The 116338-nt window shown below is 49.2% G+C and overlaps 3 protein-coding genes across 4 annotated transcripts; 2 read left to right on the top strand and 1 right to left on the bottom strand.

Moving 5' to 3' along the window:
• The first annotated feature begins 5791 nt into the window (after window positions 1–5791).
• Window positions 5792–12198, top strand: CCDC166 (coiled-coil domain containing 166). The gene has a single exon (XM_090040984.1). The coding sequence runs from the start codon at window positions 11029–11031 to the stop codon at window positions 12055–12057; it is 1029 nt and encodes a 342-aa protein (XP_089897110.1). The 5' UTR covers window positions 5792–11028; the 3' UTR covers window positions 12058–12198.
• A 330-nt stretch (window positions 12199–12528) lies between these two features.
• On the top strand, window positions 12529–55752 carry MAPK15 (mitogen-activated protein kinase 15). 2 transcript variants are annotated; one of them, XM_090040982.1, is made up of 15 exons: window positions 12529–12661; window positions 13135–13233; window positions 13684–13713; window positions 18313–18403; window positions 23493–23623; window positions 23909–24072; window positions 25335–25474; window positions 26439–26496; window positions 29274–29411; window positions 34794–34899; window positions 38051–38345; window positions 39714–39868; window positions 53169–53327; window positions 53672–53890; window positions 54266–55752. In XM_090040982.1, exons 1-14 carry the CDS (start codon window positions 12593–12595, stop codon window positions 53867–53869), a joined length of 1833 nt encoding a protein of 610 aa, XP_089897108.1. In that variant the 5' UTR covers window positions 12529–12592; the 3' UTR covers window positions 53870–53890; window positions 54266–55752. The 2 variants fall into 2 exon arrangements, with proteins under 2 accessions (XP_089897108.1, XP_089897109.1); XM_090040983.1 differs by having other exon boundaries at window positions 39714–39844; window positions 53672–55744.
• A 55-nt stretch (window positions 55753–55807) lies between these two features.
• On the bottom strand, window positions 55808–92485 carry SACK1H (scaffolding CK1 anchoring protein H). The gene is made up of 5 exons (XM_090040981.1): window positions 92327–92485; window positions 67577–68041; window positions 65843–66007; window positions 65396–65520; window positions 55808–63043 (listed from the first exon to the last, which is right to left on the bottom strand). The coding sequence occupies exons 2-5, from the start codon at window positions 68024–68026 to the stop codon at window positions 60415–60417; spliced, it is 3369 nt and encodes a 1122-aa protein (XP_089897107.1). The 5' UTR covers window positions 68027–68041; window positions 92327–92485; the 3' UTR covers window positions 55808–60414.
• Between the last annotated feature and the right edge of the window lie 23853 nt (window positions 92486–116338).

The following is a 116338-nucleotide window of genomic DNA, read 5'->3' as shown; positions in this document are numbered from 1 at the left end:
CCTCCTTCCAATGGGGTCCTTTGGTGGTGGTGGAGGGTGTCCAGGAAGCACCAAGGGCCCCTCCCCTTAGGACCTTGACTAGGCCGGGGGGGGGGGGGGGGGCTCCTCACCCAGCCCCTTCTCTGGATTTGCCTGCCCCAGACATCTTTGCCCTGTGAGACCCAATGACTCACACTTCCTCAAGTGGCAGTGGTCAGGGCACAACTCGATGGGGTCTCCTCTGCTGGAGTGCCTCTCCAGGCCTCTCCCATGCCGTTGGGCCCCTCCCCACCCTGTGCCCCTCTCTGGGCACTGAGAGCTCAGCTCCTCTCAGCTGCTGCACCAGCACTGCTGGCTCCTCGGTGCTGGGCCTCAGGCTGCAGCACTACTTCCCTGTGCCCTGGCTTCAGCACTGAGGGTTCTTTTAGCACAGGCCAGGCCCTTCAGGCTCTCTGTCCATCCTAAAGCCAGGTGGCTAACCCAAGCAGCCTCTGCTGCTCCCTGGCTCCTAAGGCTGGGGCCTGTGCACTGCCCTGCACACCATGGGACCTGGCTGCTTGCCAGGAGATGGGGCCTGAGCCACCTCACTGCAGCCCTCAAGGCCCTTGCCCTGTGCACTGCTCTGCACATTGTGTGGCCGCCTGGCCCTGCCGCGGTTGCAAGCTTGAGTCGCTGCTTGCAGCTCCCATAGCCTGGGCACCGTGCGCTGAACCGTGCACTATGATGGGCCAGAGTGGTCTCACGCCGCTCCCAGGGCCAGGTCTCCCTGCACCATCCCCTGTGCACTGTCAACAGCCCAAGCAGTTTCACACTGCTCCCAAGGCTGCTCCTCCAGTGGCAGCTTCAGGAGCCATGGGCCTATTGCCCACTGGGGGACAGCGCCCCAGCTTTTTTTGGCTCCACTCTTCTCGAGTCCCTCACTGCATCTGCCCAGTGTATTAAGCGTGCTGGGCTTTTATTTACGCTGGCGGCTCTGCCCTCTGAAGTCCGCCAAACCTGCAAAGCACAGTTTTCAATTAGGTCCGGCTGCTCCTTGACCCCTCCCTTCAGAAAAGGGTGGGGCATTGCTTCCCTTGTAATGCCTCCAGATTGGGGTGTGTGCTTCACCAATCAAACAGCAGACCCTTGGTCCTGGGACTCAACCCAAGTTCTGAAAAGGTAAGCCTGTACATACCTCTACCCTCATCCCCACACAAGCTCCTTTTCAGCCTTGAGGGTTCAAGGCCCCTGAGATTTCATAGATTTCATAGACATTAGGGCTGGAAGGGACCTCGGGAGATCATCGAGTCTGAGGACACAGATGATTTTCCAAATCTCGGGGGACGGGGGACGCAGGAAACAAAGTCCCGTATTTGGGAGGGAAGGAAGGAGGTGACATGGGGAGAGGGCAAAGGGAAATGGCTCCAATACAAGTTAGACCTGGGGTGTACCTGGGCAGTGAGCACTTGTGTTACAGGCCAGCCACTCTCCTGAGGCCAGGCCCTGGCAGCCTGCATTTTCACTCCCAAGTTATCCCTTGATGGACACAGTTAGGAAGGTTGTTGGGCTCCAAATCAAGGCCTTCCCTTCCTATCCCAGATGAGGCTGCTCTGCTCTGGTGTACGTGACTGCCCCCGAGTGGTGGACAGCTGGACCCCTTCCCCTCCTGTGAACCTACTGCCTTCATCTTTTGTCCCACCACAGTGATGAGGTTGCAGGGGGAGCACAGGGCTCAGAGCCAGGGGCTGCTGAGGAGCAGGCAGGTCACCTACTGAGCTCCTCAGTAGTTTCCTCCCCCACCCCTCCCGCCCCGCTGTTCCTATGGGCTGTGGACCATGCAAGGGGACTGGTCCAGGTAGTGGGGCCAGCCACCGTCTTTGTCACCCCTGTCATGAAAGGCTCCATAGCCCTGTTGTGAGTCTGGATTCCCTATGGGCTAAAGGCCTACAGGCTAGAGCTTGGTCTGGTTGCAGAGGAGAGTGTGAAGAGGATCCCTGTGTGCAAAGGTCTGCTGGCATGGTTAAGGTGCCCCAGTTTCTATAGTTAAGCACACAAGGGAGTGATGCAGCCAGGGTCTCATTTAGCCGCATTAGCTTGGTTAGCCTGGCTCCTGGTGGCATCAGACTGGAGTGAGAGCAGCCTCTGGGACCCAGACTTTGCACTCAAGCCTTTTGGAGATATGGCAGGTGATCTTAACAGATCTTCCACCATGCTCCCCTCTCAAGGAGTGGTTAGGATTCCAGATGCTTTGACCCCTCCACCCATACCCACTGCTCACCAGCCTACTCAGACCTTTGGGAAATCAACAGGTAACAGACACCTTCAGAACATGTAGCACAACCTCCCAGCCCCTTCTTCCTTCTGTGGCCACCTCCAGACACAAAACAAACCAGGCCCTGACACCATCCTATACCCTGTACAGGAGGGATCATGTTGACAAAAGGGGCGGGGGTGTAGCTCTCTATGTGAAGGAAAGCTACATGTCCCTGCAAGCTGATGTTGGCGACCGGCACGGACAGCTAGAGACCCTCTGGGTAAAAATTCGTGGGGAATTCGGCACAGGGGACACAACGGTGGGAGTCTACTACAGACCTCCCACTCAAAGTCCCGAGCTTGACCAGGAGTTCACCCGGGAACTGACTGAGGCCGCTTGCTCCAGGACCTTGGTTGTCATGGGTGACTTCAATTACCCGGACATCTCCTGGGAAGATCACTCAGCTAAATCTGAGCGGGCGCAAAGCTTTCTCTCATGTGTGGATGACCTCTACCTGACTCAAGAAGTCTATGGGCCAACGAGAGGCAAAGCGCTGCTCGACCTGGTACTGGCTACGGGGGACGGCCTAATCGGCGACCTAGTGATCGATGGGAAGTTGGGTGACAGCGACCACGAGCTGATCACCTTCACCATCCGCCGGAAAGCTGGCAAGTCAGTCAGCAACACAGAAGTCCTTGACTTCAGAAAAGCCGACTTTGACAAGCTCAAGAGGCTTGTCGGTCAGGCCCTCAGGGACCGTGACCCCAGGGAGTTGGGAGTTCAAGAAGAGTGGCTGCTTCTCAAGGAAGTGATCCTCAGTGCACAAGCTAAATCTATTCCAACACGGAGGAAAGGCAGCAAGAAGGCACAGCAGCCCCCCTGGCTCTCCAGAGACCTAGCAGACCTACTGTGGCTAAAAAGGAAAGCCTACAAAGGATGGAGGACGGGATTCACCTCCAAGGAGGATTACTCCGCGCTGGTCCGGTCCTGCAGGGACCAAACCAGGAAAGCCAAGGCTGCAACTGAACTCCAACTAGCTTCAGGCATCAAGGACAACAAAAAGTCCTTTTTCAGATATGTGGGGAGCCGGAGGAAAAGCAAGGGCAATGTTGGACCCCTGCTAAACCAGATGGGGCAACTGACAACTGATGCCCAGGAAAAAGCCAACCTATTAAATAGGTACTTTGCGTCAGTCTTTCATCAGTCACACGGGATGCCCATGCCTGCTATGGGACAGGGAAATCTGGGTGAGGGGGATCCCCTACCCTCCATCAATACTGACCTCGTTGAGGAACACCTTGAGAAGCTGGATACCTTCAAGTCAGCCGGCCCTGACAACCTGCACCCCAGGGTACTCAAGGAGCTGGCGAGCGTCATAGCCCAGCCCCTGGCACGGGTCTTTCAAAACTCCTGGCGCTCTGGTGTAGTGCCCGAAGACTGGAAGAAGGCCAATGTGGTGCCGATCTTCAAGAAAGGGAGGAGAGTGGATCTGGCTAACTACAGGCCCATTAGCCTGACTTCTATCCTGGGGAAGATCTTAGAAAAGTTTATTAAGGAGGCCATCCTTGAGGGACTGGCCCAGGCTAACATGCTAAGGGACAGCCAGCATGGGTTTGTTGCGGGTAGGTCTTCTTTGACCAATCTCATTTCCTTCTATGACCAGGTGACCTATCACCTGGACAAGGGAGAAGAGATTGATGTCATATATCTTGACTTCAAAAAAGCTTTTGATCTGGTATCCCATGATCACCTCTTGGCCAAACTGCCCAGTTGTGGCTTTGGCTCCACCACGATCCGCTGGCTGGGAAATTGGCTCCGTGGTCGGACCCAGAGGGTTGTGATTGATGGCAGTCACTCATCGTGGTGCCCTGTGACCAGTGGGGTCCCTCAAGGCTCTGTCCTGGGACCCATCCTGTGCAACATCTTCATTAACGATGTGGACATTGGAGTCAGGAGTGGACTGGCCAAGTTCACCGATGACACCAAACTTTGGGGCAAAGCATCTACGCCAGAAGGTTGAGAGAGTCCAGAGGAGAGCCACGCGCATGATCAGAGGTCAGGAAAACAGATCTTACGATGACAGGCTGAGAGCCATGGGACTCTTTAGCCTGGAAAAGCGCAGGCTCAGGGGTGATCTGATGGCCACCTACAAGTTTATCAGGGGTGACCACCAGGATCTGGGGGAACATCTGTTCACCAGAGCGCCCCATGGGATGACGAGGTCGAACGGTCACAAACTCCTGCAAGACCGTTTCAGGCTGGACATAAGGAAGAATTTCTTTACTGTCCGAGCCCCCAAGGTCTGGAACAGTCTGCCAGCGGAGGTGGTTCAAGCACCTACCTTGAACACCTTCAAGAGTAAATTGGATGCTTATCTTGCTGGGATCCTATGACCCCAGCTGACTTCCTGCCCTTTGGGCAGGGGGCTGGACTCGATGATCTCCCGAGGTCCCTTCCAGCCCTAATGTCTATGAAATCTATGAAATCCCCCACCCCGACCATGCAGAATCTCTTCAGGGTCTTACAACAAACATGAAGTTTATTGTCCTTAAAAGGCATTATAACAGAAAGTAGCCCCCACTTTCCCTGTGGCATTGGAAACTCTGCTACATTCAGGAAATAGTGAGAAATGACTCCTTGTCCTGTCCAGCCATACAAAGACCAGGGGATAAGCTGATAGACCAACTGGAGAAGGGAGGACAGGAAAGACCGTGTTGGGGAATTAATGTCTCAGAGTAGCCTCAACAGGAGACTTTGAGATTATAACACAGACCTGTGTTCACAACAGGCCTTTCAAGTACTGCAAATGTCAGCCCCCAGAGGCTGTTCATGTGCCTTCCACCCTCCTTCTGCATAAGAAGTTTACAGGCCCTTCCTCAGCCGCCTTCTGAGGAGGGGCCCATAAACCAGATGGAATAACTGTGCCCAGGAAAAAGCCAACCTATTAAATGGGTACTTTGCATCGGTCTTTCATCAGTCCCGTGGGACACCCATGCCCACTATGGGACAGGGAGGTCTGGGTGCGGGAGATTCCCTGCCCTCCATCAAAGCTGACCTCATAAAGGAACACCTAGAGAGGTTGGATACCTTCAAGTCAGATGGCCCTGACAATCTACACCCAGGGTCTTCAAGGAGCCGGTGAGCATCATAGCCCAGCCTCTGTCATAGCTGATCTTGCAAATAAGTTTAGTATAGACTAATTCCAGATAGGGCTGTGGGAACTGGAAGCAACTGGAACAAGAGACACTGATGGTGTAACGCTTGTGCCTGCAGCTGCGGGAGGTCTTTGAGGATGTGGCAGTGTATTTCATGCGGAAGGAGTGGGAGCTGCTGGAAGATGAAGACAAGGGGCTTTACCGGGACCAGATGCTGAGGAATTACCAAGCCCTCATTTCCCTGGGTAGAGCTCTGGTTCTTGCTTCTCCTTGGGGCCATGTGAACTCTGAAGTTTTGTTGATTTCTCCCTGCTTTTCAGCAGTCTTATTCTCACAAACTTGGTGTGGGTGGTTTAAAACTCCTTTCTCCCCACTGCTCTGTCAATGATAATAATATACATTTTATATGTATATATCCTCCTTCATTTGATCCAGCCACCTTCACTTGAATCTTCCCCATTCCTGTAACTCCTGAAGCTTCCATATTCAACAATTTCTTAGGAACATGATCTCCTTTGACTTCTCAGCATGTTCGTATTATCTTGTAACAGGGAATTTAGTGCTCTTGTTACTGAAAGAGGAGAAAGACTATAGACAGGGCTTGGGAGGTGGGGGGGTTTGGACTAGATGTGACCTCATGAGGTCCCTTCCAACCCTCATTGTCTATGATTCTATGGTCCTCCTGGATGTCTCAAACTCACCTATTTATGCCTAATGATCAAATTCCCCTCGAACACCACTTGCTCACTTCTATCCTGTGGGGGGGGGGGGTCTCCTCCCTTGGAAGAGTATCCTTGGTGCAAGAGGCCACTTTCATCAGCTGGAAAGCAGGTGTCATTTAAGGGATAGTTTTCCTCCTTCCCATCTTGATGCTGTCCATTCCTGAAGCTTTCATTCTCATGGGGGCTGCCACAGTGAAGGTGGGACTGCTGTACAGTATCCCTGAAAGCTTCATCTATGATCCTCACTGCCTCCCTTAGCTGCTCCAGTTCCACCACCCTAGCTTGTTCTCTCAGAATTATAAACTTTTTGCACTAGTGCATGCACACACAAAAACTGCCCCTGGGGCAGGTAATCATACATGCTACACTCAGTACAATAAATTAGTAGCCCCCTGCCTGCATTTTTTTAAAACATTAAAACGTTCCTGCTCTTTTAGTTAGTTTTTGTAATGTATGGGTTCCTTTTGATTAGAAACTTGAACTTATAGATTGACCTTCTCTCTAACCTTATTCACCCTTAATTGGAGTTAAATATGGACATGTATTGATATGTAAAATAATATCTAAATGCTAAATTTATGTTACTTTACCTAGATCTCTAGGTTAGTTGTTCTTAATTGTCAATTAAAGGAATAACTTGCCTGAATAGCTCCCCTTCAAGGAGGGGGGCAGCCAACTGGCCTGCAAACTGCTTGCAAACTGCCTAGTTGCTCTCCCTTTCCCTCAGCTGCTTTCCTTTCCTGCTGTCCTAGGCCAGGGCTGGTTCTGTCTGCTTTTTAAGGCCTTGTCAGCCCAAAGGCAGCAACCACTTAGTAAGCAACACTCGCTAACTAGTCAGAGCACACAGCCCAAACACCATCAGACCCAGTGGCCACGTCTACATGAAACGCTGACTGCGTAGTAGCTTGTTACTACTGCCCAGTAGCATCACATGCCATGAAGCAGTCAGCATCACCAAACAGGCACTTGGGAATACTACTGTGCAGTCACTCCAGTTACTGTGCAGTCATGCAGTACTTGTGTGTGCAGCCAGTGAATACTTAATTCTTCCAGAAAAAAGTGATATAGCTTTAATAGAAGACACCAAGGGAGGCCCTCACAGAAACATCACAGGGCTTGGTGGTCAAAGTGCTGGTTTGAGAGGTGGGGAGTGCATGTACCCTCCCCAGTTAGGCAAAGGGACGTGATGTGCACTCTCCCACAGCTTGCACAAATGCTTCAGTCATCTGTTGAGCCAAAGCAGCACCCCCACTTTCTTCTCTGGCCACTTTGAAACAAAGGACTTTCCCCTCCTTTGTTTCTGAAGGAAAGACCCCTCCATAAGAATAGTCACAGATGTTGAGCCTAAGCAGAGAAGCCCCAGAGAAGGCAGGGGCTCAAGCTGCACCTATTCCTTCACCTTTACCTTCTGTCTATCTCAGGTACTTAGCATAAGCGCGAGAACTCTCACAAACAGGGCACCTAACAGATGGGCTTTGCTACATCAAAGTCCCCTTCTATGTCTTGCACATTGTCTGATTTATGACATCATAAGATTCCATCACCATGGATACGCACAATTAAGCAAGGCTGGCCTGACCAGCATGTTCAGAATCCAGCCAGTTGCTAAGAGTCTTCAAGGTTTCATTAGCAGAAATTATCAACCTAACAGCTCCAGGGAGTGCCTTGACAGAGAAACAACCTGGAACTTTATTACAATTTCAGAGTCGAGGAAAGCAAAAGCATTGAAGTCAGTGACTTTTCAAAGAGATGCTTCAGGTTGGGGGTGTGGAGAGTGGCTTTTAGACACCCAGGCTGAGTTCTGTAGCTGATGCCCTACTTCCATCATATGCCTGGGAACATTTGGGGCCCCAGCAAGTCCCTTCTTTTCCTAAAGCAGGGTACTTAGAGAATATCTGTCCCTTCCACAGCTCTTACCAGAGCCTGTCCTATTTTAACTTCGGACCCAAATCAGCTCTTAATCCCACTTTGCTAAGGAAGTGAAGATGGCAGGAACCTACAGGTTGTAAGTTAAGCACTTGCAGGCTACACGTGGCTTGCAGGTCACCAACTGGACAGTGCTGTTGTAGCAGAGTGATGGGGCAGCAGCGGCTGGGCAGGAGCTTGGGGGGCCACAAGCCCTCACAGTTGAACAGCCCTGGCTTCTCTCATCAGCTGTGTAGCGGAAAGAGCACTTTGGAGTCCTTACACATGATCCCCTCTATAGAGAAATAATTACACTATGGGACTTGGGACCTGTAAGATATAATCTTCCTGGACTTCCGGAAGGCTTTTGACACTGTCTCTCACCCTGTTCTCATTAAGAAACTGGGGGCTGTGGTGTAGACACCCACACAGTCAAATGGGTCACCAACTGGCTGCAGGGCCACACCCAGAGGGTGGTAGTGGATGGGTCCTTCTCAACCTGGAAGGACATGGGCAGTGGGGTTCCGCAGGGCTCGGTCCTCGGGCCCGCACTGTTCAACATCTTCATCAGCGATTTGGATGAGGGGGTAAAAAGCACCTGTTCACATCTGCTGATGACACTAAGATGTGGGGGGATGTGGGCACGCTAGAAGGGAGAAATAGGCTGCAGTCGGACCTGGACAGGTTACAGGGGTGGACGGATGAGAATAGGATGGGTTTCAACACAGACAAGTGCAAGGTGATGCACCTGGGGAGGAACAACCGGCACCATACCTACAGGCTGGGGAACTCCCCTCTTGTCAGCACGGAGGCGGAAAGGGATCTGGGGGTCATTATTAACTCCAAGATGAACATGGGCCGGCAGTGTGGAGAGGCAGTAAGGAAGGCCAACCGCACCTTGGCATGCATCCACAGATGCATCTCGAGCAGGTCCAAGGAGGTGATCCTCCCCCTCTATGCGGCACTGGTCAGGCCGCAGCTGGAGTATTGCGTCCAGTTCTGGGCACCGCACTTCAAGAGGGATGTCAACAGCATGGAGAGGGTCCAGAGGAGGGCCACTCATGTGATCAGGGGACAACAGGGCAGGCCCTACGAGGAGAGGCTACGGGACCTGAACCTGTTCAGCCTCCAAAAGAGAAAGCTGAGGGGGGATCTTGTGGCCTGTTATAAACTAGTCAGGGGGGATCAGCAGGCATTGGGGGAGTCACTGTTCCCCCGAGCACTGTCAGGAGTGACCAGGAATAACGGTCACAAGCTGGCAGAGGGCAGGTTTAGGCTAGATATCAGGAAGCGCTACTTCACGGTCAGGGCGGCTAGGGTCTGGAACCAGCTTCCAAGAGAAGTGGTGCTGGCTCCTACCCTGGGGGTGTTTAAGAGGAGGTTAGATGAACATCTTGCCGGGGTCATTTGACCCCAGTATTCTTTCCTGCCATGGCAGGGGGTCAGACTAGATGATCTGCTCAGGTCCCTTCCGACCCTAGAAACTAGGAAACTATGAAACTAAGATCAGCATATGGATCCTGGTTTTCTCTATATTAAAATCCAAGTTCTCAGATAAAAATGCATAATTCTTTGATTAAAACCCCCCAAATCAATGCTTTTCCACAATTAAAATGAAATGCCACTATATATGTAGGCGTCAGTTGAACACAATGTTTTATTGATATACTTACAATTTTAAAGTAATTTGGAAGCCTACCAGTGCCTCAATCAGTACAATAAAATAAATTCTAAATACCCATATATTCTGGCATTTGATTTTGGTTTTATCATGGAAAAAATCAGAGCTCCCTTTGCCCCCTTCAATCACCAGGACACGGGTCCAGTTGCAGCTGTCCCCCCTGCTGCTATGTAGAGCAGCCCTGATATGCCGGTGCCCTGTCCTTGCCACAGCCGGGACCCCTGTGCCGCCAGCAGTTTAAGGAGTAACAGATGAGTCATAAAGGCAGCGGTAGAGCTGTGGGCCAGTGTGCAAGTAGCAGGCAGCAAGGAGGTGGCAAGGGCAGTATAGCTTCCCCCCCACCCTGGGCAATTACTCCTTGCACTGCTGGCATGAGGGTCCCAGCAGTGGCAGTAGTAACAAGTCCCACCACCCTGCTCTGTCCTTTTGCTCTGGGTCCTGGCCGCTGGGCCACAAACTTGGCTCTTGCCTATGTTGCTCCAGCCAGGCTACAGCTCTGTGCCTTCTGTGAGTGACAAATCCCGGGGGGCACATGCCTCCTCATGTCCCCCTGCCCCTCCAGTGCATCATCTAGGCCCCCCACATAGACATACCTGCAAGGAGCTGCTCTCCACCATGCTGCCTGACTGCCACGTGCATGTGAGTGCACGCATGGCACTCTCTGCTTGATCGCCCTCTCCTGCTCCCCCCAGCCCTAAACAGCCCCTCACAGGTTGGAATTCTGGCAGCCTGCAAGGAAAAAACCTGCCATTTCCTGCATTTTTCTCCTTTAAAGGAGAAAATCTACATTTTCCCTTGGCAAATGGAAGACCTGGATCCCTGAAGATGAGGCATCAGCTGAGGAATGGCTTGGGGATGTCACTGACAGCCTCAGTTTTAGAGCAGGTGCCCAAAGAGATAGTAAGATATGCTCAGAATCTTTGGGGCTTTTAGCCAAAAGTCTTTACCAAGCTGTACCATGTGTCAACAAGCTGAAACACTCCAAACTTTTTCATGGGAACAGCAAGAAACACCTCTTTCACCCTCCCACTATCCCCCCAGCCAAATATTAAGTTAATGCTCCAAATGCTAGAAATAGTAAAGCTGACAATTCTTGTTCTTTCACATTTGGGGAGCTGCATATTCTCAACTAGCTTGGCATGCCAAGCTGTTTTCAAATACCATTTATCAAACTTTTGCACACATACACAACTCAGCCTTAAGTAGGGACCAAGCCTGAAAATGCAATGCCAAACCGTTAAAACCATCCTAGTCATAATCAAATGGGAAATGGGTTATTCAATTGTAATATAAGGGACCCTCAAAGCTTCAATTCTGTTGCCCTTTGCAGCACCTGGTGCTTCAGCGTGGAACATGGCATCCAAGAAGCGGCAGCCAAATCAGGGACTTGCAGATCGGAAGAAAAGCAAACAGGGAACAAACAGCAAAAACAGTGAACAGCCCCATGCAAGTTGCAGCACAGACCTGCTTGTCACCGAGAGGGAACGGTACCTTCAGAAGGAATGCAAGATCCTGACTGAACAGATAGACACGTACAAGAAGAGAGTGGAGCACTTCCTGCAGGAGAACGAGTTTCTGGACAAGGAGGCGCAGCAGATGCAGCAGAACAGTAAAATCTATACCACCTACATGAGGAAGCACACTCAGAAGTCCCAGGACGCTGTCGTGATGCTGAATGACCAGAACCACTCTGATCTGAGCGCCGTGCGCAGGCAGAAAGAGCAGATGGTTGCTCATTACTCCGAGGAGGAGAGGAAGCTGAGAAAGAAGCTAATGGAGCTAGAGACAAAGTCTGCGCTCATGAGCAGGGAGGTTGGGGACCTGCAGCCCTACAAGGACCTGCAGCTGGAGCAGCTGATCAGGATCAGGGAGCTGGAGAAGGAGCTCCTGCTCACAAAAATCCAGCACACAGAGCAGATGCACAAGGTCAAGAGCAGGTTCCTGCAGGCGAAGTCTGACTACACGGTGGTGTCTCGGCAGAAGGTGCAGACCCTGGCCAAGAGCGCGGAGGAGGCGGCCGTGCGCTGCCTCATCCAGCACATCAAGCAGGTGAAGGCTGAGAACTGGCGCCTGCGCCACCAACTGCTGGGCCTCCTCCGGCGCTCCGGCATCCTGCGGGCCTACCAGCACCAGCTGCGAGCGCGGCAGCAGCAGCTATTCCGGGAGCACCAGTACAGCCAGGCCCTGGCCCACCTGCGCCCCTGGCTGCAGCGCCCTGCGACACGGGGCCCCGCACAGGCCGACCTGCGCATGGGCAGCCCCCGGGACGGACCCTTGGCCCAGGGCCGCGCCGCCCCACGGGCCGGGACGAAGGGACAGCAGCGGGCAGGCCTCGCTCGCACCGCCCACGGCACCCACAGCCCCTCCCCCTCCCCGCAATAAAGTGCGCGCTCCCGCCCCGCTTCGTCCCGCTCTGCGCGCAAGAGGCGCCTCCTTCCCCCAGGGCGGCACTGGGCACTGGCCTCACCCTGCTCGCCCCGGGCCCCGTTGCCTCTCTGCCCCCGCGCCGGCCAGTTCTCACCCTGCCCCGGCTTGGGGGCCCGGCCTTCCGACCGGGCGGCGCTCCAGCCCCAGGAGGTCGGGGCGCATCCTGCCTGTGCGGCCGCACGTACCCAGGGAGCAGGGCCAACCGACCGCCCGGGCGTGCGTGGGGCCCTGCTCCGGGGCGGAGCAGGGGCCCCCTCTGGTGACGTCACGCCCAGAGGGAAGACTAGGGAGAGGCGGGGGACATCCCCGGATCAAGATACGAGCCCCCGCCCGCTCGGCTCCGCCCCGGCCGGTGACGTCACGCCCGGAGTGAAGCCGTGGGGCGGGGCGGCTGTACGCATGCGCCGGTCTCCTGCGCCGTTTCTATGGCAGCGGTGGTCAACAGCCGGGCGCGGCGGGGTTCCGGCGTGCACCGCGGTCCGGTCCCAGCATGAGCGCGGCAGAGCTGGAGGAGTGCGTGTCGCGGGCCTACGAGATCAAGCGGCGCCTGGGCAAGGGGGTGAGCACGGCCCGGCCCTGCCCCTGCCCCTGCCCTCGAGGGACCCACGACCCAGCGCCTCGTGCCTTTGTCCGCCCCGCCCCGCCCCGCCCCGTCCGCGCTTGGGGCCAAGGCCGGGGTGTTCCGTGCCAGCTGCGCGGCGGGGAGCAGTAGAGTCGGTTGCGTCTGCCCCTCCACCCACTTGTGCTGCCTGCGCGGAGTCGGGGCCGGGCGCGGGGAGGTGGCCGGAGTCTGCGGGCCGCGGCTGCGCAGGGCAGAAGGGGACCGGGAACCCGCTGCCTGCCCCAGCCTCGCCTCGCCCTTGGGCTGGGCTCCAGGCTCAGCTTGCTGCTGGTAGTTTCTTTCCCTTCGAGATGCTCAGTGCTTCCCTTTCTCTGTTCCATTCTTCTGAGAATATCCTTCCCCCGCTGTGGCTGGACCCGAGCAGCCGTACCTCCGAACCATGATTCTGCCTGCCGTCCTCTTCCCTTTAGGCGTATGGCATCGTGTGGAAAGCAGTCAACCGCAGGACAGGAGAAATTGTTGCCGTCAAGAAGATTTTTGATGCTTTCAGAAACCGAACAGATGCTCAGGTGAGGAGCCGTGCCCTGCCATGTTCTGGATGATATGCGTGGGGACTTCACAGGTATTCTAAAGGTTTGCAAACTGACTCAGGCACAAGTCTCTGGAGCTTATTCACACAAGTAGTTAAGGGCAACATCTTAGTAAGGGTTTTGATATTTATATGGGAAACAGGACTATCATGTTCCACTCTTACACAGTACAAATAAAAATATTTCTCAACATGCAGACTACTGCATGGCTGGTAGTAGCAGGACTCTTCCCCCATAGACATGTATGATTAAGTGGTTGCCGACCTAGGCTTTTAAACTATGGACTGTAGACACTGTTTCCTGGCCTCTCCCCCATGTAGGGAACATCTGGTCCTCCATGAATGAGCCTTAACCTTCTCATTGGCCAGTCACTTCTCTTTCCATCCCTTATCTTTCTGTGACAATAATAAATGTTTTCATTTATTTTAGAGAACGTTCCGAGAAATTATGTTCCTGCAGGTAAGTGACACCCGCCTTCTACCCCATTAAGTGGTGTTAGGTGTCCTCAATGTCTCTTCCAACAACACTTGCCTCTTTACTTCTCACCCTTTAGTCAAAGTGCAAATGCACACAGCTTTTATCTCCTCTCATTTCTCTCATTCTTTTTCTGCATTGTGTCCCCACCATGACAAACAATCATTGTACAGTGAATCTGTCTTATATTTTTCCTGTGGTTTCATTGTTTCATCTACACTTTCATCAGGAGTTCTGTTTTGTGATTAACTCTTACCTGTCCTTGCACCTGTCACTTTTTTTTTCATGGTCATATATCCTGCTTGTTGTCAGTCCTTTGAGTTTTTTTTTTTTTTTTTGTCAGGTACATTAGATGTTTTAGTAGGGAGACCATGGTGTCAAGACTGGAAGATCTTGTCAGGTATGGGAGAAATTAGATTCTCATGGCTAGAGGCCATTGCTTTGGTAGGATAGGAGATGGGAGATGTTTATAAAATGGATTGTAAGAAGTAATTCTGCATGGATTCTCAACTTTTCTCTAAATCCATCAGTATACTATCTAAGAATTTATTACCTTAGTTTAAAAATAAAGATATTTCTCCAAGGTTATAGCTACAGTGGCACAATCAATTCTATACTGAAGGCAACAAACTAAAATATTTAGCAGCATCAAAATTGATTCCACAAGCACTTAACTGCTGGCAAGCTGCGTACTCCTTTCCCTGTTTAGAAAACATACAGTCCACATTTGCCACAGAGCTTGGTAAACAAAAATCCTGTCAAAATTTGTGAAGTGATTTTTATCTTTGTGTATTACAACAGAATGTGGAAGGCTGCATACAGTTCTAGCATGCACAGTTTAAAGAGGATGTCATACAACTGAAAGAGTGTTTTAGTAATATAGTTATGATGGTCCTGGGCAGGGGGAGTGAAAAGCAAGATGTTTGGTGATTTATCTTTTATTGGACCAACTCTAGTTGGGAGAGAGATCTCAGTAATCACAGACTCAATCTTGGTAGATCACAGACTCAATATGAGCCTGCAATGTGATGCAGTTGCACAGAGGCAATTGTGGTTTTGGTATGTATCTATAGAAGCATTAGTTGGAAGACATCAGAAGTGATGGAGGGTTAGAAGGTGGGTGGCAAATAAGTTAAAAAGCTTGGCAGTCAAGTCATATGAGGAGAGGTTGTCAGAGCTATGCATGTTCAGCTTGCAGAAAAGGTGCTTAAGAGGGAACACATTTTCTCTCACTACAGAGTGTAGGACTTGGGCCAGCAGATTGAAGTTGTAGCAAAGTAAGTTTAGACTGGATATCAGGAAAAATGTATTCACTATTAAAACAGTGAGGTAATGGAGTAGACTGCCTGGGGAAGCTGTGGATTCTCCCACATTGAAGGTGTTCAAGAAGAGATTGGACAGTCACTAGTTAGGGATGATCTGGCCTGTGTTTTATAGAAGAAAAAGTGATCCCATGGTTGAGGCAATTAACTAAGCCCACAGAAACTGAATTCTGTCCTTCCTTCGGCACAACCTTCTTTAGATGGTGCTGCGCAAGGCACCAGAACTTTCAAATGTGGCTTCTGTTGTTCTGGGTAGCTAGTTTGAAATGCTTTGGAGTTGTTCTAGAGCTCTTACATTTCAACTGAAAGACTCCCATTAGTGTGCTGTGTATCAGACCTTTAGGATTTTTAGGGTTTTTCGGGAGTAATGAGTGCTCCCAACCATGGTTAAAATCAATGGGCTCTAGATGTTTTATTACTTCCAAAGAAGTTGTCTCTCAGCATCCAGTCACTACTCCTATCCAAACCATCCTGTACAAGTATTTTATCTAACCTGTTTCTAGAGCTAAAATAGATGCTGACACACAACTACAAGGCATATTGCCCAAGACCACTGAGAGCACCCTACCCTGTCACAGGTAAAGGGGGATGAGGGCCCTCAGTGTCCCACCACTGCAAAGGTTGTTAAAATGAACTTGAAATATCCAAGCAAGATGGCTGTGCCCATGCTACAGATAATGCAAGTAAGTCTCCCTCCCATAAGCTCTGGGACAGAGAAATCACAAATATTTCTAAGGTGTTCAATGCCATAGTAATAAGTACCATAGAAAAGAGAAGTGGGAAATTAAGAATTCTCTCATCAGTGCAAAATGTGGATTTTAAACTGTATGGTGGATGGTGAGGATAAACTTGACTTCAGTGCGAACACTTAGTGACTGTGTTAAGGCAAAATAACCTCAGATTAATGACTGCATGACAGTTCACTATGATGATTTCTTAATATAGTTTACATCAAAACTGTGAGGATTTATTTTAGGTTCCTTAAGAGTGCAAGATTCAAAACTGATTTATAGATTGCTTTTGGGTAGCTCATGAAGGTAGACGTGAGAGTTTCTGTGGAATATTGGGGTATATTATTAGCAGCATCGTAGGCAACATGTAGGTGGAAAGAAGTGCACAGGGCTTTCCTCTCAGCTATTTTTTCCATGGTTTTGGATGCCTGGGGTTTATTTTGCTGAAATGTTGACTAACTAAACATCATTTTGTTTGCTAATAATATTGATAACTCCTTCTCAAGTACGCTTTTGGAAATGATCAAGCTGGCATACTAATTGAATCAAGGACGGACAGCTGCTTGTTCAACACCGGACAGTTTCAGAGCAAATCCAGGATCCGCTTTTCACAGATGAAGCAACATTTGTCTGTAACTCAACTGACAAATTGCAGATCATGATGAAAATGTACCAAGTTTGGTATGGTAATCACCAGTATTAAGGAGACAGTTGTCATATTACAGGACACTGACATCCCACCCAAAATCTACTTCACTAGTGAAGCTTTGGACAATGTAGATCACTTCTGCTATCTCAGCTCAACTCTTACCAGCTCACTTTAGCCTTTCTAGAGAGCTTCATGTGAGAATTGGCAAAGCCTCAGTCACCTTTGGCAAACTTATCTTGCATGTCTGGAATAACAAGCTGCTAACCCTGAACACAAAGGTGTCTGTCTATGAGGCCTATGTCCTCAGTACCCTCCTTTTACCCCTGTGAAAGCTGGGTCACTTACTCCAAGCAGGAGCGGAATTACTTGGGACTAATGGATCACCAACAATGAGATCCTTGAGAGAACTGGTGTCCAGTCTATGCAGACTATGCTGGATGCTTGCAGGCTTCACTGGCTGGGACATGTGGAGTGCATGCCTCAAGATCGTCTAATTAAAGGCTATGCTTTATGGCCAACTCAAGAACTGCCTGTGACGCAGAGGAAGGCCAAAGCTCTGATACAGTGACAAGGTCAAACAAGGTCTCAAGAAAGTCAGTGTTCCCACTGACAACTGAGAGAACCCTGCCCATAACTGCTCAGTCTAGAGAAGCTGGATCAAGCCTGGTGCAGTCACCACAGCACACGGTCAGAAAGCCCAGGCTGAAGCCTGCAGGAAAGCCAGAAAGAAAAGTTTGCTTCAACTTCCATCTGGCGAGTGGACCTGTAGCCCCTGGGGGAAGGCTTGCAGCTTGCGCATCAGGCTCTTCTCCCTGCAGCACAATGCCAAACACCACTGACTGACTGACTTGCCATGTCTGCTTTCACCTGTCAAGATGTACAGCTTTGTAACCCACTAAACATAATCTTGTTTGATAATAATAATAATACTGAAGACACTGTTATCATCATACTTCTGTGATCAAATGTTTCTATGCTTTGGGCATTAAATGTGTAAGTTAATACTTAGGGTTGGTTCCTAATTTGGGTTAACAGTTTTTAGATTAAGGTTTGTTTAAAACTAACAAAGCAAGTTCTTCCTCACATTGTACGTAACTGAGGTATGGAACTCATTGCCATAAGACAGCGGTCTCCAACCTTTTTATGGTGAAGATAAACTGGTGTTTATTTTGAAGTGTAATAGGAAGCACTGTGTGTTGTGTTTTTTCTACCTCCACTAGGTTGTAAACAAAGGTACATGATGTTGTGTTTGATCATCACCTGCTTGTCTCTGACTGCAGTGTATGAGGCTCACAGCATACACAAAGACCACAGGCTCATTCAGCAATGAAGACTCAAGAGTTTTATTGTCTGCAGTACACAGTGCTCTCCTTTCCATTAGCCTGTGCTTGCCTGTGACAAGGTATTAGCACAAACCTACATCTGCCAGGCCAGCACAAAGTTCCAAGTTCCCAGTTCCTCTTTTCTGTAAATCAGTCCATATATAACTAACAAATACATTTTGACTAGAAGAAACTGAATAATACATTTGTACTGCACTGTACCTGTCATGTATCCTGATCTGTGTGTTCCTTTTCTGTCTTTTATCAAATGAATATTGCACTGTCCTGTCCTTGATACACCTGGCTTCCCTTCCTGGCAGTCTCATGCATCGTGTATCATTCTCTGTCATCTTGTATCAATCTTGTATGTGCTTATTGCAGCTCAAGCTTGTATGAGCAGTTCATGCATCAGTCACTGTTCTAGTGAGACCTACATTGGTCAATGCCTCTATGTGAGTGCTGTATGTGCTAATGCTAATCAATGCTTGTACTGCCCAGTGCTCCAGTACAGCCTACATTTGAGTCTCACAAGTGGGTGTTTTGTTTTTTTTTTCCTGCAGGAATTTGGGGAACATCCAAACATCATCAAATTGCTTGATGTCATACGGGCCCAGAATGACAAGGACATCTATCTGGTTTTTGAGTCGATGGGTGAGAACCACCTCTGTATGGGTCATTTGAATTCTTTCTCTTGATTCGTTTCTCATGAAAGCAGCAAAATATAAAGATTCTTTCAGGGGATTGGTAGGAATATTAATCTAGGCAGATAGATTAATGAGAATGATAGACACGCTGGTTGGGTGGAGCAAATGAAGCGGTAAAGCACTGATATGGCTGAATGTAGTGAAGCAATTACATGAGAACAGAATGACAGCTTACAAAGGATGAAGAGAGAGAGGTAAAAAGTAAATGGGTGTTTATGTGCAATGCGATTCTGTTTAGGAAGAATTAATGGAACAGGGAAACGATTTAGGGAGAAAGTGATTCATACTAATATCGACCATTTTGTGACTATGCTGAATGTATGCTTATAACAGGGTTGCCAACTGTCAGTAACTTTATCAATAAAAAAAATCCACTTAAAATGGCTATCAGTAAAGTCTGTAAACAAACAAACAAAACTTGCAGTAAAAACGCTAAGCAGCCACAGCTTGATTGAAACCCTGACAGACAGAGCACGGCAGTGCCACCTTGTGTCCAGATGGGAGCACAGAATTCTCCAGGATGTATTTTGCCAGCCACATGCTGCTGCTGCATCTCAGAGTACCTGAAATACTTCTAGGTTGCAGGTGGGCTTTTTTGGGGTCCATGCCCAGATGAGGGGGATGGGCCTGGCAGGGTTAAGGCTGGGGAGGGGATGGACTAGGGTGGAGCAGCATGGTTCAGGATGCAGTCAGGGATGTCAGAGTATAGGGACAAGTAGGGGGCCCCTGGCAGGGGCTGGAGGCAGCACAGTGTAAAACTATCACTGTAGTCAAGCAGGAATTCCAAACCAAGATTATTATTTTTTTTTTACTGTATGCTTTTTACTGGCAACTACATATTTTTACTTTTTTAGTATGATTGGTGTAAAACCCTTAAATTTGAATGCAGCCCTTTTAACTGAGGCCTAGCAGCAGGACAGGGACTGGCAGAAGAACTAGAATCATAGAAAGTTAGGGTTGGAAGGGACCTCAGGAGGTTGTATCTAGTCCACCCCCTTGCTGAAAGCAGGACCATCCTCAACTAGATCATTCCAGCCAAAGCTTTGTCTAGCCGGGTTTTGAAAACCTCCAAGGATGGAGCTTCCACCATCTCACTGGGTAACCTGTTTCAGTGTTTTAGTACCTTCCTTGTGAGAGAATTCTTCCGAATATCTAACCTAAATTTCCCTTGCTACAACTTAGGACTGTTGCTCCTTTTTCCATCATCTGCCACCACTGAGAACAGTTCAGCTCCATCCTCCTTTGAACCCCCCTTCAGGTAGTTGAAGGCTGCTATGACATCCCCTCTCAGTCTCCTCTTCTTTAGACTGACTAAGCCCAGTTCCCTCAGTCTTTCTTCACAAGTCATGTCCCTCAGCCCCCTCACTATTTTTGTCACCCTCCACTGGACTGTCCAATTTCTACACATCCTTTCTGTAGTGGGGAACCTAAAACTGAACACAGTACTCTAGATGGGGCCTTACCAGTGCCAAATAGAGGGGAATAATCACTTCCCTGGACCTACTGGTAATGCTCCTGTCAATGCAGCCCAGGATGCTGTTAGCCTTCTAGGCAACAAGGGCACACTGCTGGGATCTATTCAGCTTCTTGTCCCCTGCTACCCCCAGGTCCTCTTCTGCAGAGCTGCTACCCAACTAGTCAGCCTCCCAGCCTGTACCGGTGCGTGGGATTGTGCTGTTTTAAGTCCAGGACTTTGCACTTGTTCTTGTTGACAGATTGGACCAAAAGAAATCTCATGAGGTTCAAGGTCACTCTGAATCCTAGCCCTCCCCTCCAGTATATCTACTGCTTTCCCCAGCTTAGTGTCATCTTCACATTTGCTGAGGGTGCACGGTGTGCCATTTTCCAGGTTGTTGACAAAGACAATGAACAAAATCAGCTGCAGGACCTACCCCTGGGGCACTCCACTTGATACTGGCTGCTGACTAGACATTGAGCTATTGATTATTACCCTCTGAGCCTGATGCTTCAGCCAGTTTTCTATCTAATTTACAATCCATTCATCCCACCTATACTTCCAGTGGAGGGCGGAAGAGGGCCAATATTGTGCCCATCTTCAAGAAGGGAAAGCATGAAGACCTGGGAAACTACAGGCCAGTTAACTTAACTTCTATTCCAGGGAAAATCCTAGAAACATTCATCAAAGAGGCTCTCTTCCCCCAGGCACCACCTGGGATAACAAGAAATAACATCCACAAATTGATTGAGAGTAGGTTCAGGCTTGATAGCAGGAGGCATTACTTTACCGTTAGGGCTGCCAGGCTCTGGAATGAGCTCCCAAGGGAGGTGGTGCTCTCCCCTACCTTGGGGGTCTTCAAGAGGAGGTTGGATAGATATCTGACTGGGGTATTATGATCCCAGTACTCGTTTGTGCCAAGAACAGGGGGTCGGACTTGATGATCTGTCCAGGTCCCTTCCGACCCTAGAAACTATGAGGCTATATGTGACAAACTTGCAGAAGGCATGATACTGAATGACAGCCAGCATGGCTTTGTTGCGGGCAGATCTTGTCTGACCAACCTCATCTCTTTCTATGATCAGGTGACTCGTCACCTAGATGAGAGAAAAGTGGTTGACATCACATATCTCGACTTCCAGAAAGCCTTTGACCTGGTATCCCACGAGGTACTGATCACAAACTGGAAGATATCGGGCTCAGCTGCAGGACCGTCAAGTGGGTGCGAAACTGGTTGCAGGTTAGGACACGGAGTACAGATGCCAAGACGACACTGATCCATTTGAGATGTGGGTAGCGGCATACCCCAAGGGCCGGTATTTGGCCCAGTGCTGTTCAATATCGTCATTAATGACCTGGATGAGGGGGTGAAAAGCCCATTGGCCAAGTTCATGGACAACACCAAGATATGGGGTTGTGTGGATAGGCTGCAGATACAAGCAGACCTAGATGGGCCGGCATGTTGGGCAGAAGGGAACCGGATGAGGTTCAACACAGAGAAATGCAAAGTGCTGCATCTGGGAAGGAATTGCTGCCAGCACACCTACAGGCTGGGCATCACTAACCAGCACTACAAATGAACAATAGACCCCAGCATGAATATGAGCGGGCGACGTGACACAGTAGCCGTGTGGCCAATAAAACTCTGGCATGCGTCAATCGATGCATTTCCAATAAATCCAAAGAAGTGATTCTCCCACTTTACTCAACATTGGTGTGGCCGCAGCTGGAGTACTGTGTCCAGTTCTGGGTACCGCACTTCAACAAGGACATGTTAAAGCTCAAGATGATGATCAGGGACTTGCATGGCAAGCCACACGAGGAGAGGCTGAGGGATCTCAGACTCTTCAGCCTACAGAAAAGAAGGCTGAGGGGACCTGATTGCAGCTTATTGCTATATCAGAGGCGTACATCAGGAGCTCAGTGAACAACTGTTCACTAGGGCGCCGTGGGGGAAAACTAGAAACAATGGCCACAGACTCCTGGAAGATAGTTTCAGACTGAACATTAGGAAAAACTTCTTTACAACAAGAGTGTCCAGACTATGGAACAAGCTCCCCACAGAGGTGGTGCAATCGTCTACCCTAGAGGTCTTCAGAAGACGACTGGATGGTCACCTGGCTAGGGTCATTTGATTCCAGATGTCTTTCCTGCTCATGCAGGGGGCTGGACCTGATGATCCTTCGAGGTCCCTTCCAGCCCTATGATTCTATGATTCCTTAGCTTGCCTGCAAGAATGTTGTGGGAGACCTGTCAAAAGCCTTGCTAAAATCAAGGTACACCCCATCCACCCATCTCCCAGCATCCACATAGCCAGTCATCTCATCATAAAAGGCAATCAGGTTGGTCAGACATGACTTGCCCTTGATTGCTGACTGTTTATGTCACCTTCTTCTCCTCCAAGTGCTTAGAAATGGATTCTGAGAAGATCTGCTCCATGATTTTTCCAGAGACTGACATGAAGCTGACTGGTTTGTGGCTCTCTGGATCATCCTTTCTCCTTTTCTTAAATTGGGCACTATATTTGCCCTTTTCCAGTCATTTGGGACCTCTCCTGATTGCTGTGAGTGTTCAAAGGTGATGGCCAGTGGCTCTGCAGTCTCATCAGCGAACTCCCTCAAGACCTTTGGGTGCATCCCATCCAGCCCCATAAAGTTGTACATGTCCAGCTTTTCTAAATAGTGCCTAAGTTGTTCTTTCACTGCAGTTGGCTGCTCCCCTCCTCCCCAAACTGCTGCCTAGTGCAGTAGTCTGGGAGCTGACCTTGCCTGTGAAGACTGAGGCAAAATGGCATAAAGTACTTTAGCCCTTTCTGCATCCTGTGTTACAAGATTGCCTCCTCCATTCAGTATGTGACTTACTCTTTCCCTGATCCTCCTCTTGCTACTGCCATACTTGTAGAAACTCTTGCATCAGGATCTGGGGGAATGTCTGTTCACCAGAGCGCCCCAAGGGATAACAAGGACCAAGGGTCATAAACTCCTCCATGACTGGTTTAGGCTGGACAGAAGGAAAAACTTCTTTACTGTCCAAGCCCCCAAGGCCTGGAACAGACTCCCTCCAGAAGTGGTACTGGCACCTACTCTGGACTCATTCAAGAAACGTTTGGATGCTTATCTTGCTGAGATCCTTTGACCCTTGCTCACTTCCTGCCCCTGGGGCAGGGGGCTGGACTTGGTGATCTTCAAGCTCTCTTCCAGCCCTAATAATCTATGAAATCTTGTTACCCTTCACATCCTTTGCTAGCTGCAACTCTAGTTGTGTTAGTCAACAAGTACCATAAGGGAAAGTTGAAAAGAACTTTGAAGAGTTCAGGGATGTAAGTGGTTTTCTCTGCCCTGTGTGAAGCTGCTGCAGTAACTCTGAAGTTAATCATGTAATATCCCCAACATTCAGAAGTGGAACAAATGTTGAAGAGGTTATGGTATTCTCAGAATCACTGTAGATTTTCAACAGTCACCTTGCTCAGCTCATGCTGAAAATGAGCTAGAAATGTTGGTATTTAGGAAATGGACCTGATGTCCTATCTTTGAGCCTCTTACATTTCTGACCAATAATTTGTTAATATTTTGTATTACAGAGACAGATTTGCATGCTGTGATCAAGAAAGGGAGTTTATTGAAAGACATCCACAAGTGTTACATTCTCTACCAACTATTGAAGGCCACCAAATTCATCCATTCGGGAAATGTCATTCACAGAGACCAAAAGGTGCATTTGCAATCATTAGTCCTTACCTAAAGGGAAGTGTTTTTCCTTCAGTCAAGGCTTACTTTAAATGGTTTATGGAGAGGTGTGAAGGAAGTGAGGAAACAGACAAGACTATTTCACAACTTGAAGGGAGTAATTCATAACTGCTTTGTCAGTTGTCTCCTGAAATACTCATGCTCTCTTGCTTGTTCTAGCAGGAGCAGCTGCAGCCTGGCATAGGTTTTCTTATCCTTCTTCTTTTGCACAGAGAATAAAGAACTTATCATATTGTGTATTCAACTGCAGCCTTCAAATATCCTGCTGGACACAGACTGTTTTGTTAAGCTTTGTGATTTTGGTTTGGCCCGTTCCTTGTGTCAGCTCCATGAGGACCAAGGCAACCCTACACTAACAGAATATGTGGCAACACGCTGGTACCGTGCTCCTGAGATCCTGCTTTCCTCTCACAGGTAACTGAAAGACTGGGGAACAGTTTGCTTGATGTTTTGGAGATGGGCTGTTCTGAGAAGGTTTAGGAATTCAGTTCTTGTGGTATTACACCTTTACAACATTATCAGGAAAACTTACCAGCAGAAGTAAAAAAACTTGTAGTCCTCCTATATCATAAAGACTGGCACATATACTCCTGTTTCAGCTCAAACTTACACATGTCTATGCACATCTAAACTCTCTTCTCTATACTCATCTCTTACACAACAGTTGGCCTTGCCATTCACTCGTATGCCTCCCCCTAGACTGTTCATCACTCCCATTCACTCACATTTACCCCTGTTCATTAGTTCTCCTTGGTCAGCCCTTCTTCCCCAGTCTGGACTTAAGTATTTTCTGATGGTGTGCTTTTTTCCTCACTTTTTGGCTACTTTCCTTGACACAGTGCTTGCCCTATCCCTGTGGAGAGGATTGGGGGGTTTTATTTATTAATTATTTTGTTCAGAGGTAAAAGTGATATTTTTATATAGTATTTTTTTCCTTCAGTATATGTAGGAAAGGGACTGTGTTGCCCTGGGCAGGAGTGGGCAGGGATCAGACCCATGTGGAATACCCTGGGGGCAGCCATGGGCTGGATACAATCAATTTGTGGACTGAATCCAGACTGTGGGCTTTATTTTGCCCACCTCTGTTTTAGCATGAGACAAGATCCAGGGCATTTGTCTGGCACAGCCACCCTTACCCTATAACAGTTTTTCTTCTAATATTTGATTTTATTATTTTATCAAGGATGGAAAGGAAATTTTACTGTATTTTAAAAGCCAAAATTACTTTTCCTTTGTCTTTGTTCTGCAAAAGTTAATTGTTTAATTATGTAAACACAAACTGGGTTCAGACCCCAGTTACATAATGTGGATGTTTTGACAAGCTGTCTTTTGCCCATTATTCACCTTTTATTCTGCTTCAGTAATTGTCACTCTTATATGGCTATTTATGGTTCCAAGAGATTTTTTTGCTGACCACGTAGTTTCATTTCTTAGAAATTAGCATGCATTCTAATTTTTAGTTTGTTGCAAATAAATCCCAGCAAGGTAGCACACAGTTGTTTCCTTTATTTACCTTCCTTCTTAAGCACAGGACATTGGTACAACCTCCCTGTTGGAAAAAATGAATACATTTGGATTTCCTTTTTATATGGGAAGGCCTTACAGAAGGTAGGAGATAACTGTTACGAACATATTGGCTTAGCTCCTATCCTATTGCCCTCTGTTTTTTTTCTTAGCTACACAAAGGGAGTGGATATGTGGAGCATTGGTTGCATTCTGGGAGAGATGCTGCTTGGAAAACCTCTTTTCCCTGGAACATCCACAGTGAATCAGATAGAGAAGATACTGAGTGTCATTCCTGCCCCATCCCCAGAAGGTGAGACTGTTTTCCATGAAGGAGAATATTTAATGAGGAGAGAGATGGGAAGGGTGGGAAGAAAGCAGCCGAGTTGCTTCAGGGAAGATGTTGTCCATCATGAGTCATTCTTCCTCCCTCCCAGGAAGTCAAAAAACTTTAAGGAGAGGAATGTCAGGGAAAGTCTGGAGAATAAAACCCTAGGTGATTAGGTGAGAGGAGAACACTCTGCTTCCAACAAGCTTGGAGGTGGTTGATGGCAGGTTAGTATATTTTAAGGTAGCTGATGTAATAATTAGGCTCTCTGGCCTGGTCTGATCTGAACCAGAGCTAGGAACCTGCACTTTATATATTTTAGAGCAGGAAGGGATTATTATGATCTGGCTTGATCTTTCACAACACAGGCTTTAATTCCACCCAGAAGTTTCTGATTATGCCAATATTGTATGTTAGAGCTAGCATACAGTTTTTGGAAACATAACCATCAGGTAATGGAAGATTTACCAAGAGTAAATTGTTCTAGTGGTTAATTATACTTAACTGTATTTAACTGAACCTTAGTCCTAGTCTGCATATGTCTAGATTCGGTTTCTAGCCATTTGATTTTATGTCTTTATTTGCCAAATAAAGAACCTCAGCTGACAAAAATCTCCCAGTGTAGCATATGTAAGGTCCTTATCCTTACTTTTCTATCCCCTCCCTATACAGCACCTGCTGTTGTATACAGAAATGTTATTCCATTTTCATTTTTAAAATAGAGCTAATTCTTACATTGAGCATCTTACAAGGAGCTATGAAGCTACATCCATTAATTAAAGGAATTAAGATTCTTTGTTAGAAAGCACTAGGGAAGAGTAAAGGGATGAATTCTCTCTAGCAATCTTAACTCCTTAAACTCAAATGCAAGATTTCTTGTCATCAGCTGTGTGACCCTGGGATGTCAGTTATGCCTATAACATTCACTGAATCTATTCTTTATTTGCAGATATTTTAGCTATGCAGTCAGACTACAGAGCCTCAGTTATCAACCGCATTTGTTCCAGGTGAGCCTTCTACTTTTTCATTTTTTTTTAACCAGGACAAGTGGGGAAAGTTCATCAGCCATTTATCAGTGGTTTCCTTTCTCTTCAGATTCACTAACTGCAGATTCTCCGCAGGTTAGTTACCTACCAAATTCATAACTTTGCAATTTTCACAGAAACAGTAAATTTGGACAGTCTCCCACAAAAAAGGATGGGGACTGTGAAAAAGTGTGAAATGAGCAGCAAGTGGGCAAAAAAAAGTTACAAAAACAAAACAGCAGAAAGCCCTGGCATCCTGAAACACGGGGGTGGGGTGGGGGAGAAGGGGAGATTTTCACAGTGGGGCTATAGTCCCCCCGATCCCAAATGGCTGTCTGTCAATCTCCGGAGAGGGCCAGAACTTCCAGGACCCCTCAGCCAATCAGAAGTGCAGAGGGGCCGTGCTGCACTCCACCATGAAAATGGCAACCAGCACTGTACTTGGACCTCAGGGGACAGCCACCCTGTATTAGGTAGGTCCCCACCTATTTGATAGAAACAGTAACTGAACCTATAGCAGACTCTGACAAGATCAGTGAATATTATTAATTGATAAGCGTTTTGCTTGCCATGGCCCAAATTCCAGGTCAGTAAGTTTTGAGGTTTCACAGTGGTATGCTTTCTTATGTTCTCAATCCTGCTTGGATGTGTTTGATGCAATTTGTTCTTAAAAGGGAAACAGAAGTTGTCAGGTAAGTGAATCAAAGGTCTTGGATCCTTGCCTAATGCATGGCATGGCATTTGATCTGTTGAGACCACTTATTTGAAGAGGACATATCAGACAATGAGTAGATGAGGATAGCTGGTACTCATTCTATAATTTGTGATAGCAAATGTGTATGAATTATTTAAAAAAGTATGTACATTTGTTCCCAACCTGTAGGAACTATGAGTTACTTAGACTGTAAGTAAAATGAAGTCTTAAATACTTGGAAGACTTTATTAGAAGCCTACTTATCTTACAGAAAAAGCGAATGCTAATTAGTAGGATGCATAGCTCAAGACAGAGGGTGGCCTCCACCCTTGTAGCAAACACAATTCTTCTTTCACTGATACTTATGAAAAACAAGAAATATAAAAATAAGTCATTTTACAACAGTGCAATTTAGTAGATCACACATGAGTGCAAAACCAGCCAGACGTGGATTACAAGCAGAATTTTCCTTTTTGGGGTTCAGTCCTCGAAACTGCTTGAGCTGGTGGACACCCTGGCATGTTCTGCACCATCTCTTTAAGTTACATAAATGGTGTTCTTGGATCAAGGGTTAATTCTAGCTCTCATAGAAGAACTGAGTTATCAGTTATCAGCTTCTGTCGAATATAGTCTGAGGAAAAACCCTTAACTTGTAGCCTAGCCTTTTCCTTAACTATAATTTACACAACTGGCTAATCCAGTCTTAATCTGTTTCGCTCATGCTTACTTGCATCCTGTTTCTCCTCTTTTTTTCTCTTTCCTTATTTTGATTTTTTTTTTTAGTCTCTTCCATGTTCTTCCTAGCAAATAAAGAACTTTGATTATTTTGTGAGTGGTGCTCTTATTCAAGAACAGTTTTGCAGGATAAATTACACTTTTTACTTTTCTAAGAAGTCAACATGATTTCATGTTGATTCTGGCTGACAAATCTCAATTTTCCATCATCTTTATTAAAAAAAAAAAAGTAATATTTTTTTTCACTAGTATTATGCCTGTGTGTACACATCTCTTTATATATCTTAGAACAGGTTATTACATACACTCCCCTGGGACTTGTATCTCCTCTGGTTTTTGGACTTCTCCCCTTGTGTTTGCCTATCCATTGTGCTTTGTGATACCTGAGTGAGAAAGGACACTTCTGTTTTTGCCTTTCCTTACTGACACCTTTGGTAGTTGTAGTTTTAGAAACTCCTTAGCACAGCAGGTGGTAAAGGATAAGAGCTTACATAATCCTGTTTGTAAACTTACCAAGGTCTATTTTAAAACTTGTTAGGTTGTTTGCTCATACATCTTCTGGAAGGCTGTACCAGAATTTTACTCCTCAGATGCTTAACAACTTTTCATTTGCAATCCAAATTTACTCAGAACCAATTTATACCTATTTGTTCATCTGCCAGTATTGTCCTTTGGCTTAAATAGCCTTTTTCTTTTCTGCTTTTTATATCCTCATGGGATGAAAAGTTAAATGAAATATTATGTTAAGTTCAAATCAGTTATCAACGAAAGATATTGGGTTAGCATGGCATGATCTAACATGTGTAAACCCAACATTTTTATTTGCTTTTCCATGTACCTCTGTCTTAAATTCTTTCCTTCGTTTTTTTTTAACTCTTTATACTATTCAGGCAAGGCTTAGGGGTCACCAGTTGCACAGACTGTTTGTTTCTTTTCAATGTCAAATCAGCAAAAGAGCCCAATAGTGATTACTATGATGTTACAAAGGGATCTGAAATCCTGATAAAACAAATGGCTTTTTTCTAAGTGGACTTCTTAAAAATTTAGTAAGATTATTTGTGCATATGTGTTGCCAGCAACTTTAATTTACAATCTTAAACTGATAAAAACATTTTTTTGTTTTTCTTCACTTCACATGACTAACCATTAGAAAACTGAGAGGAGTTTCTGTAATTATAGTTTGGCAAGAAAGACTTCAAGAAAATTATACTGCATGTGAGTGCAGTCTGAGGTGGCAGGTTTTACCTCTGTTATATTTCCAGTGCTGAAATACAAGACTTTTCAGTAAAATTGGGCAATGTAAATTACAGCTTAATTTCTTAACTTTCAGACAACGAGTGACATTTGAGGAACTTTTACCTTCATCTACACCCCCTCTAGCTCTGGACCTTCTAAAGAAGCTCTTGGTATTTAACCCTGATAAACGGCTGACAGCTGAGGAGGCCCTGCAGCATCCATATGTGAAAAGGTGAGAGCAGTATTAGAGCACCACTTCCTATTCCCACTTCCAAGCCCCAGAGTAACTGCTACTGCCATGAGTTTCACTATTGGTAAAAGGGAATGCAAAACTAGTTTTCAGTTGCATCTTCCTTTTGTGTGAAAAGATGAGTGACTCAAGTTGTTCCTCACTACAGCCTCTTGGCAAGAAGACGTAGTCAGCCTATATCTCGTGTGCCTCCTCTGTCAGGACACAAAGTGTCTGCTCTCTGTCACAATCCTTGGCAGTTTCTAGGGTGTGTCTGTCTGATAGGCAGTAGGAACATACCTAATGTTGATCACTTGTGTGTTGTCAACTCCCCCCCCAACTTCCAATTTAATTCTTTTGAATTTAAAGGTTTAAAGACATTTAAAGAATTTTAAGGTTTTTTTAATCTAGTTTCTTTTTGATTGCCTGGGCTTGGGAAGGGGGAGCAGATTGAGACCCCCACAGTGCAGGAGGGAATGGGACAGGGGCAAATTATTCACCCTTGCCCCTCTCCCTCCTGCACTGTGGGGAATGCCCCACGACCTAGCTGGGCTGGGTTGTGGGGCAGTTGGAGGCATGGTGCTGGGGGGGGGCGGGCATGTGCCCACCCTGATCTGTGCATGGGGCAAGGGCGGGCTGCAGCTGCAGGCTTGGCTTGGCCTCTGTTCCCTACCTTCCTGCTGCTGCTTTGACAGCAGCATGGTACAGTGCCATGTGAGTCCCGCCACTGGGTGGGCCAGGCAGCAAGGCACATGGGACAATCACAGCACAGTATGGCACCATGACCTGGCCCAGCTGAGGCCCCATTCACCAAGAATGAGCCCCAGCCAGGCCAGGCTGGGTCATGGGGCAATCAGACCCCAGCAGGTTGTCCAGAGGTGTGGCGTGGGGCAGCCAAGGGGGAAAACATGTCCCCCCTCCCCCAGATTCCCTGCAGTGCATGCAGTGGCAGGACCCACCCACCCAAACCCCTGGAGGAGCTGCCAGACTTCGAAGGCCCCCATGGCCCCCCTCCCTCCCCCTGCTGGGAACATATCGGCATAGCCCCAGCCCCACTACCCCCTCTCCATGGCCTTTCCCCCAGTGGTGGCGACAGGCTGGTAGGCTTCCATGACCCTCCCCTCCCTGCTGACTGTTGTCCAGGTGGGAGAGGGACATGCGTGGTGCAGCATGGCGGCTCCCAAGCCCCCTCCCTGAACCCTGGCACAAAGTTGTGCCCTTGCCCACCCAGGCCAGCCAATTGCTGCCCACCCTCTCAGTGGCACATGCACAGTTGTCCCGGCGCATTACGGACGGACAGACAGACAGATTTCATAGATTTCATAGACATTAGGGCTGGAAGGGACCTCGGGAGATCATCCAGTCCAGCCCCCTGCCCAAGGGGCAGGAAGTCAGCTGGGGTCATAGGATCCCAGCAAGATAAGCATCCAATTTTCTCTTGAAGGTGTTCAAGGTAGGTGCTTGAACCACCTCCGCTGGCAGACTGTTCCAGACCTTGGGGGCTCGGACAGTAAAGAAATTCTTCCTTATGTCCAGCCTGAAACGGTCTTGCAGGAGTTTGTGACCGTTCGACCTCATCATCCCTTGGGGCGCTCTGGTGAACAAACGTTCCCCCAGATCCTGGTGGTCACCCCTGATAAACTTATAGGTGGCCATCAGATCACCCCTGAGCCTAAGTCTTTGATTATATTAGAACTAGCATACTATCCTGTTTTACCCCCTGTGCCATGGCGAACCTGACCCTGTTTCCCCCCCCACTGTGGCAGTTCCAACCCCATTTTTCTCCTCCCCATGCTGTGGCAGCCCCAACCCCATTGCCCCCCTGCTCTCCACCATGGTGGGCCCAATCCCAGGAGTAGGGGATGAGGAGCTTGCCCCTCTGCACCCCTCAGACAGCATCCTGTGCCTCCTCCACCTCTTCGGAGTACTGGCCTCTCCCCCCTCACCCACTCCATTACCCCCGTCCCTGCTGTCATAGCAGTGTGCCGCTGCCGCCACCACTTCCTGTCCGAAACGCTCTTGGTGCACTCTGATTGGCTGCTGAGACAAGAAATCAGAGTGAAAATAAAGTGTTACAGACAGACAGACTAAGGCTTTTATATATATACTTTCCAATTGCCTGTCAAGAATGACCGGGGGTGAGGGTGGCGGGGGCTGGGAGGTAGTGCTGCCACCCAGTACCCCATGCTGCTGCTGTTCTGCCTCTTGCTGGGAGCAGAGTACCCCATGCTGCTGCTGTTTTGCCTCTGTCTGGTCCTCGGCGGCTTCAGAATTATGGCAGCGCTCCCCCATGCTTGGAGCACTCTGGCTGTTTCCATCAGCCAATCAAAGTGCGAATAAAGCGTTACAGACAGACAGACAGACAGACATAGGCTTTTATATCATTAGAATAGAATAGCGGACAGGTATCTGGATGTGAGCCCCTAGTATGATCCTTGACAAATAAATTTCATGCAATTTGTGCGTGTATAAGAAAAGGAATAATAATAATAAGTAGGTGTTAAGGAGATGATTTTTATTTCTGGATACAACATTAGTGCAACTGATGCGAAATACTGTACCCAGTTCTGGTGGTCATGTTTTAAAAATGATTATTAAGAAACTAGCAAAGCGCCCATCAAGAATGAACAGTGGGCAGTGGGGACAGAGCGCCAGCACCCACCACCCTGCACTGCCACTGCTCCACATCCACCCCTCCCCATGTCCAGCCCCACTCCCCACACACACACCTCAGATATACACCTGCACGCCACACCCAACCACACACCATGTACACCCACGCCCAGCCACACGCCACACACACGCCTTCGCCCGCCCCCCTTTCAGTGTGCTCTGCAACTGGCAGGTGCTCCTGCTGCATGCAGCAGGGTGGCACGTGGCTGCAGGATGCTGCACAGGGAGCATGCATGGGGGATGCACCACACCCTGCGGCTACATGCTGCAGCTAGTGAGTGCTGCCCGCACCCCCCCACCTGCTGCCCTTGCAGCAACCTGCAGCCACATACCACACCCTGCTGTGTGGGGTGCACTCCCCACACCAGCTTCCCCAGTGGCACCCTGCGGCCTTGCACCCAGGCAGGCGCTCCCCATGCTGGGGAGGGTGGGGCAGGGCTGGAGTGAGGCGCAGCCATGTGCTGCAGCTGGTGGTTACTGCCCTGCCTGCTCTCAGTTTCATAGTGTCATAGTTGGTAGGATCGTTGGTAGGCCTTGAGATGTTCCTGGATGCTTTTTGTTAGCCAAGGGGGCTTTTGAGCACTCTTGCTCCCTTTAACCCTTGTTGGGATTGCCACCCTTTGAGCTTGGAGGATCGTCTCCTTAAGGAACGACCACTCTTCTTGGACTCCCAACTCCCCTCCCCTTTGGGACCTCAGTCTCTCCCCGGCTAATCTCCTTACCTCATTGAAAACACGCCTGCTCTCCCTGTGGCACTCTGCAGCCGTGCACCCCACTGTGGACGGCGGGGCAAGCGAGGTGGGGGGACAGGGTGCGGAGCTGAGTGTATGCATGTCGGGGCGTGCCCTCCACGCCTGCTCCCTACACAACACCCCGCAGGCATGTGCTACGCCCTTCCCATGTTTTGGTGCTTCTGGCATGGGGTGGGGCATGGCATGTAGCTGCTGGGTGCCATGTGGGGAGTGGGCAAGGGGGACACACCCCACCCCACCCCGCAGCCATGTGCTGCATTTGGTGGGCATTGCCCATGCCCCCTGCCCACTCCCTGCGTGGCACCCTGTGTCCACGTGCCATGTACCCCCTCCATCTGCATGGGGCTCGCTTCTTGTACAGCACTCTGTGGCAGTGTGCCTGAATAGGCATTCCCTGCAGGGGGCAGGAGAAGGGTGTGGCCTCAGTGTGTTGAGCAGGCAGGGGAGTGTGCCCTGCCCCCTGGATATGTGCTGCATTTGGCAGGTGCTGCCTGCATCCCCCTGCCCACTCTCATCACAGCACCCTGCAGCCACACACCGTGTTGCAGGTGGCAGGTCATGCAGTGGGAGCAGGGCACAGGGCCACAGGGTGTCGCACAGGGAAGGGGCATGCCGCCTGTGGCACACAGGGCAGGGCACATCCTCCACACCTGCTCCCTGTGTGGCACCCTGTGGCTGCACACCATGACTGCCACCCCCGCCCCGCCACTGGCTGGGGGCGGGGAGGGGCTGGTGTAGAGGGGCAGGTGCATGGCCACAGGGAGCCCTGAGGGTAACTGGCAGGGGAATGCAGGTAGAGCCCACTGGCTGTAGCACATGGCTGTGAGACAGGTTGCGCCCCTCATACCCATTCTCCAGGTGGCACCCTGTGGCCATGTGCCATGCTCTCCTGTGTTTTGGTGCTCCCAGCTTATAAAAAGAATATATTCTTATTATATTAGAATTGGGGCAGAGAAGAGCTCCAAAAACTACGTATTTGAGACTTCATAAAGGATGGATAAAATATCTTAAGAGTAGGTTCTATAAATGTCTTGGACTGTTCCAATCAGCAAAAAGTTCAAGAAATGACTTGAAAAGGGGAAGTGTTTAATATCCTGGAGAAAGGTGTAAGAAGACAACTGAAGCCACCCCAGTTGAAATAGAAAGTATGGCTTAATCCTCCTCACTGTAAAAAGGAGAAAAATAATTAACCACTTGAACAAATTGCCACAGGAAGCAGTAGGTTCTCCACCTCTAAGGTAGTCTTAATCTGAAAACTCTCTGGCAGGAAGTTAAATTGGCTTCTCTAATGATTCCTCTAGCCCAGTGATTCTCAACCAGAGTGCCATACCCACCTTGGGTTGCCTTGATTCTTTCAAGGGTGCATTAGGGTGCCATTCAGTGTTAACACTGTTAAATAGGCAAACATGATTCACAAGATAAACCCAGAGACTTCAAAAAGAATCCACAGTGAAAACATTCTGACCTGTTGTGGTCTTTCTCAGCTCTTTGCTGGTGAGAAGTGTTTTATTATTTTTCTGTAGTAAAAAAGAAAAGTAAGAGTTGCATTTCCTGAGGGTGTACCTTGAGCCTAAGAGAAGTGCCTCGAGCTAAACAGGTGATGCCCTGACTGAAAAGGTTGAGAACCACTGGTATGTGGGTATAGACAGAAGTAACAAGCCAGGGACTCCAGTACAAGTTGTTATGTTACAACTGGTGTGTCTGTAGGATTCTGTAGTGATACAAGTATAAGAAAACCTATTTTAACCTTGCTTTATCTAGCATCCGGGAGAGGGTGATTTAGCTCCCTTGTGCTACTACAGGAATATACAGACGTAACTGTTACTGCATAACGTTGCTGCGTGTTCCCGAGTAGCAGCTTCCCTGCCCCCCTCCCCTTTTACAGTATATACACTTCACCATTCCCTGCATGTGCTTTTATCACTGAGGGCTCACACAATATTTGAATCTTTTTTATTAGGTTTCACTGCCCTGCTAAGGAGCCCTCCCTGGACTATGATGTGATTCTTCCTTTAGATGATGATATCCAGCTCTCCGTGGCAGAGTATCGGAATAAGTTGTATGAGGTACCTTCAGTTATTCTTTTTTCCATAACACTACTTTTCCTAATGTTTGCCAGCCTTTCAGACAAGCATCTCACCCTGCCTTTCTCCTTCTCCCATGTGCCTTTCAACCAAGCATTCTATTCATCCCTACTTTTCCATGTAAACGTGGTCGTTTCTCCTCACACTGTTACATGTTTAATAGATTTTGACGGAAATAACTAGAAACCAAGATTCCCAGTGGGAGGGAAAAATCTGTGGAGCAACAAGGCCAAGGGTGTAAGGACCTGGTATATGTGCTTGTTGAACTGTCCCACAGTGAACTGCTGCTGTGTGTCCTGGCCCCAAATGGCCAGGAGGTCAGCCACCTCATTTGCCCTCCAGCTGAGTCCCCAGTGCTGGACTTGGGCAGGCTTCTATAGGTGGGTTCCCCCACCTGCCTTACTGTTGTCACTCCTGGTCCCTGCTGTGGCATCCAGAGCCTCCTGCTGCTGTGGGTGGCCTTCAGCTGAGGCCCGGGTGGGTCAGCCTCTGGGGCATGGGCACAGCTGGCCTCCATCCCCAGTTGCAAGGCAGCCTGGCTGGCCCTGGGTGTCTTTCTGGGCCCAGGACAGGCCCTGGGTGCCAGGCAGGCTCAAGCAAGCTAGTGGGAGTCCTGCTCCACTCTTATTTCCTCCAGCATGCTGGAGCAGCAGGGGAGCACAGCAGCCAGAGATGCTTTGACTGGCAGCCATTGTATCTCTGTGGAGGACTCAGCCTCCAGTTGCTCTAGCTCATGCTCCTGAAGCGTGTGCTGCACTGCTTTTTTTATGTGGCTTTTTTTTTGGCACTGGGATATCCCAGTGTCAAATTTTGCTGCCCTGCTGCAGGTTTGCAGTATGGCGAACAGGTACACATGCACTGTGTGCAGTTTGCAATGCCTCAAATGGGTTTGAGGTGCTACAAACTACACATGCACACTTGTCGGGACACTCCCTGACCATCAGAAATCTGTCTGGCTGTAAGATTCAAGGTGCTGAGTATATGGACACACACCAGAAAAATGCCACTGTGAAAATCTTGATTGTAGGAGAGATGGGTACTGGAGTACTAAGTGGAGTCAAGGAGTGAATGGCTGAGGAGACTGGGTGAAGATTGAGAGCTGGGGCAGCAGTGGCAGAGAATGCAGGTGCTTATGAATCGATAGTCAGAAATAGCCAAAATGAGGCGTGGGAGGTAGTGGTGAGTGAGGCTGAATAAAATTGTCAAAAGGAGCAGTGCTTGAAGATGAGATCAAATGAGCAGCCAGTCATGTGAGTTGGAAAAGATCTTTTGCTGGAAAATGACATGGAAAAAGGGTGAGAAGTTTGGGAACTAAGGGGCTGATGTAATTAATTTCCATGCTAATGTCACAGTGTGTAAGGGAAGAGACAACTCTGAGAGGGAGGGAGAGCCAACTGTAAATATGAGAGATGGAGGTGGCTAATGAGGAATCTAGCTGTTATATAAAAACTCCATGGAGGGGGAAGGGAAGTAAAGTCTAGAGTGCTACTCAAAGGATGAAAATGTATAATTTTGGCCATTCGAAGTCTAGATTAGACAAAGCCCTGGAAAGTGATGGTAACAAACAACTTTGTGAGAGCATTTTGGGTGAGGGACAAGAAAGCCGGCATGTTCTTTCAGACTCTAGTTTCTGTTTTTCCTTCGTTCGGTTCTGACCGAAACTGTACTTTGTTCCCATTCACCCAGAAATTCCTTTTCCTCAACTCCAGTTATAGCTACATTTCACTTTATTTCCCCCATAGAAATTAAATTCTACTAGTTTTGAATATAATATGTTTTCAATTTTTATTTTTTCCTGTCCTACAAAATTAGAATTCATTGCACGTAGGACTGAATAGGCTTTTATGTATTTTGACTTGCAAATGTATTCTAGGGATCACAAAAGGTTCAAGTTTTAAATCAGCCAAATCTAAGAAATTTGAATAACAGTTTTAATATGTAAATGTTAACATCCTGCAAAGTGTGCGTAGCAAGAATATGTTTTAATTATATATAGGGATCATAAACCTAAATAAAAGAATCCTCAATAGAAACCATAGAAATCAAGGAAGTAGGGGCTAGAAGGGACCTCCATAGGTCATGAGGCAGGATCATACCTAAACTCTTCGTAAAACTGCTGTTAACCCTAACACAAGATCTAACACAGGTAAAGCAGAGGAACTTTGACAGCCAATGTTCCACTTCTGTAAAAGGCTGTCAATATATGCATAACCTACTTAAAAAAAAAATTGATCTTAAATCTTTTAAGTTCTAAAGTTTCAGAAATCACTAGGGGGTGACTGACGTATCAGGGCAAAGAATTTCTTACCTAGGTTTAAAAGAAGTGCTGATTTTGGTTCATTCACAGATGGGCGATTCAACAACAACAGGAGTTTAAGGCTGAAGAGCAAAGATTCTGAAATGGATATAGTTCTTTCTCTCTAATTACCTTGCCAGACTTAAAAAGCTTGCTAAATAAAGATATCTCAGATAAGCTAGCAAATACGTGGATGTGCTTGAAAAGTCATCTAATCATTAATATGCAGTTATTCTAATATAGTAATCAGATGTACCTTATTTTGTCACCCAGGATATATGCCTATTTCTGTTACCAGTATAAAAATACCTGTGCCATAAGACTAAATCTATTTGACATGAAAACACAAAGCTAGCTCTAAGGGACTCCAAACTGACCTACCTAGTGTAGCCAACCTTTCACCTACATTCTAAAGCAGAGGTGACAGCGGGAGCTGTATCATCCAGGCGTGCAGGGCTCCCTATGGGTCTGGAAATTTGGCATCAGGTAAGCAGTGGCATCGTTAATTGCTTTGGCTCCTGGAGCTGCGGAAATCAGTACTGTTGCCACTCATTTTGCCACCAAACTTCAGGACCTGTGAGGCACTGGATTGGGCCCATGGGACTGGATGAATTGGGCACCACTGTTCTAAAATCTTCTCACCCATGATATTCTTTCACTGATTATCTTTAATTAGTTTTGCTTCTTCCTTCAGTTTCGCTTCTTGGTCTAACTTTATTTATGCTAATTATAAAGCAATCTAGCAGCGTACTCTAAGGGTCAAAAATATCCACCCAGTTTCTCTGCAGTAATCTTGTAGGTCAATTTTTAAATTTAATCAGGTTTTAATTCCTGCAGATTATCCTGGAAAAGAAGGTAAATAGCCGTCAAAAGACACAAGTTCAGAGAGAAAATAATCGACCATCTCAATCTAAGTCCGGATCATCTCTTCCAAACACCAGTACTTTGCCTTTACCCACCAGTAGTGACCAGAGAGAACCAACGCCTGCTCTTCTGAAAAACTCCCCTGTGCCTGCGGGACCTAAAGTGCCTTGTGAAGTATCCAGCCAAAGAGAGGGTTTAGGAGGAACTTTGTGCCAGAGAACAAAGATCAACATGACATACAATCCTATAACGCATACCACTGCTCAGAGTATGTACTGCTGTCCTAAGAGAGGTAGTGGTCATGTTATGCTGAAGTCAGGCAGATGGCAGGGTAGATTTATACCTTACAGACCCATGGTAGCCAAACTGCAGCCCACAAGCCACATGAAGCTCGCCAGCATGGTACTTGTGGCTCCCCCAGCTCCTCTGGGGGACAGCTTAGCTCAGCATCTCCTGGCACTCCAGCTTTCCCCTGTCAGGGCAGGGGCTGCAGCTGCACCACTTACCCTGTGGTGCACTTCCTGGAGGGAAAGCCACAGCAGCTCAGCACTGTGGGAGAGGGAGGGTTCAGGGGGCGGGGGGGTGGTCATCGGCTTTTCCCTGCCATTCTGCAGGAAGCATGTTGTGAGGTAAGTGGCATGGCTGTAGCATGGGGGTGTGTCTATGCATGCATTTTAATGCACAGTAGCCTATTATACTGTGTATTAAAGCAGCATGTAAAAAAAGTGGTGTTATGTTAATATGCAGTAAAATAGGCTATTGTATATTAAGCATCACTTTTAAAGCATGCGCTTGTGTTACTGCATTTTGGGGCAGTTTAATACGCATTAATTTAGTACCTCACGTTGGAGGTACTAAATTTAATGTGCATTAGGAAAAGCGCATTAATGCACATGTAGACGCACCCAGGGGTGGATAAGTATGGGGACAAAGGTGGGAAGAAAATTAGAGGGAGCAAATAGCTGCAGACCCCAGCAAGTTTATTCTGGTGTAATTTACATCTGTTTTGCACGTGAATGTAAGTTACTCCAAGATCTGGAACAGACAGAGGACCTGGAGTAGCAGAGCTTAGGCTGTTTCAGTGCTTTGCTGTCCCATTGTAAACAGTAAGTAACAGCTTCAGCAAGATAATCTGCTGCAGACACTGAACACGAATACTAGTTCTGCTTGCACTGGTTTAGAATTTTCAATGAGTAACTTCATACCAGAGTAGAGTGATTGATACTGATGTAGGACTGATGTTCCATATCTGTTTTGTTTTGACACTGATGTAAACGTCTTATGGGCCCATACCAGGAAGCCAGTGGTATTTAGAGGAGTTATGTGAGAAGGAAGTTGTATCAAAACTAGGGGCACAAAGGAAATCAAGACAAGTGAATTTTCAGTTTATGACCTTGCTTTTGTCTCTTGCCTGTTCATTACTGGCTTAGTGTTCCTTTGTTCCTTTTTGGTCTCCTCATATTCATTCCTCTCTTGCTTTTTCTTCTTTCTTTGTATCTCAGATCTTCTTTCCAGCATTTTTTTGCTTGCTTATTTCCTTTAGGCTTTTCATGAGTTTTTGTCTATTTAATTCTCTCTACATGTCATACCCTTGCTCTTTTCCTGCCTCCATCATATGCATTCTTTTCACCTGCAGATAATGTGGTTTATGGCAGCATGACCAGGAACCACTCAGCGCCACTTCCTCAGCATCATAGAACTTCCTCAGTCAGCAGGAAGCTGGGAAGACAAATTACATGGATGAATGTAGACACTCAGCCACCTGCTGTGAGTACACAGAGTTTCTATAATGTGAGTAAAACTCCCATGGGACCAGCCTGGTCTTTTGCAGGGCCCCAAGGTGCTGGGGAATAGGGGAAAATGAGACTTTCATTTGCCTGCCACTGTGGTGCCTTACCAAGAGGTTGGCTAGATTGGTCTGTGAGGTGCTGAATTAGAAGAGCTCTCAGTAGTCACTTGAGCTGGTTGTGGCTAGGGCTGGCCTTGGCATGCCATATGTAGTGTCAATCTGGGGGCAGCATTCTGAACAGTGTAGATAAGTCTCATTGTGCCTGTGTATAAACAAGCACCAAAGAAATGCACAGTAACCCAAGTTACTGTGCAGTAGCACCTAATAATAGTGCTCAATAGCATCGCATCTCAGTATTGGGCTACTGCACAGTCAGCATCTCATGTAGATGTGGCCAGTATCTGTCACCAGTTAGGATTCATAACCACAAGCCCTCTCTTGCAGCTGGGACTCTAATTCCTTTCTTTTAGAATATGAGAAGGGGTGGGGTGCCAGTCTTGACGAGATAACGGTAAGCTCACCTTTCTCTTAATTGTGCAGTTAAGATGTTCACCCAGGATATGGGAGATTCAGGTTCAAATGGCTCCTCTGCCTAATCCATGTCTCCTGTCTCCCAGGAGAATGCTGCAGTAACCAAAGTATACAGTACTCTGTAGTATACTAGTCTCAGCCCCTCCAATTGAGACTTACACTTTGCATGTAATAATTTCTCATTTAGTTAAATGGAGTACTAACGCTCTAGCTCAGCAATTCCCAAGCCATGACAGATTGTGCACCACCAATTTAAAACAATACAGCCTTAAGTACCACCAGCAACTTTCTCATATAAAGTAATTATAATACATCTGTTAATGCGTACCACTGACAGGTTGTCTGTACCACTGGTGGTACGCGTACCACAGATTGGGAATCGCTGCTTTAGCCAGTCCCCAGGTTGCTCACCTGGGAGGGAGGGAAAACACTTGGGTTTGAGTTCCGGGTCCACTTTGATATCCTTTATTTATATTAGTTGGAAAAGCTTCAACAAGAAGAACTGAGAGCAGTGCATCACAGAGCATCCTGCTGGGTGCTTAGAGCACACTTCTGTGAGATGTCAGTTCAACTCTGCACAAAGCCTCTATAGCCTGCTCATTAGGGCCCTCTCCTTCAGGCTGTCCTGTATAGGGACATACTTCATCTTTTGTCCTGTGTGGAGTTGTATATGGTCTAAGACAGTGATTCCCAACAAGGGTGCTGCAAATACCTATACAGGATTCACAAGATAACCCCAGGGGAATCCATAGTGGCAAAAACATTCTGCCTTGTTATGGTTTTTCTGAGTTCTTTGCAACAGAAGAATTGTTCTATTATTTTTATCATAGTCAAAAATGAGTGAAAATTAAGAGCTGACATTTTCTGAGGGGTGCCTTAACTGATGACTCTATAGATTTCATAGACATTAGGGCTGGAAAGGACCTCGGAAGATCATCGAGTCCAGCCCCCTGACCCGGGGGCAGGAAGTCAGCTAGAGTCAAAGGATCCCAGAAAGATAAATGTTCAATTGACTCTTTAAGAAGTCCAGAGTAGGTGTTTGCAGCACATCTGGTGGCAGTCTGTTCCAGGCCTTGGGGGCTCAGACTATAAAGAAGTCCTTCCTTATGTCCAGCCTGAAACAGTCTTTAAGGAGTTTGTGACTGTTTGTCCTTGCCATCCCTTGGGATGCTCTGACAAACAGGTATTCCCCCAGATCCTTATGTACACCCCTTATATACTTATAGGCAGCCACCAGGTCCCCCAAGGCTCTGCTTTTCCATCATAAGGCCTGTTTTCCTGCCCTCTGATCATGTGCGTGGCTCTCTTCTGGGCTCTCTCAAGCTTCTCCACATCCTTCTTGAATTGTGGAGCCCAAAACTGGATGCAGTACTCCAGCTGTGGCCTCACCAAAGCCAAGTACAGCAGGAGAATGACATCCTGGGATTTGCTAGAGAAGCATCTATGGATGCAAACCAGTGTTTTGCTCGCTTTGCCTGCTGCAACATTACATTGGTGACTCATATTCATCTGGTTAATAATGACCCCCAAGTCCTTTTCGGCTGTAATGCTAGCAAGCATAGCACTGCCGAGCTTATAAGCATTGTGGCAAAAAGCCACCTTGGTTTCTCCCCAAAATCTCTGCCCTGTGACAATGTGATTAAGATGGGTCCAGCACAGAGGATTCACACCTCAGCCTATCTCTTTAGGTAACTTGAACTGGCTGCATTCCTGAGGGAGGGGGGAAACCTGCTCCCTCTGCCTACGTGACTGGCATCAGCTACCTGGGTGAGGGGCATCTACCTGGTAGGCTGGAATCTGCCCGGTAACTGGTGATGTATTTCAAATTGGTTGGCAGAGAGCCAACCGGAGCTGGCCTCCACTGGACCAGGTGAATGAGGTCACAGGGGCTATATAAGTTAGGACTGCCCAGGAGGAGGGGGCAGCAGCCATGCGGGGGACACAGAGGAGCTTTACCATCTGAAACTGGCTCTCTCTCCCAAACTCGCGAGCTAGAAACCGCCTGCCTCCAAAGGGAAACTTCACCAGCCTTTAGCAAATGCTTGTGAGTAAGCTACTCGAGATCTGATTAGATATCTAGCTGTCAGTAACTCAGATGTGTGATCAAAAGGCTACCTCAGCCAGACTGTTTGCTCTTTAGGATTTCTAGGATAGTGCTCAATCTTGTACCGTATTTTCACCCTACCTCTGTAATCAATAAAGTTCTCCTTTGTGACTGGTGTAGGAGACTTATTGAGGGGTGGGTCTAAATTATGCCCAAGTGGCCCCTTAGGTCCGCGGACTAAGGGAGACTTTACTTTTTGCCCCGGACTTGGGGAAGTGCCCCAAGTGCCTGTACTGGGTCGAGTACCTGTAGGACTTTAAGCCTGTGTTTTCCCAAGGACACAGGGCCGAGAGTGAGTCCATTCTTGGGGTGGTGGCAGCTACGTTACCCCCAGAATGGCAAGTGTACTCCAGGAAGGGGGTCGGCCGGAAGTAAGGCGCCCCTAGGGAGGCATTCGGAGCCTGGAAGTTGGGCGGGCGCAGGGAGGTGGGTGGCTCAACACAGGAGTGCCCCCCCACTGACCCGCCACACGCATGCTGCAGGTTTTTCTTCCCAAGGTAGAGTGCCTTTCATTTTTCAGTCTTGAAGGCCAACAGGTTTTTGTCCGCCCATTTTCTGAGCCTGTCGAGGTCGGCCTGGATCACCATCCTGTCCTCGGGTATGGACGCTTTACCCCAAAGTTTGGTGTAATCAGTGAACTTGACCAGTCCACCTCTGACACCAATGTCCACATTGTTCATGAAGAAGTTGAAAAGAATAGTCCCAAGGACAGAGCATTGGGGGACCTCACCGGTCACGGTGCACCACAATGCTTGACTTCCGTCAACTACCACTCTCTGGGTCTGACCTCGGAGCCAATTCTCCAGCCAGCGGACTGAATCATAGAATCATAGAAGTAGGGTCGGAAGGGACCTTGCAGATCTTGAAGTCTGACCCCCTGCCTGGGCAGGAGAAAAACTGGGCTCAGATGACTCCAGCCAGGTAGGCATCAAGCCTCTTCTTAAAGACCCCAGGGTAGGAGCCAGCACCACTTCCCTTGGAAGTTGGTTCCAGATCCTAGCCACCCTAACTGTGAAGTAGTTCTTACAGATGCCTAATCTAAACCTCCTCTCCAACAACTTGTGGCTGTTATTCCTTGTTATGCCAGGGGGTACTAGGGGAAACAGGGTCTCTCCCAAACCCTTCTCCCATAATGAGTTTGTAGCCTGTCACCAGGTCCCCCCTCAGCCTTCTCTTGTGAAGGATGAACAGGTTCAGGTCCCGCAGTCTCTCATTGTAGGGTCTGCCCTGTTGTCCCTGAATCATGTGGGTGGCCCTCCTCTGGACTCTCTCAATGTTGTCCACATCCCTCCTGAAGTGGGGCACACAGAACTGGACATAGTACTTCAGCTGTGGCCTGACCAGTGTTGCATAGAGGGGGGAGGATCACCTCCTTGGCCCTACTTGAGATGCACCTGTGGATGCATGACAAAATCCGGTTAGCCATGCCAACCATGACCTTGCATTGTTGGCCCATGTTCATGTTGGAGTTAATAATGACTCCAAGATCCCTTTCTGCCTCCGTGCTTGCAAGAAGGGAGTTTCCCATCTTATAAGCGTGCTGCTGGTTACTACTGCCCAAGTGCAGCACCCTGCACTTGTCAGTATTGAAACACATCCTGTTTTTGTTAGCCCATATCAGTAACCTATCCAGGTCTTGCTGCCGTCTTTCCCTCCCTACTGGCGTGCTCACCTCACCCCAAATTTTGGTATCATCAGCAAATTTAAACAGGTTGCTTTTCACCCCGTCGTTCAAATCGCTGATAAAGAGATTGAAGAGCGCGGGCCCAAGGACCGAGCCCTGCAGGACTCCACTGCCTACTTCTCCCCAGGTCAAATATGACCCGTCCACCACCACCCTCTGAGCACTCCTGCCCCCCTTGCTTCTTGTTGGGATGGTCACCCCTTGGGCCCTGAGTATTGTCTCCTTAAGGAACTACCACTCATCTTGGGCACTGAGCTCCCCTGCTCTCGGGACCCCAGCGCCTCTCCCACTAATCTCAACTTGTTGAAGCTGGCCTTCTTGAAGTCTAGGGCTACTGCCTTGCTGCAGGCCCTTGACACCCTGTGCTGAATGGTGAATTCCAGCAAGCAATGATCACTATCACCCAGGTGGTCAAGAACCTGGAGGCCCCTTACCAGGTCATCGCTTGTGGCCAGGACTAGGTCCAACAGGGCATTTCCTCTGGTGGGACTGCATCTCCTGAATTAAGTGGAGGTCCTGTATCTTGGACAGGAACCTCCTGGAACGGTCCTACCTGGCTGACTATTCCTCCCAGCAAATGTCTGGGTAATTTAAATCACCTATGACAACTACATCCCTTGCCTTAAGTGCCTCTGCAAGCTGACTCGAAAATTCCTGGTCCAGCTCCTCCTCTTGTTGTGGGGTCTGTAGTAGACCTCCACCGTTAGATCCCTATCCCCATGGCCCCCTTGTATCTTGACCCAGAGCGCTTCAGCTTGCCCCTCCTCGGACTCCATTCTGCTGGCAGAGGATGTGTTTTGCTCTTTGATATAGAGTGCCACACCCCCACCTTTCCTTCCTTCTCTATCCCACCTGTAAAGCCTATAGCCCCTAATGCTAACTACCCAGTCATGGGATGAAGCCTACCACGTTTCTATAAGCCGTGTTATGTCTGGGTCTGAACTCACTATTCTGAGGGCGAGTTCCTCCTGTTTATTCCCCATACTACAAGCATTGCTATATAGGCATTTAAGGCCTTGCCTAGCTGCGTGTGCCACCTCCCAATTTGGGAGACTATCTGGACCCCTGTTTCTTACCTGGGCACTCCTTGCATTTACCTGGGCACTCCTTGACTGTGATGTAGCCGAGGCTGCAGTTGGCCAGTTTTTCTATAAGATGATCATCTTATCTGGGATACCAGATTGAAAGTTTTTAAAAAATCAAGATATATGATGTCAATCTCTTCGTCCTTGTCCAGGTGATAGGTCACCTGGTCATAGAAGGAGGTGAGATTGGTCAGGCAAGACCTACTTGCAACAAAGCCATGCTGGCTATACCTCAGGAAGTTGCCTTCAGCCAGTTTGTCAAGAATGATCTCTTTGATTTTTTTTTTTTTTCCCAAAATCTTCCTTGGGCCTGTAGTTTGCTATGATGCTTGCCAGCTCCTTAAGTACCCTGGGGTGTAAGCTGTCTGGGCCAGCTGACTTGAAGGTGAGATGAGGATATGCTTTGACCAGTGGTTTTGATAAGTCAGGTCCCAGGACTGAGGTAGGCAGGGAATATCTTTTGTGAATCTCGGTGGGACTAAAGCATGAAATATAGAGCTGTTCAGCTTCTGTGTCAGGACTGTGGTTGTGCATGTGCCAGGAGCAGAAACTTTGGCACTTAAGGAAACTTACTGGGAGAAACTTGGGTGCTAAGGGAGTTTGCCTAATAGTTACCTAGTGGGATAGGTGGAGGTGATGTTAATGCTACTGACCTGCACCTAAATAATGGACTTAAGCACTTAGGCTAGAGACAGAAGTTACGCATAAATTGGTTTAAGTGATCAGGGACCAGTTCATACTTGTAGCAGATCAGAAGTTCAGCGTGCTTAAAACATTTTCAAAATGGCTGAAACTGGTTTAAGATAAACCTGAGTGGATGTAGTATCAAACTTTACTGATTTAGGTCAAACTGGTTTATAGATGTTTTGTCCCAGATCCCCTCCTGATTCAACTTAATTCACAGTCCTCCAGCATCCCAGGATGTTGTGCAGCTCTGGGTTGTGCTGTGCTCCAGCAGAGCAGGGTTGGCCCTGCCATCAGTGGAGGCATTTCCATCCCCTGGAAAATTCCTTCCTTGGCCAGGAGAATTGGTCCAGCTCCCAGCTGCGGTGGGGGAAGTAAAGACCTCAAAGTGGGCTTCCCTTCACCCTCTGGAGCTGGGAGGGAGGGGAGAAGAAGGGAGGGGAGGTGCTATTCCCCTGTGGCAGGCCAGTAGGGGGCGCTCCTGCGTTGAGCCACCCACCTCACTCCTCTGGACCACCTTCCAGGCCCCGAGTGCCTCCCTGGGGGTGCCTTGCATCTGGCTGACCCCCTTCCTGGAGCACACTCACTAGCCTGGGGGTAATGTAAGCTGCCACCACCCTGAAAAGGGACTCTCTTGGCCCTGTGTCCTTGGGGAAACACAGGCCTAATAGTCCAATGGGTACTCAACCCAGTACAGGCATTTGGGGCACTTCCCCAAGTCGGGGGCCAGAAAGGAAAATCTCCCTTAGTCCGCAGACCTAAGGGGTCTCTTAGGCATAATTTAGACCCACCCCTCAATAAGTCTCCTACACCAGTCACAAAGGAGAACTTTATTGATTACAGGGGTAGGGTGAAAATAGGGTACAAGATAGAGTAATATCATAGAAATCCCATAGAGCAAGACAGTCTGGCTGAGGTAGCCTTTTGATCACACATCTGAGTTACTGCCAGCTAGATATCTAACCAGATCTCGAGTAGCTTACTCACAAGTGTCATCCCGAGGCTATTGGAGATCCCCCCTGGAGGCAGGCTCCATCCCAGCTCATGAGCTATGGGGGAGGGAGCCAGTTTCAGATGGTAAAGCTCCTCTCTAAGTCTGAGTCCCCCGCATGGCTGCTGCCCCTTCCCCCTGGGCAGTCTTAACTTATATAGCCCCTGTGACCTCATTCACCTGGTCCAGTGGAGGCCAGCACCAGTTAGCTGTCGGCCAACCAATTTGAAATACATCACTAGTTGCTAGGCAGACTCTAGCCCACCAGGTAGGAGCCCCTCACCCAGGTAGCTGATACCAGTCACGTAGGCAGAGGGAACAGGTTTCCCCCCTCCCTCAAGAATGTAGCCAGCAGGTTATGCCTGCCTGGCTGCGGAGGTCCCGGGGGAGGGAAGCAGGGCAGGGATATGCATTCACAGCCTGCACCTGTCCCAGGCACAGATCTGGGGGTCATGGGTCCCTCCTGCCCCACTCAGGAGTTCACATAGTGGTGGAGAGCCAGCGCTGCTCCCTCCCCCCCGACAGGGGCAGGAGGCTGTGGACTCAGGTCTGTAGCCCTGGCAGCTAGGGGCCTTCTCCTGCAGAGTTGGGGGATATGGGGCTGTGGGTGGCAGGGCAAGGGGCACCAGGAAGGCTGTGGCAGTGAGTGATAGGCACAATCAAGGCTGGGGGTTCTCTGGGGAGCCTTTAATTTTAATTTCATGGATATCATAGACATTAGGGCTGGAAGGGACCTCGGGAGATCATCGAGTCCAGCCCCCTGCCAAAGGGCAGGAAATCAGCTGGGGTCATAGGATCCCAGCAAGATAAGCATCCAATTTACTCTTGAAGGTGTTCAATGTAGGTGCTTGAACCACCTCCGCTGGCAGACTGTTCCAGACCTTGGGGGCTCGGACAGTAAAGAAATTCTTCCTTATGTCCAGCCTGAAACTGTCTTGCAGGAGTTTGTGACCGTTCGACCTCGTCATCCCTTGGGGCGCTCTGGTGAACAAACTTTCCCCCAGATCCTGGTGGTCACCCCTGATAAACTTGTAGGTGGCCATCAGATCACCCCTGAGCCTGCGCTTTTCCAGGCTAAAGCGTCCCATGGCTCTCAGCCTGTCATCGTAAGATCTGTTTTCCTGACCTCTGATCATGCGCGTGGCTCTCCTCTGGACTCTCTCAAGTTTCTCCGCATCCTTTTTGAATTGTGGAGCCCAAAACTGGACGCAGTACTCCAGCTGCGGCCTCACCAAGGCCGAGTACAAGGGGAGAATGACGTCCCGGGATTTGCTCAAGAAGCATCTATGGATGCAAGCCAGCGTTTTGGTCGCTTTACTAGCCGCAGCATCGCATTGGAGGCTCATGTTCATCTTGTGGTCAATGATGACCCCCAAGTCTCTTTCTTCTGTAGTGCTATCCAACGTAGCACTGCCAAGCCTATAAGGATGCTGCAGGTTTTTCCTCCCAAGGTGGAGAACCTTGCATTTTTCGGTGTTAAACACCATCAGGTTCTCGTCCGCCCATTTGCTGAGCTTGTCCAGGTCAGCCTGGATCACCCACCTATCTTCATAGATTTCATAGACATTAGGGCTGGAAGGGACCTGGGGAGATCGAGTCCAGCCCCCTGCCCAAAGGGCAGGAAGTCAGCTGGGGTCATAGGATCCCAGCAAGATAAGCATCCAATTTACTCTTGAAGGTGTTCAAGGTAGGTGCTTGAACCACCTCCGCTGGCAGACTGTTCCAGACCTTGGGGGCTCGGACAGTAAAGAAATTCTTCCTTATGTCCAGCCTGAAACTGTCTTGCAGGAGTTTGTGACCGTTCGACCTCGTCATCCCATGGGGCGCTCTGGTGAACAGATGTTCCCCCAGATCCTGGTGGTCACCCCTGATAAACTTATAGGTGGCCATCAGATCACCCCTGAGCCTGCGCTTTTCCAGGCTAAAGCGTCCCATGGCTCTCAGCCTGTCATCGTAAGATCTGTTTTCCTGACCTCTGATCATGCGCGTGGCTCTTCTCTGGACTCTCTCAAGTTTCTCCGCATCCTTTTTGAATTGTGGAGCCCAAAACTGGACGCAGTACTCCAGCTGCGGCCTCACCAAGGCCGAGTACAAGGGGAGAATGACGTCCCGGGATTTGCTCAAGAAGCATCTATGGATGCAAGCCAGCGTTTTGGTCGCTTTACTAGCCGCAGCATCGCATTGGAGGCTCATGTTCATCTTGTGGTCAATGATGACCCCCAAGTCTCTTTCTTCTGTAGTGCTATCCAACGTAGCACTGCCAAGCCTATAAGGATGCTGCAGGTTTTTCCTCCCAAGGTGGAGAACCTTGCATTTTTCGGTGTTAAACACCATCAGGTTCTCGTCCGCCCATTTGCTGAGCTTGTCCAGGTCAGCCTGGATCACCCGCCTATCTTCATAGATTTCATAGACATTAGGGCTGGAAGGGACCTGGGGAGATCGAGTCCAGCCCCCTGCCCAAAGGGCAGGAAGTCAGCTGGGGTCATAGGATCCCAGCAAGATAAGCATCCAATTTACTCTTGAAGGTGTTCAAGGTAGGTGCTTGAACCACCTCCGCTGGCAGACTGTTCCAGACCCTGGGGGCTCGGACAGTAAAGAAATTCTTCCTTATGTCCAGCCTGAAACTGTCTTGCAGGAGTTTGTGACCGTTCGACCTCGTCATCCCATGGGGCGCTCTGGTGAACAGATGTTCCCCCAGATCCTGGTGGTCACCCCTGATAAACTTGTAGGTGGCCATCAGATCACCCCTGAGCCTGCGCTTTTCCAGGCTAAAGAGTCCCATGGCTCTCAGCCTGTCATCGTAAGATCTGTTTTCCTGACCTCTGATCATGCGCGTGGCTCTCCTCTGGACTCTCTCAACCTTCTGGCGTGGATGCTTTGCCCCAAAGTTTGGTGTCATCGGCGAACTTGGCCAGTCCGCTCCTGACTCCAATGTCCACATCATTAATGAAGATGTTGAACAGGATGGGTCCCAGGACAGAGCCTTGAGGGACCCCACTGGTCACAGGGCACCACGATGAGTGACTGCCATCGATTACAACCCTCTGGGTCCGACCACGGAGCCAGTTTCCCAGCCAGCGGACCGTGGTGGAGCCAAGGCCACAACTGGCCAGTTTGGCCAAGAGGTGATTGTGGGATACCAGATCAAAGGCTTTTTTGAAGTCAAGATATATGACATCAATCTCTTCTCCCTTGTCCAGGTGATAGGTCACCTGGTCATAGAAGGAAATGAGATTGATCAAACAAGACCTACCCGCAACAAACCCGTGCTGGCTATCCCTTAGAATGTTAGCCTGGGCCAGTCCCTCAAGGATGGCCCCATTAATAAACTTTTCTAAGATCTTCCCCAGGATAGAAGTCAGGCAAATGGGCCTGTAGTTAGCCGGATCCACTCTCCTTCCTTTCTTGAAGATCGGCACCACATTGGCCTTCTTCCAGTCTTCGGGCACTACACCAGAGTGCCAGGAGTTTTCAAAGATCCGTGCCAGGGGCTGGGCTATGACGCTCGCCAGCTCCTTGAGTATCCTGGGGTGCAGGTTGTCAGGGCCGGCTGACTTGAAGGTATCCAGCTTCTCAAGGTGTTCCTTCACGAGGTCAGCATTTATGGAGGGTAGGGGATCCCCATCACCCGGATCTCCCTGTCCCATAGCAGGCATGGGCGTCCCATGGGACTGATGAAAGACTGACGCAAAGTACCTATTTAATAGGTTGGCTTTTTCCTGGGCGTCAGTTGTCAGTTGTCCCATCTGGTTTAGCAGGGGTCCAACATTGCCCTTGCTTTTCCTCCGGCTCCCCACATATCTGAAAAAGGACTTTTTGTTGTCCTTGATGCTTGAAGCTAGTTGGAGTTCAGTTGCAGCCTTGGGTTTCCTGGTTTGCTCCCTGCAGGACCGGACCAGTGCAGAATAAGTCTCCTTGGAGGTGAATCCCGCCCTCCATCCTTTTGTAGGCTATCCTTTTTAGCCGCAGGAGGTCCGCTAGGTCCCTAGAGAGCCAGGAGGGCCGCTGTGCCTTCTTGCTGCCTTTCCTCCGTGTTGGAATAGATTTAGCTTGTGCACTGAGGATCGCTTCCTTGAGAAGCAGCCACTCTTCTTGAACTCCCATCTCCCTGGGGTCACGGTCCCTGAGGGCCTGACCGACAAGCCTCTTGAGCTTGTCAAAGTCAGCTTTTCTGAAGTCAAGGACTTCTGTGTTGCAGACTGACTTGCCAGCTTTCTGGCGGATGGTGAAGGTGATCAGCTCGTGGTCGCTGTCACCCAGCTTCCCATCGATCACTAGGTCGCCGATTAGGTCGTCCCCCGTAGCCAGTACCAGGTCGAGCAGCACTTTGCCTCTCGTTGGCCCATAGACTTCTTGAGTCAGGTAGAGGTCATCCACGCACGAGAGAAAGCTTTGCCACCGCTCGGATTTTGCTGAGTGATCTTCCCAGGAGATGTCCGGGTAATTGAAGTCACCCATGACAACCAAGGTCCTGGAGCAAACAGCTTCAGTCAGTTCCCAGGCAAACTCCTGGTCAAGTTCAGGACTTTGAGTGGGAGGTCTGTAGTAGATTCCCACCGTTGTGTCCCCTGTGCCATTTTTCCCATGAATTTTTACCCAGAGGGTCTCTAGCTGTCCATGCCGGTCGCCAACATCAGCTTGCAGGGACATGTAGCTTTCCTTGACATAGAGAGCTACACCCCCGCCCCTTTTGTCAACACGATCCCTCCTGTACAGGGTATAGCCCTCTATACCCGTGGTCCAGTCATGGGTGGAGTCCCACCAGGTCTCCGTTATCCCAATGACGTCATAATTCTTTGCACTGAGCAGGAGGACAAGCTCCTCCTGCTTGTTACCCAGGCTCCTGGCATTAGTGTACAGGCAGGCAAGTGTGCCCTTAGGGGCTCTTGCCTTGCCCACAGATTGTGCCAGGGCTGGGGCAGGGGTGGGCTCCCTTAAGTGCTTTGGTCTGCTGGCTTTGCAAGGGTCGCTAAGCGGGCCAGCAGTGGTAGTAGTCCTCCCATCCCCCAGCGGGCTTAGTTTAAAGCCCGGTGGAGCAGGTCAGCCAGCCTGGCTGAGAAGAGCCTCCTCCCCAGGGGGGAGAGGTGGAGGCCATCTCTTCCCAGCAGCTCGCTCCCTCTCTCGCCAAAGAGTGGGCTGTGGTCATGGAAGCCAAAGCCTTCCCGATGACACCAGCTCCGCAGTCTTTGGTTCACTGCGTGGATCCTCCTCTCCCTCCTCAGCCCGAGACTGGGAGGATCAATGAAAAACATGGATTTTGGGGGTTTTATGAGAGAATTTGTGATTTTATATCAAGGAAAAACAGGATCCCTGGTGATCACCCATCTATCTTGTTTTCCTGGGCTGAGGAAGGGGTGATGGGAGGGGGAAATGGTCCCCACTCACCCCCCACCCTGGCCAGGCATAGTCCAGCTTGGGATCCAGAGCTGCGTGGAGGGGGACTATTTTCCCTGCCCACCAGAGAGGTGGCATGGCTGGGTGATCAGCCTGCCCCCCAGCTCCAGGAGAGGGAGAGGCCCCACTGGGGGCTCCTTCCCTCTTCCCCGTGCTAGGAAGACCCTGGCTAGGGGTCCAGTGGGGGAGGTTCCCCCATGCCTTCTCCTCAGCTGGGTGGAGGCTGGAAACGGGGGTGTGGATGGGGGAATGCCCATCTCCCTGCTCTCTGCAGAGGCTAGCAGGAATGATCTAACATGCCCCAGCTCCTGGCATGGGCTACTGCAGGGGTCTGGCTGTCTTTCTGGTTTGAAAAGTGAACGTCAATTCACTTTCTTATCAGTTCAATCTAGGCAGTTTACAGAAACCTGCAAACACTGATTTGATTCAGTCTCAGGCTGTTGGCTTGTCTGTACTTAGCCCTAAAAGACTTCTGGGCACTTAAGGCCCCTGGTAAATCTTCCCTCTGTCTCAGTATAGGTGAGTTTTCACAAGGTTCATTGTCAGAGCTATGAGAGTTTGAACTGAAGCACACAGCTTCTGGAAGGTTAATCCCTGCATAGTCCTTTGCCCCAGGGCAGGAAGGATTGTCCACCTGAGAAAGGAATTTAAATGGCAACAGTGGGCCCAGACTATGTTCTTCCTCCAGAAATCCTGTCCAACCAGAAAATCCACTTGCCTATGCTAACATAATAGCTTCTTTCTAAGACTGTTGACCCTCTTCTCAGGCCCAGACAGCTGATTGTGGCTGTCACTGCTGAGCCTGGACACTGAAATCCTTCTCCTGCAGGGTCAAGAGCTGAGCGGTCTTGATGCTCAAGGTCGCTCCATGTCCAACCCAAAATCGTTTTCGCTATCTAGACAAGCAAAGGAGGCGGCTATCCACAACAGCCTAATGAGGAAGGATACTCCTGCAATAGTGGGTGTGACAGCAACCAGTGCCAGACTGGTGAGTATAGGCAACTGCCTTTCACTGTTCATGTATCAGGAGCATAAAACATCAGCTGCATCTTTGAATCTGGGCTTTTGCCTGCTTTATGGGATTCCAGTTTGTCTCTTCATGTTTTATATCAGCCCAGGTGCATGCTTTCCTGCAGCCCCCTCTCTCTTCCCATTTAACCTTCCAGAACAGTCTTACTCTAAGTCCCTTGTCCCTTTGGATTTGTTCTGCTGCTCCTGTTTACAGCCAAGATCTATCCCACACCCCAGTCCATCCGTTTTCACTCCCCTTGTGTCCATAACAGACTGCTGATGAGTGTTTCTGACTTGTCTTGGTTTTTCTTTGTCGCACAGAATTTAAGGAGCCCTCCATTTCAGAGTAAGGATGCTCACCCTTTTCTGAAGTCCAGCAAAAAGATGTTCCAGATCACAGCAAATATGGGAGCTGCTGGAGATCCCAAGGCATCGATGGGCAGTTACTCCCAGTCCTATGGAACAATATGTAAATCTGCGCTCCACAGTCTTCCAATACTAAATGTACAACAGCACTGAGTATGCAGCAGCACTGACCAGGTGGGCTACATTCTATTTTGCCCATCCATGGCCTGTAAAGAACAAAGCACTGGGGTACAGTTCCCCATACTGCCAGTTGGCAGGCCCATCCAGTGTGAGAGAAGAGCTGCACTTACCATATGGAAAACCACAACACTTCTCATGATTAAGGCAGAAGTTACAATGTGGTGTCACTCCAGTTTCTATCTGAAACCTGTGCTGACAGCTGAGAATGCCAGTCAGGTGCTGCAACATCATTTGCTCCCACACAACACTGTTGGCACAGTTAATTTTATGTACTCCTTGTACAGTATCTCAAATCATTACAGAAAGCTGCTTTGTTCTGCTGCTCGACTGTTGTCACAGATCTCAGGTTGTTCTTTCCATCTTTACCAGGTTCAATCTACTTGTATGCACCAAATCCAGGTTTTGAAGAAGAACAGGTAATTGGCAACAGGCCATTCTGTGAAGCCCAAGAGGTTTCAAATTACAATGGATAATCTTGAACATCCTTTACCATATGTTCCCACGAAGTCCTATGTGGCCCTTTCAGGATACAGAAGTAGTAATTAGAGCCCTCTTTTGCGCTAATCAGACAGAAATTATCTTCTTTACATTTTTTTCTCCAATGTATTTAATACCAGAGCTATCATATATTCTTCTGTTATTGTAATAAATTGCTTACAATTCACTGCAGAAAGTTCCTTCCTTTTTATGGCATGTTGTTTGCTATGTAAGGTAGCAAATGATAGAATATCACTTTCTATGTCTAATAATTAAATGTGTTTTTCTTTTCCTCTCACAACGTAATACTCTGTGAAATCCCATTGTTTTGGAGCAACTATAGTTCCGAAAGACTTTACAAAGCTCCAACATGTTAATGTAACCCGGGACTTAGTAAGTGTAAAAAAATTGTATAATTAATAGCATATCTCCAACAGCATTTTCACTGTACAAAACAAAGGAGCCACAGTTAGGATTGATGGGTGGGTAAAGTGATGAAGAGAGATGTGAATGTGTCAGTGAGCTACTGAATTGATCACTTTGTTGTTCACATCCAGACTTTTTAATGTATAGCTTTGATGCAGAAAGTACTTGCCTACTATAATAGCAAATAACCCAGATGTTTGTACACATATATAAAAAAGATCTTGGACCAGAACATAATCTGATGCGACTCAGTGTGGCACTGTTGAAAAGACACTGATTCATACTACTTGAGAATCTAGCCTGTATATATTTTATTGCATCTTTAGCCCCTTACATTTTGCTTTTTTACCCACACTCTGAAACATTCTGGAGAAGCAGTTCTTTTTGTATGACATACTGCATAATGTGAGATAAGGCTTCCTGAGTTCTATGATTTTTATTTTCTCAAATATAAACATTCCATCCTCAAGATGCTATATGAGATGTTTTTGTTTTCTGTTTCAGAATAGAAAGGGGAGATAGAAAATAAATCAGATAATCTGGGCAGGACACCCTTTCTTTTTGCCAAGTTCCTGTATCATTGATATCACCTGTCATAAAAATGGCTTCCATTTCACAAAAGGCATTCAGATTCCCATCATGTTTTTCATGTAGTATCATAGATTTGGAAGGGACCTCAAGGATCATTTAGCCCAACCTCCTGCATAGGTACAAGATTCACTGTTCCTGTGCCATCCCAGGGAGATGCATATCCAGCTTTTCTTTAAAAAAACTCAAAAGAAAGATTCCCCAACTTTTCTCTGGCCAGCATTTCTGCATGGTTCTGACATTTAAGATTCAGTCAAAATGTGCTTTGCTGCATTTTAAACCCACTGCCTAATGCCCTGCCTTACATGGCACAGGAGACCAATGTTTTACGTTTTTGGGCATCCTCTGAAAATATTTTGAAACTGCTCGTAATGCCTCCCACTCCTCCCCTCCCCTTCTTTTTTTTTTTTTTTTTCCTAAATATACTGCAGTTCTGTGGCCCCTTCATCATCCTTGTGGCTTACCTTTGGATCATCACTTCTTTGTCTATATTGGTTGCAAAATGGACTCAGCACTGAGCAGAGAGATGCTCTCTCCTATGTCTTTCCTGCAATGCTTGTTAATGGAAGCCAAAGTTGCATTTGATTTCCTTGAAACAGCATTATATCACTGAAGTGTGTTGAGTCTGTGATCCCTTACAAATCTCCAAGTCCTTCTGGACAGTGCTACTGCCAGCCTAGTTATTTCTCCTCCTGTATTTTGGTTTCTTTTCCCTATATGTAGCTCCTTACATTTGTCTGTTGAACTGTATGTTGCTGTTGATAGCCCACTTCTCCAGTTTTAAGATCCCTTTGAATCTGAACCCTGGCCTTTAAATTGTACCTCCTCCTAGGTTTGTCTCTGCAAATGTCAGCAGTATGCTCCCTATCCCTGCATCCAAGGCTTTACCAAAACTGGTAGACAGCACTGGATCCAGAACCAGACCGCTTTGGACCTTTACTTGAGACATCCTGCCAGTCTTGCATCAGGTCATTTATAGGTGGTGGCTGTTTGTGAATGCAATCAATTTGGTGTATAAAATCTGACTCTAGCATTGTTCTTTAGTAAGTTAATGTTTTATTTAATGCTCCACAATATACAGAACTGCTTGGATAGAATCCTTTTTAATATACAACAGTAGCACAGAAAATGTACAAGAGAAGGGTTGTGGCTCCACACAGAAACAAGACTGTTTTGCTGTGCAAACTCTTATGCCAGCAGTTCCCTAGTAGTATTTGCAGCATAAACTTATTACAGAGCCTGAGGGGCTTGTTTATTTCTAGGCAGCTCCTCACCATCTAGGTGCTTCTGTTTTGGGGGGGCTTATGTGTGTCTGGGTTGAACTGTTCACATGAAAAATTGTATATTGTCTTGCTAATTGGCAATAATTCTGTCCTAAATGTTGAAGTCTCCAACATAACCTGTTCTGCAAATTGGAGAACTGTGCCTCTCAGAGCTTTATATTACCAGGCTTCCTCCAAGCAAGAAACCAGCCAACATTTGTCACTGAAAAGTTATTTGATTTAGACAGAGCCCACTACTATGGGAGCACTTGCTGTGCACCAGTCCTTGAAAGGAGGCAGTAACACTCACTTGAAGGTATCCCCTGCTGTTGTTCTCATGCTGTCAGTCTCTGGTGTTATCAGTAGTGGTTGTGGATGTGCCAGCAATGTGGCTTTACCACCTCATATCTGGGGTGGTTTGGAGGGCATGGTCCCCACAGCTGCTGGCATTCAGCTTGCTCCATGCCTTTCCTGTTGTCTATACATCCAAATTAGGTTTGCTGAACTTAGAGCTGCAACACCTGTGAGTGATCATGGACAGCACATCAACTTGTATCAGCCTTGCTGGAGTCCACAGGAAAACTCAGAAGACTTGTTCCCTCTCATTCCCAACTTAGGCAGCAGATGGAACGTGAGAAGGAGTGCATGATTAGAGAGATTTCTGGCTGGGACTGAAAAGACTCTTCCTCACATAGAGGATATAAGAGGAAAAGGGAGGTGTCTAAGGGATGGTCTGCCTCCTCCTTGAGGACTGTTTGATTGTTGCCTCATTGACTGGACCCTGGATATAGCTGTAAGAGGCTATTTTGTCTTGTGTTGCTGTTAGTTTTTACTGAACCTAGGACCTTGTTTGCTGTTTGGTAAACCAAGGATCAGCTGCAGTGTTTTAAGTGCCTGCCCTGACATCTTCTGATTCTACTTCAGAAACAGAACAGGTTAAGGCAGCTGCTTGCATTAAGAGGCCAGCCTAGAGTATAGGTGATGGGAGAGAGCCATAATACAATGAGGACTGGGACTTCTGACAGTCAGCACGTGGAAGGGGACAGGTGGCCAACATGGGTAAAGCCCGTTCATCTTCCCTAGTCCAGTGCTGCTCAACCTTCCAGCCCTGTGGGCTGGATGAATAGTGCAAGGATCATCCATGGGTCAGATTCAGCTGCAGTGACTCCATGTACTAGCCCTACTCCATGGGCCATATCTGGCCCAACCTGGTCTAGCATGTTTGACCCATGTCATCTGGCGCACAGGGCTCCCCGCAGGTCTGGAAATTTGACAGCGAGAGAGCAGTGGCAGCATTAATTACCATGACTGTAGCACTTAATGCTGCCATCACTCCCCTGCTGCCAAATTTCCAGATGCGTAGAGAGCCCCACAAGCCAGATGACAGTCCTGCAAGCTGGATCTGGTATGGGCTGGGTTGAGCACAACTGGCCCAATCTCAAATGGATTAGGTATGCTTTCATAGAATCATAAAAGTCGGGTCCAAAGGGACCTTGTAGATCTTCAAGTCCGACCCCCTGTCTGGGCAGGAGAAAAAAAAACTGGGCTCAAATGATCCCAGGTAGGTAGGCATCAAGTCTCTGGGTAGGAGCCAGCACCTCTTCCCTTGGAAGTTGGTTCCAGATCGTAGCCGCCCTGACCGTGAAATAGTTCTTGCGGATGTCTAATCTAAACCTACTCTCCAACAACTTGTAACCATTATTCCTCGTTATGCCAGGGGGCACTAGGGGAAACAAGGTCTCTCTCAAACCCTTCTGGTCCCCCCTAGTGAGTTTATAGATGGTCACCAGGTCCCCCCTCAGCCTTTGCTTGTGAAGGCTGAACAGGTTCAGGTCCTGCAGTCTCTCATTGTAGGGTCTGCCCTGTTGTCCCCGGATCATGCCTTGTGACCCAGGGGTCCTTCCTTGTCAGTAGATTCACCTTCTGTGGATTTGAGCTTGCTATGATCTCTTATCTGTTCCATTTTTAATTAATCAAGTAAGTCTGTTTACAGCATAAATAAATATGTGAAATCAGCTATAAGTCCCAGTACAGAGACTGCTACAGCTGCTGTGGCAAGTCTAAGGGGGGCAGCCCTTAAGTTAATCATCTTAGCCCTGAAGAAAACAGATCCAAGGTAGCAAACCTTAAGTACGGCAGGTTTTTTACACCCCCCCGCCAAATAATTCAATATCACAGTGTGAATTGTACAGCCTAGCCTAGGCTCTTTGGGCGCAGACGGAAGTGCAGCTCCCCACTGTAGCTGAGAAGGCTTTGTGCTGAGTTAACAATTCACCAGACCAAGCAGAAGTTCACTGCTGGGTCCAAAGGAGAGGGGACTCTAGCTGAGTTGCAGCCTGCACTAGTTTCCCTTAGCGAGGGTCCCTGCCAGCCCTGGATGTTTGGAAAATGAGGTGGGGGGGGGTGGAAGGGAGCAGAGGGAGCTCTTTCTAGGGATCCCCAGCCAGCACTGGATGGTGGGGGTGAATTGGAGCTCCCCTGCCTCAGAGGGCTCCAATACACTCACCCAACCCTCTAGTGGGGGCTGAAAACCCCCCAAACCAAACTCCCTCTGCAACCTTTCCCCTCTCTCCCATTCTGAAAACACTGGCAGGTGGGGGGACAGCGCAGACACAAGTTGCATACGATATTCTGTTTTAAAATGTCTTCATCTGACCCCCTCATGCAGTGAAGGTTCAGATTGTCACCTGGTCAGCCATTTTTAATTAGTCTTCAGCCATACACTTATGTTTGGTCATGGCTATAGACCAGTTTCTGTGGCTGTTCAGGTGAAAATTGTCACTTCTGTCTGCGCCCCTCAAAAAGTTGCATAGTCAGCCTTGGTACTAAACACCAGAAAGAAATATATGAGAAATAAACCATTTCTGAGCTTACAAAAAGGATAATTTTACAATAAAGCTCAGTGTTTCCCTTCTTTTCTCTGAACCCTATCTCCCTTCCTAGCACAGTGAGGGACCTGTGAGCACTTGAAATGGCTTATCGTCTGCTACAAACACCTCCCTGAGTGAAGACACCTGTTTGTGGAGGCACCGTCTCAAGAAAGCTTCTGTTTGGTGAAGTCTGCATTGTACAAGCATAATTCAGCTACCCACTAGCTCAGCTTATCTACACTGCAGTCTTGGATATACTTTCTATGCCCATGTATCCTGTCAATTCCCTCGCTTGCTGCCTTCCAGGTGCCTGCTCAGGCTGCTCCTGTAACATGTAAGTGCATTTCCTATTACAGTTAAAAAAATAAAATGCTAAATACAAAAAACGTACACATGCTGATGGTCAGGGCCATCGCCACAGGTAGAGGCACAGAGTTTACAGAAAGGTCTTTATCTTGGGAGCTTTCAAAAACCTCTTCCTGGCACTAGAGAAAATGGACCTGAACTTGAGAAACAGCTGAAAAATCAGCATTGCTCTTTCAGTGAGAAACACAGATTTCCTAGCTCAGGGCAGAGTTTTGAATCGGTATTTTTCCCCTCCCTGAGAGCAGGAAGTTCCCTGAGTGGATCATACAGATTCTATTTTATCTTTTTCTCTTCTTACAATCAGGTAATTTATTTGTTTTTAAATTAGCATTGTATTGCATTGATTACCCTGCACCCTGTGACTTTGTGGTGCAGGTCATGCTGCAGGAGTAGAGTGCTGTGTGTATTCCTACTTATCCTCAAAGGGGTATTCCATGCATTGCTGGTGTCCATCTTAGCAGTATAACCTCCTCTCCCTCTGACATGTGGTTATGGCCCCAGCAGCTGGAATTAGGCAGCATTTCTAAGGTCACTTTTTGGTTTTGAAGGTTCCCAAGAGTTTGGGCATGAATTTTCCCATTTTCTTGTCTTTCGCATCTGTGTCGTATTCCTCTTCACTGTGACTTGTTTGATCTTCCTTCTTGCAGAAGACCTCAAACCTACTATAGACTCGTTTCTCCTTCCGCATACTCTCCATTTTTTTCAGAAGGGTGTCACTGTCCTCTGATGGTTGCCTCTGAAGATTCCGCCTGTGGCTGCTAAAACTCTCTGATCTGTTTATGTTGCAACTTTTCTCTTTCTCACCTTTGCTCTCCAAGCTGGTAGTGGACTTGGAAAGATCAGGGTTACTGGTAGATGGTAGTTGCCTGGCTAGTTCAGCTCTGTTCTTTTGACTATTGGCAGAAATTTGCTCCAAAATTACCTTGGTGTCATCACGGAGGTTGCTGCTATATAGGGCATTAGCTGTGGATGAAGCAAACCTGGTCTGAGGAACTTGGTTGCTTTTGGGGGCAACTGTTGTGAACTTCTGAGATTTCTCTTCCTCCATCATGTCTTGGCTACCCCCCTGAGAAGTTCGTTTGAAGGTCATGTTCTGTTTGTCAGGCTTCCCACTCTCAGGAATAGTTTCTTCTTCTGATTTCTTTTCATTTTTTGGGTGCAGGAACTGTTTCAGCCTTAGCGACCCTTTCCTTAAGAACTCTATTGGATTTGGCTCCTGTTTCGAGCCTTCTTCCTCAGACATATTGAGAGAGCTCTCAGATCCATGTTTCTTGGATAAACTCTCAACGGTTGATGTGCTTATCCTTGCCTGTGATTTCTTTAGTTCTGCATTCATGAGTTTCTGGGTGTCCTCTTGGAGCATCCGCTTTTCCTTCTTCTCTGGAAGAGCAAGTTTCTGAGTGTCTCCTACAAATAAAAGGCTCTCCTTCTTTGGAAGAGCAGGTTTATTCTCTACGGAGCAGAACCGAGAAGCCAGATTGTTCTCTTTATTTCTAATATGTACTATGGGATCTTTGCTTAATGTTTCAAGCAGCCTGGTGGCTGATGGAGCCATGCCAAACTGCTTCTCAGCATCTGTGTGCATTTTATAAGTAGCACATGCTTCTTTTGTGTCTACCATCCTGCTCTCCAAGATCTTGTATTGCAAGGATTTTGTACATTTCTTCTCTGCATTCTGTGATTCTTCCTGGAGAAAACTGGAAACAGCTTTGGTGTGGCTGACTGTATCTTTGCCCCCTGTTTTGCATTTTTCCAAGAGCTCTGCCACTTTAGCAGAAGTGGTTGTCTTTATTGTTTCATTGTCTCTTATTGTTTCACTGGACATTTGCTCCTTTTGGATCATCTGAACCTTCTCTGCTGTGTTCTGTGGCTCTAACTTGGCAGCACTAAAAATCAAAGAGGACCTGAGTCTTGAGGTTCTCTGGATTATCGGATTTATCCTGGACCTGAAGGAATCCTGTTTTGCAAGGGAGGCATCCTCACCTGCCTTGTCAGCACCTGGAGATTCTTTAGCACTGTTGAGTGCCAGTGACTTGCTAAATGGCAGGGGGGTCTTGAAGGCTGGGAACAGGTCACTGGTGAACTTTGGGATGGGCTCCCCTAGGACATCGTTATAGGCCTCAGATTCCATTGGCATTGGGAGACCTTCTTCTCCTGGCTCAGACTGGTACCCACTCAGGTAGGAAGAAATCCTCCAGTTGCGCAGACCAGTTCTATTTTCCTGGACTTTCTTGTCCTTATCTGGATCCTGGTCTTTGTCTTGTAAAAACAAGCGTTGTTCCAGGCTGTATTTCTGTGTGGGTGATGTCTGGCACATAAATTTCTGCCCTATGTTTTGCCTCCTTAGAGCCATTGCTCCCAGTGGGCCATTGCCTGCACGGTTCATGTGGTCTGAGCCATGCTTCACTTCCCTGGAAGAGTTTGAGGGTACATAATCCAACCGCAAGGGGAAGCCCTCATGTGGGAGATTGGATTCAAGTTCAGGGTATCTGGGGCCCTCACCATAGTCCTCCAGCTCATTGAACCCTGTCCTGCCGCCTCGGATTCTCTCAAAGAGCCCTTGAGGCCTCCCAGCAGCATGGGGATGTTCAAACTGATCCTGGTAGAACTGGTCCTTCTGAAAATGGCTGGACTGGATTTTAAAGTCATCCAAGTTGTTCATAAACATCTGCCTGGAAAACTGCCTCAAGGAGGAAAAGTTTTCAAATGTTCCTTCAGCAAAGCTGTGCCTCTTGAAGGAATCCAGCTCCAGCTGCTTGGCACGGAGGAGCCCCCGGCCTGGATCCACCTGAGAGTTCTCCATTTCCACCTTTTTATACATGCGCATGGCAGACCCTTCCATGGTGTGGCGCATCAGGTCATCCCGCCTGAAATTGGACAGGAAGAATCTGTCTTGATCCACTCTGTCCATGAAGGAAGGCAAGAAATTGTCCTCCCTTGGGAACAGCTGGGGTGGGTTGTTTGGAAAGAAGGGTGAATTGTTTCCAAAGGGAGCAATAGGAAATGAATTCTCTGCCTTCACCAACACATTGGCTGGAGGAATGAGGGGTTCTGACTGTGCAAAGAGGATGCGGAATTCTTCGTCGAAGCTGGACACCAGCTCCCCCTGGAAGATGTGTGCAATGCTCCTGTGAATCTTCTCAAAGGACCACATGAAGCTGCAATAAGAAATGAGAACGAGAAAGGTTAGCACCTGGAGTGTCACTTCATGGGTACCATGTCCACTGTGCATTGACTGGCCAACCTTCTACTGGCACCAGGTACCACTGGCAGACTTCTACTAGATACAGGCATTCCCAGACCTAATAATTATTGATTTTATGGGGCATTAGAAGCACAGGGGATTCTACAGACCAGTATAGGAGCCAGACCCAGAGGTAAAGGGCTCATGTTCTAATTTGAGACATATAACATAGCTACTGATAACAAGAGACCAGAGGAAAACAGGGAGAAAGGGAGATAACTGCATAAGCATATTTTCCCGTTACTTGTATTTGGTGATGAATTATTTTTGTTTTATCATATAAAATATGTTTAAAGCTATTTTCATTATTCCTTTCTCAGTAATGTATTCACCCAAAGCTTGGGCACAGAGGTGAGGGTGGGCCTGCAAGGAAGAGACCCCATTTTTCACAAATATTGTCTTGCTACTCCCACCAGAGCCTGCACTTGTCTGCAGAGGGAAATTCAGGAAAATCATCTTTTAAAGTGGCTTAGTCAAGCTACATTAAACCTCTGGGTAGATGTTCTCAGCCAAAAGTAAAGGGGTCTTAATTCAGCTTAGTTTTATCTGCTTTGGAAATTAATCAATATTGTTTGAACTCTGAAGTGAGTGTGTTTTAATGTGGTTTAACTCATCAACTTTGAATTAACATATTTAATTAATTTAGAATGATTTTTTTCCCTGAGTGTCCTGTGTAGATGAGCCTTTACTACAGCCAGGTCCCTGCTGATGTATTTCACATCAGGAAGTGATTAGGAGATAGAAATATGCCTACTAGCAAAGATTGGAACTCAGGCCTCCCTGTACTGGGTGAATTCCTCACCACTGAGCTACAGAGCCAGGCCCCCTTGTTTTTGCTCTCCTTCTGGCCCCAGATAGGGTTTTTTTACAGACTGGTGACTGGGGCTGTGGTGTGGATGTGAATTCAGGGGTGAGAGCACTGGACGACTCATCCCTGGACAAGTGATTTATCTCTCAGGCTTTTGTGCAGAAAGTGGTCTCAAGGGTGTGTGCATCTAGGATTCAGGCAATCCTGTCTCGGTGGTGGTGGTTCCAGGCTCTGAATCCCAGTTTCATATAGGTGTCTAAATGCTGCCCAGGCCCAGGAAAGAGGAGTGGAATTTCAACTTTTCTCTTGCTATGGGCTGGCTTAGGCACTGACCTCCCCAGAACTCAGCACATGTAGTGTTGTGGACACCAGCCCCAGCACAAGAGTCTCCCCATTTAAGCACAGGGAGTTAACATAGGTGCCCTTCATGGTTGTGTCAGTTCTGTATCCAGAGCTGGAAACCTAACTTTTAGGTAAGTGAAAGCTCAGGGTTGCCAAGCCCAATCTCTTCTTTTGGATTTGGGCCTGAAAGACTTTGGCTTGTTTAAATGAGTGAAACAAAGATTGAAGGGATGTGATTGGTGTCCAAACTCATCACTGCAATAAGCACCAGGGAAGAATGATGCTGGCATTGGAACAAACGGGTACATACAAGCATTGAGTAAATTTGGGCTGAAAATTAAAAGAAAGTTTGTAACCATCAAGACAGTGAGGTTCTGGATCAGCCTTTAGACAGGAGTCATGGGGACAGGAAACCTGGTGAGGTCTAAGATGAAGTTTAGTGAGGTTGTACCTGGTGAGTTCTAAGATGAAGTTTAATGAGGTTGTAAGTGGGATCACAAAATGCAGCTCCTGTCAGAATGAGGAGCTGCTGGTGCAGGAGGACCCTTCCAGTACCAGTTTTCCCATCTGCACTCAAGCACTGACCACTATCCCAGAGTTGTTCCTATGCTAGTCATACACATTGTTCTTCACATCCTACTTTTTCATGCACAACCTTTTTAGCTACTTAAACTGTTTTGTGACAGCACTTCTAAGACAGGTTTAGCAACAAGCCAAAAATCAATTATAATTTGACTCTGTCTCACTACTGGTTTCTCTCAGAGCACAGCCGTTGAGGTGACAGCCTGGGCTTATTAGAGCTAGGCACTTTCTAGACTGTCATTGGCAAACCTGGTGTCTGCAATGCCTCTGGGCTCTGAAGCGAACTGTAGCAGCTACCAACCTTCATGCAGACATGGTTAAGTCCTGGATGTGAAAGATGCTCACTGGTAGTTTTCTGTACAGCTGCTCTAGCTACAGAACTGCCTGTCTTCCCCTGGAACTGCTGCTGTGCTCCATAGGGCTGTGCAGTTCTGTTGCTGCTGTGTTTGAAGCTGACATTGCAAGAACCCACCCCTCCTACCAGCCTTTTCCCTTGAGGAAGAGGGAGCACATGGGTCCACAGCTGCTCCTCACCTGTAGTTACCGCTCAGCACCACCATGCAGTCCACCAGCAGGAACTTCTCTTTCAAGTGGCCTTGGAACGACATCCCTGTGCGGCAGTAATATGTGGGACCAGCCACTGTCCGTACCCGCAGGAACTGCAAGCCAGCAGAGACGAGATTGAGCCACCCCAGGCAGCAGCTACCCCCTGTTCCCTTCAGCTCCCCTGCCTCCCATAACATCAGCACTAGTTTTCCATCCAACTGCCTTCTGTCCAGCTGGCGTATCTCACTGTGCTTCCAGCCAGGCCAACTCCAGCCCTCACTGCCACCCTAGTGCTGGGCCATTTCTCCCCTCTTGTCCAGATTCCCCTCAGCCTTGCAGCAGAAACACTGCGCCCTCCTCCTCAGCTTTTTATATAACACCAGACCACACAGTGTGCCAGCACCAATCCTTTCTTGCATCCCCTCTTATGCTCACATCCACATAGTTCAGGTTGACTTTGCACTTAGCAGCTGCATCCAAGAAGAGTTGAGAGTTCATTTCATCCAGCAGAATATAAACAGGGACCCTGCGAGCAGCAGCATCCAGCACTTCACCCAGCAGATCCACATCCGTAAAAATGTCCATTACTATAGCTACCACCTTTGGGGAAGACAAAGAGAGGGAGGAAGAGAGCAAGGGCATTACAGTTCTGTGCCTGCCTACATGTGACCTCTCACTGATGCCTGCTTAATTAAAAATCAGACAAGCACTTTTAACTGAGGGTGATTAATGTGGCGGCAAACTGCCAGGGGCAGTGCCTCCTCTTTCTGCCTTACATTCATACTGGATGCCTTTTCTGGAAGACATTCTTTAGTTGAAGCTGCTCCATACGTTTCCCCTTCCTTCTCAAGACCAGACAGGTTCATTTCATCAGTCCAAACTCTTGCACATCACAGGCAGTTTCACTGCAGCAAGTTATCTCTGCAATGTCCAGGAACTTCTATTTGGCTAAGATACATCTTCCTGGAAGGCTCCCAGCCTGGATTTTAGACACAAGCCATCACCTCACCTGACACTTTGTGCCAATGGTTAAATCTTTCCCCTGCTAAAAACTGATCTTACTATTTCATCTGACTGTCTGGCTTCAGCTTCTAGTCACTGTCTCCTGTTTTTTTGTGATCAGATTCAAGAGCCTTTTAGCACCTGGTTTTTATTCCTCTGAAAGCATTTTAGGCACTGGGATGAAGTCACCTTTAATCTTTCAGATTGGCTAAACAAGCTCTTTCAGCCTCTCGCTTTAAGACCCTCTCTTTAGTCTCTGAATCATTTCTTGTGGCTTTTTTCTGTGCTGTCCCCAACACTGAAGGTGGAGACTAGAATGGGAATGCAGGACTCTAGCCCTGGCCAGTGCTGTATACAGCTATAACCTCAGCCCTCCGCTCCTCCTCTGGCTGTACACCCAGCAGCCACCTGGCTCTTTGATACAGCCTTACACTCGGAGTTCCCACTGAGTTTCTTGCCCATTCCTGAACTCTACATCTTTTCAAGTTACTGTTGCCAACACAGTGGCCCAGTATGCAGCACAGCTTGTATTTTTTCTGCTTGGGAGTGAGGAGGGTGTCTTTAATCCATTTTTGGGCTCCCTGTGTTTTAGAGCTTTGTAGGCCCCTGTCCAGCTCTAGGTGCAAGTAGAGCAGCCTCAGCACTGCTTTAGCTTCTGTTTTCTTTCCCATGGTTCCACATGGGCCCTGGGGATCAGAGGACAGTGTAGTACAGTGAGCTCTGGCCACATCCAGTACACTGGTCCCTGACTCCCTCCTGGGCCAGGCACTGAAGGCAAGGCTGAAGAGGCCCTGCACCAGCTCTGTGTGTGCTGTCAGCCTCTGGACAGGAAGATTCTCAGGCAGCAATGTATCATGGATTGCCAGCGCCCGAGGTCCAATGCTTGCATTTGTGCTCCCCCGCCCAAATCCTTCTCGTAGCAATACTTAAAGTCGCGTCGCATGATAAGAACTCTGAAGAGCCACCTGCCCCCACCCACCCTGTTGGTCCACCACTCTTCTCAGGGAGCTGTTTCTACCCCCTTAAATTCTCTTGAGCAGCAGAGTAGCCTACTGGGTCTGGATGTCAGTTACTGTCATAGAGATTAGCATAGGGTTGCTGCATTCCACCACCTCCTCCCTTCTCACTGCTGTAGCTCTGCTGGGGCTGAGCTCATGTCCAACTCACCTGTTGTGCTGCTCGGATCATCCTGCGGGCCTCTTCTTTGATGCTGGGATTATCTGGAGGTGGTGGCTGCACCAAGGTAGTTACCTCTGTCCCCCTGAACCCGAAGACCATTGGCCAGCCCAGATCTAGCTCAGGCACTGCAAGGTCAGAGTTCACTGGCCAGTAGGTCCCAGAAGATCCATCTGTGTCACCACTCAGTGCGGTATCTGTGCCACTACTCTCCTGGTTGGCATAGTGGGGCTTCTGAAGGTGCTGTATGATGTGGTCCACCTCTGAGCTGCAGAGGAAGTCAGGGGCTCCCTCCTCTGTCAGGAAACGCTGGTAACTTTCCTTCCCTTTCTCAGCCAGCACATCTAGTGCCAGGCGGTAATACTCCTTGTAATGAGGTGGGAGATAGTTGGGGTCCAAGGGGTTGTCCCCCTGCGAAGAACACTGGGACCGGCGAGCCATGAGGGGTAGGGGGACCTGCAGGAAGAAAACACAGTCAGGGTTGAAGAGGCAGGGTTCACTATAAAGCCACTGCTCTCATCCCCGGCTGACAGGTAGCGCAAGAGTGTGTGTGCCATAAAGTCATAGAGAAGTGGGGTGGGAAGGGACCTCCCAGCCCAGACAATCATAATCTAAATGCTACATAAAACTACCATGAACCCTGACACAGCACAGACCTATCACTGTAACCTGCCACAGGTAAGGCAGGGGAATCACGGCAGCCACTGTCCTGCTTCTCAAAAATGTTTTCAGTAGACACTCAAGAGGCCCCAGGCAGAGACCATACCCCCCTGCAACACTCCCCCCATCCATACCAATCTGACCATGAGGTAAAATTCTTTCCTGACCCCCAAATATGGCAATTGGTCTGACCCTGAGTGGTGACAGCCGGAGAGGCAAGAGTTGTGCTTGACAGCAGTGAACACAACGAGGTTTTTGGAGTGCATGGTGTAGTAGCATGTGTCAGTGCAGCAGTGTCCTGGGAATGGGTCCCCTCAATACAAAATGGGACTGTACACCTCATCATGTGACAATTTGATACTGTCATCCACTCATACGCCGTGACAGCTGGAGGGTGGTGTCATCTGGGCTGCTTGCTATCAAGCATCCTATGTAAGACCTGGTTTCTGTTTTAAAGGCCAAGGATGTAATCCTTCCAGACATGAGCTGGACTCTACTACAACACTACCTCAATCTCTCCTTCACAGCATCTGTTCTGTAGCAGGCCTTGGGCAGTGAGGCACACATGTATGTCTCACGGCAGCTGTAGTGGCACTGGGAGACGGGGCCAGCAGGGCCCGTGACCAGGTGCAAGCATGTGACCCACAGGAAGGCAGATGCAGGTATCCTGCCCCTGGGACATCAGTGGCTCTAGCATCAAGAAGTGCTGTCACAGAGAAAGGATGTGGCTGCTCTTCTCTGGGTGGGGTTTTTCATACTGTTTGTTTGAAACCAGGGCTCTAAAAATAAGTCCAGGCCCTAGAACAGGGTCTCATGCTGGATGGCAACTGGAGATTTCATTCCACCTCCCAGCCAGTGTGCTTGTTAGCTGACCCCTTTTTCCTTGAGAACTTCCTTGTTGTATTTTAACTGAAGCCCCTGAAGCATCATTTGAGTTTCCTTGCTCTGCCATTTCATCTCAGCTCCAGTTCAGCAGTGGGGGGTGTGGATGGGAGGGAGTGGGAATTCCCGGCATGTGGCAAATTACTTTAAGAAGGCAATGACAGGACCCACAAGCTGGCATCTGTGCATGAGTTGTAACCAGACACAAGCTCTGCTCATAGTTAGAGGTTTATAGGGTCATAGGCGAATAGAGCTGGAAGGGACCATGGGAGGTCATGTAGTCCAACCCCCCCAGTCAAGGCAGGATCATCCCTGACTATACCATCCCACCCACCCCCACTTTGCACACTGCTCTCTGCTGTCCTTTCACAGCATCTAATGAAGTGACCTTGAGTTCACGAAAACTTGTGCTCTATAGAGGCCAGAGGAGAGCATGCGCACGATCAGAGGGCAGGAAAACAGGCCTTATGATGAGAGGCTGAGAGGTATGGGACTCTTCAGCCTGGAAAAGCACAGGCTTGGGGGACCTGGTGGCTGCCTGTCAATACATCAGGGGTGTTCATCAGGATCCGGGGGAACACCTGTTAACCAGAGTGCCCCCATGGGATGACAAGGTCAAATGGTAACAAGCTTCTCCAAAACGGTTTCAGGCTGGACATAAGGAAGAACTTCTTTACAATCTGAGCCCCTAAGACCTGGATCAGACTGCTGCCAGAGATGGTGCAAGCACCAGAGGGTGGTAGTGGATGGGTTCTTCTCGACCTGGAAGGACGTGGGCAGTGGGGTTCCGCAGGGCTCGGTCCTCGGGCCCGCACTGTTCAACATCTTCATCAGTGACTTGGATGAGGGGGTAGAAAGCACCCTGTTCAAGTTTGCTGATGACACTAAGATGTGGGGGGATGTGGGTGCACTAGAAGGGTGCAATAGGCTACAAGCTGACCTTGACAGGTTGCAACGGTGGGCGGATGAGAATAGGATGGGGTTTAACACTGATAAGTGCAAGGTGTTGCACATGGGGAGGAAGAACCGGCACCACACTTACAGGTTGGGGAACTCCCCTCTTGCCAGCACGGAGACGGAAAAGGATCTTGGAGTCGTCATTGACTCCACGATGAACATGGGCCGGCAGTGTGGGGAGGCAGTCAAGAAGGCCAACCGTACCCTGTCATGCATCCACAGATGCATCTCGAGCAGGTCCAGGGAGGTGATCCTCCCCCTCTATGCGGCACTGGTCAGGCCGCAGCTGGAGTACTGCGTCCAGTTCTGGGCGCCACACTTCAAGAGGGACGTGGACGATATGGAAAGAGTTCAGAGGAGGGCCACTCGTATGATCAAGGGTCAGCAGGGCAGGCCTTATGAGGAGAGGCTACGGGACCTGAACCTGTTTAGCCTCCACAAGAGAAGGTTAAGGGGGGACCTTGTGGCCTGCTACAAGCTGGTCAGGGGGGATCAGCGGGTATTGGGGGAGTCCCTGTTCCCCCGTGCGCTGCCAGGAGTGACCAGGAATAACGGTCACAAGCTGGCGGAGGGTAAGTTTAGATTAGATATTAGGAGGCGCTACTTCACAGTCAGGGCGGCTAGGGCCTGGAACCAGCTTCCAGGGGAAGTGGTGCAGGCTCCTAGCCTGGGGATTTTTAAAAGGAAGTTAGATGAGCACCTTGCCGGGGTCATCTGACCCCGGTGCTCTTTCCTGCCAAGGCAGGGGGTCGGACTAGATGATCTACCTAGGTCCCTTCCGACTCTAGCTACTATGAAACTATGAAACCCACTCTGGACTCCTTTAAGAGTCAACTAGACATTTATCTTGCTGGGATCCTGTGATGCCAGCTGACTTCCTGCCCCTGGGGCGAGGGGGGCTGGACTCAATGATCTTCCGAGGTCCCTTCCAGCCCTAATGTCTATGAAATGTATACATCTTATTAGTCTATAAGGTGCATATCTACCCTACCTTCTGCCTGTCTTCAGACTAACACAGCTAACTGCCTTTCTAAACCATCCCAGTAAAGTAAGTGTTTCTAACCTGATTTTGAACATGTTCAGGGATGGAGATTCCACTACTTCTCTATGTACCTGTTCCAATGCTTATCACCCTCATAGTCAGAAAAGAAGTTCAGTTTGAATCCATTGTTCTTAGTCTTGCCCCTGCAGCCACAGAGAAGAGCCAAACTCCATCCTCTTTCTAACCTCTCCAGATATTTGAACACTGTTATCAAATCCCCCCCCTCCATCTTTTCTTCTCAACTAAATAACCCTAGTTCTTTCAGCCTTTCCTCATAAGTCATGCTTCCCAGGCCACTAATCATTTTTGTTGCTCTCCACTAGACCCCTTCCAATCTGTCCACATTCTTTTTGAAGTACAAGACTCACCAGTGCCAACTAGAGCAAAAGACTCTTTTCCCTTGATTTGCAAGCGACACGCCTGTTAATACAACCCACTATGCTAATGGATTTTTTTTTTTGCAACAAGTTCATGTATGAAGTCATTTGTTCAGCCTCATGGAAGAGCAGCTGCTCCTCATCTTCGTAAAGGCTGCTTTGATGGGGCATTCTCTTGGCTACTTAGCTCAGGAGTTTGCAAACTTTAGGAGCAGCAAGCTGAAATAACACGGCTTGTTTTGTGGTAGGCTGGTGTTCATGACCCAGCCATCACTTCTCTCTGCTGCCACACCTCTAAATCCCATTCCGACATCCCCACTGCCAAAACACTGCAGAAGCCCCCCACCACTGAAACACTGCCAACATCCAGGCTTTGTAGATAAGGTAACGCTTATCTTATCTACAAAGGTCAATACTTCCTGCCTTAGCCCATGGGTATAAGATATGTTGTCTCATTGTCTGCCTAGTGTATGGTGTGTCAGTTTTAATTTTCAGATTAAAAAAGAAGCCACATTTTTCCATGATCAAAATGAAACGCCATTGAATCATAGAATCAGTGAGTTGGAAGGGACCTAGACAGATCATCAAGTCCACCCCCCCGCTTTCCCCCGCCATGGGCAGGAAGGAGCACTGCGGGTGGCAGGAGTCATAAGACCCCAGCCACGTGCCTATCCAGTCCCCTCTTGAAGATTTCCAGGGAAGGTGAGAGCACCACCTCTCTGGGAAACCTATTCCAGGCTCTGGCCACCCTTACAGTGAAATAGTTTGTCCTAATATCTAACCTAAACCTATCCTCCCTCAGCTTGTGGCCATTGTTCCTGGTGACTCCAAACAGGGCCCTGGTGAACAGACTTTCCCCGAGTCCCTGCTGCTGGCCCCTGATAAAGTTGTAGGCAGCCACAAGATCCACCCTCAGTCTCCTCTTGTGGAGAGTGAAGAGATTCAGGTCCCTCAGCCTCTCCTCATAGGGCTGGCCACAGAGGCCCCCAACCATACGAGTGGCCAGGTTCTCCACGTCCCTCTTGAAGTGCGGCACCCAGAACTGGACACAGTACTCCAGCTGCAGCCTAAGCAGTGCCGCATAGAGGGGGAGCAAGACCTCTCTGGACCTGTTCGTGATGCCCCTGTTGGTGCATGACAGGGTGTGGTTGGCTCTGCCTATTGCTTCATCGCATTGGCGACTTATATTCATCCTGGAGTCAATCCTGACTCCAAGATCCCTCTCTGCCTCTGTGCTGCTGAGAGGGGCAGCCCCTGACCTATAACCATAATGCTGGTTCCCTCCCCCCAGGTGCAGCACCCTGCACTTGTCCTTGTTCAACCACATCCTGTTCAGATCCGCCCACTTCTCCAACCTCTCCAGGTCTGCCTGGATGCGGTCCCTGCCTGCCGGTGTATTCACTTTACCTCACAGCTTGGTGTCATCAGCGAACTTGAACAGGGTGCTCTCCACACCCTCGTCCAGGTCGCTAATGAAGATGTTGAACAGCACCGGCCCAAGGACCGAGCCCTGGGGGACTCGCTGCCCGCACCCTCCCAGGTCAACATCGACCCGTCCACCACCACCCTCTGAGTGCACCCCTGGAGCCAGTGTGCCACCCACGTGACCATGCATTCGTCAATGCCGCAGTCCCTCAGCTTGCCCACCAGAATTGGGTGGGACACTGTGTCAAAGGCCTTCTTGAAGTCATAGTATCATAGTATCATAGTAGCTAGAGTCGGAAGGGACCTAGGTAGATCATCTAGTCCGACCCCCTGCCTTGGCAGGAAAGAGCACCGGGGTCAGATGACCCCGGCAAGGTGCTTATCTAACTTCCTTTTAAAAATCCCCAGGCTAGGAGCCTGCACCACTTCCCCTGGAAGCCGGTTCCAGGCCCTAGCCGCCCTGACTGTGAAGTAGCGCCTCCTAATATCTAATCTAAACTTACCCTCCGCCAGCTTGTGACCGTTATTCCTGGTCACTCCTGGCAGCGCATGGGGGAACAGGGAATCCCCCAATACCCGCTGATCCCCCCTGACCAGTTTGTAGCAGGCCACAAGGTCCCCCCTTAACCTTCTCTTGTGGAGGCTAAACAGGTTCAGGTCCCGTAGCCTCTCCTCATAAGGCCTGCCCTGCTGACCCCTGATCATACGAGTGGCCCTCCTCTGAACTCTTTCCATATCGTCCACGTCCCTCTTGAAGTGTGGCGCCCAGAACTGGACGCAGTACTCCAGCTGCGGCCTGACCAGTGCCGCATAGAGGGGGAGGATCACCTCCCTGGACCTGCTCGAGATGCATCTGTGGATGCATGACAGGGTACGGTTGGCCTTCTTGACTGCCTCCCCACACTGCCGGCCCATGTTCATCGTGGAGTCAATGACGACTCCAAGATCCTTTTCCGTCTCCGTGCTGGCAAGAGGGGAGTTCCCCAACCTGTAAGTGTGGTGCCGGTTCTTCCTCCCCATGTGCAACACCTTGCACTTATCAGTGTTAAACCCCATCCTATTCTCATCCGCCCACCGTTGCAACCTGTCAAGGTCAGCTTGTAGCCTATTGCACCCTTCTAGTGCACCCACATCCCCCCACATCTTAGTGTCATCAGCAAACTTGAACAGGGTGCTTTCTACCCCCTCATCCAAGTCACTGATGAAGATGTTGAACAGTGCGGGCCCGAGGACCGAGCCCTGCGGAACCCCACTGCCCACGTCCTTCCAGGTCGAGAAGAACCCATCCACTACCACCCTCTGGGTGCGGCCCTCTAACCAGTTGGCGACCCATTTGACCATGTGGGCATCGACACCACAGTCTCCCAGCTTTTTGATGAGGACAGGGTGAGAGACAGTGTCGAAAGCCTTCCGGAAGTCCAGAAAGACTACATCCACAGCAACCCCTGCGTCTAATGATTTGGTGACCTGATCGTAAAAGGCCACCAGGTTGGTCTGACAAGACCTGCCACTGATGAACCCATGTTGGTTGCCCCTGAGCATGCATTCCCCCGCAAGGCCCTCCTGACTTCCTCTTTCCCATCTAAGCTCTTTGTTACCTGGTCATAGAAAGAGACCAGGTTAGTCAGGCAAGATCGCCCTGGCACGAACCCGTGTTGGTTATGCCTCAACATCACTATATGTATATCTATATATTAGTGGCGTTTCATTTTAATCATGGAAAAAAATGTGGATTTTAGGTTAATTTTTTTAATCTGAAATTTTTTTATTTGGCGGGGGGGAGGTGTTATCAGAGAAAACCAGGATTCCTGGTGGTCACTGTCAATTCTGAGCTTGCATGAGTCTTTCTGAGGAGCCTGCAGGGTGCCAGGGGCTTTTTAGGGACGCAGGAGCCTGGCTGGGCCTGCAGGCAAAGGCAGGCGCTTGTCTGGGATATGCAGAAGCACTGCCAGACTGTGACACCTGGTCTGTCTGGGGCAGGGGGCTCGTGCGGTACAATGGAGCCTTACTGCCTGCCTGGGGCCTAGCTGAGCCAGGAGTGTGCTCCCTTTTCCTTGCACCCCCGGAGGGTGCCATCTCATGGCATGGATGTGGGGGGATGTTGGGCTTCTGCACAGTGATGCAGGCAGTCCTGGGGAAGACTGCATGCAGGGCCGGGTGTCGAGACCCAGGGAGCTGGAGAAGGAATGTGACCCCCAAGCAAACAGGGAGCAAGCATGTCGGCACGGAGCTGAGGCCTACGGAGCTGGTCTGGGTGACTGCCTCTGGCCACTAGCATGCAGTGTGTGCAGGCCCCGGAGCAGAGCAGGAAGGAATATTGTGGCCAGGCAGAGATCCCTAGGTAGGCCAGGCTGCCCTCAGCAGCAGGAGGTGCAGGAGGAGTCAGCAAGCAGGGGAAGCCCAGCTCCCAGGCTCCCCGTCTACCTGTAAAAATCGATCCCGAGGGCAGCACCCAACACCTGGGCTGGATTTCACCAGACGGGAGCAGGGAAACTCTGACTGACTGACACGCCTGGAGAACCTGCATCACGGCCTGGCCGGCTCACAGGGCAGAGCTACGGTGGATGAGCCAGACCAGCCTGAGCCAGGCCTTGCAGCACGGGGTCTAGAGCAGGGAGCACAGCAGGCCCTGCCCCACCTGAACCTGAAATGCTGCCCCTGCCCTGGATCATCCTCCGCTCCCTGGGCTTCTCCCCACCCCCCCGGTCTCCCCAGTCCTGAGGGGACTCTCCTCAGATGCCTGAATCCTCCCAGGGCAGAGGCAGGCACACCTCAAGACTTGCAGTGGGGACAGTTCCCCCTCCATGCCTGTGATCTGTAGACAGTGAGGGAAAGCCCCTGAAGAGGGAGGACAAAGCATCTCAGGCAGACAGACAGCAGCTGCATTTCTGTGCAGCAACCTGTCGCCTTTCACAAGCCACTCCTGTTACCAGTCTGCTCTGTCACAGGATGTGAGGGGCTGTTGAGTTCGCTGCCCTCCTCAGCGTGCTTCACCCTTGCTCAGTGGGACTTGGCAACAGCGTTCGAGATGCCTGAACAGCGGGCACAGTAGGTTGCTACCCGGGGAAGCTCAGGCATCTCAGAACCAGTTAGTGTCTAAGGTGCCACCTGTCCTGCTTTCCACCGGGCTTTAGGCTCGAGCAGAGGAACCACCACGGTCTCCTGCTAGGCCACGCGCAGAGTGAAACATCGACCTCCTCTGTGTGAAACGGAACCTGCCGCTCTGCTGACTTAGCAACCAGGAGGTCAGCAGTCGCAGGGATTTTCAGCAAGCTGCAGGAGCAAGTAGCTGTTTCTGCAATTGCAAGGAAAGAATATCCCAAGGCCTGGCACCCACCAAAACTCATCCTTGGGGTGTCAGAGCTGGAGGGGCAGATATTCTATGTCCTTGGAGGCAAAGTCTGCAGAGGCTGCAGCATGTCTCCCTGGGAGCTGAGGGTTGGCAGTATCTGATACAGTAAAATGCATCTTTACTTTGGAGAGTATCTTTCCTTCAAATTGTGCAACAAAGCACTTTAGAGTTAGTAGCTTATTGCCTGCCCAGAGACACGGTCGTTGCTTTGCTCACTAGGGCATCTAACTGCCTTTGGGATGTAATAAACCAACAAGCTATAGTCCCTGAAAATACCAATGCAGTAACATCCGCAGCAAATATAGCCTTATAACCAGCACAACAATCTCCTTTTGGCTTCTACTGTGCAGCTGTCTATAATGCATCCATCCCATGTTCTACCACACCGAAGGGCACACAGTGATCTGAGATCCCTGGGTTACGCTTTTAACTGATTAATACATTTTCAGCAGGCTGATATTGAGCTTATGAGATACAGAGGACAAAGAACAAGAACAAAAGCAAAACAGAAACACTTTTAAACAAGAACACTTCTGAAATGCTTACTCTGCACATGCCAGCTGCTACTGAACAGAATGCTCAGGGGTAAAATCAGCTGTCCCTTGGCAAGTGATTGACTCAAACTGGAAGAAGAGTTCAAAATGGAGAGATTTTAGTTGGGTTTCACTGGACTGATGTCTCCATCCTCCATCCAAATTATCATCTGGAATTTGGGTTTTTCACCCTATGAACCTGGAATTCTTCTGTCTGACTTAATCTGCAAGACATCTGGTAAAGTGTCTGCCTTCCTTTATATTCTGCATGATGTCAATTTATTAGCAATGGTGAAAAATTGCTCTACCAGAAACTGAAGGGTTAACACATACTGTTCTAACGCAGGTGAGCCCAGAGCACTGTCTTGGCCCTCTTTAGAGAGATGCAATTAGAAAGCTTGGAACTTTAACTCAAGGCTTCATCAGGCTGACAAGCAAGGCTAGAAAACGTGGCCTGTTCTGCTTGCAGGGAAACTGAAAACCCTTAACAAACGCCTGTGAACCAAAGCCTCTAGGCCCTGCCTGCAGCTTTGCAAGGGGCTGATTGTGCAAACCAGGCTGTTGCTCTTATCAGCAACTTGGCTCAGAAATATGGGCAGAAGGTTGACTGCAGCCTAGAACACTGCTAACCCCTGTTATCCAATGAGTGCACAAGCTGATCTCATGCCCGTGAGCAAGCAGAGCCCTGCACCGCCCCAGCAAGGTAATAAGCAAGACCCAAGCATTGGAATGCAGAGTCCACAGATGGGACACAGCTTTCCACAAGTCTCACCAGGCCTTTCTCCTGGCCAGCTTCTTAAAGAGTTTAGCTGGGTCAACATTGCTAGTGCGCTGGGTGCACTTTTAAGCCAAATAACTCAGCATGCCTCCTGATCTCGCCCCATGGTTGGGCCTGTCAGGAAAAACATCCTCAGAACTACAGTACTCAAGAATCTGTTTCAGACTTGATCTTGGAGGCTGAGATTTGCAATCAACCCACCAAACCCGGCAGTGGTGGGCTTCACTGTAGGTCACCTGAGGACAAAAGCGCACCACTTACTGCTGACACTTCCTTACTGCCTACTCCTAGGTTCTTAGGCATACCTATTCACAGTTACTTTTTGAGATCAAAGTAGCAAGCAGAGAGCAGCACAAAACCTGGAGTAAGGGGGGAGGGGGTGCAGAGTTAATTTATTTCTGGGCTTTTCTGGGGAGCATTTGGTGGATAAGGGTGGACTTCAGCTGAGACACTGAGGTAGAAGCCTGGGGCAGTTATCTGCCTCTCTCGGGCCCAATGTCAATGTTTCTAGCAGAGAGTGTGTAGAACTTCTTTCATTCTCCAGCTCATTTGTTCCCATGACAAAGTACCAGAGCCTGGCAGGACTGCAGACAAGGGCAGGTATGTACTACAGATCTTCTATTCCATCTGGACTTCCTCACAAGACCACAGGTAGAGTTTAAGCCCCCAAAAAACAAAATCTGTGGAGAGAAAGAGCCCTGCGAAAGGGTGCCCTGTTCAAGTCTCGTTTGGCAATCTCGTTCAGCCACAAACACAGAGATTCTGGGTTAGCTGGAGAATGAGCTGCTCCACTACCCAAGGAAATGCAGGAGGAGGGCTTCCAATTAGTTTAAAGTTTTCCACTGGTGTAAATGGAGAACTCCACTTTGGCCAGTGATCTGCTGCTCAGAACATGCATGAGCTGTAGGGAAATCAAGCCAAAAATGTTAATTCTGGAATCAATAATGTAACAACAGATCTGCCCCAGAGCATCTGGCCCAGGGACAGAGCTACAGGATCACAGCTGGGCAGTCTGTATGGACTCAGCCCAGAGATGTTGCTCACCGCAGCTCCTGCTGTAATCAGCCGCAGACGCTAAGCCCCAGGTTTGGTCAGCTGGATCTCACGTGATAAACGTCTACATGACCGTGTAACTCCTTTCATAGAAGGCAGACATGTCCAAGTTAAAAGTTATTTTCCTACATAAGTACTAAAAGAGGGTGCCAGCATAAGCAATAAAACACAGCAGCAGAGTGAACAGTGGGTGTGCTGAGAGTTAAGATATTATAAAGTTTTACATTAATGGTTTTCCTATTGCTTTTCCCATCTGGCCCAACTTGCACCATTGTTAATCTAGTACTGGCAAGAAACTGTTGAAGATCTCCAACTGTTTTATTCTGGCAAGGAAACATTTCTGTAGCTAATACTGTGTGTGTTTCTTCTTTCTGTGTAAACTATAGTGTGCCACTAGCAGAAAATAGGAGGAGCCCAACTGTCATCCGCATTGAGGCCCTGACACCAGGAAGCTGATTAGGTGAGGCATGTTTACACAGCACTTCATCTGGTTTTCTCTAAAGTAAATGTAAATAGATCTCAGCTCACCAGCTTCCTTACACTGCAGAGCCTCAGATGCTGATGACACTTGAGCGCCTCCTGTTCTCTGCTAATGGCACGCTACACTTTATGTCTACATAATTTTGTAACTCCTTTCATGAAAGGTGGAAATATTCCAGTGAAAGTTTTTTCCTGCATGTTCAAATCCTTGAAAGACTGCCATGAAGAAAACAGGAACATTATTCTCCCTTACAACAGAGAGCAGGTTACAAGATAATAGGTTTAAATTGCAGCAAAGCAGATTTAGATCCAAAGGTGACAATTTCTAATTTATGAATGATGGGGACAGTGGAACAAGCTTCCCAGGGAAGATGTGAGATCATGAAACCTCCAAGGAAGAATCGAGATAGGCATCTCCCTGGGAGGGCCTAAGGATGGCAAATACTGCGTCTGGGCGGAAGGCTGGGCCAGATAATCAGATGATTCCAGCAGGTAAGCCATTCCCCATATTGCAAAGAATAGCAGGGACCTGGGGATATCCATCTAACCTGAGGGAAACTTTCCCCACCCCAAATCTAACAACTGATTTAAACATGGGCACGCTATTTAGGCATTGAAGAAAAAAAGATTCTCCACACTAGCTCAGAGCACTGACTCACTAGCTTCACGTCCCACCTACCCTATTGCATCTCCAGCCATTTCTGATACTGATTTCTGATGCTTCAGAAGAAAGCAAGGGAGAAAGAAAAACAAACTCAGATTATATCTAGCCAGTTGTCAGGGAGGGGGCGCAGGGAAAAAGTGGAAATCCTTCTTGACCCTTCAGGGTGAACCCTGAAGCATGAGATTTTTATCATTATTGTCTTAATACAAAACTACAAGTGTGTTGAGCATGCTGAAGGCAATACAGGCATCCCTGTTCTTTCCAAGGTCCGTTGTGATAGGCAATAAAAAAGGGAATTTGCAGGTTCCAAAGCCAAAACCAGCCACCCAACCATTCAGTCTGGCCCCCAAGCCCCATGTACACACAGGCAGTAGAAGCTGAGTGAAAGCACACAGTTTAGAAGATATCTAATCTTGTAAAGACTCAAAGCAATGATGAGTCAACCATTTTCTCTCATAAACTTCCAATGTTCAGTTACCTTGACAGCTATGAAATTGCACCTTATTTTAAGATTCAAATTAATCTAACTTCAGCTTCCAGCTATTGGATCTGATTATGACTTAGTCAGCAAAGCTGGAAAGCTCCTTGTGTGAGTACCTGAACGCAATGATCAAATCCCAGCTCAGCCTATTCCTTGATACCTTGAATGGATCGAACTCCTTCAGTCTCACATTGGAAGGCTTGATTTCTCCTCTGGATAACTGTTGTGACTCTTCTTTGAACTCATTTGAGTGTTTCCATTCATCTTGAAGTGTTGATAGAGCATATTATAGTCTAGTGGATACAGAGCACTGTTCTGTACAGGGAAAGTTCATTTCCCTACTGGTACCGAAAGCTTACAACCAGCAATTATCTGCACAACACCCCAAATCTTTCTTTATTTCACTGTTTGTTTAGACAGGCTCCCACCCAGACAGTCTGTCCACTCTGTGGACAGTCTCCCAGCCTGCATTCTTGGTTTCCAAACATGGGTGCATTAAAATGCTTTTTATTAGCCAAGCCTTGGCCAAGGAGAAATCAGCCTCCTGGTATATCAACACAACTGTATTTATCAGCTAGACCTGTAATGAGATCAATAAAGACAACTGGCTCATTTGACAGGGCCTACCTCCCATGAACTAGGTTGACAGACACACATTTACCCTGTAACATATATGTTAGCCTCTAATGTGATATGAATTCATAGATTTAATAGATTTCATAGACATTAGGGGCTGGAAGGGAGCTCATGAGATCATCAAATCCAGCCCCTCTGCCAGAGGCAGAAAGTCTGCAGGGATCAGATGAGCCCAGCAAGATAAACATCCAAATGTCTTTTGAATGAGTCCAGAGTAGGTGCTTGCACCACCTCTGGGGGGGGAAGTCTGCTCCAGACCCTGGACACTCGGACTATAAAGAAGTTTTTCTTATATCAAGTGTGAATCAGCCTTCTAGAAGTTTGTGGCCATTAGACCTAGTTATCCCTTGGGGAACCCTGGTGAACCCAGGTTCTCCCAGATCCTGGTGCACACCCCCTTATATACTTAAGTCCCCCTTGAGCCTTCTTTTCGCCAGGCTGAAGTCCCATGTCCCTCTGCCTCTCCCCTGTAAGGCTTGTTCTCTTGGCCTTTGATCATATGGGTGGCTTTCCTCTGGACTCTCTCAAGCTTATCCACATCCTTCCTGAAGCGGCCGGGGGGTGGGGGGCAACACTGGATGCAGTACTCCAGCTGCGACCTCACTAAGGTGGAATAAAGCAGGAGGATGACATCATCCTGCTCTTTTCCAAACCAAAATAGAAGCATTTATCAAACACTCCCACCTTTTCTACATCATTAACAATTTCCAACTCAAAATTGGCCTACTCCATTAATAGGTTTACTTTTGATCTGACTTAAATAGAAGGAAGTGTTTTTGTCCTTAATCCTGCCAGCTGTAGATTTTCCTGGTGCCTGTACCTTTCCTCACAACTTTCTACACTTAACAATCAGTGTAAGTTAAGGCTCAACTCATCATCAGGAGATTACTCCTTGCTAACCAACAGGCACCAAATGGGACACAACCTTGCCTTAACAATAAACGTGAAACCTGTCAACCTGTTCTGTTACCACAGCTAACACCCCCCAGTGAAACCATCATAATTCACGGATCCTATATGTCTATCCCAGGATGTGGTACCTCTCATTCAGTGCACCACATCCTCTCAAGGAAACAGTGTGTGAAACTGGAAAAAAAACTATACTCCAGAATGAACAATCACAGAAAAAAGATAAAGGGCAGAAAGAGACATGAACACAGATAGGAGAACATTTTTCACAGAATCGTCACTCCCTTTCTGACACCTTCAAAAGACAGACTTGGGAAGAAAAATTAATTTGCTAACTGGACACCCGGAACTAGAAACTTTCCACAAGCATTTAATTTATGGCTCATTATAATCTATCAGATACCTGTTACTCTCTTTGCATGCTACAGGTAATAACGACCCTCTTGAATGGCCTTGCTCTTCCACTTAGATTATCCTTTTGACTGCCTTTCTCTCGTCTCTTAGCTACCGGATCATGTTTCTTTTATCCCATTTTTATTTACATATTGAGTTTTACACCAGCCTTTGTTCCATTTGCTATTTAGCTCAAGCAGTGTCCGCTTTTTTCTCAGATGTGAGGAAAGCTACTTGGTAGCCAGAAAGTCTGTCTACATCCTGCCCAACTACATAGCTGGTCCAATAAAAGACATGACTCCCAAAAATCCCTACCTCACATTTTCCCTGGACCATTGTGGCTACACTATTACTCCAACACTACTACAACATGAGTTAGGCATTTTCTTTCCCCTTTTCTTGTATTTGTGGAAAGTATTCAATATATTTCTTCAGAATTTGTCAAGAACCATGAGGATTGCAATGCTAATATTTTTAGAAGGAAGACGAACATGAGCCTGCAATGTAATGCTGCGGCTAGTAAAGCAACCAAAATGCTGGCTTGCATCCATAGATGCTTCTCAAGCAAATCCCGGGACATCATTCTCCCTTTGTACTTGGCCTTGGTGAGGCCGCAGCTGGAGTACTGCATCCAGTTTTGGGCCCCACAGTACAAAAAGGATGTGGAGAAGCTTGAGAGGATGCAGAGGAGAGCCACATGCATGATCAGAGGTCAGGAAAACAGACCTTACAACAACAGGCTGAGATCTATGAGGCTCTTTAGCCTGGAAAAGCACAGGCTCGGGGTAATCTGATGGCCACCTATACATTTATCAGGGGTGACCATCAGTATTTGGGGGGAACGTTTGGTCACCACAGTGCCCCAAGGAATGGCGAGGTCAAACAGTTATAAACTCCAGCAAGACCGTTTCAGGCTGGACATAAGGAAGAATTTCTTTACTGTCCCAGCCCCCAAGGTCTGGAACAGTCTGTCATCGGAAGTGGTTCAAGCACCTATCTTGAACACCTTCAAGAGTAAATTGGATACTTATCTTGCTGGGAACCTAGGACCCCAGCTGACTTCCTGCCCTGTGGACAGGGGGCTGGACTCAATGATCTTCCGAGGTCCCTTCCAGCCTTAATGTCTATGAAATCTATGAAAATATGGAGAGGGTATACATAAAACAGCCTAAAAAGTGCCAGGTAACAAAGGACTCTTTAACAGAGTAGCAGGACAAGAATCAATGGCTGGGAGCCAGAGTCAGACAAATTCAAGTTAGAAATAAGGGTCAGAGTTTTAACAATGAGTATAACTAAGCACTGGCACAAGCTACCAGGGAGACTGGCAGATTTGCTAACCTTAATATCCTCAAAACAAGACTGGACCCCTTTCTGGAAGATAAACTTTAGTGAAATACAGTTTTGGGGCTCAATATAAGGGAAACACACCAGAATCCTATGGCCCATGTTCCACTAAAGATCAGACTTAGCAATCTAATGATACACAAATATGTCTTCCCAAATTACTTTGTGTGTTAACTAGAAGAAGCCTGCTTACTCTTTGCCTCTTACTCTGTTTTCTTTTGACCTCAACAACTTACTATGGTAATGTTCCTGCCTTGAGCAGGGGCTTGGACAACATTAAGCCTTGTTTTCCTATGATTCTAATTAAAAGTTATGCAGAAAAATGTATTTTCTCTTACTGCTTTTGTATGTACTGCCTACCATTAAGGAATATCACCTTGTTCTTACATTGCAATGACTTCCAGATCCCGTTTTTCTGAGGTGATAATGTTCATCTGGAATCCTGTGAAGCCTACAAGTCATTCAGGTTTTTGTTCAAACATGTTTTACTTTGTCCTTGTCACCATAGAACTTCATCGACCACCACAATGCCTCTACCTTGATTGGATAGTTTCCTGTGACATTTCTCAGAATCCTCTCTGGACTTAGAGTAAGTACAAAAAGCTCTGTTGTCTTCATGCTCTGATCTTTGCAGCACATTCCCCCTTTTCCTGATGGTTAGAATTTTGTCTTCGCATGGAACGTCTTCCCTAGTGAATACTGATAATTATCCACTATCTTATTGCTACGTTGAAAGATTGTTGAAAAATAATCATAAAGATCAGGAAGGACCATTAAGTAAAGCTGAATGCCCTGTATATCACAGGTCATCACATTTAAAAAAAATGGCTCTGTATTAATTAGTGAGACAAGTTTCCATTGCAGAAATCTGGCTGGTTAAGCTTTATCTTGTCAAGACCTTCTAGGTGTTTTGTCATTTCAGCCTATTTGTCATGCACAGATGTCAGGCTTTTCTGGTTCAGTCCTAGAGCCCTTTTTTAACATCAGCATGTCGATCACTCTCCAGTCTTCTGAAAGGCTGGCTACTTTATTAAAGCACACTTTTACTAACAGCTCAGCCCCATCATTCCCAGACATTTCAGAAACCCCAGGTGAGTCTGGTGACTCTCAAGAAGAGCAGTGCTAAATAAACTAGTGTTTTTTCTTCTGCAGGCTTCTTGCTCTGGCTGCAATTTCAAGGAATTGCCCCCAAGGTTCCCCACATGCTCCCTATTTCCTGGTGTCATCTGGATCAATTTTCCACATTGTGCAGGACCCTTCTTTGCTTCTGTAATGTCTCCAGCTGGTGTTTACTCAATTGTGCCCTTGTGCTTCTGGCTGTTCTGGTCCTTCTAAACTTAGCAGTTCCAAACTCTCCAAGCTATTAATCGTTATCAGGCAGTCTCTGAATCTGCTCTTTGCTGCATCCTCTCCAAGGTGGAATGACACAGAACTGAGCACTGCGTCCCAAATGACAGCATCCCATGGAAGCATAATAATGCCTTTCTATAAGTGGCTCGCTGTTCTGAGCTCTTCTGTCACTGAGCCACCCACAGTGATAACTGGGTCATTGCCCCCGACCTCTTACATGTTTGTGTTGCTGTTCATGGTTTCTACTTCTGTAGCAACACCAGACCCATTGAAGATCAGGACTGCATTGTCTTAGGTCAGCGGTTCTCAACCTTTTTAGACTGGAGACAGTCTAACCTTTTAGACCACCCCTCGGAAAATCCTGACTCTTAGCTTTCACTTGTTTTTTGAATACTGACAAAATATTGCAATTCTTCTGTTGCAAGGAATTCAGAATGACCACAGCAGTCAGAATGTTTTCCTATTTGAATGGATTCTTATCTGAATTCTCTGGGTTCATCTTGTGAATCATGCATGGGGGTTTGCACACCGAACAGTACAAGTATTGAGCAGCACCCTGTGGCACGCTTCAAAGGATTTTGTGACACCCCTGGGTGCCCCAGCCCCCTGGCTGAGATCACTGGCTTAGGTACCGCACAAGCAAGTCAGCCCCTGTCTGAGAGAGATCTTGCAAGCTGGGCTCCACCAGACAACTGGCAGATGAAAGAGAAAAGTGGGCCAGGGGCCAAGGGAGCAGAAAGAGGAGCACGTTCAGCACAGTCGGCCTAGTCCCAGCTTGCCAGAGCTGCAGGACAGGAATGTTTTGTAGGCGTCAGAGCAGAGGCAACTTCCAAGAAAGGATTTGATGAGCAAGCTTCTGACTCCTGACAGGAACCATTCCTCATGTAATGGCACCAAGGTGCTGGAGAGGCAGAACTCACCAGGCATGAGAGGTTGGTGTCATTTGGTAGAACAGAGTAGAAGGTGAATGGCGTGGTCACAGATCTGATCCACAGGGAGGGGCTACCCTACAGAGGGCCTAAAGGGTAAAGATGAGGCATTTGTGACACGAAGGATCCAGCAGGCCTCCCAATGTGAATGTCACCTCCACTAAAGTGACCAAGATTTTTTCTCAGGCTTCCTCATAGATGTACTGCTGCTGTTCCCTCCACTCTCACCGGTCCAGATTCTCTGCTCTGCAGCCCTTTCCACTGCTACACTTGCACTTTATGGGGCTAGGACAACAAATACTGAATCCACGGTACTTCCTCCTTCCATTATCTCTGGAGGCCTGTTGTTACAAATACTGGTGCAGTCACAGGACAGGAAGGAGTTCTGGATTAAGACTAGCCCCTGCCTTCGCTGGCTGCCATGTTTAACAACCCTGGCCTGTCCCTGCAGCAGCAGGATGCTGGCAGTGCCCCTGTCCCTCTGCTTTACTGTGGCAGCTTAGTGAGGGGCTTGGTGTTTTAGGGGCAGTTGTGAGACAGGGCTGTTTGTGTGGTTTTGGGCATAGGATAGATCAGTGGTTCTTGATGTTTTTAGACAAAAGGCACCCCTCATTAGCTTCCATGTACTGGATCAGACCATAGGTCTAGCTTGCTCAGTATCCTCAAGTCTGTATTCCACCTTGATCCCATGAGCCACTGGGGACCTCAGCTGATGGCTCCTCCATGGAGCTGTTGCCACAGGTGTGTATCTGGTACACTTCATGAATGCCCCAACCTACACCTACCCGGATGCTCCACCAACCCTTTCTGTAACCAGAGGGAGACTCTGGCACATGTGTACCTGGAGTGCACCAGGCCGTAGCCCCTTTACTACCTCTTCCAGAACCTCTTGCTGACACTTCTGCTTGTCCCTATTCATTTATGCACTCCCCGTCTGCAGCTCCACCAAGTCCCAGGACCTCCTGGTCAGCCTCATCTTGGTCCTAGCCAAGATGGCAATCTACAATACCAAGAAGGAGGCTTTGGCTGGAAGGACCCCTAGGGACTGTGGGACCACTTCTCTGTCCCTGGTCTGATCCCATCTCCAGGCAGAGTTTCACTAGACAGTGTCCTCTGGCTCCTTGGACTCATTCAGGAACCAGTGGGCGCTGTCCAGTGTGGTCTGCTTGGTGTCCCTTCTTGGTGCTCTTGTTTTAAACCTATGACCTCACTCCCATCCCTGTTATATTTTGATTTGTCCCAACGAATCAGTTGTTGCTTACCCAGTGGCCTCCCTTCTAAGGATTATAGTGCTTCCTAATGGGCACTGTCCCACAGTCCCTTATGCACCAAATAGGCCTATGTCACATGGCAGCAGAGAGCAGAGGATGCAAGGAAGAGTGAACAGGGTCTGACCACAGTTTTCTCCCTGTTCCTCTCTCACTTACAGCTGCCAGTACTTCAGGTCTAGGAAGTTCTGGTTCAGAGCCCATGCCCCTCACTCCCCTGCTCAGTAGCTACTGAAGACACCAGGTCATAGCTTTCACTTGTTTGTTTGTCCTATGAAAAAATAATAGAGCAATTCTGTTGCAAAGAACTCAGACACACTATGGATTCCACTTTTAAATCTCTGGGTTTATCCTGTGAATCATGTGTAGGTGTTCACACACCACACAGTGCTAATATTGAGTGGCACTCTACAACACACTTAAAAGGCTCTCACGGCAGCACCACAGGTGGGAATCCCTGGGTCAGAGAAACACTTGTACAGGATAGTTTAGATAGGGATGATCCTGCCTTGTTGGACTAGAAGTGACTTCCTAAGATCAATGCCAGCCTGACTTGAGCATTATTCTAGGCCATAGAATCATAGACATCATCCCGCCATGGCCCCTGGGATCCTAGTGCATGAAACAGGCTCCTCTGTGCCAGGAACCATATGAACACGGAACCAGAAGATGGTCCCTGCCCCACACAGCATGCAGCATAAGATGAGACAGGCCTTGTATACGGACAGACAGGGCTGTATGGGAGAGCTGTATCATCCTGATAAGCAGGGGTCTTGACACACCAGCTGCCTCAAGCTTCTGTGTAGCACAGTAGCAAAGGAGGAAGGGCTTGAAGGAGAACAGCAATGGTCTGTGGATGTTTGTGGGGGCCCTTCCCAAGCCTGAGGGCCAGCAGCTTTAGAGGAAAACAGGAGGGTGCAGCTTGCAAATTTAACAAGCAGGATGTGAAGACCTGTGTTGCGGGTGACCAGTTGCAAGAGCTGACTCCCATCCCTGGAGGCCTTGCCTGCCTTCTACTTGCCTTTCCCCAAGAAGCTCCGCTCCCAAGCACTTAGTGCAGGGATGGGCACAGCCACAGGAGACCACGAGGGGCGAGATGGGAGAGAAGGGAGAGCATGAGTCTACAGCAGACAGCACAAGAAGACACTGAGGGCCTCTGCCTGCAGATAGAGATCAGTGTCCTGCACTCCCCAGTCCCAACCCTGCTGGGAAGAGGAAGAAGTGGCTGCTTGGTCCAAGATCCTTCTAGGAAACCTCACACTGGGCAAGTCTGGGAGAGACCTTGCTCTCCTCCACCTCACATGCATGTGCTGGTGAGTGACTCCGCTAGGTCCAAGTCTCCTCTAGCTCAGCTCCCTGAGTGCCACAAAGCTGAGTGGAGCCTGGGATGCCCATATTATGACTCTGCTCATGGAAGGGAAGCTATGACGTGATGCTGGTTGACAAAGACCTGAAGGCAAAGAGATGGCCAAGAGCAGACAGTTCTCGTCTGGGCAGAACACGGCACGGTCACCAAGTGCTAAAACCTAATACAAAACTGCTCCTGACCCCTGGTCCGAGTCCAACTATGACAGCAAGGAACCACCAGAACTACTTGGGAGCATGGGGACTACTGGTCATTCCTAAAATGTGCTCTGTTTTGCCCAGGAGCGACAGTCTCCACGCAGGAGCTGCAGGGATGTTACCTAAAAGACAGACCCACTGACTGAAAGGGCCCCACCAGCCATGCAGACCCAAGACCTGAGGCAGCCCAAAGAGATTCACTTTCTCTCCTGCTCTGCGTCTCCCAGGAACAGTCTCCCCTCCAGCATGCAACTGCTTTAAGTCAGAGGAGCAGGCCACTCGCTCCACCTCCTGCTGCCTGACAGCAGCTCCTTCCTGCCAGCGCTCTCGCTGGTGCTTGTTGTTACGTGCCCTGCCTGCACAACAAGTTCCCAACCTGGCCTGCTCGCTCAGCACACCCTTGGCCAGACCTGCTTCCCTGCCTCAGACACTCCCAGGCAGCAAAGCCTCTTGGTGGGGCACACGCCTGCAGACGCCTCCTGGGATAGTCCCCCAGAGAATGGATGGTTCCACGTGGTCACTGCCTGACCCAGCACCAGCCCTGCATTTGCCCACATGCTGCCTCTTGGACCAAGGTGCCTTGGCTGCTGCTTTGCCTTGGGCATCAAGCACGTGCCTTAGAAGCAGCACGAGAAGAATCAACACTGACTACAGGAGCAAATGAGGAGAACCAACCCTGACTATAGGAGAGCCCCAGATGCTGCCAGGTCAGATAGAGCTGCCAGATCCCAGTGGGAATGGATGTGACCTATAGGGGTGTGAGTGTAGGAAGAAGCTGACCCTCGATGCACATCTACTTTCTGGGCTGAGTTTGCAAAAGGATATGGCAGCAAAAAGGCCAGTTGGATTTTGAGGTAACACGTGCATGACACTGCATGGACGGTCTCTCTCTCCCCCTCTACGGCAAAGGCATGGCTGCACCTGAAACAGCAGGTTTAGCCCTGGACACTGCATTAGCAGGTGGTCACTGACTACCTGCAGGGAGCTCAAACTGCTAGAGAGATAAATGGGCAGAGGAGCCAATGATGAGGACAGTGAGAGAATTAAACATTTGGTTTGACCCCATGGAAGAAGTGGAACAGGCTCCAGTGTGCTAGTGCCTTCCAGACCTGCTGCAGCAGGCAGAGCAGATTTGTTCTATCCATGACTTCCCCACGTGCTGGGTCAGGGCCCAGCCTTCCCACAGGCTGATTTTAAGTCCACCTAAGTCTACTACAGGTTGTACTCCTGCAGATAAGGGCTCCCTCCTGCCCAGCCCTCTCTCCTTATTACACCCTTTCCCTGTGGTGCAGCCAGCCCCTTTCGCTCTCAGTCCTGTCCCAGAGTCCCCTGTACTGGCCATAACACTGCTGCCACGATCAGCAGGTTCTCCCAGTGTGAGGCTGACCCCTGCAAGTTTCCCAAATGTGGGAAACTCCACTGCACAATTTTGTGGCAACAGGGGACTGCATTTGTGTTTTCCCTCAGGCTTGCGCCTTCAACCTTTTGGCTAGAAGCAAGCATGACTAGGGGGCATCTGAACTTTGTAACAACCACTGTGAAGGATCCTACAGCCCAGAGCACCAGGGTGCCTCCCCATGGGCAAGAAAGAGGTGACCAGACCTGCTTTCCAGAGGAGGAGGATGGAGAGTCACTTCCTGAGGAAGAACAAATTGGGACTGGCCTGTCAGTGATGGACCTAGTACTGCTCTAAACAGGATCCCCATTTGTCTCCGCTGATACTTCTGAGCGATCACTCTCCCCTTGTGTTTGCTGATGCACTCTCCAAGGTGTCGGCAGTGAAACAAGGAGCTAGACTGGAGATCACCAACCTGCCCCCATTACAAAGAAAGCCCCTACTGAGGCTTCCCCTGGGAGGTTGGTGTGTGAACTGGCCAGGGTATTGGCTCTGGCTCCAGCCTGTCTCTTCTGGGTGCCTGACTCTCCTGCCCTAGCTGCTTGCAGTGAGTGTGTTTGGTGGGTGTGGGGGTTCCCATTCCTCATGCAAGGGGGTTTCGTATACCATTGGAGGAATCCTGCCTGCACTCCACTTTAACCCCCTCTGAGGTCAGCAACAGTGCTAATTCACCTGACCCTTCCACTCCAGGTCAGTCTCAGGCTTGTCTTCCCTCATACACACGGTCACATAGTTTACCCTGTCAACATGCTCACAAACTCCTAGTCGCAGTGGCGCTGGGTACTGGTGGATGGGAGCTGCACAGTGCTTGTGTGGACACCTCCTGCCCCTACTTCACTCCATTGCCCAGCCCATGCCAGAGAGATACCGTTCTTGAGGGAAGGGAGAAACATTCAGTGTGTCCAGAGGTGACAACATGGATCAGAGCAAGGCCATCAGAAAAGCAGCTGGGAACCTGCAAGTTGCATGCTTTGCTGTACAGTGATTACAGAGACCAGGTGTTAGCTTGGCCAACTATGCACAGTGCAGGATCTCCTGCAAGACCACGGAGGTGAGTCGGTGACTTTCTGCACAGCAAGACAAACTAAATGCTGAAGAGAGATATTGAAGATGAGAGCTGTCCGACTAGAAAGTGGGTAACCCAGGAAGTAGAGGCCCCAGGCAGAGGGCCTGCCATGTCAGTCTTGGGGAAGCCAATGTAATGCCATCTGGAGTGGCAGCAAGAGGACACAGTACCAGGTAAGTGTAACTGGAGGACTGTGACACATCAGCACATCCCTCCCTCTGCACACAGCCAGGGCCTCTGTGCCCCTCACCCGCTGGCCTGGGCTTTAGAAGTTGACTCCTGACTGCTACTCCTGCCACACAGGGTCTCTCAGGCCCAAGAGCTCACAGGGGATGTCTCAGCCCTGAACAGCTGGTTGAAACATTTGGGGACCCAAAATGCCTCCAGCCTGCCAGTCACACTGGGCTATGGGGCATGACACTGCGTCTCAGGCAGTTCCCTCTACAGGTAGGTAATGAGGACAGAGACGTTTCCAGGCCTCCACCCTTGCCTCTGCCAGGGATGGCACAGCATAGACCTTCTGTAGGTTGTGGGTGAGAGGAAGATGCATTGTCCTTGGCCCCTGGCACGAAGATGTTTTATCCCTCCTGCTGCAGCCCCTCCACCAGCCCACGGAAACAGGCTACACCTTTCTAGCCACATCCTACTCCACCTCCCTCGTCCCAAACCTGCCTGTTTGCATCTCGGAAAAGCTCCGAATGCATTTATTTTTGTAACAGGCTGTAAAAGCAGGTCACAAAAAGCGAGGAGAAGGCAGCCGGGGCCCACCCACCCTGCGAGTCTTCCGGGACTGGAGCAGAGCGGAGCGGGGCTTCGGCCGGGGGAGAGGCGGCGGCGGCCGAGGACTCTGAAATCAGGCACCTTGCAGACCGGCTGAGACCTACAGAAAGCACGCGCTTGTGCTAGGTGCCGGGCCTGACCCTGGGGCCCGAGGCGGCCGCTCCCGCAGCCCCGGGCCCTGGAAGCGGGCGGCCGGGACCCTGCCCGCTCCGCACCCGCGGCGCCCCGCCTCCCCCCGGCCCGGGCCGGTGCCCTGCCCGTCGCGGGACAGCCCCGCCTGGCGGCGGCGGCCCACGCGGGGCGGGACGGGACCAGACTGGCCCGGGCCTGGGGGCGGGCGAGGACGGCAACCCCCGGTCGGACGAGACCTCGCGGGGCCCCGACGGCTCCCCGCGCTTGACCCGCCCCGGCGCGGTCCCGTACCTGGCCAGGGAGCTGCGGTGCCTGCGGTGTCGCTCCGCGCCCGGACGTGCGGCGGCCGATCGGGGGCGGCTCGGGGCGGGGCGGGGCGGGGCGGCCGGGCGGCGCCAGCTCCACCTGGCCGCGGCTGAGTAAGAGGGCGCCGCAACGCCCGGAGACGCGGCCGGGAGTGCGGGAGGCGGCGCGGCCGAGCGAGGCGGGGCGGGGCGGGGCGGGGCGGAGCTGAGCTGAGCGCTCCTCGTCCCGTCCCGTCCCGTCCCGAGCCGCCCGCGCCGCGCCCCCTGCCCTGGGGCTCGCCCGCTACCAGGGCGCGGCGGCCAAAGGGCAGCGGGGGAGCGGAGCAGAGTGGGGCGGGGCCGGGGCCTCCCGCTCCCCTTTGCCTTCCCCGCGCGGGGCGCCCGGGCCGGGCCGGGCCGGGCCGGGCCCGCGTGACAGCGGGGCCCGTAGGGCAGGGCAGGGCAGCCGCCCCGGTCCCGGTCGCTGCCGCTTTCCCCGACCAAGGCCTTGCTTCCGTGCCCGCGGACGCCGCTCCGCCCGTGCCTCGTGAGCCCAGACCTCGTTGATGGGGGGCCGGGCTGGCGGGGTATTTCGCTGCCAGCGTCCCCTCCTGTGGCAGCCTAGGCGGTGCCCGCTCCTTCGCGCGCCGGGAAAGGCCCTGCAGCTGCTTTTTCTAGAGCACTAGACAGGTTCAGAGCATTTCCTCTGTCCCAAGCAGCTCTGGGCCTGCCGCTGTGCCCACGAGGCCGCTGGTCCGCAGAGCAGGCTCAGCAGTTCCCTCGGAGAATAAAGAAGGCAAAGGTAGCCTGGGACACGCTGGTCTGTGCACCTTGGTCATCATTACACAGGAGAGAAGCCACCTCTCCAGGATATCATTCAACTGCCAGAGCAGACTGCCCTGTCTGGCAGTGCCCCTGCCTGCGTCACTGTACGCCCTACGGGTCCCATGGACATCAGCCTCCTCCAGCAAACCCCCATGCCTCATTCCTGGTGCACTGTCCACCCTGAGAACTGAATGATGCAGGTCTACTGTGGGGAAACAGCTTGCAAAACCATGGCGCTGAAGACTGTCTGTGTGTGCCCAGGGGTGGGGCAGGTGGGCTTGCACACACAGCCTTACCGTTGGCATTTCCTAGCAGTTGCAGGACAGTTCTTTGGAGGTGCTTGCACTGCACTCACACCTACAGTATCTTAGAGCATTATTGGCAAGGCCAATACCTGCTGCAAGTGGTTTGCTCTTTCTCTCCCAGGAGTGCACCTGTGTGTCCCTGGAGTGTTTCATTCTGCGGGGATTTCTGCTTTGATCTGGCTTATATGCACCAATTGCCATGTCTTTAGAGAAGGCAGGATTGGAAACATGCATCTTGCACAGGGAGTGGATAAGAAGATTCATGTTAGTCCTTTAGGTATTTTACCCTTATGGCAGGTAGGTCTGTTGTGCTATTGGCTGACAGTTGTCCTTGCTGTCTTATACCAGAGCTTCAAGCACCCTGAGCCTGATTCTGGGAAGGCTGCATCTGAGGGCAGGTGGGGTGTGCTTGGGGTAACCCACAGTCCTGAAGAGATGGACTACTGCATTCTGCATGAGTTGGTGTTTTCTAGGGGTTGACAGCCCCACACCCAGGTGCATCACATTACTGTAGTGCAGTCCAGGAAGCAACAAAGGTGTGTGTGACCAAGGCCACGTTGTCATCTCCAAAGACAGGCTGGAGTCTTCCACACAGTGTTTCTCAACCTCGTTGATCCCATGGCCCCCCTGCTTGGCCCCTTAACTGCCTCCCTCAAATATGACAGCTCTGCACCTCACTAGCACTGCCATTCATCAGAGCTGTTTAGCTGACCTGCCAAGCAGTACTGAAGTTGCTCTTCTGTTTCCAGTGCTGGAGCTTCCTGGCATAAGGAATGCTGGGGGCTAGGGACAGCCAACCCCTCTCTCTTGTAGCAGTGTTTGTGGCTTACCCTCAGCACCTCCATGGCCAGCTGTGGAAAGTGTTAGTCATAGATGTGAGAGTTCAGCTGGGTGTGTCCCTTCAACTGAATGTGTGTGCTGTGCTTGCAAATGCTCCCAAGTGATTTCTTTTGCCTGCTGGCATCCTCTGTCTTGCTCAGGCTTTATCTCAACCAGCTTTCTTCATCCGTGAACGGTCTCACACAGGCACTGACACTCATGATGTTAGAGAGGTGAAGGGCAGGTAGACCTGCCTATTGCTCACACTGAAGTCTGTGACATCTTACCAGTCTATGCAGTGGCTGCATGGAGATGATGCTTAGGACCTGGGGAAGCCAGGTGGGTCTCTATAGATGAAAGTCATAGATAGGGGAGGTACATCTTCCACGGCTACCCTTGGCGCATATCCTTCCAGGAAGGACCTACATCATTTTAATATGTTCTTTTAGATCCTGTTGCCTTCCTCAAGCAAGACAACAATATTTTATGGCTGCTGGTATAAATTGCTGTAGAATATCTAGGAAGATGAGAATGGATATCTGTCCGTAGTCTACTGAGGGCTGGCTGTCATCAGTCAGAGCGCTAAAACTCCCTCTCTACCATGACTTGACCTGAATCCAGACTCTGGTAGGTCTAGGATATTAACCTCAATTAGATCAGTTTGTGTTTGGCCTTTGGTTACTTTCTACACACATTTGCTGAAGAATGGAAACTTTGACCCTGGGTAGCAGCTGGCTATGATCAGTGAAGCTGCTTTCTCTGTGTTACTGAGACTATTTGTGTCTGAAAGAGGAAGAGAAGATGATTTCCCTGAATGGGGCTTTGATCTTGAATAGCATCTGTTCTGTAGCACTCTTCCCCAGGCCATGACAGCTGTTGTCAGAGTAACAGATAGGAAAATGGGATGTCATGGGTCATTGTTTCCAGGCCCCACCTATTGCAGGTAACCATGGCCATTGTCCTGCTCATAACCTTACAGAGTTCCGTTCTAAAGGTAGTTATTACGATTATTACTTTTTCTTACCCCCTGTCTCAGAACTGGAAGCTATTCCAGAATTAGATTTCTCTAATGATTAATACCTTTATTTTTATTTCCAGTGTAAACTTATATGTGGCTAGTTTATGCCCATTAGTTCTTTTGCTACCATTGTCCTTTAGATTCAGTAGTTCCTTCCCTCTCTGGTGCTTACACCTTGAGGTATTTGTGAACAGAAATCATTTGGCTAAAGGGAATGATCTAGTCAGCAACCTAAGAATTGAAGGAAAGCTGGGAGATAGTGACCATAAGCTAATCACTTTTACCATCCATTGCAAAGCTGGCAAGTCAGTCAGCAATGCAGAAGTCCTCAACTTCAGGAAAGCTGACTTTGATAAGCTCAGGAGGCTTGTTGTTGAGGCCCTAACGGGCCATGACTTGACAGGGACGGGAGTCCAAGAGGAGTGGTTGCTCCTTAAAGGATCGATCCTGAAAGCACAAGGGATGTCCATCCCATCTCTGAGGAAAGGTAGCAAAAGGGCCCAACAACCCCCTTGGCTCAGCAGGGAACAAGTGGATCTCCTACACCTAAAAAGAGAGGCTTATAAAGGACGGAAGACAGGAATCACCACTAAGGAGGAGTATTCTGCACTGGTCCATACCTATAGGGAGCAAACCAGGAAAGCCAAGGCTACAACCAAATTCCAACTGGCTACATGTATCAAGGACAATAAAAAGTCCTTTTTTAGATACGTGAGGGTCAGCATAAAAACAAGGGTAACATTGGACCCCTGCTAAACCAAATGGGACAACTAACAGCTGAAACCCAGAAAAAAGCCAACCTGCTTAATGGGTACTTTGAGTTAGTTTTTCATCAACCCAAAGGGACTGCCCTACCTAGCATGCTACGGGATGGCCAAGGTGAGGGTGAATTTATACATAGCATCAGTGTAGACCTTGTAAAGGAACACCTTGAGAGGCTGGACACCTTCAAGTCAGCGGGTCCTGACAGATTGCACCCCAGAGTACTTAAGGAGCTGGGAGGCATCATAGCCCAGCCTCTGGCAAAGTTATTCAAAAACTCATGGCACTCAGGTGAAGTACCTGCAGACCAGAACGTGGCCAGCTCGCTGCTTTTGCCCAGCAAGCCGGGCTTGGAAAAGGACACTTCATATTGGTGGAACATTTCTACCAATCAGATAACAGCTGGGATGGGCTTGCCCTGCCCCTGCTCAGAGCATTTGGGGGGGGAGGGGGTGTTGCGAGGAGCTCCTGGACCTGATTGAAGACTGCGCTTTGTAGGTCTAGCAGACTTCAGGGGCAGGGCCTCCGGTGCAGAGAAAAGCCCAGCATGCTGAGCACTCTGGGGAGGGACTCAAGAAGAGTGGAGGCACAAACACCTGGGGAGCTCTCCCCCAGCAGGCAATAGGCCCAAGGCTCCTGAAGACACCACTGGAGGAGCAGCCTCGGGAGCAGTGTGAGATCGCTTGGGCTGTTGATGGTGCATGGGAACGGTGTGTGGAGACCCAGCCCTGGGAGCGGTGTGAGACCACTCAGGCCCATCACAGTGCACGGTTTCATGCATGGAGCCCAGGCTTTGGGAGTCGCAAGCGGCAGCTTGAGCCTGCAACCCCAGAGGCAGGCCACACAGGCCATGGGACAGTGCATGGGGCAAGGGCCTTGGGGGCCGCAGTGCGGTGGCCCAGGCCCCATCTCCTGGCAAGTGACCAGGTCCCACAGTGCGCAGGGCAGCACATGGGCCCAAGCCTTGGGAGCCATGGCAGGGCAGCTCAGGCACCATTGTGAGTAACTCTGGCAGGCGGCTGGGCAGGGAGGTGTGCAAGTGGCGCAGAAGGGAGTAGAGCCGGGGAGCAGCGGAGGCACTTCGGTTAGTCACCCGGCATAAGTAAAGATGGTGCTAAAAGAGCCCTCGGTGCTGAGCCAGGGCATGGGGAAACAGTAGTGCTGCAATGTGAGGCTCAGTACCCAGGAGCCAGCAGTGGTGGTGCAGCAGCTGAGAGGAGCTAAGCCGTTGGTGCCCAGAGTGGGGCACAGGATGGGGAGGAGCCCAGCGGCATGGGAGAGGCTGGAGAGGTGCTCCAGCAGAGGAGACCCCATCAAACTGCCCCCTGACCACTGCCACCTGAGGGAGCGTGAGTCATTGGGTCCCTGGGTCCCAGGGGGAAAACATTTGGGGCAGGCAAACCCAGAGAAGGGACTGGGTGAGCAGCTCCCCTGCCTAGTTAAGACTCTAAGGGGAGGGGCCCCTGGTGCTTCCTGGACACCTCTGCCCACTCTAAGGGACCCCATTGAAAAGAGGACTGTCTCTTGCCATGGGTCAGGGAATATATTAAGGAATAGATATTATTAAGATTGTTCATGTTTGTGCCTTTTATTTCGTAATTGAAATGTTGTATTGTGATGTTGTATGGTGTTGATGGTGCTGAAATTGTTTAATTGGGATGGGTAAATAGTGTTATTTAGGGTTTGACCTTGGTAACTGGGTAATGTTCACTGTATAAATATATGTATATGATATTCAGTTTTATGTTTATGTATAACTTAATAAATTGTATATAGTTAAGAACTTTGGGCTTGGGCTAACTCTATAGAGGAAAGAGGGATCTGCTTGAAATTCTCACATCCCTCTCACAGCAGCCACTCCTGCCTACCCATCCCATCCAGGTGAGAATAGGGCACATGCTTGGGTGTACCCAGGTTACAGGAAGAAAGTTAATGTGGTGCCCATCTTCAGGGAAGGGAGGAAAGTACATCCAAGGAACTACAGGCCAGTCAGCTTGACCTCAATCCCTGGAAACATTCTGGAAAAAATCATCAAAGATACCATTCTTGACAAACTGGGTGATAGCAACATCCTGAGGGACAGCCAACACGGGTTTGTTGTGGGTAGGTCTTGCCTGACCAATTTAATCTCCTTCTATGACCAGATGACATATCACCTGGATAAGGGAGAAGAGATTGGCATCATATATCTGGACTTTAAAAAAGCTTTTGATCAGGTGTCCCATGACCTTCTCATGGAAAAATTGGCCAACTGGAGCCTCGGCTTCACCACAATCCAATGGCTAGGGAACTGGCTCTGGGCCCAGACTCAGAGAGTGGTGGTCAACAGAAGTACAACATCATGGGGCTCTGTGACCAGTGGTGTCCCCCAAGGCTCCATCCTTGGACCTGTTCTCTTTAATGTCTTTATCAACTATGTCGATACTGGTGTCAGAAGTGGACTGGCCAAGTTTGCTGATGACACCAAACTTTAGGGTAGAGTGTCTGCACCTGAGGATAGGTTGGTGATCCAGGCTGACTCAGATAGGCTCAAAAAGTGAGCAGATACAAACCTGATGACATTCAATACTGACAAATGCAAGGTACTCCACCTCAGGGTGGGGAAACCCCTAGAATGCTTATAGGCTCAGTAGTGCTACGCCCACTAGCACCACAGCTGAAAAAGACTTGGGGGGGGCATGATTGACCACAAGATGAACATGAGCCACCAATGCGATGTTGCAGCTGGTAAAGTGAACAAAACTCTGGCTTGCATCCATAGATGCTTCTCAAGGAAATCCCAGGATGTCATCCTCCTGCTGTACTTGGCCTTGGTGAGGCCGCAGCTGGAGTACTGCATCCAATTCTGGGCTCCACAATTCAAGAAGGATGTTGAGAAGTTTGAGAGAGTGCAGAGGAGCACTGCGCGCATGATCAGAGGGCAGGAGAACAGACCTTATGATGAGAGGCTGAGAGCCATGGGGCTCTTCAACCTGGAAAAGCACAAGCTCAAGAGGGACCTGGTGGCAGTCTATAAGTACATAAGGGATATGCATCAGGACCTGGGGGAACGCCTGTTCACAGAGCACCCCAAGGGATGACAAGGACCAATAGTCACAAACTCCTCCAAGGCCTGTGGCAGGGGGTCAGGCTAAATGATCTGTTCAGGTCCCTCCTGACCCTAGCTACTATGAAACTATGACGGTTTTAGGCTGGACATAAGGAAAAACTTCTTTACTGTCTGAGCCCCCAAGACCTGGAATAGACTCCCTCTAGAGGTGGTGCAAGCACTTATTTTGGATTCTTTTAGAAACATTTGGATGCTTATCTTGCTGGGATCCTTTGACCCTAGCTGACTTCCTGCCCCTGGGGTTCATCTTGGTGTCAACTATGACTCCAAGATCCATTTCTTCTGCTGTGCTGCTGAGGAGGTTCTCCCCCAGCCTGTAAGTGTGGTGGTGATTCCTTTTTCCCAGGTGCAGACTTTGCACTTGTCTTTCATAGAATCATAGAAGTCAGGTCGAAGAGACCTTATAGATCTTCAAGTCCACCCCCCTGCCAGGGCAGGAGAAAAAACTGGGCTCAAATGATCCCAGCTAGGTAGGCATCAAGCCTCCTCTTAAAGACCCCCCAGGGTAGGAGCCAACACCACTTCCATTGGAAGTTGGTTCCAGATCCTAGCCGTCCTGACCATGAAGTTGTTCTTACGGATGTCTAATCTACACCTCCTCTCCAACAACTTGTGGCCATTATTCCTTGTTATGCGGGGGGGGCGGGGCGCTCGGGGAAACAAGGTCTCTCCCAAACCCTTCTGGTCCCCATTAGTGAATTTATAGACGATCGCCATGTCCCCCCTCAGCCTTCTCTTGTAAAAGCTGAACAGGTTCAGGTCCTGCAGCCTCTCATTGTAGGGGCTGCCCTGTAATCCCCGGATCATGCGGATGGCCTCCTCTGGACCCTCTCCATGTTGTCCACATCCCTCCTGAAGTGGGGCGCACAGAACTGGACACAGTACTTCAGCTGTGGCCTGACCAGTGTTGCATAGAGGGGGAGGATCACCTCCTTGGCCCTACTTGAGATGCACCTGTGGATGCACGACAAGGTCCGGTTAGCCCTGCCAACCCTGATCTCGCATTGTCGGCCCATGTTCATCTTGGAGTTGGTAATGACTCCAAGATCCCTTTCTGCCTCCGTGCTCTCAAGAAGGGAGTTTCCCATCTTATAAGTGTGCTGCTGGTTCTTACTGCCCAGGTGCAGCACCCTGCACTTGTCAGTGTTGAAGCGCACCCTGTTTTTGCTAGCCCAACCCGGTAACCTATCCAAATCTTGCTGCAGTCTTTTCCTCCCTACTAGCGTGCTCACCTCACCCCACATTTTGGTATCATCAGTGAATTTAAACAGGGTGCTTTTCACCCCATCATCCAAATCACTGATAAAGAGATTGAACAGTGCGGGCCCAAGGACCAAGCCCTGGGGGACTCCGCTGCCCACTTCTCCCCAGGTCGAATATGACCCGTTCACCACCACCCTCTGAGTGCAACCCTTCAGCCAGTTTGCAAGCCATCAGACTGTATAGGCATCAATGCCACAGTCACCCAAATTCTTAATGAGGATGGGGTGGGAGACGGTGTCAAAAGCCTTGCTGAAGTCCAGAAAGACTACGTCCATGGCAACACCTGCATCCAAGGCTTTTGTGACCTGATCATAAAAGGCAATCAGGTTGGTCTGACATGACCTGCCCCTAATGAAACCGTGCTGGTTGCCCTTGAGCATTATCTCTGAGGCTGGTCCATCACAGATGTGCTCCGTGATGATCTTCTCAAAGAGTTTCCCTAGGATTGAAGTAAGACTGATGGGCCTTTGTTGAACTGCATCCTGTTCTGTTATGCCCATTTTCCAACCTGTCCAGATCCACCTGAATTCATTCCCTACCCTCTAGTTTGTTAACTTTACCCCATAATTTGGTATCATCCATGAATTTGGATAGAGTGGTCTCCATGCCCTCATCCAAGTCACTGATGAAGATGCTGAACAGCACAGGCCTAGGGACCGAACCTTGTGGGACTCCACTGCTCACATCTTTCCAGGTCAATACCGACCCATCCACCACCACTCCGTGGGTGCGACCCCCCTGAGCCAACATGCCACCCACCTGATCATATAATCATCACCATCACAGCTGCTCAGTTTACTTATGAGAATAGAATGAGATACCATATCGAAGGTCTTCTTAAAATCCAAGTAAATGACATCTACCTCAACTCCTGAATCTAAGCATTTCCTAAAAACGAACAAGGTTAGTCCAGCAGTATCCGCCTGCTATGAATACATGCTGGTTGCCCTTCAGCATTACTTTCCCTGCTGGACTCCAACATATGTGATCCTTAATAATTTTTTCAAAGGGTAAAGGTGAGACTCTAACTGGTCAAAAGTTACCAAACAGCCATACCAGTGACTCTGCTATGACACTGGCCAGTTCTTTTAGCACCTTCGGATGAAGATCATCTAGGCCTGCTGATTTAAACACATCCAGTCCTTCCAAGTGCCTCTTCACCAAGTTGGCACTAACAGTTGTTGGGCTGGTTTCCCTTTTGTGCCTGTCTATGATCCGATTGGAAGATTTGTCTTGATCTGTGTTCAGGAATACAGAAGCGAAAACTCATTAAAGAGCTCAGCCTTGTCCCGCCTATCTGTCACTGTTCTAATTACTTAGTTTGTCCTGTAGGGGTCCTATGCTACCCTGCACCTTCTTTTTATACCCTATACACCTGAAGAAGGACTTTTTGTTGTCTTTAATTTTTGTTGCCAGCCTAAGTTCCATTTCTGCTTTGACCTTTCTAACTGCTTCTCTGCAAATGCGGGCCAAGTAGGTATAGTCTGCCTTGGTAGCTACCCCCTGCTTCCACAGCCTATATACCTCTTTTTTGCCCCTAGGCTTCCCTGGATTTCCCTGTTCAGCCAGGAGGATTTCTTGGCCCCTTTGCCCTCTTTCTTGCACAATGGGATTGTCTCCTTCTGCACCCAAAAGATTGCTCCCTTTAGGAATGACCACTCTTCCTGGACTCCCATCTCACCAATCCTCCTGTTCTTCACTGCTTCACTAACTGATTTCCTGAGCACACTGAAGTTAGCCTTTCTGAAGTCTAGCACTTCTGCCCTACTTGTTATCTTTCCCACCCCATGCCAGATAGTGAATTCAATTAATTAACTTGTCCTCCTGCTTAACACAAATAATTACGATGTCATAGGGATAACGGAGACCTGGTGGGTCTCCACCCATAACTGGACCATGGGTATAGATGGCTATACCCTGTACAGAAGAGATCAAATGGACAAAAGGGGCAGAGGGTGTAGCGTTCTATGTCAAGGAGATCTACATGTCCCTGCAAGCCAATATTGGTGACCAGGGTGGAAAACTGGATATCCTCTGGGTTAAAATATGTGGGGAACATGGCACAGGGGACACAATGGTGGGAGTCTACTACAGACCTCCCATCCAAAGTCAGGAGCTTGACCAGGAGTTCACCCGGAAATTGGCTAAGGCTGCATGCTCCCGGTGCATGATTGTCATGGGAGACTTCAACTACCCAGCCATCTCATGGGAGGGTAGTGCTTGGCTAAATCCGAGTGGTGGCAAAGCTTCCTCTCATGCATGGATGAGCTCTACCTGACACAGGAAGTCTACGGGCCAACGAGAGGTAAAGCGCTGCTCGACCTGGTACTGGCAACTGGGGACGACCTAATCAGTGACCTAACAATCGATGGGAAGCTGGGTGACAGCGACCATGGGCTGATCACCTTCACCATCTGCCGTAAAGCTGACAAGACAGTCAGCAATACAAAAGTCCTCGACTTCAGGAAAGCTGACTTTGACAAGTTCAGGAGGCTTGTTGGTGAGGCCTTAAGGGACCACATCCCAAAGGGGAGGGGAGTTCAAGAAGAGTGGTTGCTCCTCAAGGGCATCCTTGATGCACAAGCTAAAGCTATTCTGTCTCGGAGGAAAGGCAGCAAAAGGGCACAACAGCCCCCCCGGCTCTCTAGGGAGCCAGCAGACCTCCTGTGTCTAAAAAGAAAGACCTATAAAGAATGGAGGATGGGATCCACTTCCAAGGAGGAATATTCTGCACTGGTCCAGTCCTGCAGGGAGCAAACAAGGGCAGCCAAGGCTGTGACTAAACTCCAACTTGCTGAAGTCCCTTTTCAGCTATGTGGGGAGCCGGAGGAAAAGCAAGGGCAACATTGGCCCCCTGCTAAACCAGAAGGGACAACTGACAACTGACGCCCAGAAAAAAGCCAACCTACTAAATGGGTACTTTGCGTTGGTCTTTCATCAATCCCACAGGACGCCCCTGCCCATTACGAGACAGGGAGGCCCAGATGAGGGAGAGTCCTTGTCCTCCATCAATGCTGACCTTGTGAAGGAACACCTTGAGAGGATGGATACCTTCAAGTCAGCCAGCCCTGACAATCTGCACCCCAGGGTACTCAAGGAGCTGGCGAGCATCATAACCCAGCCTCTGGCACAGATCTTTGAGACCTCCTGGCGCTCTGGTGTAGTGCCCGAAGACAACTGGCAACTGGTTCACATTCACAAAATGTCTATGAAATGGTCAGGTTACCTTGTGTACCCCATCAGGTCATCCCCTGTAGCCAACACCAAGTCCAGCAAGGAGCTTTCCCGTAGTGGGATCATATACCTCCTGTGTTAGGTGCAGGTTCTGTATGTAGGTTAAAAACCTACATGAATGGCTGGATCTAGCTGACTGCTCCTCCCAGCAGATATCAGGGTAGTTTAGGTCACCCATGACAGCCACACCCCTGGACTATACGGCCTCTGAGAGCTGCCTTGAGAATTCCAGGTCTAGCTGATTCTTCTCATGTGGCAGCCTGTAGTAGACCCCCACTACCAAGTCCCTTTCCCCATACCCCCCTTGTATTCTGCCCCACAGTACCTCAATTTGCCCCTTCTCTGATCCCATCTTGATTATGGAAGATATATCCTTTGGCTTTGAAAAGTTAGCCCCTTAGAAGCCCCAAGTGTATATATCACTGGTTAAGACATGTCCTCTGTCCATAATGAATATAATCAGGCCATAAGTACTGGTCCACAATTTGGATTCTTCCTCCCCAGGTTCATTTGACATGCCCTAGGTAGGTTTGGTGCTGCAGTCTCTGCCCTATTCTCTGACTATTCCAGGCTCCTGCAGGCCATTTCTCCTGACCAACTGTAGCAGGTACTGTGTGTGCTGCCATTTTAAGGGCCTGGAGCTGCAGCCGCCAGGTGTCTGATGAGGTCAGAGGTCATTTTAGATTTAGGGCTGCCTATATAATCAGGGCAGTTCTGCTGCTGGGCCAGGCAACAACATCGCCTGGCTGGAGGGCTGCTATTATCATCTGGATGTAAGGGAGGAGCTGTAGGGGTTGGTAAGGACGCTCCTGGTCCTGGGTACGACCTAAAACTGCACCCTGCTGGGAGTGGGTGGCCTGGTGGGGCTCCCAGTGGTGCGGGAGCCCCCAGGAAATGGCAGGCCAGTTACCACCCCAGTGAAAGGCGGGTCGGGGTGCCTTAACCCCTAGCTCCCGTGACTGGGTGGGTTACCCCTTGTTTGGAGGGCCCAGAGGGTGGACCCTCGGAAAATGAGAAAAGGGCTATAGACTCAGGCCTGTCTGAGTTTCCCCTGACTGGTCCATGCTGGGGCCAGGACCAGAAGGGTTGAAGGGCCAGGGGCCCACTGCAAGGGACACCCAAGAGCTGAGGGCCTGGGGTCCTGACTGGCCTGGAGGTGGGCCAGGGCTAGATGAGCCGAAGGTCCCAGTGCGGGGATCACACCTGGAAGGGGAAGCAGCTCAGGAAGTCCATCCTTCTCTCACCTCATCAGGGGGGATCAGCAGGCACTGGGGAAGTCACTGTTTCCCCAAGCACCGCCAGGAGTGATCAGGAATAATGGTCACAAGTTGGCAGAGGGCAGGTTTAAGTTAGATATCAGGAGGCGATATTTCACAGTCAGGGCGGCTAGGGTCTGGAACCAGCTTCCAAGAGAAGTGGTGCAGGCTCCTACCCTGGGGGTGTGAAGAGGAGGTTAGATGAACATCTTGCTGGGGTTATTTGACCCCAGTATTCTTTCCTGCCATGGCAGGGGGTCGGACTAGATGATCTGCTCAGGTCCCTTCTGACCCTACAAACTATGAAACTATGGTGCCTGGTATGACAGCAGAAGAGTCCGCCTGAGGAGGAATCCAGGTGGGGTTCAATAGGAGGATTCTGTGGCCCACTGTGGGGGCTGGTGATTGAAGGAACATCGAGATGTCATCTGCAAGGCTTGGGCTGCAGTGTAGGGGAAGAAAGGAGCTGCAGATAGTGCCCCCTTGCATTGGGGTGGGAAATGGGCAGCCTCCCATTTAATTGACATCTATTAATCAATTAACATCAAGGCATGGCAGACAAGAATGCGGGCGGTTTGCCCAAGAACAGGTGGGCAGGTCGCAGGGAAAGTAGCCCCGAGCAGGCCCCTGTTACATCTACCTGGGCTTAACAGTTCCTCTCAGTTCAGAGTCGTTTGGGGACCAGGGTTGCGTGAGGCTTCAGACACAGCTTTGGATCCAGAGAAGCTTTGGATGCTTTGGGGTCCAAAGCAGCACGTCCAGGTCGAAGCACTGGCCTCATTAGGCCTCCTGAAGTGGTTTGGAGCTTCCAAAACACTTTGGAGCCTCCTCAGAGATCCGGCCATAGGGTATAATGGGGAAATAATAAAATATCTATAACATTGGGGCCCCTGCAAGACACGCTAGGAAATCTGGTCATCATACCAGACAACAAAGCTAACCTATTTAACAACTTTTTTGCCTTCATTTTCCTGAGCAGGGTCCGGATCAGCCACCCCACCGTGACCCCCTCAGGTCCCAGGGGAGGCACATCTAGGCCAAGGGTAAGTGAGGAGCTAGTCAGGGAACTTCTGGAGGGACTGGATGTATTTAAATCAGCTGTCTGGACGATCTCCACCCCAGAGTACTGAGGGAATTAGCTGAGGTCATTGCAGGACCCCTGGCACAGCTGTACGAGCACTCGTGGTGCTCTAGTGTTGTGCCAGAGGACTGGAAGAGGGCTAATGTGGTTCCCATCTTCAAAACGGGGAGGAAGGAGGACCTGGGGAACTATAGGCCAGTTAGTCTTACCTCAATCCTGGGTAAGCTTTTTGACACACATCCACGAGGGGCCAGCAGGGGACTGCATGCTTAGGGGCAACCAACAGGGGTTCATTAGAGTCAGGTCCTGTCAGATCAACCTGGTGGCCTTTTATGACCAGGTCACCAAATCCTTAGATGTAGGGGTAGCAGTGGACATAGTATTCCTGGATTTTCGGAAGGCCTTCAATACTGTCTCTCACCCCGTTCTCATTAAGAAACTGGGGGACTGTGGTGTCAACACCCACACAGTCAATTGGGTTGCCAACTGGCTGGAGGGCCGCACCCAGAGAGTGGTGGTGGACAGGCCATTTTTGACCTGGAGGGATGTGGGCAGTGGGGTTCCCCAGGGCTTGGTCCTCGGGCCTGCACTGCTCAACATCTTCATCACTGACTTGAATGAGGGGGTAAAAAGCACCCTGTTTAAATTTGCAGACAACACTAAGATGTGGGGGGATGTGGGCATGCTAGACGGGAGGAATAGGTTCCAATTGGACCTAGACAGGTTACAAGGGTGGGCGGATGAGAATAGGATGGGACTCAACACTGACAAGTGCAAGGTGCTACATCTGGGGGGGAAGACCTGGCACCATACCTACACGCTGGGGAACTCCCTTCTCATCAGGGCAGAGGCAGAAAAGGATCTTGGAGTCATTATTGATGCCAAGATGAACATGGGCCAGCAGTGTGGGGATGTGGTCAGGAAGGCCAACCACACCTTGTCATGCATCCACAGATACATCACAAGCAGGTCCAAGGAGGTGATCCTCCCCCTCTATGTGGCACTGGTCAGGCTGCAGCTGGAGTACCGCATTCAGTTCTGGGCGCCGCACTTCGGGAAGGATGTGGACATCATGGAGAGGGTCCAGAGGAGGCCACTCGCATGGTCAGGGGGCAGCAGGGCAGGCCCTACGCGGACAGGCTACGGGACCTGAACCTGTTCATCCTCCACAAGAGAAGGCTGAGGGGGGTTTTAGTGGCCATCTACAAACTAGTCAGAGGGGACCAGCAGGCACTGGGGGAGTCCCTTTCCCCCCGTGCATGACCAGGAGTGACTAGAAATAACGGTCACAAGCTGGCAGAGGGTAGGATTCCGACTAGACATCAGGAGGCGTGACTTCACAGTCAGGGCGGCTAGGATCTGGAACCAACTTCCAAGCGAAGTGGTGCTGGCTCCTACCTTGGGGGTCTTTAAGAGGAGGCTGGATGAATACCTTGCTGGGGTCATTTGATCCCACTACTTTTTCCTGCCATGGCAGGGGGTCGGACTTGATGATCTGCTCTGGTCCCTTCCGACCCTACCAACTATGAAACTATGAAACATTGAATTTTGTTGTTTGTTGTCTGATTTTGGATGAAATTTTCAGGGGTGGGAGAATCCACAGAGAGCATGAAGCCTACCATGTTTCAAGAAGATTGGTGCAGGGGTTTGGGGGGAACTCCACCCCAAATTTGTGAAAGCAAAACTCATGTCACATCTAGGCATTACAACATAGCAGGGTGAAAACTGCAGGGGTGATTGCTGCCAACTTGCACAGGCCTACTGGGGACCCGATTCCTGTATTGTTGGATCACTCATCCTGATCATGAATGAGGCTGTTTATGTAAAGACAGTTCCTAAGTCCATTCCCAACCCCAAATGCTTCAGTCTACAGGACAAGTAGGACCAGGCCAAGTAGAGAATGAAACTTTGGGACCCCCAGTCAAAAATATTAATGCAATCTAAATCCATCATATCTGGTATGACCCCCTTAGCCATTAGGATAACTGTTGAGTTCTTTGGCAAGTACTCGAATCCATAAAAGCACTGATTTTCTTTAGTGCTAGTGGCTCTGATATCCTCTTTGTAGTCAGTGGCTTTTGTTTCCACTTTATATTTCTTGCATTATTTTACCAGGGAGAGAAGGTTAGACACACAAAATGGCTTCTCACAGCATTTCTCCTTCCATTTTCTTGGATACTGATATTTTTTTCTACTGGTAACTCCCCAGATTTTCAAAACTGTTTGATAGTCAGTAAGTTTGTTAATGTTTTCAGAGGAATGTCACCTGGCCAGAGGATCTGGGTTGGCCCTTGTGCTCTGGAGTCCTATGCTGCTAGCTCAAGGACACATCCAGATAATTATTATTTATAAACAGTGACTCCATCATGGCTCCTTTGTGGCAGGATGCTGCCCCACATGCTCTGCCCCACATGCTTGCAATCTGGGTTATGGACAGGGTGTCACCAGTGATGGCGAAATAACAATGGAGAAAATGACTTGACCTTGGCTGCAGCTGAAGCTGTCACATCCAGGACTGCAGCCATGGCAGGAAGTTGCAGTGAGATCTAGCTAGGCCATTCCTCCCACCCACTGCCCCAAACCAAGCACTATGCAGGGGAGACCCTGGCACACCAGGGACACTAGAACTTGGGTAGTGCCATGTCTCCCCAGACCACTTTATCCCGGAGAAAAGAGGGCAGAGAGGAGCCAGCCAGTCAGGCAGGAGCAGCTAGAGCCAGGCCCATCTGCTACTGAGGGAATTCTTTGCTGTTTCACCTGGGCTGTTCGCCCTGCTCAGGTGGGCTGTCTGCTGCACTCCCACTCTTAGACTTCCTTTATCTTCATGCAGACACCCCCTCACCTGGACCTCTCTGCCCCCTCTTCTGTCACCTCTCTTTCTATTTAGCTGGTCCCTGCCTAATTAAATATACCTCAGAAATGTCTCAAACCATGGAGCTGATATGCCATTTGCTGCCATCACACTTTTCTCTTCTGCTCATGTATTCTGTCCCTTTTCTTCCACCTCCTTTTGTCTGCCCTATATAGACTGTAAACTTTTTGGGCCAGAGACTGTCTGCTACTGCTTGGCTGGCACATCGGGGTTCTTTGTAGGCTGTGGTTGTCAGCAGTGGTAGCAGTCCCTTGATATGAGGATGACAGTTTTCCAGCAGACATGGAAGTCATCGGTGAGTTCAGAGATGACTGAAGAGGCCAGTCTGAGATCTTCACTTTCAACCGCAGATTTCATAGATTTCATAGACATCAGGGCTGGAAGGGACCTCGGGAGATCATCGAGTCCAGCCCCCTGCCCAAAGGGCAGGAAGTCAGCTGGGGTCATAGGATCCCAGCAAGATAAGCATCCAATTTACTCTTGAAGGTGTTCAATGTAGGTGCTTGAACCACCTCCGCTGGCAGACTGTTTCAGACCTTGGGGGCTCGGACAGTAAAGTACACATGGTTCCAGAAGGAAGGAGTGGATCTTGGTGATGTTTTGTCACAACTCTTTCATTTTCTCTCTCTCATCTATTTGCCTCCATAGTAAGGTGAGTTTGCTCAAAATGGTCAATGTTTTGTCATATTCCATAGCACCACTGGGGATGATTCAGTGCTCAAGCCTCCCAGGTATTGATGTTAATATTCTTGTGGACAGGGTGTGTGACTGATAGACCACACTGATTGGTGCAGACTATGGACCTAGCAAAAGCTTGAATTATGAATATTATGTGCAATCAATAATTGATAAATTTGCATTTAAATCATAAGCAGTGGCCTGGGAAAGTAGAATAAGAATCTGTGTATGAAGTCTCCAATATGAGAGAGGGCCAAGAATGAATACAGTATAACTTCATAAATCTGGATATAAAAAATCCAGAATTCTTGAAAATCTGGCACAATGGGGAGTAGCAGTGGCCGGTCCCGGAGCAGCAGAGGGGGAAGCTTGCACGCGGCAGCTGCTGGTACCATCTACCACCCTACGCCATCGTTCTGCGTGCGACTGCTGCTCTGGGACCGGCCACTGCTTCCCCGCACGCCCTTCCCCCCCTCTCCCCCAGCTCTGTGACCGGCTACCACCCCAGTTTAAAAAATCCAGCAGGTGCTGGGTGCTCGGTCCTGAGTATACACCAGCTTTATGAGGTTATACTGTAACTGCTTTTTGGAAAACTGCAACAGCAGTGAAAAGTAACAACTGATGTTCTGCCTTTTGATAACAATTGAGCTGTATGTAGTCAGCTAGAATCCTGTTGCAATAGTAATGTCTTTCTTAACCTGTTGTCAGCTTTGGCCACTTTTGATGGATTCAGCTAAGGTGCAGAAACATGCCTAAAGCAGGCCAGGAAGCCTGTTCTAGTGTAAGCCTTGGCTAGTTGTAACATCTGAATAATCAAAAAAAATAAATGGCTCATGGCAAGTTGCTTTCCCAGGTGGTGGGGGAAAAAGATAAGAAGTCCTCCCACCCAGGATTTTACTTTTCACAAGGGAAAAGGCCTCAGCCAACTGGCATCTTCCAAGTCCACAGAAACTGGTCCAATCCAGTTCCCAAAGTCTCAGTGTAGCAAAGTAATTTGAATAACTCCAATCAGAATGTTAATTTAAATAGCCCACGTATAAAAATAGGGTGTAAATATGGATTTTTGGGGAAGACCTATGAAAATTCAAGACACTCTCAGGAGATGCTGATAAGGAGGGAGAAGATGCAGGTAAGGGACTCTCAGGAAGAGATTGCCCACTGGTGCTATCTGGATCCTGTTGAAGCAGGAGGACTGTGACTGTGTTAAACTGCGCTGCACACTCCGGCCCTGGCATGTAGCAGCAGAATCTCATGGCCAACTGTTGAAAGCTGCAGAAAGAGGTGAATAGTCTGGGTGTGGTGGTGTGTTCTGCTCCCACAGCCCCCAGGGAGTCTCAGTTTTACCAGTGCTTGCTCTGGGCTGTGTCCTGGTATGCAGCTGGCTGGTGAGACACCCAGGAAGTTGGCTGAGATCACATGCTGAAGGTTGGTTGCCACAGTTTTCTTATCAATTGCCTGGGAACGGGAGGAATGTTGGCAGTGAGTCAGCGTTTGGGATCTGGCAGCGTCATGTCTATTACGATAAGAAGTCAGTGCCTGGATCAGGTATATTTTTGGTGTAATCTTTAACAAGAACAAAATTAGGTAAAGCAATTTCCCTGAACACAGTAGAAATCAGTCAGAAATCTCCATGTGTCACTTCAACAAGCTTTGTGCCCTAGAACCTGCCCCCCTGCTTCCTCTTGGGACCACGCTCACAATGATTCTTCCAGACTTTCTGTTTCTAATGTGCACAGGCCATAAGACGCATGTCTTAGCCCCTGCAATTGGGGAAACCCCTCAGCCCAGGCAGCTGAGCTTTGACCTGTCATGAGCCCCAGGCAAACTCTACTACATTCAACTACCTCTACTGAAAGGGCTTAATTGCTCCTTGCACTGGTTTGAAAAGAATGTGTTGCACACCCATTAATTTTAACTAGGTCTGTGATCATGGAAGCAAGTTTTGTTTGGTAACATCATTCTGAATACAGCAGCACTCCAACCTATCACAACATGAGATCAAACTCAGCTGGTAGCTGCCATAAGTACCTTTCATTATCCCAAGGACAGTACCATTTTCTCTGCTTCCCAGTGGGGGGGAAGGGTGCTCTGCATTAGGCTTTTAAGGACAGGGCAGGCTGTTGTCTATAGAGCTGTTGGAAATTTGCTTTGCCAAAAGAAGCAACAATTATTTCTGTTAGCAGAGGACATGGTTGCCCTTTGCTGCTTTTCTCTGGGCTGTGGGGGAATTCACCTGTTACCCAGGTGGTAGCTCAGATAACCCTATAGCCGGGGTGGGCAATTATATTAGGCAGACGGCTGCTTACTGAGTTTTGGCAAGCCATCAGGGGCCACATCACATGCAGCCCAGGGCAGATAAATATTATTTAAAAAAATTTTTTAGGGGCCCTGCAGGCTGGATAGAATGGCCTGACAGGTCACATCCAGGCCCTGGGCTGCATTTTGCCCACCCTTGCCCTATAGGCTTCACACGCTTCAGCAGTATGGGATGAGTCTACATCAGCGCAGGTTGGGAGAGGTATGTTGTTTGATTTGGATCAGTGTTTCCTGCCCTTTCTGGTTCTTGAATTTGAACTTTTCTGCAAAGCAGGACCAGCAGCTGATACAGCAGCAGCATAAAGGCAAAGACCTTTTTTCCTATGACTGGAAAAAACAGCTATTGCAGATAGAGAAGAGTTGAATATGCTTGGTGTAGGTCCTGCCGTAGCATCTCCCTCATCTTTCCTTCCAGGGGCAGGGAGAGTAGAATGCAATGATCATATATGTGGCAATAAAATTACCACTGCTGTCCAATTACATACCCACATATCGTATAGATAAAGTCTCCACCAGATGGAAGAACTCCACTTGCTTAAGAGAAGCAGAGTGTGTCCCCCTCTGTAACTTCCATGAGCCCATTCAGGAGCTAAACTTCCCAGGTCTGGATTTTTGGGTTCATTTTTCCTTCCACAGTGCCAGCACCAGCATAACACTAGGTTACGTGTTGCTCAGGAGCAAAGCTGAAGTGATGCGGCCAAGGCAGTGCCATATGCAGGGGCAGTGGCACCTGGTTGCCACCAGGCTGCTGGTACGATTGTACAATTGGGGCAGTACCATTTTCTCTGCTTCCCAAGCAGTGCTGTACCTAGACTCCTGGTGGCCCCAGACAAACTTTTAGTATCAGGCCCCCTTTCGCCAGAGATAACGATTTTTTTGTTGCCAAAGTCTTTATCACATCTGTGGTATTGATGTCTTTAAATAGTTTGTTCTCAGTTGATAACATTGCCAGTCCCATATATGCACAATATTCAAACTTTTTTTGCAATTGTAACTTTTAAAAAAAATTTGGGGCCCCTTTCTGTCTGGGCCCTGGGTGGCTGCCCAATTTGCCCATGCTTGTGTCTGAGTCTGTCCCCAGGTGGACACCTGGGGGCAGCTGCCCTGATTGCCACACCCTAGTTACACCACTGCTTAGGAGCTGGGCAGCACGTCAGCCTCCCACCTGAACACCCACTTTGCGTAACTGTGCCGAGAGGCTTCTGGGCTGCAGCACAGTGGTGCCCGTGCAGCTCCCAGGCTCTCAGTAACACATGGTGCACTGCCAGCAGCTCACCATAACAGCTGTCTGGGGAGTGCAGCGGTCTTGCTGCTCTCTAGGTGTCTGGCACACTGCTAGATTATCATATCTGCCAGGGAGGCTTGCTTTTCACCTCGCAGCCTCATCCAAAAGTCTTCTGGCATGATTTCATAGATTTCATAGACATTAGGGCTGGAAGGGACCTTGCGAGGTCATCGGATCCAGCTACCTTCCCAAAAGGCAGGAAGTCAGCTGGAGTCAGATGACCCCAGCAAGATAAGTATCCAAATGCAACTTGAACATGTCCAGAGTAGGTACTTGCACCACTTCTGGGTGGAGTCTATTCCACACTCTGGACACTTGGACAGTAAAAAAGTTTTTCCTTATGTCCAGTCTAAAACAGTCCTCCAGTAGTTTGTGGCCATTGAACCTTGTCTTTCCTACAGGAACCCTAGTGAACAGATATTTTCCCAGTTCCTGATGCACACCCCTTATGTACTTACAGTCTGCCACCAAGCCCCCTCTGAGACTATGCTTTTCCAGGCTGAAGAGTCCCATGCCTCTCAGCCTGTCCTCATAAGGCCTGCTCTCTTGACCTCTGATCATGCATGTGGCTCTCCTCTGGACTCTGGAGATTCTCCACATCTTTTAAAAGTGTGGAGCCCAGAACTGGATGCAGTACTTCAGCTGCAACCTCACCAAGGCTGAGTAAAGTGGAAGAATGACATCTTGGGTCTTGTTTGAGATGCATTAGTAGATGCAAGCCAGGGTTTTATTTGCTTTGCCAACTGTGGGATAGCACTGGTGGTTCATATTCATCTTGTGGCCAATCATGACCCCCCAAGTCTCTTTCAGACGTAGTACTAGTGAGTGATGTGTGGCACAAGTCCTGCTAAGTTCAGAGGGAACACCTTTGTCCCTCTGCAGATGCCATGGGGAACCTCAATCATAGTCTGGAAAAATCATTGGCCAGTTTAGCCCCCTCAGCTAACAGGTGTCTCAGAGAGAGGCAACTGGTGAACACAACAGAATGTCAGCCTCAGCCTGACCCAGGCACAGTCTGTGGCGGGAAAGCCCCCTACCAGCCTTATTGTCAGTGGCTTGCTCAGTCTGCGTTGCATTGCAGGAGCCTGGCCTGACGGGAGCTGGCTTTCTCCCAAGAGATGCTGTTATTTCTGCTCTTTTTTTGTTTTTCTAGGAGTTCAGTGCTTAACAATGAAAAAGGGAGTAGAGGCTAAAAAAGCCTTGAACTTTCTTAACCTTGTTGGCAGCTTGAATTCATCTAGCTGCTTGCTTTCTCTTTGTTCCCTGTAGCCTTGAACTTGCCTGCTTGAATGATGGGTGTAGAGGCTCTGTCTCTAAGTCACCTGCAAGCAGGTTAGTGCTCACATGATAGAGGAGGCTGTTACTGCAGTGATAGGCAGGGCAGGGCAGAGCAAAAGGCTCTCTGCTATTTCAGTCATAGAGCTGGCAGGGACCTCAGCACATCAGCTATACCAGTGGTTCTCATTTTTTGTATCAGGACCCATTTGTAAACATCAGTGGCCAGTCCCCATCCAGTGCCCCTCACTCCTGCCCCACTGCCCCCAGCCTCCTGTGTGTGGGGCAGAGGGGGTAGGGGGGGTATGGAGTAGAGGGGGCCCCAAACAGCTCCTTACAGACTACAAGTCTGCCAGCCTGCAAGGGAAAACCCACTGTTTCCCATTTTTTTTTCCTTTAAAGGAGAATCCATTTTTAAAGTTTGTTTGTGACCCTTTTATATATTCTTGTGGCCCACTTTTGGGTCGCGACCCATGGGTTGATAAACACCGATCTAAACCACCCTCCTCCTAGTCACATTTGTTTCAGCTGCAGCTAAAGGCTTCCTGTGACAGATTCCGCAGGTTTTGTATGTTAAGTGTCCGTGTATCTATATATGTATATATAATATTACATCCGGGTGAGGATGCTCTAAGGACCTCAGTAAACTAGATGGTAGTAATGGCAGGTGGTGTGTTCAAAGGGCAGAAGAAAAGGAGAGTGACTGGAAGGATGGACAGCTTGGCAACTGTCCCCTTGTCCTCACGTGTAAGGCTGAAGTGGGCCATGTTGTCTCGTTCGTTTGGGCTGATTGAGGAGATGCTTCCTGTTTGCTGGAGGTTTGGCTGTCGAAGACTTTCTGTGGGAACTGTAAAGGGGCAGGCTCAGGATACAAGCAGCGCAGAAGAGACACCACAGCAGAGGAGACAAGGCAGGAAAAATATTTATTACTCATTAAACACCAAACATGTGAGAAAAAGGTACAGAAGGATTGACACCCAAGAACCTGGAACAGAAGATGGGCCAAGGGCCCTTGAGACTATGAGGATGTTTCCTGCATTTGTGCACAGGGGTCTCTGGCCTGTGCTACCCAGGAGCTCCGAGAGGACTGAATGGGCCATTCTGGCCTTAAACAATAGGCCTGTGTGAATAGGGATTCAGATTTGGATTTGACCAGTTTGGATGCCAGCAATTCGATCCAGAGATTCAAATCACTTTTCCAATTTGATTTGGCTGAATCGGCTTTGGAAGATTTGGAGCCGATTCGGAAAGATTCAGCCATACAGTATAACGGGGAATCAATTAAGTAACTATAACTTTGTTTTTTGGCTGATTCAGATGAAACTTGCAGGGATGGTAGTCTCTGCTGAGGGCATGAAGCCTGTCAAGTTTCAAGGACATAGGTGCAGGCATTTCTAGGAAACTGCACCTCAAGCTGCTGACAAGCAAAACTTGTGTCGTGTGTGTTAAGCCACAGAGGGTGAAAACTGCAGGGGTGCTAGCCCCTGCTGAGGCCACCAACCTGCTAAGTTTCAAGTGGATAGGTGCAGGGGTTTCTGGGAAACTGCACCTCAAACTGCTGACAAACAAAACTCATGACATAGGTGACACTGTGTGTAAGGTACAGGGGAGTGAAAACTGCAGGCCTGCTAGCCCCTGCCTGCCAGCTGTCAAGAAGCTAGGAGCAGGGGGTGTTCTGGGGCCCTGCACCTCTGGCTGCTAACAGGCAAAACTCATGACATGGGTGCTTGTGCAACTGTCTCTCTCTTAGGGTGCAGGGGAGTGCAAAATACTGCAGGCCTGCTAGGCCCTGAAGCCTGCCAGCTGTCAAGGAGATAGGTACAGGGGGAGTCTGGGTTCTGGGGTCCTGCACCTCTGGCCGTAGGCAGGCAAAACTCGTGACATGGTTGGGTGACACTGTGTGTGTGTGTTCGGGTGTGCC

Source organism: Crocodylus siamensis, chromosome 3 (assembly GCF_052110815.1).
Source record: "Crocodylus siamensis isolate JL-2025a chromosome 3, ASM5211081v1, whole genome shotgun sequence".
Taxonomy (NCBI): Eukaryota; Metazoa; Chordata; order Crocodylia; family Crocodylidae; genus Crocodylus; species Crocodylus siamensis.
Note: the sequence above shows the minus strand (reverse complement) of the source record. Positions and strands in the feature narration are given on the sequence as shown.

What these genes read in the sequence shown, in the direction of transcription:
- SACK1H (XM_090040981.1), bottom strand. Translation starts at nt 68,026, where the DNA reads ATGGCTCGCCGGTCCCAGTGTTCTTCGCAGGGGGACAACCCCTTGGAC. An exon ending in TGATCCGAGCAGCACAACAG is followed by an intron (nt 66,008 to 67,576) that starts GTGAGTTGGACA and finishes TCTTCCCCAAAG; the next exon opens with GTGGTAGCTATAGTAATGGA. An exon ending in TCAACCTGAACTATGTGGAT is followed by an intron (nt 65,521 to 65,842) that starts GTGAGCATAAGA and finishes GCTGGCTTGCAG; the next exon opens with TTCCTGCGGGTACGGACAGT.
- MAPK15 (XM_090040982.1), top strand. Translation starts at nt 12,593, where the DNA reads ATGAGCGCGGCAGAGCTGGAGGAGTGCGTGTCGCGGGCCTACGAGATC. An exon ending in AGCGGCGCCTGGGCAAGGGG is followed by an intron (nt 12,662 to 13,134) that starts GTGAGCACGGCC and finishes TCTTCCCTTTAG; the next exon opens with GCGTATGGCATCGTGTGGAA. An exon ending in CAGCAACCAGTGCCAGACTG is followed by an intron (nt 53,328 to 53,671) that starts GTGAGTATAGGC and finishes TTTGTCGCACAG; the next exon opens with AATTTAAGGAGCCCTCCATT.
- CCDC166 (XM_090040984.1), top strand. Translation starts at nt 11,029, where the DNA reads ATGGCATCCAAGAAGCGGCAGCCAAATCAGGGACTTGCAGATCGGAAG.